The 144,179-nt window shown below is 36.5% G+C and overlaps 4 protein-coding genes across 9 annotated transcripts; 2 read left to right on the top strand and 2 right to left on the bottom strand.

The window, feature by feature from the left end:
• The first annotated feature begins 14,233 nt into the window (after positions 1-14,233).
• Positions 14,234-35,346, top strand: LOC128214846 (dystrophin-like). The gene is made up of 18 exons (XM_052921525.1): positions 14,234-14,388; positions 15,792-15,852; positions 16,342-16,403; positions 19,725-19,799; positions 20,152-20,356; positions 23,013-23,098; positions 27,185-27,264; positions 27,847-27,921; positions 29,133-29,244; positions 29,463-29,517; positions 29,700-29,811; positions 30,030-30,160; positions 30,416-30,617; positions 30,926-31,020; positions 31,225-31,372; positions 31,625-31,751; positions 32,135-32,395; positions 32,586-35,346. Exons 1-18 carry the CDS (start codon positions 14,367-14,369, stop codon positions 32,726-32,728), a joined length of 2,052 nt encoding a protein of 683 aa, XP_052777485.1. The 5' UTR covers positions 14,234-14,366; the 3' UTR covers positions 32,729-35,346.
• A 5,474-nt stretch (positions 35,347-40,820) lies between these two features.
• Positions 40,821-67,244, bottom strand: LOC128213485 (rho GTPase-activating protein 45-like). Of its 2 annotated transcripts, none has more exons than XM_052919225.1 (26): positions 67,187-67,244; positions 66,145-66,422; positions 65,644-65,787; positions 64,853-64,940; positions 64,266-64,326; positions 63,911-63,980; positions 63,416-63,556; positions 63,077-63,141; positions 62,717-62,761; positions 61,045-61,110; positions 60,062-60,142; positions 59,646-59,831; positions 59,306-59,443; positions 59,004-59,060; positions 58,283-58,416; positions 57,637-57,734; positions 56,165-56,427; positions 55,741-55,872; positions 55,250-55,444; positions 54,698-54,816; positions 54,399-54,479; positions 53,964-54,157; positions 53,442-53,490; positions 53,163-53,253; positions 52,461-52,533; positions 40,821-46,481 (listed from the first exon to the last, which is right to left on the bottom strand). In XM_052919225.1, the coding sequence occupies exons 2-26, from the start codon at positions 66,323-66,325 to the stop codon at positions 44,449-44,451; spliced, it is 4,785 nt and encodes a 1,594-aa protein (XP_052775185.1). In that variant the 5' UTR covers positions 66,326-66,422; positions 67,187-67,244; the 3' UTR covers positions 40,821-44,448. The 2 variants fall into 2 exon arrangements, with proteins under 2 accessions (XP_052775185.1, XP_052775184.1); XM_052919224.1 differs by having other exon boundaries at positions 67,138-67,231.
• Positions 67,245-69,101: 1,857 nt separating this feature from the next.
• On the top strand, positions 69,102-90,693 carry LOC128213329 (histone deacetylase 3-like). Its single transcript, XM_052918940.1, has 14 exons — positions 69,102-69,253; positions 71,062-71,144; positions 71,565-71,707; positions 78,907-78,988; positions 79,423-79,479; positions 79,733-79,788; positions 82,409-82,542; positions 82,871-82,951; positions 83,238-83,311; positions 86,155-86,219; positions 87,445-87,593; positions 87,898-87,977; positions 88,453-88,613; positions 89,130-90,693. Exons 1-14 carry the CDS (start codon positions 69,193-69,195, stop codon positions 89,203-89,205), a joined length of 1,302 nt encoding a protein of 433 aa, XP_052774900.1. The 5' UTR covers positions 69,102-69,192; the 3' UTR covers positions 89,206-90,693.
• Positions 90,374-138,546, bottom strand: LOC128213328 (spermatogenesis-associated protein 1-like). 5 transcript variants are annotated; one of them, XM_052918934.1, is made up of 13 exons: positions 138,383-138,546; positions 129,067-129,173; positions 122,949-123,066; positions 114,193-114,246; positions 112,826-112,955; positions 112,215-112,244; positions 106,000-106,234; positions 102,774-103,035; positions 101,786-101,876; positions 99,723-99,848; positions 98,427-98,626; positions 95,613-95,711; positions 90,374-93,275 (listed from the first exon to the last, which is right to left on the bottom strand). In XM_052918934.1, the coding sequence occupies exons 1-13, from the start codon at positions 138,440-138,442 to the stop codon at positions 93,111-93,113; spliced, it is 1,677 nt and encodes a 558-aa protein (XP_052774894.1). In that variant the 5' UTR covers positions 138,443-138,546; the 3' UTR covers positions 90,374-93,110. The 5 variants fall into 5 exon arrangements, with proteins under 5 accessions (XP_052774894.1, XP_052774896.1, XP_052774898.1 ...); XM_052918936.1 differs by having other exon boundaries at positions 98,451-98,626; XM_052918938.1 differs by having other exon boundaries at positions 106,000-106,042.
• Positions 138,547-144,179: the final 5,633 nt, after the last annotated feature.

The raw sequence follows: 144,179 nt of genomic DNA, 5'->3' as shown, positions 1-144,179 counted from the left end.
TTTCCCCGTGCTGTCTGTTTCCCCGTCTCTTACGTCTGGACCTTTGACTTCGAGGGCGTTCTATGGTCGGAGATGAAAACTCCCCACGAGACACATCGCTTTCCAACTTTATCAGTTTCTGTCTTTCTTCATGTATTCGAAGTTTGTCAGCAAGTCGTATACACTCCCTCTGTATCTTTAGTTTATGGCCATCCATTTTCAATATTTCTTCACTTTTCAGATACCTGACGACATTTTCATCCTGCATATAGTTTATGTGACTCTTTCCTCGAATCCGTTTAATCCGTAATATGAGGGTGCAAAACACGCCCAGAATAGAGTAGACCAAGATAGTTGCAACAATAAAGTGCATCGCCCCCTGCGCGTCCCTATCGTCTGTTTTCTGATCAACTGTCGTCTGCTCATCCATGGCGACCGGAACTCGAACCAGTGTCCCATTTAAGATGGTATTGTTGCTGAGAATCTGATAAATTCCTGGGTTCATCTTATGCGTGCACCATTTTCTAGTTTTATAATAATTTCAAACCAAATATTGCGCTTTCAGTTCTGACTTTTCTCACGTTTTATCATGACTTGGACTTAATAAGTTTATGACACATTCTCATTATTCTTTTTTTCCTAGATTATTTTTAAATCCCTTAATCCAAAATCATGTTACCAAACTCTATTGCCATGCAGGTACTTGTTTATGTTACATGATAGACGATATCAGTAATCACGAAACTATTTTGCATTATATACCGCAACATTTATTTAAATAAATCGTCTTATATTTATTGAAAATCTTTGACCTATCTAATCGTATTTCCAATGTTTACTGACCTATTAGGGTTAAACGGCATTTACGTTGGAAATGAAAATACTTTCAATCAGGTTTAATGTTACCGTTAAAAAAGACACGTTTAAAGACCTTGTTGCTTACTGCTCCTTTTCTAGCGTGTGCTCACTTCAGCTTTTCGAGTATGCATTACATATTCTAGAAAGCGTACCCGGTTAAACGACTGACAAACTGGTTTGTTCATCTGTTAAGGTGTATTCGGCATGCATTTAAATATAATTATAATTTTATATAGCTATAAGCTTGAAGCCAATGACAGGCATATCATTTTAACATCTACATTTTCGGTACAATAATTTACAAGAATGGTCTGTACATGATGCATATGATTCTGTTCGAGTGTGAAGTATAATTAAAACTTTCAATTTGTGAGATACCACATGTCTAGAGTAGATAATTATAACGTTTAATAAATCAATTGTATACACACACATGAAACATAAGTATACCCCATCACGAAGTGGTGTTGGCTAAATACGAATCACATTGTCCCGTCCGTCTGTCCTTAGACATCTGGAAAAGTCTACCTTCCCACCACGAAGTGGTTCGTGGTGGGGGCTATATATGAATCACCTTGTCCCGTCTGTCCGTCCGTCCTGGGGCATCTGGACAAGTCCACTTTCCCACCACTTAGTGGTGTTGGCTATATAGGAATCACACTGTACCGTCCTTTCTAAAACATCTGGACACGTCTACTACCCCACCATGTAATAGGAATCACATTGTTTCGTCCGTCCGTCCGTGCCTCCGATCTGGGACATTTCTACAATGCTACTTTCCCACTATCTAGTGGTGTGGGTCCTGGTGCATTTCGACAATTCCACTTTCCCACCACGCTGTTGTGTTGGCTATATATGGAATACACATTGTTCCGTCCGTCCGTCCGTCCGTCCGTCCGCTCTGTGGCATCGCCGCATCGGGTCAAGTCTTCTTTCTCCATTACGTTTTGAGGTATTGCATTGAGGATAAGGGCAGTGAACAGGAACTATTTCTATTGTTGCAGTATTTTTCGAGTTATTGCCCTTCGTTTATTTTCATAACTATTTTTTCCGGCTCATAGCTTGAAAAGTCCTTCAGGTATTGATTTCAAACTTCATAAACATATAGATCTCATTGAAGAGAATTGCAGTGCATAGGAACCATAATTGTCAGTGATATTTCTTGTTACAGGAAGGTAATTTAGTGTGGGTATTGATCACACCCAGCTCTAGTTCTAATCGTATATGGCTGATAAGTCTTGATATAATCTCTTTCAAAGATGCAACTGAGTACATGATTGAATCTCGCGTGAAATTCCGTGTATGCACCCGGGATTCGCACTATGTGTCGTGTATGTCAAAACAGAATTCGCTATTGACTTAAACGTACAAACTAACTGCTGTTTTCTCTGAGTTTGCGTATTTAAAAAATGACGGACAATGGTCATATCCTGTGGCTTCAAACAGGTATAAACATATAGGGCTTACATAACGCGTTGGACTTCAGTTTTTGTCTTACCGGTTTTGCATGTGGGCTACAATTCAGTTATACCACCAACAAGATCGCGAACAAATTCAACAATCTAAAATGTTTAAAGATGCACTCTTACTCCCAAATAAGATGTAACAATTAATAGTATTGTTTTAATTTACCGAAAAGGATGAATACATATCGAAAACAATGGCTTTTCTGAAGGATTCCGTGTTTAAATTGAAAGAAAGATTTAGAAAACAAAGTAGTTCCATCTTATGAGATGATAGTTGATCACTTTAAAGTTTGAATCTTTTAGGACCCACCAGTCATTTAATATTTGTGCGTTTTCAGCTATTGAATACACGGTTACAATCTTGTTATCAGTAATAAATTATTTTTTTCCTAAATGCATTATTTAGTAAGTAGTTAAAGGTTAATCTCTCAAAATTTATGTTTGGTTTATATGTGCAGAGGCGTCGCTAGCACGCTATTAATGTCGGGATTCATAATAGTGGGGTTTCCGGGGGCATGGCCCCCTCGGAAAATTTTGAAAACCATGGTCCATTCTGGGCGTTCTGAGGAGCTTTATTTAATTAGTACTGGAAAATGGACAGTTTTAGGATCATGTAATCAAGCACACATACTGCAACTTTGGCTGTTCTTTTTTAAATATTGTTTTTATTGTCAGAATGATGTCAATTCACCCGCGTACTCGCGTATAGGCAGCTACGCGCCTGATGTGTATGTATTGATTTAAAATAAGCGAGTATCACTGTAAGATCTATAAACAAAGACCAATTGCAGAAATTAGAGTTGTTTTCGTCTAATAACGTAGGACATAGCAAATACCTCAGTTAAATCTATTTACATGTATTTGCAAGATCGGACGATCGGGTTGAGGGTTTTAGCTCCTTCTTTTATTGGTTAATTAAAACAATGTCAAGGATGAGCACATAATTGTTGTGTATTTAACTTCAGTCAATAGCGAAACCTCTTGCTGATAAGCCACGCCTCTGTATTTCTACATGCAGCATGCTCTCACAGTAGTTTAGTTTTCTAGTACTAGTAATAAACCGTTAAACTGTTGTTATTTCTTGATGTTAACACAACAGTAATATTGAAGGTTTTGGCTTGCACCAGACATTCACCACAACCGCACACAGCAGAACAGTAAGTGTTGACAGGGACATCGTCTTCCGGTCGCGGCAATGAAACATACCGAATCGACCCCGCCAATTGTCATAAATTTTCACGGCAGCTTTTTCTTCTTAGCGAAATACATTTCTCACGTTACTCGCACATTGACAGATATAGACAAGGCACTACAACACTGGTTCTTTTAATGTCAATGCGGCGATATATCATCCCCTCAATGCTCTTTGTACTAGAAAGCTCTAATATCATAGAGTCCGTTATAGAACATTATTCTTTACTGTTTACATATTGTTTATTAAGTGGAAAATGAAAGGTGAATAAACGAAAGAGAAAATAATAAGTAAATATGGGGCAAATAGGGGTGTCGACATTTTTAAGATGGTCAGCGTCAAGGAATTGTCGTTTCCATTAATGATGAGACGCGTATCGATGCTGAGGCGGCCTTGTGAACAAAAAACACGACTTTCTAAAGCGCCAGAATGACCTTATAAAATATCTTATTACTGGAACCTTTACAATATGTACGAAACCGGTATTGTTTCTGGCACAATTGTAAAATCCTTGGCAATGCCAAGATGCAGACGAGTTAGAATTATGCCCAATAATTGGGGGACATATTGTCTTTGCTCGAGTTATCTGTCTTTAGATCGTGTCACATACCTCGTGAACCGCTCGAAGGATGTGGAAATAACTACCCACATATCGAGGGGTGAATGCGAAAAGGTTCTAAGTGACATTAAATAAAGAAGCAGATAGAACCTTTTCGCTTTCACCCCTCGATATGTTCACGGTATTTAGACGATGTGCAGAACGCATGTTAAATCCAGCTCGGTTGAAGGTCAAGGTCACCCTAAAAGTCAACCATCATATATGGCTACATTTCGTGTCCGCTCCATATATCTTGAACCGCGCTTGAATGATTTTTCTCCACAAATGTTCACCATATTGAGACTATGTGCACAACCTATGTTACAACCAGTCCGGTTTATGGCAAGTTCACACTTAAAGATCAATGTTCTTATGATTACAGTTTTTACGCTCCATATCTCCTGAACCGCTGAAAGGATTTTGAAATAGGACAAATGTTCACCACATTGAGATGACGTGCAGAGCGCACGCGTAGTTCAAGGTCAGGGTCACACGTAGAGGTGAAAGGTCAAATGACTACATTCCGCTATAGTCTTAACTTTAACCTGACGAGGCGTAACACAGGTACAGAAATCGGACAATTTACTATTCACGATGGCAATACACAAAGTCATGTATATAAAAGCAAACAACAACATCTAAATAGTGCCTGTCTTGTGTAATTATGCGCCTGGTGAAAAAACCCCAGCTGTTTTATTTATATAAACAGCACTTTACGTTTTCCAACTTGTTTCAAACGCGGCTTTAATCTATCATCATCGGCATCATTTTACGCGGGTGTAAAAATAAATACAACTCGCATTTAAATAGTGATGGGTATTGGAAACTAGATCAAAGATAAAGAAACGGCGCGTCATAGTACACTATATAAATACACTCGCGTAAGAATAATAATCGTTTCACGTGTACTCATATAATGATAAAAACACACATCAAATGCGACTTAGTAAAAACAATCGACAATTTGTCGAGAATACCGATTCTGGCCTCGCTGTGCCGACCCTGTTATTATTTACCGCTCTCCCGCGCTGATTCTTTAACGGCTTTCATTGCGTCCTCGAAACATGAGTCGTGTTCAAACGAAACTCCATTACGCCCATAATAGTTTAGAATTTAGTCGAATAAAATTGAATTACTGAATGAAAAGGATCGTTTTCGCCCTCCAAATTATGTGTCTGCCATTGTCGTTGCATCCATTTGCAATGTAAATAAATCAAATTAAAAATACTAAATATTATGCCTATGGATCCCACTTGGCAGGTCTAGTTGTCGATCGTTATATACATTCAAAACGTTCATGATTAAATGAGGAATTTACATAATGATTGTATCAGGGTGACTTGACATTTACTCTTTATTGTAACCACCAAGGATCGCGCTAAGGGAGGCTGAAAAAAGCACTTGAAAGTCTTCTATTTTAATACCAATGTTAAACATCGAGCAGCGCCGCTCTCAGACAAAGACCCGGAAAGTGTTAGAGCGACAGAAACAAATTCCAGTTTTACAGGAAGAGCGGCGACTTGCAGACACGCGGCCCGGGAAAGTGCAGCCCACCAGCCGCCAGGGCTGATTGGAAATTAACGACGAGTGCTTGAATGTTACGCCATTTAATAAACCACTTCGCGATCGATGTATATTTAATGGTTTTCTAATAGAAAAACTGGCATTTTCACTAGAACCGCGCGATTTATTGTGATTGTTTTAATTATTCTGCGGGACATAATCAGGGACTTATTTTCTGGGGCACTGAGGACTTAGGGTAGCGACGCATAATATTGCTGAGCTATAAATACTTTCTCCAAGCCCTTCCATCTCAGACTCGGACGTGGTGATCTGTAAAAGAAACAAATCTTCTCGAAGACACTAATGAAAAGACGGAAAATTGGAGAATAAAAGCCACCAGTTCAAAGAGAGCAGACTTACATATGGGCATCAATTCGTGGTAGTGGAACATTTACGGGCGTGAAGTAAATGTTAATTGCCATTTACGCACGTTTTGAAACTAAAAGTTTGCTGGTTTTAAAGTCTAAGATAACAACATGAGATTTGAATAGTGTTCAATCTGACTGCTTGGATAAGTAAAAGAAGTAGTTCTTTGTGGAAGTGTCGGTAGAAGTGTCCGGGATCATAAATACTGATAGAGAATAGACAAGGAAGCATCTGCATAATTGATACCATTCTCTCCATTGATATACTTTGTGGCTTTCGTCAAATACAGCGTGCTACCAAAGTGATTTTGACATGTAAAGGAAAACGTTTACACATTGGATTGAATCAAGACCATGTTTAGAAATCTGAGTATATTGTTATCATTTAACACGGAATTGCCAAAGTGCGACATGAATATATGATTTAATTGAAAAGGAAGAAATAAATGAAATCGTTTTGAATGGGACATTTTCAAATTTAATTGATTCCAAACAGATCGCTGATGACTCCTTTATACAGATACTGGATCTCTGTTCGGAATATTAAACCACATTCGTATTGGACGATAAGATTTTTTTTCGAAAGTATTACATGCATTTGCAAGTTCTGCAGAAAACAGAATTTGCGATGCCTCTATATGGAGGTCAGTAGATCAGTAGAAGTCAATATTTACTGAACATATGAATGGTACCCGGAAATGGAGAGTAATTAAACTGTAAATTGGTGCAATCAGCGATGAACACATTGATTACATGCATTGTTCTCTCGGTGGACCAAGGTTCTGAACTATACTGTTTACAATAAATATCTTACTGAAAAGTCAGCCCTGTATCTTATGACAATAGGGCAATTCTGATGCGATTGTTTACTTTCATCGATGCTGATGGATAATAGACATTGTTTTTATTCTGCAGCTTGTACGTGCTATTAATTTCAAATTGGAATTCGTTTTGGTTACGCCATAAGGAAATAATAGTGAATTCGTCGTTGTGTTTGGAAGGCAAATTGACACTTCAATAGGTAGACACGTGTTAAGCTGTGCCAAGCAATGAACAGACGGACAGTGCCGAGGCAACACCGGCGGTACTCGTTGCCGTCGACACCGACGCAACCCCCACTCGGCTTCGCTCGATCAATCCCGGAAGGTTCCGACGTTTTCCAAAAGGCTCTCGAGGACTTGTACACGAACGAACCAAACCACGCGCCGCCGAAGTTTGACAGTGCACATGACTTTGGTTTCAATGGGTTGAACAATATACAGGAACAGAATGAAAGTGATTACGAAGAATGCGATGACGACGGTGGAAATGACGTCACGGACGGGCTCCTACATGAGGTCCGGGCGTCACCGGCACGCCGACATAGCTCGCCTTGTTTTCCTGGAACAGAACTCCAAAGCGACGTTCTTACAGACAATAAACCGAAAATAACAAAGGAGAGCATTATTACGCAGCATAACAGATTGCGGAAGGAGTATTTTAAAAAAACACGGCCACTGGCCCATGTCGAACGGGAAGCCGATGGTGAACAGGAGCCGCTCGGCTTCCTACCACCGTGTGGACTCAAGCTTCGGCTCTCGACAACAGACTAAGGCTGTCAAATAGCCGTCTTTAAGAAGGATAGCCTATGACGTTTCTGTCACTTCACTTTTATAAACGATTGTAAACAAATACATGTACTTGTATCATACATTGTCTCACCTATTGTTGTTTGTACATGAATAAATGTGCGTGCATCTTAACATTAAATTCTTATTTTAATAGCTCGACTATTCGAAGAACAATGAGTGCTATTTTACTCACACGACGTCAGCGTCTGCGTTCGATTAAAGGTTTTCGGCAAGTTTGAATTTAAGTCCTACAGTATCCCAAAACAGTTCATGTTATAGACCATTAATCGTCACTTAGTGCAATAACTCAATAACTGCATATAGAAATAGAAGCAGATATTGAGTTCTTGCACTGAGGTGACGTAATATACTTTTCATAAGTTTTCAGGACCATGACAAAGTAAGTAAGACAACTGTACAAAATCTGCAAATTCAGTTCGCCCCTGATTGAATTAGAAAATTTTCGTCCAATTGGTAATTTTAGTCATATCTAAAAATAACATAATATTTCCTCTTAATTTGAATGCCATCATGAATACCTCAGTCTCATTGATTTCCAACATAAGTTGTGGCCTTGATTGACTTATAACGTTTGGGTCAAATTTTTCGGCATGTTGGGATTTTTTGCGATACATTTTTCATTTGTCATTTCATTGTTTTAGAATCAGCTGGGTTTTTTTTTGCATCAGTGCATTGAATCCAGACATGTAAGATAACTCACAATAGATCAGATCTCAATTGTCTGGAAGACTGCTGATTTTTTTTTCGTAAAGCGTTTTAGTAATGCTTTTAGCCATAAAACATAAAAAAATGGAATAGAAATATGAACAACTGCGAATAGTTGTTTTGAAAACAGTCTTGAATCACCGTTTTCCAAACAAAGTAGGCTCATTCCAAGACAAAGATAAAACAGTTGTCAAAACTGTAAATCTGTGGGAGTGCAGCTTAAAAGCCAGACGAATATGTTAGTTAGCTCTATATGAAATTCAAAAAAAAAAACATGCAACCGACAGACACTCCAAATACTGGAAGGAAACAACAACAACTTGGTTTCAAACAAATATCATAAACTTATTACAATTAATAGCTTTATTGTTGTTTCATACTTTAACAAATGAATTACTTGAATCCGTGTTTGAATGAAATTGAATGCCAAGTGCCAGCAAGTCTGATGGTTTTTTTTTTGTCTGATTAAATTTGTTTATTCGAAAGGACTTTTTACGGTAATTTGCTTTAGTTTTTAGTACTCAGCGCGAGATATTGTGAAAAGGTAATAGACCGTCGCCCGCCTGTCCTTTTCCAGATCCCTTCTATAAAAGTGGTTCCATGCAGAGCTCTGGTTGCCATGGCAACCTGAAGGTAAAATTTCTTCTCAGAAACCGCAGGCCCGATTTCAAAATAATTTTCCACATTTGAGTAAAACGAATTAGAAGAAAATTATGTTCCCTTGTTTATAGTATAAAATCTACCGATTGGCACGAATGATTCGTGCGCATATGAATGTAAAGGCATTCAGCTTTGGGGAACCGATTCCTTCGCATCAATTCAATTGATTGTTTAACTTTACAAGGAAATGTTTAAAGTGAAATTTTGCTATAATATGTAAATTCATTATATGAATTTTTCAAATTTGTATTCACTTGTCAACGGAGAATATAGCGATATACTTGTACAACTCGATATCGCACGTATACATGAATCATATAATTTGATATATTTCCATATAAATTGATATATGTCCTATACTTCATTGTTAATGAGCTTACGGGTGATGAGGCCCGACATCTAGTGGTATAAGACAAATCCTGTAAATCGGGATGACAAGAGTTTTCCCAAAAAAAGAGGGTTTAATCTCAGTTCGTCCTAGGCAAGTCGACCACGTCTGTAAGTTCCCATTTTTTGTCTTTGACTTTATTCATGTTGCAAGTTCACTCTGTTTATGATTAACTGGGAAACTTCACAAGTGCTTCTCTGAGACTTCAAAAATAATAACATTGAAATGGTATTGATTTTGTTGTTTTCTATAGGAGGTTAAAGAATGGTATTCAGAGAAAATGCTTTCACGGAAATATTCCTTAAGTGACCCTGTATCACATTAGTTCACCCAATTTTGATTCGTAAAAGGCCAACATGGGCGTGTCTACATTTCACTATATGTCCATATTAACTCTGAAAATCTTCTTCTCAGAATCCGCTATCCAGATTTAAAAATATTTTGACAGGACGGTTCAATAGGTGACCATCTATCTTTTTTTTTCGTCCCATATTGATTTATAAAAAAAACATGGTTGGCAGGGACGGGGCTAGTTACCACTTTATGTCAATATGGAAAACTTTGAAAGTCTTATCTTCGAAAACCATTGACCCGATATCAAAATAATTCCACAGGTGAACATACATCAAATTAATTCACCCGATTGTGAATCATAAAAAACAAGGCCGTCAGGGCGGGGCTAGTTTTCACAATATGTCTATATGGAAAACTTTGAAAGTCTTCTTTTTTTCTTTTTCATAAAATTTATTCATATAAAACAAACATGAGGGTGGGGTGTATAGAGCCCCACCAAACATGCATCAAGAAAACACAATAACAAAACTAGCTGAAACATATATATATATGTACAAAATATGTTTTAGAAAAAATTAAAGTCACATATTTACACTGATGTCACTGGAAAGTTCACAATGAGCTTTATATTTAGTAATTGAGTAAGGGGAAGAATATATACATATGAAGGATGAGTGGAATGATGGTTGTTCGAAATGATATGAATCTCGGTAAAAAATAAATCCGATGAAGAAAGTTACAAAACAAACAGTAATTTACAAGTGTGTACAAAAAAATCGATGAATATCATCAGCTCGCATGAAGATGGATGACGGTCCAAGCTGTCAGGCCTTTCTCGTACAACCATCGACCTGAAAGCAGAAAAACACACACACACATAACAGCAATGATTATATTATATTTAAGAAATGCCTATCAAATATACTGATTTGCATCTAAAATGGTGAAATAATGTACTTTATCGCTTTCTATTAAACAGAAATTCGACCAATATGACTTAAATTTATCAATATGTAACCTTTTAAAATCATTATTCTATGTTTTATTCTATTTAAAAACCTATGAAAAAGATCATTTGAAACAACACTTTTACTTTTATTTTTAACCTCGTTTCTGGATCACCAAATAATATGGCTTGATTCAGATAAAATTATTAGGAGAACATATTTCACATGTTCATCACATTTAATGTCAAAATAGTGAAACCATTTTTTACTTAACGGAATAATTTCCATTTGTAACTAAACTAAATAAATACAAGCATGTTTTATTTATTGGTAGAACAAAACCACATTCTATAAAAAAGATGATCAATAGTTTCAGGTTTATTACAGAAAGTACACTTAGTTGGAAGGGAACGATTAAACCTTCATAAGAATGAGTTAACATATATGACGTTGTGAACGAGTTTAAAACAAGTATTTCTGCATGTCGGATCAATTGCTCTAGAAAAAATGTTATGGAATGAGTTTTTAAAGTTGATGGACTATCTTTAACACATTTTGGTTCAATTTGTCGTGTAACAAAGGAAATGTATAATTGTTTTGCCGTTAAGATATTAGGCAGAAAAGGAGATAATTCTTTTAACTCTTAAATGTGTGAGACAATTCTTATAAAAGGACGGGACAAACTCACTATGTGGAATTAAATTTGAAGCAAGTGAAAGTTTATAGCTACGCATCTGTATCCCAATCCAATATGTTGTAAAATACTTCCAAGGAATATCGTCATCATTTAAATATCTACAAATATGGGACAAATAAAATGCTTTAATTTTTGACGATATACAGGGAACGTTTAAACCACCCTGACTTAAGGGTAAATATAGGGTTTTCCTTGAAATGGGTTCAAAAGTGCTGTTCCATATATATCTAAAACACGATCTTTGAAACATATTTCGATAATATTGAGGCATATCTTGGGCAAAAATATAGTACAGTGTTTTAGAAACTACATAACTATTTAAAATGGTACTTTTTCCGTTAAAAGACATACGGCGAGAAGTCTTCTCGTCAGAAGCCGCTGGCCCGATTATAAAATAATTTCACAGACATTTTCCTTAGGTGACTCTATTATATTTTTTGTTATTTTTTTTTTTTAATTATTTTATTGTTTTACAATCATTTAAGATATCAACTTCATGAATTTATTCACTGTAACAATGTTTTATTTTGTGCTTTTATAATATTAATGTTTCATCTGCGGTGTGGCGGGCGTCTGGGTGGGCTGCTTATGGGCATAGTATCGTGAAAAAACAACATCAGTCATGTCGCTCTAGACACGCGAGAATTACCGCCTTTTAATTATTGAAATTACCTTAAATAGGCTTTGTCCAATCGATAACTTTAGAAACCTTTGTCCAATCATCACTAAATTTAGTCAGAATGTGTATAGATATAATATCTCGGACGAGTTCGATAACTCGCTGTAGTTAACTGATAGTTATTGCCCTGTAATTAAAGAAATGTCTAGAGCACCATTAAAGTCTTACTGGCAGGTGAACGATATAGGTCCATCTTGGTCCTCTTGTTATAATTGCAAGGCGTTTTGTTCGACTAGACTATTTTCCAGATTTTTTGACACAAAATAAAATTTAATTAAATATCGAGGTGTCAAACTGTGTTAAGACTTATCGTCTTTTGAACGGTAGGCAATTAAGATTAATGTGTGCGTTTGTGCGTGCATGCATGGTATTTGTATGCGTTGGTGTGTGCGCGCGCGTTCGTGCATGCATGTATGTGTGTGCAGTGGCGGATCCAGGATTTTCTAAATGGGGGGGGGGCACAACTAATTATAAACATATAAAACTTTTTTAATGACATTATTTTAATCATATAATGACATGGAATTCACATTGATGTTTGGCAGATCAATTGAATTAAAAAGATAGCATTAACAGTTATAATATAAACCTTTCAAAAAATATCATGCCGGTTTGGGCAAACGAAACGGGGTCGACGGATTTGAAAGCAAAGTCGTTAACCACTCGGCCACCTGAGACACACAATAATATTTTTTTTATGATGTACTATAAATACTGTATAAAGCTACAGTAACTCGAGTATATTGACTACACTTAACGATGTTGTACTTCTGATGTCATTGTCAGTTATGTTAGCTGAAGTAGAAACAATTTGACAACAAATTCCAACAAGGGTTTCAAATAAATTATTATGTATTAATTTTCAAAGGCTCTAGCATGATTCCGACGTTAATAAAAGCCGATTTGGAAAGTTTCAAGGCGGCAACGTTTTGAACTTGTTAAATGCACCGTCATGCACAGACACATATCTTGTTGACACACAATGGCATTATTTAAAGCAATACCGAACATATAATGTGCACATGATAACTGTTTAAAACAACTTATATTTCTGGTATAGGATATATTCTGAAAACAGTTAACTTACCCGTATAACTGCAGCCAAATTTGTTTACTTTTCATCAGCTGTCTGTGTAAAATTGGGCGCCGATTTATCATTATCGAATGTTCGGGCCCCGATCTCATTTTCATGAGGCTTTTTCGTGTCGTATACTATATTATACTTTGAAATTGGCATACCATAAATAACGGAACACGAGAGTCAGGTTTAATTGTATATTTGCTGAAATATTTATATAAACTTTAAATTGTGTGTGTGTGTGTGTGTGTGTGGGCGCGCGCGAGTCAGTGTGTTAATAAATGCTTTTCTCAAGAAGGCCAAATTCGAAAAAAGACGTGTATGATGTTTGTTTATAATGTAATGCTTTTGTATGCATGTGTTACTTTTTTAAATTACAAGTATTGAGTTTCGATGTACAGTACATTTGTTGCGTGCATGTCCTCTTTTTTCGTTGCTGTTTCCACAATGCAATGCACCAGTCAATTGTAACCACGCCCCCGCCCCCCCCCCCCCAGGTCCGGGGAATAGCGGGGAATTTGATTTTTGGTCCTGCCAAGCCCGGGCTAAATCCCTGTTAGTAAAACCACCGCCAAATGCCCCCGCACTCCAGGGACCTTAATTAGGTAAGGCCTATTCCCCGCTATACTTGGCGCATAGACAAAATCACCGCATTCACCCGACACTGCGGGGCCCATTTCCCCGGCTATCCCCGGTATACCCCCCGGACCTGGCGGGCGCGGGGGGGGGGGCGTGGTAACAATTGACTGGTGCATAAGAACAAGATGCCTTTACATTGAGTATGTGATACATAATGTCTGCATTATGATTTTTACCAACAGTGGTGTTTAGAAAGCGCTGCTTCCTCCAAAAGGTCATCTGAGTATTACGATGTATTGTTTCACGGTACGCTCAAATTACGTGTTTTGTAAACCCTGAACTCATTCTAGCATACTTGTGAGCATATATTTTTGTCAGTCAATATGTGATGCCGATAAATGCAGCCGTACAAGTTCAAGCGCAACGCAGCGTCAACCCTATCATTCCTCCTCTTCGATACTTTTATATTTGAGCTGGGTCCCAGATTGGAGAGACCACAGCTGAAGAAATTACTCTGATCCTTGAACGCAACTGTTGTGTGCAACAAATTGTTGTCTGCTACATGAACATATTATGGTTTTTAAACTGCAAGCTTTATTCGTTATATTCTTTTATCAGATAAGAAATGCATTCAGATTTTAGTTTGTTTTAACCTTTATTTAAATACAGAAGAAATCAACTGCAGCCATGGATGATTTCAGTTGCTACGGTAAGTTTTAATATATGGTCAAATAGTGTTATCAAATTCGGATTTCGGAAAAAAGTTTATTACTGTACGACTAACGTGTATTTTACCGAATGGCCGAAAATCTTCTTCTTAATTAAGAAACATATAAAACTTCCCGAAAGGCAAACTTGTGTGTATGGTTATTATTTTGTGTCAATTTATTGGAAAATGACAAACAGACAGAAACAAAACAGAAATGAATCTTTTTTTAAAAAATTGAAGAATAACTTCAAAATTACTGTTGGGATTGAAATAAAACAAAAAAAAACACATATGGAGTAACCCCATCAATTACCACATCATTGCTTAATTTGAAATCGAAGACAGATAATGTTATTGATTGGTAATGCGCCAGTCAATTGTAACCATAACCCCCCAGGTCCGGGGATAGCTCGAGAAATAGGCCGTGTTTAAACCTGTCAGGTGGCCCCGCATTGCCGGGTGAATGCGATGGTTTTGTCTTCGCACTAAATATAGCGAGGAATGAGCCTTACCTAGGGTCCTTGGGGTGTGGGGGCATTTGGCTGGGATTTTACTTCCAGTTCGTCTCCCCGGCCCAGGGCGGGGATTTTACCCCGGCTTGGCTGGACCCAAAGTCAAAGTCCCGCTATTCCCCGGACCTGGGGATGCTGTGGTTATAATTGACTTGTGCATAATAAGATAAAAGTCCATTGTATTTCACACCTCACGCCAATTTATTATGGGAGGACTGGGGGCAAGCCATGGAAGTGATTGGATGATGCATCAAGCGACACATTCCGGACACACCTTCTGGTGATCAGCCAACCATTACAATAGCAGCTAAGCACGCAATTTTATTGCCGATACGCCTTCTTGATATCAGGCAACTATTACGAAAGCCTAATTATTGTGAATATTGACTACTTTTTTGATAATCGTTGCGGAGATTAAGGCATGGCGGTAAAATTAATGCGTGCCAGTTATTAGCTTCACTGTGGGAAGGCAGGTCAGGCCCGACAATCCATTAAGGCCTGGAGGACACCCTGATGTTTAATCCTATCATGTAAATTTATTAAGTTATGTCTCCATTAACCATTTTTTCAAAATTGGTGCTTGTCCGGGCCATATCATGGAGAGCGAAGTAAGTCTCTACTGAACATCAATGTCATTTTTTCTTGCTCAGCATCTTCTTAATTGTAACGATTTAATTATTTAATTATTACTTCATTGTTTGAAATTTATTTTAATATTTAATTATCAGACCTGCCCATATCTTTGCTTGTTATGAAATGTTTTCAAGTTGTTTATAATGTTGCTACAACCATTCACTTGCCTTTTCATAGAAAATGGTTGTTTGGGGAACATCCATCACTTTGAGTGATACTGTTGTTAATTGGTATTTTTAATATTTTTTTATCATCCAGACAGAATAGTTGATGGTTGGGAAAGAACTGACACAGATACAGGAGTGCCCTACTTCATCAAGTAAGCATAAGTGTAATCAAGTATTTGAGCTTTGCATGTTCTCTTCATATCTCCTTTATTGATTGGAAGATCTTGATGAGTAACATCATACACACTTTAAACCAAAGTGCACCATTTTATAGTCCATGTTGCTGCACTAAATCCAGGATTTGAGTTGGGCATTTTTAGCTTGTCTTTTTCTTTAAGAGGTATTGTCATAACCTTGGTGTTATTTTCATCCCCAGCATATTGCAAAAACTTGAATATTCTACATACAAGAAACTCAAAATTCTGTATAAATTTGCAATTAATCAATTTTTGAAAATAATTATCAATTATGGCAAACTCAGCCACACCAAGGGAGTCCATCAATATTCCACAGAAGTTTTATCCCTACTTAAAGACCTTTATGAAGAAGTGGTTACTGTTATGGTATTCAGATTTTCTGTTGTCATAAATTTCCCATTGAAAAACTGCATTTATATAAGACCAACTTTGTTTATATTACAGTCATTTGAGTGAGTGCACGTCATGGGATCATCCATACTGGACCAAACTCCTGGAGGGGCTAGGTAGGAATCACAGTATTGGGTTTTATTCAATAAACAACAATTTATGTGATGAGAATCAAAGATTTCTGAATTCAACTATCCCCAAAACTTAAGATTACACAATTTTTCGGGATGTTGAATGAACCTGTACAGGTAAAAAGACTTTCATAAAAAAAGAGAAAAATATATATATAAACTTTTGATTGGGATTTTTTTCTGTGCCTACAAATAAGTTCATAGTACAATGTATGGATGCTTGGCTGTGATCACTGTGCCTACAAACACGTTCATAGTACAATGTATGGATGCTTGGCTGTGATCACTGCGCCTACAAACAAGTACATAGTACAATGTATGGAGGCTTGGCTGTGATCACTGCGCCTACAAACAAGTTCATAGTACAATGTATGGAGGCTTGGCTGTGATCACTGTGCCTACAAACAAGTACATAGTACAATGTATGGATGCTTGGCTGTGATCACTGGGACTTCAAACAAGTACAGAGTACAATGTATGGATGCTTGGCTGTGATCACTGCGCCTACAAACAAGTTCAAAGTACAATGTATGGATGCTTGGCTGTGATCACTGGGACTTCAAACAAGTACAGAGTACAATGTATGGATGCTTGGCTGTGATCACTGGGACTTCAAACAAGTACAGAGTACAATGTATGGATGCTTGGCTGTGATCACTGCGCCTACAAACAAGTTCAAAGTACAATGTATGGATGCTTGGCTGTGATCACTGGGACTTCAAACAAGTACAGAGTACAATGTATGGATGCTTGGCTGTGATCACTGTGCCTACAAACAAGTACATAGTACAATGTATGGATGCTTGGCTGTGATCACTGGGACTTCAAACAAGTACAGAGTACAATGTATGGATGCTTGGCTGTGATCACTGGGACTTCAAACAAGTACAGAGTACAATGTATGGATGCTTGGCTGTGATCACTGCACCTACAAACAAGTTCAAAGTACAATGTATGGATGCTTGGCTGTGATCACTGCGCCTTCAAACAAGTTCATAGTACAATGTATGGATGCTTGGCTGTGATCACTGGGACTTCAAACAAGTACAGAGTACAATGTATGGAGGCTTGGCTGTGATCACTGCGCCTACAAACAAGTTCAAAGTACAATGTATGGAGGCTTGGCTGTGATCACTGCGCCTACAAACAAGTTCATAGTACAATGTATGGATGCTTGGCTGTGATCACTGGGACTTCAAACAAGTACAGAGTACAATGTATGGATGCTTGGCTGTGATCACTGGGACTTCAAACAAGTACAGAGTACAATGTATGGATGCTTGGCTGTGATCACTGCGCCTACAAACACGTTCATAGTACAATGTATGGAGGCTTGGCTGTGATCACTGTGCCTACAAACAAGTACATAGTACAATGTATGGATGCTTGGCTGTGATCACTGGGACTTCAAACAAGTACAGAGTACAATGTATGGATGCTTGGCTGTGATCACTGTGCCTACAAACAAGTACATAGTACAATGTATGGATGCTTGGCTGTGATCACTGCGCCTACAAACAAGTACATAGTACAATGTATGGACGCTTGGCTGTGATCACTGGGCCTTCAAACAAGTACATAGTACAATGTATGGATGCTTGGCTGTGATCACTGCGCCTACAAACAAGTACAGAGTACAATGTATGGACGCTTGGCTGTGATCACTGGGCCTTCAAACAAGTACATAGTACAATGTATGGATGCTTGGCTGTGATCACTGCGCCTACAAACAAGTACATAGTACAATGTATGGGTGCTTGGCTGTGATCACTGCGCCTACAAACAAGTACATAGTACAATGTATGGACGCTTGGCTGTGATCACTGCGCCTACAAACAAGTACATAGTACAATGTATGGATGCTTGGCTGTGATCACTGCGCCTACAAACAAGTACATAGTACAGTGTATGGACGCTTGGCTGTGATCACTGCGCCTACAAACAAGTACATAGTACAATGTATGGACGCTTGGCTGTGATCACTGCGCCTACAAACAAGTTCATAGTACAATGTATGGACGCTTGGCTGTGATCACTGCGCCTTCAAACAAGTTCATAGTACAATGTATGGACGCTTGGCTGTGATCACTGCGCCTTCAAACAAGTAATAGTACAATGTATGGACGCTTGGCTGCGGTCACTGCACCTTCAAACAAGTTCATAGTACAATGTATGGGTGCTTGGCTGTGGTCACTGCGCCTTCAAACAAGTTCATAGTACAATGTATGGGTGCTTGGCTGTGGTCACTGCGCCTACAAACAAGAACAACGTACAATGTATGGATGCTTGGCTGTGATCACTGCGACTACAAACAAGTTCATAGTACAATGTATGGATGCTTGGCTGTGATCACTGCCCTTCAAACAAGTACAGAGTACAATGTATGGAGGCTTGGCTGTGATCACTGCGCCTTCAAACAAGTTCATAGTACAATGTATGGATGCTTGGCTGTGATCACTGCGCCTACAAACAAGTTCATAGTACAATGTATGGACGCTTGGCTGTGATCACTGGGCCTTCAAACAAGTACATAGTACAATGTATGGATGCTTGGCTGTGATCACTGGGCCTTCAAACAAGTACATAGTACAATGTATGGACGCTTGGCTGTGATCACTGGGCCTTCAAACAAGTACATAGTACAATGTATGGAGGCTTGGCTGTGATCACTGCGCCTTCAAACAAGTACATAGTACAATGTATGGATGCTTGGCTGTGATCACTGGGCCTTCAAACAAGTACATAGTACAATGTATGGATGCTTGGCTGTGATCACTGCGCCTACAAACAAGTTCATAGTACAATGTATGGATGCTTGGCTGTGATCACTGCGCCTTCAAACAAGTACATAGTACAATGTATGGACGCTTGGCTGTGATCACTGCGCCTACAAACAAGTTCATAGTACAATGTATGGATGCTTGGCTGTGATCACTGCGCCTACAAACAAGTTCATAGTACAATGTATGAATGCTTGGCTGTGATCACTGCGCCTACAAACAAGTTCATAGTACAATTTATGGATGCTTGGCTGTGATCACTGGGACTTCAAACAAGTTCATAGTACAATGTATGAATGCTTGGCTGTGATCGCTGGGCCTTCAAACAAGTACATAGTACAATGTATGGATGCTTGGCTGTGATCACTGCGCCTACAAACAAGTTCATAGTACAATGTATGGATACTTGGCTTGTCCCTCTAGTTACCATGGTATTATTCATGATTTTCATGTTGCACTTTACTTCATAAAGGGTAATTAACATAATTATAGTTACTGACAGTAGGGAAAATGTACTTTTTTGCAGGTGAATTTGATTCTGTGAAGTATGCTGCATACAGAACTGCCTTGAAAGTGCAGTACATTCAGAGACATTTACACTGTAAGTCTTACATAATTGAAAGCTGAAAACAAATGACATTCCCTTGTATAGTTATTGACTTGTTATTAAGATACAAACAGAAATGCTACCATGCTGTCTTTCCATTCATTTAAAGATCAGAAAAGTCAACTAGTTTTGTGACAAGAAATTTTTTAGTCTCTGTTAAGAATTTAGGAATCTCTTAATCAGTATAATTTTAGTTAATGTTTAAGGCTGTCAGGATAGTTTATAAAGTCCATCCACACCTGTTGCCAAACAATTTTTTCATTTTGATTTACTTGTTTTACAACCTCAAAGTAATTCGAGGTTCTTCATGTTTTGTTTGAATTTACGATGTCCATTGTTTATACAGTAGATGAGCTGGATGTATACAGTATCCAGCAAGAGTTGGAGGATGCGGGCTATACACCAGGATCCCGGGAGTTGCTTGGGTGTGATGACATCGTCACCCTGCTCTTAAGCATATACAGCCACACCCACAACACTGACAGACAGCTGGGCCAGGTGGAGAAGATGGCTGACCTCATGCTCAACTTTGTACTCAACCTATACGATAAGTGAGTTAAAAATTCTATTGAATAGAAAGATGCGCGTTTTCAGGATATGCCGAAGCAATTGGCTACTCTGTATGCTTATACTCTCCTCCTGACTTAAGTGTGATTCTCTCCTCCTGACTTAAGTGTGAAAATTTTCAGGTGGCATTTTTAGTATATTCTTTTTTAGCTCGACTATTCGAAGAATAGGTGGGCTATACTACTCGCCCCAGCGTCCGGTTAAAGTTTTAGGGCAAGTTTAGTTCATTCAATCAAGTTAATACTTCACACAGTTGTTCAAGGCCATCACATGATGAGGTTAGATAACTCCATATTATACTTTACACAGATTATGGCCCCTGATTGACTATGAAACTCGGGTTAAAGTTTTAGGGCAGGTTGGGATATTTATAAATAACTTCTATACCCTTTGTTCAATTGACTTAATACTTCACACAGTTGTTCAGGACCATCACACAATGAGGTTACATAACTCCATATTATCCTTAATACAAGGTATGGCCCCTGATTGACTTAGGTTAAAGTTTTAGGGCAGGTTAAAGTTTTAGGGCAAGTTGGGATTTTCACTTAAAACTCCAATACCTTTCATTCAATTGAGTTAATACTTCACACAGTTGTTCAGGGCCATCACATGATGAGGTTAGATAACTCCATATTATTCTTTACACAGATTATGGCCCCTGATTGACTATGAAACTCGGGTTAAAGTTTTAGGGCAGGTTGGGATATTTATAAATAACTTCTATACCCTTTGTTCAATTGACTTAATACTTCACACAGTTGTTCAGGACCATCACACAATGAGGTTACATAACTCCATATTATTCTTAATACAAGTTATGGCCCCTGATTGACTTAGGTTAAAGTTTTAGGGCAAGTTGGGATTTTCACTTAAAACTCCAATACCATTCATTCAATTGACTTAATACTTCACACAGTTGTTCAGGGCCATCACATGATGAGGTTAGATAACTCCATATTATCTTTTATACAAATTATGGCCCTTGATTGGCTATTGGACTTAGGTTAAAGTTTAAGGGCAGGTTGGGATATTTATTAATAACTTATATACCCTTTGTTCAATTGGCTTAATACTTCACACAATTGTTCAGAACCATCACCCAATGAGGTTACATAACTCCATATCCTTAATACAAGTTATGGCCCCTGATTGACTTAGGTTAAAGTTTTAGGGAAGTAAAAGTTAAGGGCAAGTTGGGATTTTAATAAAAAAAACTTCTATACCTTTCATTCAATGCACTTAATAAAATTCAAAATTATTTACGACCATCTTACAACAAGAAACCTAACTCCATTTTAACCCTAAATACAAATTATGTCCCTTGAATATATATATATATATATTTTTTATTTCTTTTGACAGGCACATTTTTACATTCTTAACCAGTTTTTTACCAAGGGAAAACAAGGAGGGCTATACTATATGGTCATTGATTTTTTTTTATTATTATTTTTTTTATTTATTTTATTTTAATTTCTTTTGAAAGGCATATTTGTATATTTTTTACCACATTTTCATAATGGGAAATCAATTTATTTAATGACTTGACGTCATTTTTCGGGTGGTGGGAGGGCAGCAACAAAGTCACCTTATGTATTGAATAATTTTAGTTAGGTTTGACATAAATAGACCAAACTTGGTAATATTACATTGTTATTGTATTCACTTCTAAGTCAAAGCGGCGAAGTCGAGCGCGCTGTCTTACGTTGGCTCTTGTTTAGGTATGCAAACGAATGGCAAAATAGATATTCGAAGATTCGTTAATTCTTTCGATCGAATATTCGAATATTCGATTACCGAAATACATATTTTAGAAGATGTAGTAAACTGCTATTATTATTCGCTAAAGTAATGGCCGGGGCATTTTAACCCTATTTTGTCGTAGCCGCGGCGGACCCTGATTTTCCCCAAACGAACCTTTGAAATTCTCCATTTTCAGGAAGAAAAAAGCAATAAATTATAAACAGACAAACAACAAAATCGAATAATTCAATTCCGCTGCCTTTTGTAAACAATGTGAAATTAGATGGATTCCTAGTCAAACAGTGTTTTGCGCCAATGGAGGGACTTTCCGTAGGATGATCAGCCTCATTCTGAGATTGACCTCTAAATTGACAAATTATAATAGGAAAATCCAAACAAACTCGGGAACTAGTAAAATAGTAAAACGAAAACATAAGTGGATTGGACTCATCTATTGTACAAGAATAGAGGAAATATATTCTTAAATCCATTTCAAAGCTAGAAAATTTTATCGAAAGATGGAAACAGGTTAAAGCACATATATGCAACAACATTATTGTAGCACAATATTACATTATTGTGGCATTAATATCATCACCTCGATTTGCGTTATGTTGCACAGAATAATTTGCAGACAAGACAATACATTGGTGTTAAAGCTGATCCCTAGCCAATTGTAAAACTACAGGGACTTTTTATAGTACCCGATGATAAGTCCCTAAATGACACATGACGCGTGACTAGTCATTACATATACACCTCTGGCATAAGGGGCCAATCGTTGTAAAAACAAGATCAATATATATAGTTATCATTTCAACATTTTGTTTAGTTTTTCAAAGATTGTTGTACCTGTAATCATTCACTGGTAAGATTGCTGATGTTTTCATTCAGGAACAAGATGGGCCTCATTCCTGTATTGTCAGTGAAGATTCTGCTGGTAACAATGTCAGGGGCTAAACTGACAGATAAGTACAGATGTAAGTGAGAACTTTGGGTGAGATATGTACAGATGTAAGTGTGAATGTATGGTGAGATAAGTACAGATGTTAATGTGAATGTATGGTGAGATAAGTACAGATGTTGAAGTGAATATATGGTGAGATAAGTACATGTGTGTGTGAGTATATGGTGAGATAGGTACAGATGTTAGTGTGAATGTGTGGTGAGATATGTACAGATGTAAGTGTGAATGTATGGCCAGATAAGTACATATGTAAGTGTGAATGTATGATGAGATAAGCACAGATGTAAGTGTGAATGTATGGTGAGATAAGTACAGATGTAAGTGTAAATGTATGGTGAGATATGTACAGATGTAAGTGTGAATGTATGGTGAGATAAGTACAGATGTAAGTGGGAATGTATGGTGAGATAAGTACAGATGTAAGTGTGAATGTATGGTGAGATAGGTACAGATGTAAGTGTGAATGTGTGGTGAGATAAGTACAGATGTAAGTGTGAATGTATGGCCAGATAGGTACATATGTAAGTGTGAATGTATGATGAGATAAGTACAGATGTAAGTGTGAATGTATGGTGAGATAAGTACATATGTAAGTGTGAATGTATGGTGAGATAAGTACATATGTAAGTGTGAATGTATGGTGAGATAAGTACAGATGTAAGTGTGATGTATGGGGAGATAAGTACAGATGTTGGTGTGGATGTATGATGAGATAAGTACAGATGTAAGTGTGAATGTATGATGAGATAAGTACAGATGTAAGTGTGAATGTATGGTGAGATAGGTACAGATGTAAATGTGAATGTATGGTGATATATGTACAGATGTTAATGTGAATGTATGGTGAGATAAGTACAGATGTAAATGTGAATGTATGGTGAGATAAGTACAGATGTATGTGTGAATGTATGGTGAGATAAGTACAGATGTAAGTGTGAATGTATGGTGAGATAAGTACAGATGTAAGTGTGAATGTATGGTTAGATAAGTACAGATGTAAGTGTGGATGTATGATGAGATAAGTACAGATGTATGTGTGAATGTATGGTGAGATAAGTACAGATGTAAGTGTGGATGTATGATGAGATAAGTACAGATGTATGTGTGAATGTATGGTTAGATAAGTACAGATGTAAGTGTGGATGTATGATGAGATAAGTACAGATGTATGTGTGAATGTATGGTGAGATAAGTACAGATGTAAGTGTGGATGTATGATGAGATAAGTACAGATGTATGTGTGAATGTATGGTGAGATAAGTACAGATGTAAGTGTGGATGTATGATGAGATAAGTACAGATGTATGTGTGAATGTATGGTGAGATAAGTACAGATGTAAGTGTGGATGTATGATGAGATAAGTACAGATGTAAGTGTGAATGTATGGTTAGATAAGTACAGATGTAAGTGTGGATGTATGATGAGATAAGTACAGATGTATGTGTGAATGTATGGTGAGATAAGTACAGATGTAAGTGTGGATGTATGATGAGATAAGTACAGATGTATGTGTGAATGTATGGTGAGATAAGTACAGATGTTAATGTGAATGTATGGTGAGATAAGTACAGATGTTAATGTGAATGTATGGTGAGATAAGTACAGATGTTAATGTGAATGTATGGTGAGATAAGTACAGATGTTAATGTGAATGTATGGTGAGATAAGTACAGATGTAAGTGTGGATGTATGATGAGATAAGTACAGATGTTTATGTGAATGTATGGTGAGATAAGTACAGATGTTAATGTGAATGTATGGTGAGATAAGTACAGATGTAAATGTGAATGTATGATGAGATAAGTACAGATGTATGTGTGAATGTATGGTGAGATAAGTACAGATGTTAATGTGAATGTATGGTGAGATAAGTACAGATGTAAATGTGAATGTATGGTGAGATAAGTACAGATGTATGTGTGAATGTATGGTGAGATAAGTACAGATGTAAGTGTGAATGTATGATGAGATAAGTTCAGATGTAAATGTGAATGTATGATAAGATAAGTACAGATGTAAGTGTGAATGTATGGTGAGATAAATACAGATGTAAATGTGAATGTATGGTGAGATAAGTACAGATGTAAATGTGATGTATGGTGAGATAAGTACAGATGTAAGTGTGAATGTATGGTGAGATAAGTACAGATGTAAGTGTGAATGTATGGTGAGATAAGTACAGATGTAAGTGTGAATGTATGGTGAGATAAGTACAGATGTAAGTGTGAATGTATGGTGAGATAAGTACAGATGTAAGTGTGAATGTATGGTGAGATAAGTATAGATGTAAGTGTGAATGTATGGTGAGATAAGTACAGATGTATGTGTGAATGTATGGTGAGATAAGTACAGATGTAAGTGTGAATGTGTGAATGTATGGTGAGATAAGTACAGATGTAAGTGTGATTGTATGGTGAGATAAGTACAGATGTAAGTGTGAATGTATGGTGAGATAAGTACAGATGTAAGTGTGAATGTATGGTGAGATAAGTACAGATGTAAATGTGAATGTATGGTGAGATAAGTACAGATGTAAATGTGATGTATGGTGAGATAATTACAGATGTATGTGTGAATGTATGGTGTGATAAGTACAAATGTAAGTGTGAATGTATGGTGAGATAAGTACAGATGTAAGTGTGAATGTATGGTTAGATATGTACATATGTAAGTGTGAATGTATGCTGAGATAAGTACAGATGTTGGTGTGAATGTATGGATAGATAAGTATAGATGTATGTGTGAATATATGGTGAGATAAGTACAGATGTAAGTGTGAATGTATGGTGAGATAAGTTCAGATGTAAATGTGAATGTATGGTGAGATAAGTACAGATGTAAATGTGAATGTATGGTTAGATATGTACATATGTAAGTGTGAATGTATGCTGAGATAAGTACAGATGTTGGTGTGAATGTATGGATAGATAAGTATAGATGTATGTGTGAATATATGGTGAGATAAGTACAGATGTAAGTGTGAATGTATGGTGAGATAAGTTCAGATGTAAATGTGAATGTATGGTGAGATAAGTACAGATGTAAATGTGATGTATGGTGAGATAAGTACAGATGTAAATGTGAATATATGGTTAGATAAGTACAGATGTAAGTGTGAATGTATGGTGAGATAAGTACAGATGTAAGTGTGAATGTATGGTGAGATAAGTTCAGATGTAAATGTGAATGTATGGTGAGATAAGTACAGATGTAAATGTGATGTATGGTGAGATAAGTACAGATGTAAGTGTGAATGTATGGTTAGATAAGTACAGATGTAAGTGTGAATGTATGCTGAGATAAGTACAGATGTTGGTGTGAATGTATGGATAGATAAGTATAGATGTATGTGTGAATATATGGTGAGATAAGTACAGATGTAAGTGTGAATGTATGGTGAGATAAGTACAGATGTAAATGTGAATGTATGGTGAGATAAGTACAGATGTAAATGTGAATGTATGGTGAGATAAGTACAGATGTAAATGTGAATGTATGGTGAGATAAGTACAGATGTAAGTGTGAATGTATGGTTAGATAAGTACAGATGTAAGTGTGAATGTATGGTGAGATAAGTACAGATGTAAGTGTGAATGTATGGTGAGATAAGTTCAGATGTAAATGTGAATGTATGGTGAGATAAGTACAGATGTAAATGTGATGTATGGTGAGATAATTACAGATGTAAGTGTGAATGTATGGTGAGATATGTACAGATGTAAGTGTGAATGTATGGATAGATAAGTACAGATGTATGTGTGAATATATGGTGAGATAAGTACAAAATAATGTAAGTGTGAATGTATGGTGAGATAGGTACAGATGTAAGTGTGAATGTATGGTGAGATAGGTACAGATGTAAGTGTGAATGTATGGTGAGATATGTACATATGTAAGTGTAAATGTATGGTGAGATGTACCAAACTCTTCCTTACAAAGAATATTGTTGATTAAATATTCATGTTTGGGATTGTTGTGTTATATGAACGTATTTTAAAACACAAGGTTACGCTATAGGAGTAATTACTTTTATGTTCTTGTAAAATAGTATTAATAACAATATGAAGAGTCTATGACTTACAGAATACTTTATTTTAGACTTGTACCAGGAGCTACATGATCCCAGCACCTTTGTGGGAACCAGAGCTCTCGGGGAATTTCTGAATGCCCTCATGAAGGTAATTGATATTGTTTTTCACTCCCCGGTATGTATTTTTTCATATTATACAAATGGGTTTTAGCAATGTTTTAAATACAACATGGAGTTGCAGAAAGTGAACCGGGATTAAAGCCCAAATTGTATCGGATTCATGGAATGACATATCAATTTGACAGAAAATATAAAAGATGGTGTTTAATTGAAAGTACTATTGGTTTTCAACTGGCAAATATGTAAATTTTGTATGTACTTATAATCCTGTATTAAGATTCAATCAAAACAAAAAGAATATTTAATTACCTTAATAATTATTTTAATAATTTAATTCTTTGAAGGCAGATGAGTGCTTCCATGAGGACAAAAGGGTGCTACTGAAAAGGAGAGGGTGCAGCACCCTTCCATGACTATTTCACTAAACCCTTTATCCAAGTATAGAGAAAACAGTATATTGGGAACTAAAATAAACTGAATAAATTGGAGTATTATAATGCGAACAATGTTTTGCATATAATTCAGCGGGACTCATACTAGCGGGAATTGTGTATCCATTGTACATGACTTAGACTTAGTGAATACAGTTTCATGCATGTTTACATTTAAGATTCCGGACTTTCTGAAAGAGAGCCTGGCATTTGGCAGAACAACAGATCCAGCAGTTGCCAGCTGTGTGCAGATGGTAAGCCCATGTGATTTATAATCATCTGGCTCCAATTTCTCGAAACTTCCTAAGTCCCTTATAACAGGATTAAGCTTAACTCACTATTTGTGTTGTTCTATAATATGTGTTATATTTACTTCTTTAAGAGTTTTTAAAATTTATATAAGAAGAATCTGTATGCTAATTAGAAGGAACCATTTTTCATTTATCAAAATCCATTATTAGTATGTATTTTAGCTAATTGAAATAAGCGACTTAAGCCTGTTAAGCTTAAGAAGTTTCGAGAAATTGGGGCCAGAGCTTAAGTTAATCATGCATTGCCATGATGAAAAAAACTCACTGCTTTTATAAATCATGTTTAATATCTTAAATAAAGCTTGAGCTGACAGTATATTGTATCTTTTTATACTCAAGACATATTATAGTTTTACCTGCCATTTAGGGGCGGGCTTGCAGCCTCCAGTTTGTTGTCCGCTCAGTAATTTTGTCCAATCATCACCAAATTTGGTTATAAGTGTATGGGCTTAATATCTTGGACAAGTTCGATAACCAGCAATATCGCTTAGGTCACTCAAGAGTAATCACCCTTTAATTATAGAAATTACATCGAATCAATCTTGCCCATTCAGTAACTTTAGAATAATTTGGCCAATCATCACCATATTTGGTCTGAATATGTACGGGAATAACAAATTGGACATGTTTGTTTATCAGCCATATTGCTTGAGTCTCTTAAGAGTGATCATACTTTAATTATATAAAGTACCTTAAATCTGTCTTGTCCGACCATTTACTTTAGAGGTCTTTTTCCAATCACCAAATTTGGTCAGAATGTGGATGGACTGTATATCTTGATCCCGTTTGATAACCAGCCATGTCGCCTCAGTCACTCCAGAGTTATGACCCTTGAATTTTCTTTTCAGTGTCTGCTCTTTAAATTTGACTTAACGAATAACGTACAACCATTTATCACCAAACTTGGTGTCCTAAGTTAAGGACTCATTACACTAATGGTATAAGTGTTTGCCATTTTGCCTCTGAGTCTCTCTCACACAAGTGGTATTGAGTTTTCTCATGAGCTGTGATAATAGATACAAGTTATCTCTAGAGTACATGTATGATTATAATCAGCTTATGGCTGTGTTCACCATCAACCTAAAATTCTTCAGTATGAACTAATATTGAGAATCTGTACACTGTACAGTACAGTTATGATTACTCCATTTCAGGGCACAGACTCAGGTGGTGTGACAGAGGATGTGTTTTACCGGTGGCTACAGAGGGAACCACAGACTGTTGTCTGGCTACCAACCCTCCACAGAATCATGGCCACCCAGCATGGTACCCATTGAAACATTTCTTCATTTTTCATTGATTTACTGTTTTGTGTTGCTGTTGTGTTAAATGAGAAAAAAGCCATAGTTTTTTTAGTTACCATAGTCTTTGTCAATACATGTCTGTTGTAGGTACTAATTATACTGTAATTGTTGCAAATATATTTCTCAAATGATCTTTTATCCACTGTTGTTGCTTTACATGTATTTTTTTTCATTCTTCAGTTGTCCACAATGTGAAATGCAGCGTATGCAAAGTATATCCCTTGGTAGGATTAAGGTAGGCATCTGTGACTGTATATCAATACTGAGCGAATTATTTAATTAATTAATTAATTTAATTAATTTAATTGGTGTATGATTATTCTGATGGATGTTCTTATATTGGTTATAGCAAAGTTGATAGATACAGGGTATGTATGAAAGGGTTGATAATATGAAGGTTAATCATCCCTACTGCAGGTACCAGTGCCTCCAGTGTTTCAAGTTCAGCCTGTGTCAGAGCTGCTTCTTTAGGGGGAAGACTCGTAAAAACCACAAACCCAAACATCCGACCAGGGAGTACTGTACCAGTGTGAGTACATGTCAAGCTTACCAAAGTCCATTCAATATGTAGATACCTCTCATATTTAATGGAGAAAACATTACAAATTTGATGGATATTTTTGAGAGATCATAGTTCTATTTAAAAAAAAAAAATCCTGGAAAAAATATTTAAAGTTGAAGATTAAGGGGCTCTTCAAGGAACATATCAATTTGAATGCACACTGTTCATTATTCTTCCTAATTCAGGCGACAGCGAAGGATGACACAGCAGCCTTCATGAAGACCCTGAAGAACAACCTAAGCCGTAAACACCGGCGCAAGTCAGCCATCAAGTATATGCCAGTGGAGGCAGACAGCCAGTACACAAACCTTGCATGGTAAGTCAGTTAGGTATCCGACAGACATGCTTCAATGCAATGTTCAACAGGTGGTGTCTTAGATAAAAAACTTGATGTTTTTCCCATCTGGGTTTCGTCTTTGTGGCTGTTTTGGTTATGAACTTAGGTTAGGACATGACTGTAATGTTCCATTTCTGTGTTTGGTTAATCAGAATTTAATCTGCACTGCTTGACTAGCTTGTTTCTCATAATAATTTATGTGTTTGTACTCGTTGACTGTCATACCCGTCACAGGTCTCCCGGGAAGCAGGAAGAGGGTGGTGGGGACATTCACCAGGACATCTCACAGACAGCTCGCAGACTGGCAGAGATAGAGAGACTTGACTCTCACACCCAGACCACGCCCCTGCCCACAGATGCCCCTCTCCCTGATGGTCACCACCCTTGGGACAGAACTCTGACCTCACTGTCACCACCTTCAACACTTACATACAAGGTCGGAACATTGCGGATCTTACAACGCTACTTACTCTTGAACTTTAATCAATTGATCAAAGGGCAAGTGTAAGTAGCGTTGTAAGATCCACAAGCCACAGTTTAGTAGCTTGTCAGCAAATGTTTTGTATCTATTTTATTGTCATCTTTCTAATGATTGAAGTTATCTATTAATTGTATACAAGATATAAGAATCTTTATTTAATGTTTGGTATATGATAACAAGAAAATCATTAGCTCAATGAGCTATTTTCCGACATACTAAGTTGTATGTTGCAATCATCTTTACAATAACATTAACTTCTGTAGGAGAACATTTCGCCGTTGTCTGCAAAGGAGGATGGTTTCCAGCGGGAGAGAGAGGAGCTGAATAATGTCATCCTCGGGCTGCAGGAGGAAAACAGGTGGGTCAAATTTGGTCAATCTCCTAGTCTAATCGACAGAGTTTAATTATTGTTCTTTTCTTATATTTTTCTTTAAAAATCTGAGTATGAAGATATGAAAGTTATTTAGACTTCAGATATAAGCTTGGGGTCTGTGAGGCATTTGTTACATGAACGTGGTTCGGGTTAATTTGACAATTACGAAAAATTACGAATCTATTTTAGGGCCCTATATGAGCAGCTTGCTAGCCTGGAACCATACAGTGATACAGACAGCTTGCCCAGCAAGCACCCTGACCCCAGTGCCCGATCCCCAGTCTATCACTCCCCTCCTCCATATACACTGTCAAACAACCTGCTGAAGCTGCTCAAGGTAAGGTTCTTTTCTGGTGTTTTTGCATATGCTGAAATGGAGGTAGTTTATCTCTGGAACAGCAATAGTAACACCAAATTCGAATGTCTTTGTAGTATCCAAAAATAATATATTGCCTATAAGAGAGCCAGAACCTGCCAGAACAAGAGCCTTTCCTTCATACTGTTACTCTCATCTAGCCGATTGTGCCCATTATATGCCTGACCTGTCAACAAAATGATGTATATATAATATTATACACATGTATTACAGGAGAGCCAGAACTTGCCAGTACGTGAGCCCCTCCCACATGAGGCCACGCCCATCTATCTGAGTGTGCCCATTATACGCCTGCCCAGTCAATTCAGTGACTCTGCACCCACCAGCCCGGGATCAGAAGGTTTAATTTCTTGTTTTACTAAAGTTGTTGGTACATACTGACATTTTGTTTTAATTAAATAAAGAAAGTCAATAAAAATAATAATGGAAGAGTTGCTGAAGCCTGTTTTTATGGATCTCTGTCTACCAACTCTATTGCAACTGTATGCTGGCAGAGGGTTTATTTTCTATTGTGATTCAGTTTGTTGCTTCAGCAAGGTGGGCTCTCACATAGACCTAGGAGGTACTGCGTGGCACTGTAATCTTAAGCAGCTCTCCCCAGGATTGTACACACAGAGCTTTGTTGCATGCAGCATGTGTTTGTTTTCAAGTCTGGATTGTATATATATATGTACCATGTATTGTTAAATAATATGTTCAACTCCTAGCTTGTATCTTTTTCAGGAAGTCTTCCTCAGCCTAATTTCTCAACACTGGATTCTTCCGCCACTTACTCTATCCACTCTCCAGCAGTGGAGGAAGGTTTGCTCACCCCACCAAGGGAGAGAACTCTGGCTGACAGCCTGGACGCCCTTGATGCCAGCCCGGGCAGGTTCAGTCTCCCCTCTCCCTGCAAGAGCACAGATGGAATATCACCAGAGGAAGATGAATTGAAGGCCATTGTGGAGAAAGTGGATAAGTTCTTCCCCTCTGACCTTTCCTATGGTAGGCCGAGTTTGTTTTTTTAACTGCTTCATGTGTACTTACGTGTTGAAAAAAAATCCATATGATAGTGTACAGCATGTTCTGAAATATATTTACATGTAAGTTGTAAAGCCACATGTTTTAATCTAACAAATCAAGATTATTAATCCGTTTATGGTATGTCTAGCACTTAAATCTAATTTCTCTGTAGGTCGTCCAGTGTCAAGACAGAGTGAAGATGAGGATGATATGCTGAGGGCAGCCACGTCCATCAGTCAAGCCATGTCAGCCTTCGTCTCCCAGGCCGTTAACCCACCTCTCATGCCCTCGCTGGACCTCATATTGCAGGAGTAGCATTCTAAAGCAACATGTTAGCCTTCATCTTACATATTAGCTGGAACAAGTCCCTTAAGCCTTTGTGGCCTTTCTTCTAACATGTTGCCAAAACAAATCTTGCAAGGTTTTCATGGAGCCAGTCAGTGTCTGTGTCATGTTTTAGCCTGATATCACCAACCATGCCTTCACTGGATCTTGTACTGTAGGAGTTTTTTTGTATTTTGTTCATTACCTTCGGTGTATTATATGTTTTACTTTACTAAAAATGTATAGGACACACTGTTTTCCCATAGAATTCTATACACTCTCATTTATGGTACTTTTTATGTTTTAATTTGAGTAGATTGCTTTGTTTTTTTATGATAAGAGATGTATTTTAACGCTGACAGACAATGAATACATGAGTAACTAATGTAATCGTGACTTATATGTATTCAGGAAATTTGCCAATTTTATTAAGCACTTTGTCAAACTTGTGTACGGTATTTATATTTCTATGCTTAAAACTGCTTGGTTTGTATTTGACTATAGACTTGATAAGTATGTGCCTTTTATTAACTGTGTCAAACCCTTTAATATGATCTCACTTTATGTAATCGTACATGTATGTCAATTGCCTACTTTAACCCTTTTCTACTTGCTAGACAGACCCTGATCTCATGTATACCTGTGTTGTGTTCCCCTTTGTACTCAAATTGGTGTCAAAATGTAGAGCTATTTTCAAAATTTGTATTATCAGTTTTTAATGGTTTTATTATTCTATTGTGCTTATGTAAATCATGGCTTTATGCAATTATCTAGTCAGATGAGATTTCAAAATGTTCTTACAAACTGCAGAACGACATGTATCTCTGTGTTCCAAAAGAGATTCATTTATACATTACTAGTATCCTTGTATTAAATTTTATCTCAAATGCTTGTATTTGCCAATTTATAATGTACTATTTTATGACCTCAAAATAATGAGATTTAAGCGTTTATTAGTTCTCTTTTTACATCATGTTTTTATTACTGCATTGCATATTGAATTATTAGTTGCTTGATAACATCTTTTGATAGATGAGATTATTTTAAGACTTTTGTCTGTTCTGATTTTTAGCTTGACTATTCGAAGAATAAGGAGAGCTATACTACTCACCCTAGCGTGGGCGTCACACCTTGGTTAAGGTTTTGCATGCAAGTACCTTTAAGTCATTATCTCAGTAAAATACATCATTTATTGCATTAAAACTTTGGATGTGTATTCCCAACTATCTTACATACTAAATTAATAAAGTAAGATAACAATTATTTGAATATAATGCAAATTATGGGCCTTATTTATTTGACTTTGAAATTCTGGTTAAGGTTTTGCATGTAAGCACAGGTTAATATCTCAGCAACTACTTGATGTATTGCATTGAAACTTTATACAATGGTACTCAACCATCCAATCTGCTTAAATGACCAAGTAAGTTAACTCTAGTTTGCATTAAATTCAAATAATGGCCCTTTCTTATTCGACATAGAATTTCTGGTTAAGGTTTTGCATGTAACCACTTTTAAGTCAATACCTCAGCGAATACATCATGTACGGTATTACAATGAAACTTTATACACAGGCTTCCAACTATTCAACCCTCTTAATTAATCAAGTAAGATAACTCTATCTTGCATATTATATAATTTTTTCCCCTTTATTATGCGACTTAGAAATTCTTGTTAAGGTTTTGCATGTTAGTACACATAGGTTAATATCTCAGCAACTACTTGGTGTATTGCATTGAGACTAAACAATTGTACTCAACCACCCAACCTACTTGAATTGCCAAGTTAGATAACTTTATTTTGCAAATAATGTCCCTTTATTATTGGACTTAAAATGTTATTGTATACAACCTATACTTCTTTAATGTATTGCATGCTATTTCCATCAAGTCTGTATTTCATTAAAGGCTGAATGTTTTTGAATTTTACACAAATCTTTGCAGGCATCATTCTAATCTAATTTTACAGTGATCCATGCATGTTTCGCCAAAACTTTTCAATCCTTACACTGAGAAGCGGCGGAATAGTCGAGCGCGCTGTCTCTGTATCAGCTCTTGTTTCTTCTGTTTTGTAATTTTGGTATTTCATACTATCAAATATGTATGTATTGCATGTGGAAAAGGTTTACTTATTGTTTTATTAGATTAAGGAAGTTGATAATAATTTTACAATCATTTTTTTATGATGTAATCTAAAAAAGTAATCTGTTCTGAAGATTTGAAACCAGGCTGTTGGGTTAAATGAATTAAAAGTATATGTATATCAGACATTAGCTGTAAGTGTCCCCTGATACATATCCTACTTCTTGCGACATAAATACCCATTTGTTACCTAAAACACATATTTGAACAAATAGAATGAACATACAACTGTCACATCATTGCTAAGATCTATGGAGACCTTGTCATTTAATCTTATGTGAACTTTTAAATGTTTTTTCTAGCTGTTGCAGGAATTTCATTCTTTATGCAAAATTGCATTTATAAACAATTACAAATGCCCTTCTGAGGCAATGAATTCATTGTGAATTTCTTATGTCTATAAACCTATGCAACTTTTCAACTGGTGCTATCTACTTTAGTGTCGATAATAAAATATTATCAATCTTAGTCTTATGCTTGTTCTCATTCATTGTATTACATGCAGTTGTGTAATCAGCGATGTTGCTAGACCTACATACATGTAGATGTGTAATCAGCGATGTTGCTAGACCTACATACATGTAGATGTGTAATCAGCGATGTTGCTAGACCTACATACATGTAGAAGTGTAATCATTGGAGTAGCCAGACCTACATACATGTAGAAGTGTAATCATTGGAGTAGCTAGACCTACATACATGTAGATGTGTAATCATTGGAGTAGCCAGACCTACATACATGTAGAAGTGTAATCATTGGAGTAGCTAGACCTACATACATGTAGAAGTGTAATCATTGGAGTAGCCAGACCTACATACATGTAGAAGTGTAATCATTGGAGTAGCTAGACCTACATACATGTAGATGTGTAATCATTGGAGTAGCCAGACCTACATACATGTAGAAGTGTAATCATTGGAGTAGTTAGACCTACATACATGTAGATGTGTAACCATTGGAGTAGCTAGACCTACATACATATGGATGTATAATCATTGGAGTAGCCAGACCTACATACATGTAGAAGTGTAATCATTGGAGTAGCTAGACCTACATACATGTAGATGTGTAACCATTGGAGTAGCCAGACCTACATACATGTAGAAGTGTAATCATTGGAGTTGTTAGACCTACATACATGTAGATGTGTAACCATTGGAGTAGCCAGACCTACATACATGTAGAAGTGTAATCATTGGAGTAGTTAGACCTACATACATGTAGATGTGTAACCATTGGAGTAGCCAGACCTACATACATGTAGAAGTGTAATCATTGGAGTAGTTAGACCTACATACATGTAGATGTGTAACCATTGGAGTAGTTAGACCTACATACATGTCGAAGTGTAATAATTGGAGTAGCCAGACCTACATACATAAAGATATGTAATCATTGGAGTAGCTAGAGCTACATACATGCAGAAGTGTAATAATTGGAGTAGCCAGACCTACATACATAAAGATATGTAATCATTGGAGTAGCTAGAGCTACATACATTTAGATGTGTAATCAGCGATGTTGCTAGACCTACATACATATGGATGTATAATAATTGGAGTAGCCAGACCTTCATACATAAAGATATGTAATCATTGGAGTAGCTAGAGCTTCATACATGCAGATGTGTAATCAGCGATGTTGCTAGACCTACATACATATGGATGTATAATCATTGGAGTAGCCAGACCTACATACACGTTGAAGTGTAATCATTGGAGTAGCTAGACCTACATACATGTAGAAGTGTAATCATTGAAGTAGCCAGACCTACATACATGTAGATGTGTAATCATTAGAGTAACCAGACCTACATACATGTAGAAGTGTTATCATTGGAGAAGCTAGGCCTACATACATGTGTAATGATTCGAGTAACCAGACCTACATACATGTAAAAGTGTAATCATTGGAGTAGCTAGACCTATGTAGAAGTGTAATCATTGGAGAAGCTAGACCTACATACATGTAGAAGTGTAATCATTGGAGTAACCAGACCTACATACATGTAGAAGTGTAATCATTGGAGTAACCAGACCTGCATACATGTACAAGTGTAATCATTGGAGTAACCAGACCTACATACATGTAGAAGTGTAATCATTGGAGTAACCAGACATGCATACATGTAGATGTGTAATCATTGGAGTAGCCAGACCTACATACATTTAGAAGTGTAATCATTGGAGTAACCAGACCTAAATTCATGTGGATGTGTAATCATAAGAGTAGCCAGACCTACATGCATGTAGAAGTGTAATAATTGGAGTGGCTAGACCTACATATATATAGATGTGTAATAATTGGAGTAGCCAGACCTATGTAGAAGTGTAATCATTGGAGTAGCCAGACCTACACACATGTGGAAGTGTAATCATTGGAGTAGCTAGACCTACATACATGTAGAAGTGTAATCATTGGAGTAGCTAGAGCTACATACATGTAGATGTGTAATCATTGGAGAAGCTAGACCTACATACATGTAGAAGTGTTATCATTGGAGTAGCTAGACCTACATACATATAGATGTGTAATCATTGGAGTAGCTAGACCTACATACATGTAGAAGTGTAATCATTGGAGTAGCTATACCTACATACTTGTAAAAGTGGAATCATTGGAGTAGCTATACCTACATACATGTAAAAGTGGAATCATTGGAGTAGCTAGACCTACATACATATAAAAGTGGAATCATTGGAGTAGCTAGACCTACATACATGTAGAAGTGTAATCATTGGAGTAGCTAGACCTACATACATGTAGAAGTGGAATCATTTGAGTAGCTAGACCTACATACATGTAGAAGTGGAATCATTGGAGTAGCTAGACCTACATACTTGTAAAAGTGGAATCAATGGAATAGCTAGACCTACATACATGTAGAAGTGGAATCATTGGAGTAGCTAGACCTGCATACATGTAGAAGTGGAATCATTGGAGTAGCTAGACCTGCATACATGTAAAAGTGGAATCATTGGAGTAGCTAGACCTACATACATGTAGAAGTGTAATCATTCGAGTAGCTAGACCTACATACTTGTAGAAGTGTAATCATTGGAGTAGCTAGACCTACATACTTGTAGAAGTGTAATCATTGGAGTAGCTAGACCTACATACATGTAGAAGTGGAATCATTGGAGTAGCTAGACCTACATACATATAGGAGTGTTATCATTGGAGTAGCTAGACCTACATACATGTAAAAGTGGAATCATTGGAGTAGCTAGACCTACATACATATAGGAGTGTTATCATTGGAGTAGCTAGACCTACATACATGTAAAAGTGGAATCATTGGAGTAGCTAGACCTACATACTTGTAAAAGTGGAATCATTGGAGTAGCTAGACCTACATACATGTAGAAGTGGAATCATTGGAGTAGCTAGACCTACATACTTGTAAAAGTGGAATCATTGGAGTAGCTAGACCTACATACATGTAGGAGTGGAATCATTGGAGTAGCTAGACCTACATACATGTAGGAGTGGAATCATTGGAGTAGCTAGACCTACATACATGTAGAAGTGGAATCATTGGAGAAGCTAGACCTACATACACGTTGAAGTGGAATCATTGGAGTAGCTAGACCTAGATACATGTAGCAGTGGAATCATTGGAGAAGCTAGACCTACATACAGGTAGGAGTGGAATCATTGGAGTAGCTAGACCTACATACATGTAGGAGTGGAATCATTGGAGTAGCTAGACCTACATACATGTAGGAGTGGAATCATTGGAGTAGCTAGACCTACATACATGTAGGAGTGGAATCATTGGAGTAGCCAGACCTACATACATGTAGAAGTGGAATCATTGGAGTAGCCAGACCTACATACATGTAGGAGTGGAATCATTGGAGTAGCCAGACCTACATACATGTAGAAGTGGAATCATTGGAGTAGCCAGACCTACATACATGTAGGAGTGGAATCATTGGAGTAGCCAGACCTACATACATGTAGAAGTGGAATCATTGGAGTAGCCAGACCTACATACATGTAGAAGTGGAATCATTGGAGTAGCCAGACCTACATACATGTAGGAGTGGAATCATTGGAGTAGCTAGACCTACATACATATAGGAGTGTTATCATTGGAGTAGCTAGACCTACATACATGTAGATGTGGAATCATTGGAGAAGCTAGACCTACATACATGTAGGAGTGGAATCATTGGAGTAGCTTGACCTACATACATCTAGGAGTGTTATCATTGGAGTAGCTAGACCTACATACATGTAGAAGTGGAATCATTGGAGAAGCTAGACCTACATACATGTAGGAGTGGAATCATTGGAGTAGCTAGACCTACATACATGTAGAAGTGGAATCATTGGAGTAGCTAGACCTACATACACGTTGAAGTGTAATCATTGGAGTAGCTAGACCTACATACATGTAGAAGTGGAATCATTGGAGAAGCTAGACCTACATACATGTAGGAGTGGGATCATTGGAGTAGCTAGACCTACATACATATAGGAGTGTTATCATAGGAGTAGCTAGACCTACATACATGTAGATGTGTAATCATTGGAGTAGCTAGACCTACATACATGTAGATATGTAATAATTGGAGTAGCCAGACCAACAAACATGTAGACGTGAAATCATTGGAGTAGCCAGACCTACATACATGTAGATGTGTAATCATTGGAGTAGCTAGACCTACATTCATGTAGAAGTGTAATCATTGGAGTAGCTAGACCTACATTCATGTAGAAGTGTAATCATAGGAATAGCTAGACCTACATACATGTATATGTGTCATCATTGGGGTAGCTAGAGCTACATACATATGGATGAGTTATCATTGAAGTAGCTAGACCTACATACATGTAGATGTGTAATTAGTAGCCAGACCTGTTAACATGTTAAAGTGTAATCAATGGTGTAATCCTGTGAGTAGCCTGACCTACATACATGTAGATGTGTAATCATTGCAGTAATCATACATACAACCTACACCTACAACATATTGTTTTTCACCTCAAGGTCACCACAACCTTGTCCTTTGTCCTTTCATCATCTACTAGTTATGATCAACTTGCATACCAAGTATCAAAGATCCTGGACCCAAAGAATCTATAGTTATTGAGCAGAAACCATTTTATTTTAACTCAAGGTTACCACAACCTTGACCTTTGTCCTTCTGATCTTAAGATCATGACCAACTGGTATACCAAGTTTGAAGATTTCTAGGTGCAAGCATTCTTTAGCTAATGAGCAGAAACAGTTATTTCACCTGAATGTCACCTGATCTTGACCTTTGACCTTCTGGTCTCACAATCAATAGGCGTCATCTTCTGGTCATGACCAACCTGCATACCAAGTATGTAGTTCATGGGTCTGAAGTTTTCTCAAGTTAAATAAGTCTCTCCATAAGTGGGGGATATATAAATATAATACACTCAAAAGGTCATCCTGTTACGTTATGGTCAACTTAGATATTCGTTTTAGTTTAAACAAGAGGGCCATGATGGCCATATATTGCTGACCATGGTACTGCCATGTTCGCTTAGACAAATGAGCCAAAAAGTTGTTATACTTACTTAAAAAAAATCTTGACAAACATTCTGACCTACTGCATAAATAGGTTTTCCTACTTTTGACATTGTGACCTACGAGATGACTTGTACCGAAATTATGCAATATTTTATCAACAAAATAATTCTAACTATATGAAAAAGCATCTTTTTGACCCAAGATTGTGACTAAAAGTGAGATTCCACCACCTTAAGAAACACCATGGAAGTTTCATGTAAATATCTTCAATATTCTTTTTCTTGCGTGATTAAAAATAGTGAAGCCCTTCAATTGCTTGATATATGCAGTAAGTAGAGTGGAGTATTGTTATTGTAAACATGTAAACAAAGTTTCATGTGTTTACATGCAAGTTGAACATACGAGGGATGTCCGAAAAGTTTTGCGACTGTGTCTATATTTCAAAACTTTAATATAAATCAACAAACAATATACAGCTGTGTATATAAACTATTCACGAGTTTCCTTTTGAAAAATAAAATTATATAATCTCATACTAAGGAAGGAAATGGTTGTGAAGACAACCCATGTAGCGCTTTACGGAGCACTTTGAAATTGACGTTTTCTGAAAATTGTTTACAATTCATATATACTATTCCGTCTGAATAATAGACGCCAAACCATCGCATCAAAACGTATGACAACATGATTTTTTGTTTCAGCGTAAGCTCGTAATATATTTTGACAAGTGAACACCGAAAGCTTTTTTTCACGAGTGAAGTACATGTAGTTCCTTTTGGTGTGCGGCAAATTGCATGCGAACAATATTGTGTCCAAGCCCTGAGACCTAAAATTTGATTTGAAAACGTGGCTTTTGTCAACGTAAAGATCATGTAAGCATGTGGCAATTGTCATCACAAACATGTCACTATTGACAACACAAACATGTGGCTATTGTCATCACAAACATGTCACTATTGACAACACAAACATGTCACTATTGACAACACAAACATGTCACTATTGACAACACAAACATGTGGCTATTGTCATCACAAACATGTCACTATTGACAACACAAATATGTGGCTATTGACAACACAAACATGTGGCTATTGTCATCACAAACATGTCACTATTGACAACACAAACATGTCACTATTGACAACACAAACATGTGGCTATCGTCATCACAAACATGTCACTATTGTCAACACAAACATGTGGCTATTGTCATCACAAACATGTCACTATTGACAACACAAACATGTGGCTATTGTCATCACAAACATGTCACTATTGTCAACACAAACATGTGGCTATTGTCATCACAAACATGTCACTATTGACAACACAAACATGTCACTATTGACAACATAAACATGTGGTTATTGTCATCACAAACATGAGTTCTCATACACATGTGACTTTTTCTCTTTGAAAAACAAAAAAGCTAAAAAAGAACGACAAATGAAGTTTATAGCATATAATTTATTTCTAAGAAAAAGTATGAATGGCTATCATATAAATATTGCAATACACATACTTACAGAAATAAAAATAAATGAAAATAAGAAAAGGAGATATGTGTAGTTTTACATCACTAGCCTAAAGGATATAGAACTACATAACCTAAAGGATATAGAACCACATAACCTTCACATAACCTACAGGCTATAAAACAGCTTAACCTATTAGGTATAGAACCAAATAACCTACAGGGTTTAGAACTTCATAACCTATGGGGTATAGAACCACATAAACTATGAGGTATAGAACCACATAAACTATGAGGTATAGATCAACATAACCTATGGGGTATAGAACCGCATAACCTTCATCTAACTTATGGGGTATAGAACCACATAACATATGAAGTATAAAACCACATAACCTATGAGGTATAGAACCACATAACATATGAGGTATAAAACCACATAAACTATGAGGTATAAAACCACATAAACTATGAGGTATAAAACCACATAACCTATGGGGTATAATACCACACAACCTTCAGGGTATAGAACCACATAACCTATGAGGTATAGAACCACATAAACTATGAGGTATAGAACCACATAACCTATGGGGTATAATACCACACAACCTTCAGGGTATAGAACCACATAACCTATGGGGTATAGAACCTCATATCCTATGGGGCATATAACCTCATAATATACTAGAACCTCATAACCTATGGGGTATAGAATCTCATAACCTACTCAAACCTCATAACCTACTGGGTATAGAACCACATGACCTATGTGCTATAGAACCACATAACTTACAAGGTATGAACTATGTAACCTAAATAATACACTAGTTATGTCAAAAATGGCAAACAACAGAACATTTCACAACATATAACCGCATCTATAGCACAACTTCATATACAGATTACAACCATGATACATTATAATTCATTTCAAGGATAAAAATTTATGCATCAACTTCATTTTCAGTTAAAAAAAAAATTCGAAAAAATCTTAGCAAGTTCTGTTGCATACAAAATAAAAACAAATAGTTGACAACTGCATTTTATTCATTTAAGAAGGAAGAACCGAGACATATTTTATTTCATTAAAGGTTTATAGTTTGGTGGATTTTTTTGCGTTTTCTTGAGTTTAGAAAAATAATAATTGGTCATAACTATTGTGAAATGCACAATTTCACAGTTTTCCAAATTGTCATGAGAAAAAAAAAACAACAGAAAAATATTTCCATATGAAAGTTCAATGTAAATTTGTGTATATGAAAGTGATGCATCAGAGAAAAAAACAACAGAAAAATAAATAATACTGACTAGTCTATAAAGATAAACACAGATCTATAATGGACAGAGAGAAACAACAAAATAAATTCATGCCAACATAAATAAATGTATAGAGGATTTTAAAAAAAGAACTTGAGGTAATTTAGGTAAACCTTTCAAATGCACATTGGTAATTTCTATATCTTTCATAAAATAATATCTAGTAATAATGCATTTTATGTATTTTAATTCGATGATAACAGATTTTTTTCTGAAGAAGTATGTTTAGAAGTATGTATATAAAATTTGGCCCAAAGCATTTTTTGGTAATGAGGTATCTGACAATTATAGTTTTCCAAATGCAGACTTCCAACTTTGGACAAAAATCCAGCGACGTGACGTATATAATGAGAACAATAAACAGATATTTATGTAATGTACCAAAGAGAGATAACTGGCTTAATACAACAACATAAGTCTTAACACATGTGCTAGAAATAAATAGCTGACAGAAAAGTGATATTGAAAAGACATTAAGAATTTCATCTCAGGATGATACTGCATGCATTAACAGATAGTACATTAATTATATGGCTACAATAAAAAACTGGCACAGACAAAATACATATTTATCACTGAACAGTATTATGAATAAATTACAATTATCATTAATACTTAAATTTAATGACCACATCGTTCCCATTAATTTGGTGATTTTTACAGCAAGCACCAATAAAAAAACCCATGCATGTATAGACCAGATAGAAAACGTCACAAGGGAAAATTAAAAATCACTAACACAACTATGTCATATATTGCACAGGTTGAAATCACTTGAATCTACACAATAATTTATAAATGATATTACTATTCACAAGTAAGCAGTTATATATATATATATACAATGATTTAAATGCATACAAGAATGTTCAAATACTTAATATCATAAATGTTTGTAAAAGTACTGATAATAAAATATTTTTGAGTTGAAATAATGTTAACAAAACAGGTGATCAAGGTCCCCACACATGCTAATCTTCAACCCCTACAAGGTGAAGGTCATCTACAACCACCACAAGGTGAAAGTCATCTACAACCACCATAAGGTGAAGGTCACCTTCAACCACCACAAGGGTCAAGTCATCTACAACAACCACAAGGTTAAGGTCACCTACAACCATAACAAGGTGAAGGTCACCTACAACCACCACAAGGTGAAGGTAAAATACAACCATCACAAGGTGAAGGTCACCGACAACCATCACAAGGTGAAGGTCACCTACAACCACAAGGGGAAGGTCAACTACAACAAGGTGAAAGCCATCACTTTTTCTCCGTGTTTCTCCTTCTACCATGGCAACAGTCACGAAAATGATCACTCTTTTTAGAAGAGTCACTGTTAACAGAACTGACACTGCCTCGCTTTTGCATTCTAGGTAGGATAATTTTTGGATCTCCCTTGGTCCGTTCAGGATCAGTTTTAGATATAATTTTCGTTGGGTCAGATTTTGTTTTAGTTGCAGCACTACCAGACAGGCTTGATCTAAGAATGGATTTACTGGTGGATGAAACACTTGATTTTGCTCCCTGTCTCTCACAGGTGTATGATTTGGCAAGGGCACTTTTTGAAGATGTTGGAGTCCTGACAGGACTAGGGACATCTTTTGTTGTTGGGGTTTTATTAAACTTTTCTTTACCTGTGGTTAACACACTAGGTCTCGTTGGCTTTTTTAGATCACTGCCAGATGACTTTGACTGTTCCGAAGATGTTTTCCGCAAACCGAAAGCCTTTGGAGCTGAGGATTTGGAGGATGTTGAAGATGATGGCGAGTTCTTACTCAATGGCTTTGTGGATGATTTTGTCTTTGGTGAAATTGTTGTCATGAGAACCTCAGGACTGGACTCTGTGTGGTGAACTTCAGTCCCTTTCTTTGGTCGAGGAGAGGAGCTGGACACTGAGCCTGATGTTAGTCTGTATGGTTCATCTGTATCATCAGGGATGCTTATTGAATGAGACTTGTAGCTAAGCAACATAACTGGACTTTTGCGACTGATTGCTTTGATCTTAGCAGCAGATGACAGTAGAGCTGACTTGACAGCGGAAGTTGAAGACCTGTGTTTTTGTTTCTCTGTGGTCTTATCAGACTTTACAGGTATCGGTCCACTTTCAGACTTAGATTTAAGTAATTTTGGAGAGCCAGATACTTGTGCTTTATCAGACTTTGTTTTAGTCTTGCTGCCTTTTCTGACACCACTATTAGTTGACGCTTTCTTTGTTTTTGGTTTGGCCCCTAGTTCAGAAAGGCTGCTAAAAACTTCACTTCCAGTTGAAACTATAGATATTTTGGCTTGTGGCTGGTCATTTCTGTCTTTTAAATAATTTTCTGGTTTCCTAAGGTCACTAGTTGTAATTAAAGGATGGGTTTCACTTTCCATGTCAGTATGTTTAGCTTCGAAGTCAGAGACAAAGTCATCAAGGATATCAGTCTCTGGAATATTTGGATCTTCAAGTGATTCATTTATTTTGCTCGTGTCAAATTCGTCAGTTACAAATTCATGATACCCACTGTCAGCTATTGCTGCGGAGATTGTATTGTGCCGAGTTGTGTCAGCCACACTCTCACAGTGGGGAAATTCCAAACTTTCATCCTCCTCCCTGTGGACTATCTTTGATAACTCATTCTCTGCGTCAGTGTTAGTCCAGTTGTGAACATTTGGAGTTGGCTCAGTTGAGTGATGAGCTGACTGTTCCCAGTCATCCAAACTGGAGACTTTCCTAAGAACAATAGGACTGCTGATCATAGATCTTGCTGGAAATGGCCTTGACCTCTCCATGTCGAAACTTGTACACTTCCTTAACAATTTAGGTGACTTTTCTGAAGCATATTTGTCAGAGTTATCTGTAGTTACACTTAGCATTGGTGGTGAAAGGTTCTCCTCACTACTTTTTGAGTCCTGTGATCTCTGGGGCCAGGAGACCCTTGATGACCCTTGTGTTGTAGAAGCCTGATTGTTAGACTGTGGATAGGAGGCTGTTTTACTATTGCCAGAGACTGGAGTTCTCCTGTACACTTGTGGGGACCTTGAATCTAAAATGCTATTGAACATGCTCTCTCCCTTAGGGTACCAGGTGTTGACCGGGGGCAGCTGGAGGACCTTCTGTTGGATGGTGGAGAGGTCCGGCCCAGACCAGGAGCTCTGCTGGGTGGCAGGTGAGTCCTCAACGGTGATTGTGGGTGGGGCAGATCGACTGGAGAGGTTGGGTGAGCTGGCTGGAGATGTAAGGCGAGGATATGTAGAGTGGCGGGGTGACAGGGGCGGAGTCATGTACACTAAAGCTCCACCACCAGCTCCAGCTGAAACAGTCAACAGTTTGAGTATGGTTACTAAGACTAGTGAGGTATTCAACACTTTCTCTAAAAACTAGAAACTATTTAACTTATTTTCTTTTAAAAAAGAAAATATGATTGTAAATATGATTGTAATGATTTTTTTATCAATTTAATTTCTTTAAAATAAAACAAACATGACATAAAAAAAAGCTAAAGAGATTTTAAGGATCACAAACATTAAGAAGATAAAAGGAGTAAAATAATATCAGTAAATATGACAACAATCACAACACACATGATATTTCAAGCAACAACAGACTGGACAGACTATAGAGAGTGGTACATATAATGATAGGTAAAACAGTTAACCTTTCATTTCTTAGTAAAAGCTCACAACAGTACTAAATAAATATACATGAAATAATACTACATTCAATTTGTCAAATGAACAACAATTCAAAGTTATATAAATATATATAAAAATAGTCTTTTTTTAATTTGAGTTTTGTTCATTTGACAAAATGAATGTAGTAGTATTTTAACAAATCTCCACTACTGAATGATTCTTATAGTCTATTCTCAATGAAGATTATTGTATGTTTTAATGCAGGTAATAAAGTTCCAATACAATCAGCGATAAATGCCTGTACAGAAGGTAAAATACAACACAAAGTTCCTGCATATAATGCAAATCTTCATAAAACAACTTTTTGTTAATGCAAAATATAACTGGCAGCCTGATTTCACTATGAAAACAATAGTTTTGCAAGAAATTATTTTTGTTCTCTTTATTTGTATCAAATAAGGATGTTATTGAACGAACTGGTCAATCAAGCTGCCGGACATATGACCATGCCATACTGATGGCCAGGCCATAGTAGTTTTAGTAGTAAATATTGCTGAGGAATCAGATGACCTCAGATATAAATACTGAATAAGTGGAAAATGTATTATTTATACAAGTAAAACAATGATAGTGTAATACAATCAGGCTTGTACAACTTCTCTCCTCTTTCAATTACATAATAATTTCAAAAGGGAAAGTATACTTAAAGACCATCTATGCTGGCGAGGAAACAGAATTCCACAACATAATATTTTATTTAAAAAAAACAAATGCGCAAGACCATTTTTAAACCTCAGTTGCTCAACTCTGGAAATGAGACATGATGCAGTAACATCGGGAAAACCTGCACATATAGTCAATTTTAACACACTTCCATCAAGAGTTCTGATTGATTTGCTAATTATGCAAACCCTAAGATATAATACATCCTGCTCTATGTTCCGTGAGTAGATAAGCAACTGAATATAGCCTCTATTAACTGCATAACCTGCTGGCACAGCCCATTTAAAATACACAACCCATACAATATAAGAACTGTATAAAACAAAATTTAAAGCACTTGTGTCCTGGAAGCCAAAACAGCATAAATAGGTATTTCACAATATGCTCTCTCACAAAAGCAACTATCTACAAGCCAGCAAAAAAGTGCCAACAAATGTATGAGGTAATGGAGGTATGTTAAGGTTCTACAACCAACACCACTATGCCCATCACCAGCACGAGAAATGTGTGCAGCAGCCGTGCTTACCTAGACCGCCAGGGTGGGGCTATTTTCTTATACCTACAATACATGAGCAGCCTTGTCAGACACGCGGTAAGTAATGCAAGCTAACAGGTTCAACATATACATGGCAAATCTTGGAATATTAGAATGGAGTTAAATTACTTTTGATACTGTTTTGTTTTGAACAACTGAAAAAGCAAACATTCATTGGTCTGGCATGCAACTGTGTGTGTTTTTTCAAATAAGATTCACTAATCCAAACAAAGCTATGATTGGAAATGATGTATGGTGCCCAAAAGTTTTTATGAAGACAGATGGAAATCATAATTTTGAAAAGAATACTCATGAGAACCAATATAACATATTACAGGACTTCCTACATGAACCACCGCTCAATAGAATTTTACTTTTTCACCAGTCAATAGTTTGGTAGGCAGTCAACTGTTGGGTATTTTCATGTGAGTAAAATATTTTCTTTTGCTTATTGTTCTTTACTTTTATTGTCATTTTACATCATATATATATTGGAGCAGATTCAAGATAAATTATTTCATTACTTTTCAATTATTTGCATGATAGGAAAACAACAACATGTATCAAATCTTCTTAATTAGAAAATTCCAGTTTCAATTCGAATTGAGCTTCAAATATCCGTGGTTGGTACTATATGTTACAAGTGATTTTTTATAATTTGCTTTATAACAAAGGCATTCACTTAGAAATACAACTTTTAGCCCAACCATTGCAGTTTTATGATAAAAAATATTTTTAAAACTTAGAAAAAATGTTACCGTCATGTAATTGAATACCTTTTGAAAAACTTGCTAGTAAATAATCAAAGCCATTTGTCCTCTGTCAGTGAAGGACCAGGTTACCTCATTGCCAATACTGAATGCCAGCGCCCGGTACACTTTTAGCCACACCATTGCACTGGTCCTTCCCCAACCTCAGGCAAATAGTTGACTATTGACCGACAAGCCCTTAAATGAGGGTCTATACTTCACCCACCAAGTTTGACCTTCACCTTTAACATGTGCTATGCACCTATGGCGAGCATTTGTGCCAAGTTATACTAAAATCCGTCCCTAGGTATGGTAAGGGAAAGAAAATTGGTTGATTTAACTGTTCAAATATGACATTGACCTTGACCTTGAAGTGACAAGGACTTTAAAGTTTTAACATAAACATTATGTGATACCTTGACCTTTGAAATGATGTAGATGGAACATGAGTTATGCATGTCAGCTTGAAATGTTGAATATTTTGGATATGTTGGTTTAAATCTATCCAGTGTTTTCCTCCCTTCAGAGAGCATAGCTATATCTGATTACAGTTTTGATTTATGTGAACTAATCTAGAAGTAAGTAAACTAGGTCTAAAAGGAAAAACATTTATAATAAAAGTTGTTAATGCATTGAAATATATGTTCATGCTTTTTTTGCAAAGATACTTTTGTTAGTGAAAGGTTCAAAAATTGTGTGATATCTAAACTATATAAGATTGATAGCTGCTTACTTAAATTAGATGGCATAGACTTAGAGTATTTTCCTTAAATTTTTAAAACTAATAAAACATTCAGAGTTTAATATATTGAGAAAAGGTAAAATTCATCCACAGAGTCTGTAAAGAAACATTTACAATATGACTATTACATGAGAAGAAATGGATGATAATGATGCTGAAATGAAGAAGCATTGAACAATGTTAAAAAAAATAGTGGTGTTCATGTATAACAGCAAGTAAACTAATTAAGCTGCTCAATATAAATAAAATGTCAGGAAAAAATTTGAACATGGCTCCATTTAAAGGATTTTCTTAAGATTATTTAAGTTATGATCATCATAAAAAATATCTATATTGTAAACATACTGAACAGCTTTTTGGTGATACAGTGCAACCAAAATAGAACACTTCACCCAAGTACAAGACAAAACACAGCAAACAAACTAAAAGGTCTCACTCCAGTATACCTTAAGCTTTTAGTGTTCTACTATACCATGGTTATAAACTCAGGCTCTTGTAACTTTGAGACATCCCCTGTTAATATCCAATGAAAGCAAGTGTCACATCTATAGTATCATCCAATGAAAGCAATTGTTACATCTATCATATCATTCAACATCCAAAAAGCAGTTAGGACACATTTGTCTACCACAGAAATTATCGATCATGTAACAAACATGCCTTTTAAACTATTATTTCTTATGCTAAAAAATGCTGTAAGGTGCTGATTTTTATTACAATATTCTGAAAAAAAAAATGATCTTATGCATTATTTAGTCTTTGTAGAACTAGTGGGCATTCAAAGTTAAAAACTGTGGGAACATACTGCAATAACATGACATAAAACAAGTGAACATCATCTCTAACCTACAATGTTTCAAAACACATGAAATATTAATAGATCAGTACATTCATCAAAGGAATATGAATAGCATTGTATCAGTCCACAAATATTGAACTCTACAGCCCCTACACCAGATTACACGGTGCAAACATACTTTGTTCTACATGCTGGACTGCATGCCTAGATCTGTGCGAGTCATCTGGGAGAAAGATCTCATCATCAGACGGGCCATCTGACTCTGGCCCCTCATCTCCTAGACTGGTAACACTGCCTTCAGCCTCTCCTGTAATATCAGTCATCATGCAACACCTACCAGTCCAGTTACAAAGAAAAGTACTCAAAACATGACATTAAGCTTTATTTCATTTTCTCCATGCTGTTTTTGTTTTGTTATCATGCTTATTGGAGTAATAGTTAAAATGTCACAATGTGTACAGCGAGAAGCGAAATTCTTTGGTTGTTATGACACAACTTTGGTGAGAAACCAGAATCTACCACACAACAAGGCAAGTTAACAAAAAAGTATTCCTAGTAGGTGCAATTCCTAGTAGGTGCAATTTTAACGACTAGAATGTTCACAATTAAAAATATTGCAGTAGGAATTGTAAATTAGTCAACAAACAGATGAGACATTAAAGACATGTGTTTTGCAAATAGGAAGAGTGACATTGTTAAACTGTCACACACTGTGGTCAGTGTTCGTAGATATGACTTTAGTCTTACCATCCCAGGCCATGGGCGAGCATGAACGGACATAAGAAAACTGCACTGCTGGAAACATTGTGATGTCAACTTCAAATATTTGTATAAAATCAAAGAAAAAGTGTGAACATACTATCTACAGTCAAAACTTTCAGTGAGAAAATTCTGTGATCTTTTGTCATGGTAGAAACCAGAGGACCTGGAGGAAATCCACTTGTCCAGCTTTGTTATCACTTAAGAAACTTGTGTGTCTTGACTTACTGAGGTGAGAAACTCACTTGCCCTGATTTAAGAAATTGAGACATGAGAGCACTGCCCACTGTGCTAAGCAGACAACCAACAATGTATACCAGAGTATTCTCAGAGGGAAAAGAGAAATTTTAGTAAAATAAGAGTTGCTACTGAGGGCCGAATTGTCTCATTTTCAGTTAAGGCCACGATATGGACACATTACTGTACTAAAGATCGCTAAAAGTTAGAAATATACATGTGCAACCACCACCAAAATATGAGTGAGAGATTGTAAGGTATATTTAAAAGAGTGATTATTGCAACAACATATAAATCACACATTCATCATTCACAAACTATTACACAAAAAAAAACAAGTTTGCAGTCACTGTATGATCAACAGGTGGGTAAAAGTCTATATAAATTTAATGCATTGAAATCATATTGTGTGTAACATCTATATAATACTTCAAGACAGCTGTAAAATAATTTATATAAGCATCAATCAATCCGTTAGTCAAAAACTCAAAACAGTCCAGGCTGAAAATAAAACATAAATCATATGTTGAGTGTTAGATTGACACAGCTGTCAAAGACCCCCAGAATACCCTGACAGTACCAAAAAAACAGGTCTAGCTAAACAGTCAGAACACCTTGCAATATAACTATTTTTATATTTAAAGAACTTAGCTCGGCTTCATAGCTCCTAAAAAAGAGCACTGCAGACTGCTGCCAACGCTCGCCCATAGTTTTTGTTCCTAAATAGACCATTTTGAAAGTGAGAGTTATGGGTCTTGCTAAACAATTGCTCTCTGGAAACATTTGATAAAGTTTAATGTCGATCTCTTTAAAATGATTATGGAGTCATGACAAAAGATCAAGCTTTTACACAACGCTGCTGGCACTGCTGACACCTACACTATTGATCAGAAGCCAGGATGATTTTTTTCAGAACTGTTTTCACGCTTTGAGTCAGGTGTTTCTATTTTTTGTTTTTTTTGCTGTTTGTGTCAGGTGTTTCAACTTGTTTTTGCGGTTTGAGTAATGTGTATCGACCTGTGTTCATGGTTTGCATCAGGTGTATCCTAGGTTCAGTGTAAGTAATGCGTATACAGTGAAGTACATATCCAATCCCGAGCTAGTGGCTATTACCGTCTGATGTCAGCTGAGATGAACCCTCCTTCCGCTCAAAGCTAGCTGAGCCCGGCAGTAAAATATCCGTACTCTGTCAAACACATCATCACAATATAACATCTTAAAGGACTAAATCTTAGCTTAGTAAAGTTACATAGTTTCACAATATACCTTGAGAATACTGACAAAAGATTTATGTAAAATAGCTTCAGTGCTAGAGTCTATTGCAGAATAAAGTGTTAACATCTTTATTCTTAATCAGTTCTTAAATGCATTTAATTCTAAATTAAAAGCATAAGCAGATTTAAAAGCAACTATAAGCAAAGCTGGTAAAGCTCTTTGACATAATCAAGAATTAACTATTTAGAACATCTAAAATACTAAATAAATGTACAATGTTTATACGGAAGATAGCAAAGACCTATCTATCATTTTCATTGAAGCACTAAATCGAAATAATGATGGTGAAAAGATATTATAAAATTAAATGAATGGACAGAGATGATGTGAAAAGGTCACATGCAGGGAAACAAAACTGATCCATAACATGAGGTAGAGTAAAGTATGGGATTTCCACACAAGTATTGTAGGGGATTCCCCAGTTGATACTGGGCAGTTGATAATTCAGAGGGACTCCCTAGTGTGTACTATAGAGGGATTCCCCAGTGTCCCTAGAACCCCCATGTGTACTAGAGGGGGAATCCCAGATGTGTCTCCCACCTTTTGTGGTTGGGAATCCCTGGGGCTGTCTCGGGGGCTGGAGGACGGGGGCGGGATCAGATCCTCACGTGACTTCAGGGTCACTACAGGGCTGGAATGTCAAGTAACCATGGTAATTGGTATAAACTATGGAATACAAATAAGGCAAGTTTTTATTTCAAATAAAGCTATTTACTTGAGAGTTCTGTAACTGCTGTAAAGATCTTCCTTTAAACTTATCAAGAGTGAAATATCAATTTTATTGACTGAAAGAGAGAGGCTTGACACATCTTGAAATACCTTTTTTCTTTTTTCAGATCATGTTTTGGACTATGGTCTTTTGTCAGTTCTGAAAATAGATACACACAGAACACCATAATATGTATCAGCATCATCACTATACTGTCAATGAACTGTTCCTAAAAGCAGTTCTGAAATCATTTTCTCTTATTTGTAACTAATCTTTTGAAATTGACAATCATCACTAAAATGTTCATTATTTCAACCCAATGACTGCCTCCATGAAGGTTTTGATAAAAAGCCATCTAACACATCTTAATAATGTGTGGAATTTTGTTGATTTTTTCAATTTTTGGATATTTTTCCTCAATGAAAACATGTACACATTGTTTTTTGAATTGCAAAGAAATAAAAAAATTTTTTTTAACTCATTTTATTTTTTTAGGACCCTTAAGAAAAGGCATTTATATGCACATTCATTATTGATATTCAATTTTTTTGTAGCCCTCCAGTGAATCAACCAACGATTGCAGTTAGACAATTTCCATTTATCAATCTGTCTATAATAAAAGAGTGTGTTACCTATGGTAGCAGGCTGTGGGACCAGGAGGACAGGCTGGACAGGTTTCTTCATCGTCTCAATGGCCGTCTCCCCAGGGATAAGCTGGTGGTCTTCCATCGGCCCAAACAGGTTCTCTGCATTCACAATGAGAAGTTCCACCACCCTTGTCTGGTGTGGGGTGTCCACTAGGCACGCCAGAGATGCATTTCCGCCCCTGGCAACAATTGTATTCAATTAAATATTTTAATAACCTGGAAATCTGCTGAATTGATAATTAATTGAAATAAATCTTGATTGTACATTGACGTTGATGTAACAATTAAAGAATACAATTTATTACAATATGTCATTATACCAATTTTTTATAGAGATTTCGCTGTGCACCATAATTTTATTGCTACCATCTATTAGCTTTAAAGTCTTTCTAATATGATTTCATAATTAATGACACTGACTGTGGTCTAAGCAGGGTTGGTCCGAACACAATGCCGAGGTTACTGGAGTTCATCTGGTTATATTCCGCATGGGAGGCCACTCTAGAAACAAATGACATCAATTAATATACTTAATAACATGTAAATTCAATGATTTGGGTTAAAAAAAGAGTAAAAAAGATTAAGGGGAAACCCCACAAACTCACCCTCTTTAGGGGCTTAAGTAGCTTGCCCTTTTCAAAACCATACCCTGCCCTTTTCAAATCCTAGCTGGAGCACTGGACTAAACTACTATATTTGCCATCCATCGCAAAGCGTACCTCTTGAGATGGTGCATGAGGACCCCGCAGGTCTTCCTATTGGAGAAGGGCAGCCTGTCTATGAGTTCATGGAAGTGTTCCACAGTGTGATCCATGTCCAACCCTCCTGACATGTTCTCCTACAAGATATTGAGATAAATGTTGTTCAAAATGTGTGAACATATAGCATATATATATATATATATATATATATATATATATATATATATATATAGGAGTTCAAGGAAGTGTATCAGGGTGCAGTCTATGTCCAACACTCCTAACATGTTCTTCTACATGGTCATAACTACTGGTATGTGTGAATGTATAGCAAAGATCCACAAGTTCAAGGAAGTGCATCTCGGTGTGTTCCATATCCAACTCCCCACTGCAACCTGTATAAAGGTCTTTAGACAAGTGCTTTAGCCATCCTTTAATTTCTAAAAGGAGGCCTTAAAATTTTAATATCACCGCACAAACTGTGTGACCTATATGAAAACCTGAAAGTCATAAGGTACACTATCTGCTGCAGCCAAAAGGTACAATATCTGCTGCAGCCAAAACTGCTCCTACCTTGGCAACCTGTATGAAGTTCTGGTAGAGTCTGAATGTTAGAAGGGGCTCTGGAAGTTGTCGCAGGTAGAGTTTCAGCACGTTGGAGATCACGTTGGGGTTTTCTGTATCAAGGGTAACAGACTCGGGGTCCATCTCAAACCGCTGACACAGACTCTCCACAGTGCTCTTTACGCCTGACACCCGGTATATACCCTGAAATAAAGGGGTGTTTCGTATGATATTGGAGTATTCATAGTACCTTGGCTAACAGTCATTGTCTGATACCAGGTATATACCCTAAAATAAAGGGCTGTGTAGGGTGTTATTGGAAATGTAGACATAGTACCTCCTTGGCTTACATTTATTGTCTGAATAATTAAGCTATCAGTCTGTCAAATAGAAACATGATGAAGACTCTATGACCACAGTTACAATTCGAGAGTACTTTGATATTTCTCTTGGCTCAAAAATCATGATAACTGTCCTTATAGAGTAGAAATACCCCTTACCTTGACGTTGATGCCCCGTTTCTCAACCTCCTTGAGGCACTTGGAGATGATGGGTGGGATGGCTGAGTGGTAGTGCTCCACCTGCTCCTGAAAATCCACACCAAATGTCGTGCCCCGCCTTTGACCCTGACGCTAGGAGAAAATAAAAGAAAGGTTAACGACAGGTACATATATGAAAAATGCTTACTCATTTATTGTTTGATGAACAATTAAATATTCCTGATACTGTATAGAGTATTTGAAGTTTAAAAGTTTGAGTTCACACAAGTTAAAATACAGTTTACATGTTTTGTCAACCATGTCTTTGTAGTTTTCTACATAAAATTTCTATTCTCAACTATGTGATGCAAAAGTAACAACAAATCAAAGTTGTTTTCTAACTGGACCTTCAAAAATATTCATGTATTATCTCTACATTATTCACCTTGACCAGACTGTTAACATCCATCTGTTCTGTGCCAGGCACAGCCAGCAACTGTTTCACCCCACTGGGCATGTCCCGGTTATCTTCGATAAGGTCATCCATGGAGCTGGACAGGGCAAGCCGTTTATTCCCAGGGGCCGGGTAAGGGCTGGCACTGGGTGAGCTGTCAACTGACTTACTGCTCCCACTGTGACTGTCTGTGTCACTGTTCGACACAATACCCTTCCCTCCTGACCAGGCTGGCAGAGGAGTGCGGTACTTGTCTGGGAATGGAGGTTATCAGTTCTTTAAAATACCATCAACTAACAAGAGGACAGTCATGAATAACAGTAAACAAAACAAGAGCTGTCACAATATGTGACGAATGCCCCCGAATGTGACATTGACCTATGAACAAGGTCAGTACATGAAAAGTTAAAGATCAAACAAATACATATGGCAAGTTATTTTAAATTGCCTCTGAACATAAAAAAAATACCACCCATACTTGACAACCTACATTCTTATGTCCTTATATGCAGCATTCCATTGTGAATAAACACTAAGTGTGACCTTGACCTAAGAGGTAGGGACACGGTTCTTGCACCCGCCATGTCATCTTGGTATGTCAAACACATGTGCCAATTTTTTTCAAAATCTGTCCATAAAAGGGAAAGTTACAGCCTGGACACGACAACCTATACTCTATGTCGTTATATGCAGCATTCCATTGTGAATAAACACTAAGTGTGACCTTGACCTAAGAGGTAGGGACAAGGGTCTTGCACGCGACACGTCGTCTTGGTATGCCGAACACATGTGGCAAGTTATTTTCAAATCTGTCCATACAAGGGGAAGTTATATCCTTATATGCAGCATTTAATTATGAATAAACACCTAAGTGTGACCTTGACCTTAGAGGTAGGGCACGGTTCTTGCACGCGACACGTCGTCTTGGTATGCCGAACACATGTGGCAAGTTATTTTAAAATCTGTCCATACAAGGGAAAGTTACAGCCCGGACACGACAACCTATACTCTATGTCCTTATATGCAGCATTCCATTGTGAATAAACACCTAAGTGTGACCTTGACCTTAGAGGTAGGGACACGGTTCTTGCACGCGACACGTCGTCTTGGTATGCCGAACACATGTGGCAAGTTATTTTAAAATCTGTCCATACAAGGGAAAGTTACAGCCTGGACACAAGTTATTGAGCCGGACACACGGATGGACGGACGGAGGTGTGATTTTAATATGCCCACCTTAGGGGGCATAAAAAGGCTAAAACAGCTCGTATTTTAGTTTTTAACAGCATTATTCTCCAAAATGTTAGTTTACCATTGGCTTTCGCTATTCAGCATTCACTTATTAACATATATGATAAAGTTTCCATGGCAAAAAATATTCATAATGCACAGAATAGAGAGAGAGTGTTATTTTGTGGCTACTGGAAATGCTAGGAATATACATAGTGGACTCTAGAGTCTACCTGATCTCCTGGGTGAGGGAGATCCCTCTCCTGACTGATGGTCCGATGATGCAGAGTCAATGGACTGGGTGCTTGGCTTTCGGACTCCAGGATCAATTCTGCAAAACACCAGATTCATGTTTAAAACTATCATTTGTTACCCTTTCTGTTGCTCAATTGATCAAAATGCATATAAATAACATGTAACAGTCTGCTATTCATGCTCGAAAAAGACATAATCAAAACAGTAAAATTGGACAAACTGTATCTGTTATGCACCAGTCAATTGTAACCACGGCCCCCCCAGGTCCGGGGGTATACCGGGAATAGCCGGGGAAATGAGACGTGTTTTTACCTTCCAGGTGGCCCAGCGGTGCCGGGTGACTGCGTTGGTTTTGTCTTCACGCCAAATATAGCGGGAAATTGGCCTTATCTAGGGTCCCTTGGGTGCGGGGGCATTTGGCGGGGGTTTTACCAGCAGATAGTCCCTGCAGGGCGGAGATTTTGCTCGGGCTTGGCTGGACCGAAAGTCAAAGTCCCCGCTATTCCCGGACCTGGGGGGCCGTGGTTACAAATGACTGGTGCATTACTGTTTCTTAATACACTGATCTAGCCATTAAACAGAATATGAGAAGCAGACGTTGGTAAGGAATGGGTGAGTTCATACTTGTAGCTGTATGGCTCAAACTTGAACTCCTCGTACTGCAGGGTTTCAAATGTGGTGATAGGCAGACGGCGGACAAACTCCCCATACTGGCTACCAGGCTCGTACCGCTTTGTGGACTCACATAGTGTATTGTACTGCAAATACATGACAGATATTTCCCATTCATTTTCATTCTGAAGTTTGATATCATCAGACATATAATAAATATAGCTCTATTGGATACAAGTACATTTTATACATTTGCTACTCTGTATGACTGTCTTTGCAATTTACAGTTATTACAAATATATAATGCATAGGAACTATCATGTAAGTCTGTTTATGTTTGTGGATGCATCACTTGCTTGCTTGAAGTCCATATCGCCCCAGACCAAAGATTTCATAATCTCACAGATCAATTAATCAACAAAGCAATTATTTTATTTGATGAACAGATCCTTTGAATGCTTCGATGTAATGTTTTATTAGTTGTTAACAAAACAAATAACGAAGAAACATTCTTTGCTTTTGTATTTAATATCACATATTTTACAATAACCATTGCCATTTTCATGAACCATTAAAAATTCGGCACTGTAAACAAACATCGTGGCTTTCTGATTTGACACTTCACTGCATTTTTCACATATTTTTGTTATAGCTATGGGTGCATCCTATAATTTATACGGTCATCTCAGGTACTTATAAATAGGTTGGAAATGAAATTGGGAGATTAGCTAACCTGGACAGGTACTGGAGCAGACACGGTCTGTAGCAGCTGGAAGTATTCTATTGTTGCCTGAAAATAAAAAAAGTAAATAGCTTGAACAATTTGTACCTAAGTTTATAGAATCTTATGATTTCACATAAAAAATATGAGAAAGGTATCCCTTATAATTATCTTCAGCCATTCACTAAATGTGAGAAAATGGATAATTCTGAACAAAGCAATGACAAACATGGTAATATGATCGAGTAAAAAGGTTGCATCTTCTGCATGATACTGAGCCATTGATGAATGTAATCAAACAAAATCAGTGGTACCTTTTTAATTGCCTGGTCAGAGAAAAGAATTTGTTCCCGCAGCATAGCAAGCAGTTCATTTTTGGTTTTCTGTATGTCAGTCTGTCTGCTGTTCGCCTCTGCTACACAGGCCTTGTATGTTGTCTCAGCCTCTGCAGCCTGGTATAGAGACATTTATCTCAGTATACTGTACATGCCACATTCTTTGAACATTTGCCCATGAGTATACAATATCTGCCATATCTTATGTAACCACCATCAAACTTGAAGCAGCAGCTATGCTTATAAATGCAACTCAGTGCCAATTTAAAATATTTTCACTATGTTGAGTTTATAATTACATGACATATGTAAAATTTACCTTATGCAGTGCATCATCCTCTGCTCTCTTCTTCTTGTCCATCTTTGTGGTGATGCTGCCAGTACTCGCGCTGTGGGAGAGCATGTCTGTCTCTGTCTTCGCAGCGAGCTCCCGAGCCTTTGCGTATTCCTGCTTTCGCGTAACATACAGCGTCTGCGCCTTACGAAGGTTATTCACCGACTCTTGCTGTCAAATGGGAAATATATGTAGGAATTGCATGCACATGAACCTGCACTTTTAAAGTACTACTTTGGTCACAAAATGTATTTGAGATCTACATGGTAGCAACTTAAAACAACACTCATAATGGTGAAGATGGCATAAAACTAAATGGCAATACTTATGAACCTAAATATTGATGTGAAAATATACTGTTCAGGAGTCCTTTACACCATAAATCCCACCATGCCACCTACCATTTTCTTCACCTCCTTGTTCCAGGTATCTTTCACAGTCTTCCGCACCTTGTCATACTCATTCCTTCTGCCTGTCAATGGCTGAAACATATCCAAACCTTCAATTAGACTCTTGTTTATATATATATTAAATAAAGGACAATTCAAAAGAAAGTTTGATGAGGACAGAAGAACTTCTGATATCCTGTCTTAAACAAAGTGGAAAGTTAAGGTGCATTATAAAAGCAAATACATTAAAACTGCGATCGCTCGAGGTTGCCGGGGACCGAGCCTAAACCTCGATGGAACCGATGTTTTGAACCACCCGAGTTTCATTCTCCAGTCTGTTATGAAATATCTTTCAGTGTATTTTAAGTTCGAAGCAAAGTGACAAGAAGGAATTCTTTTCAGAGATTCCGATGTTGGATTGATATGGTAGTGTTTATTCATATTTTTATTACTCATTAACATTTCTCACAATTAACTTCTCATCATTAACTTCTCATAATTATCTTCTAAAATGCCCATATCAACTAATATCGGTCATGGGTTAACAGTGTTAAACCGTTTTTCACACCTTATCAACTCATTGCAATTTTTACAACTTGAGAAAATATTAATACCTAGCAATTGTTTGTATATTGTGGAACATGCGTTTGGGAAAAAAGTATGAAATTTTGACCTCGAGGGAGCCATAAGGTTTTGTACATGATTTGTGTATTTGGGACCAAGTCTATTGCTCGACTCCTCGACACAATTAGGTTTCGATGCAGCAGAGGTATATTTTATATGAACATAGAAGGGAAAAAATTTGGGCTCCATCCTCGAACGACAGCTTGTTCGAACGACCGCAGTTTTACTGAAGTCTACATAATTCCATGGAAAAACCTGTCAGAGTTCCAAAGGAACAAATCATTTTGATGCTTGATTGTATTCTTATCAACTATCTGTGCAGGAGCATAAATAGCGTTGTTGTTATAGAAAAAGGCATGTTCAATTCCTACCTCGATAAACTTGCTGGTCTGCAGAAGGGTAAAGGTTGCCTGGCAGGTCTTGGAATACTCCACATCCTGAAACGGGGCAGGATTATGGTGGTGAAATATTCACAAACTGTATATCACAGTAGGTAAGGGTTCTGCTGCTATGGGCTAACATACATAACATAGAATACGTAACTATATCTATTAAATCATATATAGGGTTTAAAGAGAGCTTGGTTCAAGAGGGAACTAATACAAGAGATCACAAGAATGACAGTAAATGAGGTCACATTACCAGCGAGCGTTCGACAAAATATTGTAGGATCAAGAAATTCAGTTAAATATTTATTAAGTGTCATAAAAGAATTGAAAGTTTAACACATAAAAAAATCAAATTAGCTTTGCAGAATTACTTGAACTGACATAATAATGCTCTTAGCTACAAAAGGATATCATAACAAGTCAGAAATATTAATTTAAAAAAAGTGATTGAACGATACATGTTTTGATAACATGGCCCCAAAAGAGTGAAAAGATTGTTAATCCTAGTAAACTTAACAGATTACATTATTAAGTTATCTTGTGACAATACATTAACATGCTACATATATTCTGTTATATGTCCAATCAAAATATACAATAAATATGCTTATATCTGTACAAGTTGGGGAGTAGACCTCGGACAGTTACAATTTTGTTTTTGCCTTAAGAAAAGTCAGACTTTTTATCGTCAAACAAGAAGTGGACCCTGTTTGTTTGTGAAATTTAGAACTATAGGAAACAAAGAAATGTTCAGCTTTCAGCTAAATGAGGATATTAACGGAATATGAAATTTACTGTTCCTTTATTTATCTGATATCTAAAAATATCAGGCAGTATCTTCAGAAAACCTCACAAAGTGTCTGATATCTACTCTCCTGTACATATAAATTCCATAATAACAATTCTATGCTTTTGTCATCATCACATCCAAGATTATATCGAATACTGTTGGATGCTTCAATACACTTAGTAACATTACAGAAACAACAAAATATAATTGCATGATTATATATGGCATATATGTTCCATGATTGTACTTCTTCATACAGAGATGTTTCATTTGGAAACTCACAGGAGACCTATCATGCGTGTAGTTGAAGTCTGCATATACAGAACAAGCGTTATTGGGTTTCCTTCAATGATTCATACTTATATAGGCAGTATGTATTCTTGTTTTTGGTTATGTGACATTCCTTGACAGACTGTACCCTAATACTTACTGCATTCAAACACTTTAACAGAATCAGGATTGTTACATAACACAATAAACACCAACAACATAAAATGTGGCAAAAATAATCATAATATATTCTACACAAGCTTACAACTAATAGGATTCTAAAGCAAGCAGTAAGAAAGCAACATTAAAGGAACTGGAAGATTCTACACATCATATATTTACCAAACATTATATTAGTACACAAAATCATTTTTAACAATTAGCCATTTGGTCTTTTAGAATAATAATAGTAATAAACTCCAAGGCAATATCTAAAGTCTTATACTGTTTTGTATGGTACGATGTCAATACCAGGCGGGCCTGTTGCACTGGTATTTCTACAACCCTAGCAGAGGTTTGACAAGCTTTAAGAGCTGTGCATTTTGCATAGGTGTTCATTATAATGTTACAAGAATATTAGAGCAGGACGTTTACCTGTGACAGGACGGTACAGTAGACTGACTGCAGAGGCAGAAAACCCTGTAAGAATAGAAACAAAATGTGCTGATGATAAGCAAACAGAAAAAAACATTTATTTAAAAACATAAATGAACTTAAACATGCTTATTGAGATCTTACTTGACAAGTAAAACAGCGAGTTGTGCAGCCATTCTGCAGTCCATTTCACCACATACAAATACCCTTGACAAAAAATTATGAATCAGCGATATAATTAAAAAGAAATGCCTTGATTGTCATTTTGCAGTCTGTTATTATACAGAGAACCCTTTTTTAACACAAAACTCCAGGGTATTGTTCATGTATCATTTATTTACTTTTCAAAGAAACAAATACCTCTTCAGTGAGTACAGGTTTAACAGATGAAGCTAATCTGGAGAGATTCTTGGCATATTCCACCTCTGTAAGGAGAGATATAAGAATATAATATACTCTGGCTCATGCACATTATACATGTATATCAGTGATATTCCCATTCATAGATTGCTTAACTCAAAAGTTAATATTTATATAATTTCATTAATGCTTGAAACCAGTTCTTAATTTTCACTGTTACTGATAATCAACTCAAACTGAGAAAAAAAACAATGATTAAAAAATTTAATGCAATTATCAGTTTTTGTCTTTTATAACCAGATAAAACAAGCTCTACAAGTCCCATTAATGTAACAGTACCCAGCTGAGCCCTGCGCTCAATGTATGCCATCACATCCTTCAGGTACTTGGACCAGGCCTTTGCCCGCTGGAAGGCGAGCTCTAACCCTGCCTGTAGTTTCATCAGAGTCCCATCTATTTCCTCAGACGTCAACCTCACAACTACAAGATAAAGGCAAATGACAGCTTGTTGAAATATTTTGAAATTCACCAACATTCATATAATTATGTCATATAAAGAAACCAATTAAAGCTATCACAGATAATACAATTAAGAACTAGGCCAAATAATACAATAAAAAATGTAATTTAATTTCTTTGGTGTTTTTGCGTGGCCAAAAGATGGTCTTCTGACTGAAAGACCATCAGACAGACCTATTATTCCATATTTGCATACATATATGTATATATATATATATACTCTTATTTTGTGTTCTATCTTTTTCAAGAGGGTATAGTATAAGAGAATAAATTAGCACCACTATAAGTTCCTAATCCAGATTAGTATACATGTACCTGGCTCCTCCTTTTCATCCTCTGTGCCTTCATTCTCTCCGCTCGACATCGACAACAAGTTGTCATAGGACTGAAACAGGAAAATCTTATGATCATGACTGCAATATTGTATAGTGATGAAATTCAGAAAAATCTTCCCAAAGCAAAGATGAAGGTCTACGTAAGGAATAGACAGACAGTTCATTGTTCTAACATGCTTTGACATGAAACTGTAATCTCACAGATTGTAACTATTTGCTACTATTGAACTATTTTATATTCTTACATGATATTTGTAATAACATAATCAATTTTTAGTACAATTGAAATCTTAACATCATCATTATACCAGTAACATGAAGTGTGTTACAATTACCTTTGTTTTAACATCTTCGGAGAAAGAATGTTGTAGATCGCCCATCAAATATTCAGACACACTGAAATCATCCAAAATGTTACATTCATTATTAAATCGATAATTTTAAAAATCAGACACTTTAATCTATCTCTGTATTTCAGTCAAGTTTTATTTCCAATGCAAACTGACTCTCATGGAGATGAATTAATCAGATCCAAACTTGATTTGATCATACACAATGTAGCATGTTGATTAAGAAATAAGAAGCATGTTTATTTTACTGACAATATTAGCTCCAACAAGAGTGGCATTGAGCGAATGCAGAACAGATTGCTAGGCTGTTTTTTATCAATAAAACAAGCAGATATATAACAAAAAGCAAGAGTTATGGGCCTTGCTAGACATGTGTGAATTGTCTGAGTTTATGTGTGTACAGGTTTCTTATTAATATCTTTTATATTAAGTACTGCACAACGACGCAACAAAGCCAAGGTCACCAATGCTAAAACAAGACTTAGAAAAGCAGTTTTGTATAATGCAGTTGTTTTTTTGTAGTAGATGTGCATAATTTTATACATGTATCTTTATGATGTCATAAAGCTCACCTGCTGCTGAACTCCAGGGCCAGCTGGTCAATGGCATCATTGAAGGCACTCTCCACTCCGTCACAGTTGTGGTCATCATAACTGTAATCTGAAACAGAAAGGTGCACAATATAGGATGATGCATACAAATTTTAATTTTAATGCATCATCATGTCTTACTCATTTGAGTTAATGATCAAAACAAAGAAAAAAACACATATGATTTGTGTACAAAAATTATAATATATTAACAATGTTTTGGCATTTTTTCACTGGGGAATTTGTGGACACATAGCTATTACTTAAAAAAACATTTATGAAGGCTAATATATTTTTCTTCTGCCAGAAAATACAAGGTACCAGATCTGGCAAATCCGGTAGGTATGTCAGCACCCTTGTACCTCAAGACCAGGGTAACCACACTTCAAAGTATTTACACCAATCATGTAATGGTGGACTACAATACTATAAGTATCATATAGTTCATTAAATATTATCCGGGCTAGTAATCTTATGACTTTAAATGAAACCATGTCATTGTGTGCAAATTTCACTTAGTATAATTGTGCCCAGGGTATATAGAAAGTACCCTATCTCCAAGGCTATGATATCAACTACTGTATACTCGACATATTTTGAAAAAATATGCTATAAGCTGGAAGGAAAAGAATTGGAAACATCAAATACCAGAGCTAACACATAAAATGTGTGCATAGAATATGTTTTGTAGGTGAAGTTGCAAAATGAAATGAATGCTCCTCATACATTAATTTGGTACAGGAATGACCATATAGTAAATAAAACGGCCATACTTTTGATTTTACTGATAAGTGTTCCAGCTGCAGAGAACAGTTCAGTAGTGTTGAGGGGTGGGTAGCGCTGCAGGACAGACTTAAGGGTACACAAAACCTCCCCTAGCCGCTCGTGGGCAAGCACCTTCAGATCTTCATCGATCTCTGTAACATAATAAAATTATAGTTTAGAAAATTTGTTGAAGTTGAACTTTTCTGAATATGCAAACAAAACAATAGACAATCTTGGCAAACAACACCTGTATCTATACATTCATTCAGCCAGTGACAATATAAATAGTAATTATCATTTAAAGTAAAATAACATAAGATTTAATTTTATTTGGGAGCTTTGAAAATAAATGAATTTAATCACTACAAAGTTGAAACATTGTTTTATTATTATGATCAGTCTTGTACGTAAATACAACTTGACAAACAATATAGTCACCATAATTAATGAAAAGAATATTTTTAGAAATAAAAAACAGGAAACACTGAATTTGTATTTTAACTACACACCCCATGGTTCTGTGAACAAGGCCTTGAGCCTGGCAAGGTTATCTGAGAAGTTTTTTACATCCTGTGTAAGGCCAATGATGTCCTCCTGTTCTACAATGTGCATATCGGCATGATCATGGTCTAGTACCCCCAGTGATGTACTCTTGGCCATTCGCGGGCTGGAGCTGGGAGACACATGCATCACGCAGTTACCAACGGCCAGAAACTTTGCTGACGAGTCTATATGGTCACTTACAAAGTACCCTTCTTTCTAACATTAGATCCGGTTCAAAGCTTTCCTGGAATGATAGTTTTTTTATTAAGCATAATTACTTATCACCATTTTCAGTAATTTAATACAAAATACTATTCAAAAACTTGTTTATTTTTTAGATCATCCACATGATTCATTGGGCTGTCAAGACTTTTAAGTATTTCTTTGGGAGTAAACAGGATGCTAAACATTGTTAAACATGACAATGCTAAGGTGAAAGACTCTAATTAGCTTGTCAGGGGTGGGAGGCTGTTTTGACACAAATAATTACAGTGTACTTGGCTAACTTTACACCACCTGTCAGTTTGACAGAACAGTATATATGCATGATGCAGAATTAATATATAAACTTATCACCCATTGAAAAAGTAATTCCTTGTTTTATTGCATTCAAATAATAACATTTCTTGTCTGCAATATTGAAATACCAACCAGTTTAAACAAACACCCAATTAAAACCATTGGGTTAATAAAAAAACATTTTTGAATGCAGATAATATTTCAAATGTGATTTTCTACAGAAACTTCCCTTCAATCTTGTTATGGCAGAAAATCAAATACGGCACAAACAGGGATGTAACATGTCAAGATTTTAACATTTCAATAAATGTGGTTATCAGTACCAAGTTGCACTCGCAGATGCAGTCAATCACTAATTAATTGGTTTACTGCAGAATGCATGTTAAACGAATCACAAGTTTTCAACTGAGCAAACTACAACAGAAAGTGATCATGTTTACCAGTATTATTCCAAAATGAAGTACAAAAGAAAATGACAAGAAATATTACATGCAAAAACTTTAGAAACTTTTTCATTAACTTTTCGCCATCTTGCACCGGATGCTCTTTGTCACGTGACACCTTTTAACGTCCGTAAACAAGCCGATCAACGATCGGTCATTTACGTAATGTCTACGGAACGATTCGAGGGTTGTCGATTGTTTCCGTCAAATGATCGAGTAATGAGTCATTGCGCGGAGTCTCTGACATTTGTGCAAAAATGATTTTATCAAAGATTTTAAGATTTGATCATTGCATTATCAAATATTTTATTTGAATTTAACATACTGTTTTACTAAAATGTTGATAAATTGTTGTTATCCATATCTGAGGCTGAGCCTCGGACGATATTAATTGTACATGTATGTATTAATTAGCACGATTTGGGTAGAAAATCATCAGTGAAAAAAGTATTCGGTACCATGTACATGGTTTAATCCATTTTATTGTTCATACCAGGGTATGGTTAATATGTCGAGATATAATATTAATATAAAATTTGGTTTGGTCATAAGTTACAAAAAAACCATTAGGAAACAGCCCTCCCCACATAGATTCAAATGTAGTAGGAAGCCCGGGTTTGACCGTAACGGACCTGGCGTACGGATATAGTAGAGCACTAAATAGCCGTCAACGAGTCTTTTGACATTTTTTTTTTAATATGGCAAACTCCTTACAGGGATACATAAGAAATGTCAAAATAATAAAAAAAGTATCTCTGATCGCTCATCATTAATTGTAGCTAACGGATATAGAGATGCCGGACCGTGCCCGGGAGTGAAAATCCATCCCCGGAAATGCCAAAGTCAGACACTGTCAAGAAAAGACGCCCACCTCCTTCTGCGTACCTCCTGCGTTACAAATAGTAGATCAGTGGTAGAGCGTTCGCTTCGGTTGCGGGCCCAGGGATCAAACCCCGGCCGCGTTAAACCGAAAAAAGACGTTATTATAAAATAGATGGTACCAGAAGCTCACTTGCCTAGCGCTCGCCAATTAAAGGGTAGTACTTGGAAAACGGTACTTGTCTACGTAATTGGAGTACTGATTCAACTCAGGAAAGTCCAAGTTATCCTGAGCACTGCTTTTATTCTTAGATAATGAGAAATTATTGCCGGGATAATTGAACATAATCTATACGCAGATCACTATAATATTTATATGTCGGCTGTTTTACAGCAAATTGTTAACAGCTGTCAGATATCTCAATCGGTATGAATTTTACCTACTAGGAGACATCATAGTATTTATGTAATTTCCTAATTTAGGTTAATCGTTATTTATCATATGATACTGTTTTTATTGACTTTATTTAAAGGGGCTAGCTCATGTTTTTGAACCATTTTTTTTCACAGTATTTGAAAACACTGAAATCATAAATGTTTTACTCCTTGATACTGAAATCGCAGAAAAATACTTTTAAAGTATGAACAAACTGGTTTTAGCGGGGAGAGAACCAACGACGGTACTGTCAATAAAAGAATAGAAAACAACAAAACTGCTCTGACATAAACTGGGCGATAATTTAAATTTTGAAAGGGACAACGGGACTTTATAAAACAATATGTTGCGTGTACGTCAAGGACAATATTTAAAGGGTTCCAGCTGTCAGTATTTTAGTTTTAACACTCCTTTGGAATGGTTTGCCATACTTTACTTCGTCATAAAAAGTCGTTTTTGCAAAACACGAGCGAGTCCCTTTAAAAACAACAATGTAAACAGGTTTACACTGCTTTGGCGATACTAATAAAAACAATGACTAGCAAATGAATGAAGATGTTTATGAAAATCGGCCCTGAACATTGTTTATAAACTACAAATTGAAGTCACAAAAGATATTTTCCGTATGTAAGGGACTTAAACGATGCCGGGTTTTAAACTAGCGCGTACCGGGATTTCACCTTTTCAACTCCGTACAAACCGAGCTTTTGCTGTAGTCGGGGACTCTTCACAAAGGAGACCAATATGTCAAACAGTTTGGAAAAATAAACAACGCTTTGATTATCTAATTTACCAAGATGCCATCATCACCGGTCGTTGCTTATTCGTATGATCCAGACGTGGGGAATTTTCATTATGGTGAGGGTTTTTTTATTAACTTTCTGAATTTAGTTGAAATTCTTTCTCCCAAATTTTGTAGGTTACACACCACCAGTCTTTATGTGAAGTCAGAAGCTGCACATCATTTCATGTACTGGGGAAAGAAATTGGCTAAACCAAATTGCGAATTTCTTTTTTCCCTTCTTTTTCTTTTCTGACAAACCAGCACTTTCGCCGAATATTCAATTGTATGACAAGGAAAATATAAGATAAAATACTGAAAATAAACCTTGTGTGACGAATTATACCACAGGCGTATAAAATAGTTGACTGTAACCTAAACAGTTATTTCTCTATCATCCTTAATAGTCACCTAGACAAGAATAATTTTGTCCAATCAGAATGCTGATCGCAACCAATCAAAGTGCTTGGTTTTCAACCAATCAACGCTTAGTTTAAACAACCAATAAAAGCATTGCTTTGCTTGAGCGCTTTTCACGGCATATATAAGGCTGAGTTTTTGATAATATTGTTATTATTATTATTTATATTATTATATAATATTACCGTCTCCGTGGCCTTGTGGTTAAGGCGTCCGCCTATGGAGCGGGAGGTCATGGGTTTGATCCCGGGTCATACCAAAAGACGTTAAAAGCTGGTACAAATACTCCCTTGCCTGGCGCTCGGCATTTAAAGGGTAGTGCTTGGAAAAGTGGTGTACTTTGTACTTGTCACCCCAGGAAAGTTGTATCCCGTGTATCGGTGCTTTTCACCTGTAGAGTTCACATGTCTGCCAACACAATGGTCAAAACCTCCTTATTTCTATCTACAGATTTTCATGATTTTTGTGATTTAAAGGTAGTTTTTTATTTAAAATAATTTTACTACATGTGACTTTCAATTTGAGAAGCGTGATAAGTCCACATATTGGGAAAATTATAACACTGTCATGTTACATGTTAAACGTTTAATTAACTTACTGCTTTTACTGATGTTATTATGTATTATATGTGTACTTACAGTATATACATACTATTTTTAAAACATGCAAGACAGCAATTGACAATCTTGTCCGACATTTTTTTATATGTTTATAACTCTTATGATTAATATGAACTGAGAAATGCATCTTTGAATTAAAAAATTAAACTCACGACATTATATTTTAAATGATTGTTTATTGTGTGTGCATGTTTTTGAAGATAAGTTTTGCATTCAAAATCTAATTTATTCATTATTTAGAACTAAACAATTAAGTACATGACGTTGAAATACTTAAAACACACATTAAGATTAATAATTATTTCCTTCGACGCTTTAATCTGCTGCCATTTCAAATTTATTGAAAGTGCTACACTTGGTAATCACAAAATCTTACTGGAAACTTAACAAAATTTAATACATTTAAAACAACAGTAATAACAGGACTTACTTGATATTATCAAACTGACTATATAAAATGTCACTTCCAAATGTTACAAAACTCAATTCAATCAAAGCTGCAACAGCTATTAGCCAATGAAAAATCAAGCTTTGAAAACCATACCAAGCACTGTGGTTCACTTGACGTCACACATGTAAATACATAGAAAATTGAATGTAAAGAAAGTAGTTCCTATTAAGGCCACAAAACTTTAGTTAAAGGTCTCATACCTTGTCTTACACTTTATCTTAGTTAAAATATATGACCCTGTTAGCTTAGAGATGTTTGACTGTATACCCTTGGCTTTAGTTGTCTAAAATGTACACTTCATTAAAAGAATTAAATCAGTAAATCATAACTTAACCTTCACAATATGAATAATATTGTATTCTCTGGTGTATTTCATACGTGTGTTTCCCTGCAGGACCTGGACATCCGATGAAGCCACAGAGGATCGCCCTCACCCACTGCCTTGTGATGCACTATAACCTTCACAAGAAGATGCAGGTAACACTCAATACTTATTAGAGTATTATGAGAGCAGTGGTGTCATCATCGGCATCAGCGGCAGCGTCATTGCGGTTGTGTCAAATCTTGGCCATAACTCAAAAACAGTTCCAAGATATTAAAATCAAACTTAGAAACATGTTGCCAGAGACAGTACAAAGGTATATAGCAAGCCCATATTCTCATTTTAATAATTGTCGAGTTATTCCTATTTTTCAACAAAGACATGTGTTGGCATTTGCTCCGCGGCTTTGTTGTTTTTATTTAAAGTCAAACTTTTGAAAGTTATTTAAAAAAAGATTATAGTTAAGCCATTGTGATTGTCTTGTTTTTTCTCTCTTTTAAATTGCAACTGTTTTGATGGAAATAGTAGCTATAAAGTGTGGCATATTTTGGACAAGATATATTCCTGTTTTACAGGTGTACCGCCCATACCAAGCGTCTGTGCACGACATGTGCCGCTTCCATTCCGAAGACTATATAGACTTCTTAAAGAGAGTCTCCCCACAGAATGTACAGAACTTCACGAGGCAGCTCAGCATGTTCAACGTTGGAGATGACTGGTATACATTTTGTGTAATGTAGTGTGGGAGATGACTGCTATACATTTTTAGCTCACCTGAGCACAAAGTGCTCAAGGTGAGCTGTTGTGATCGGTCTATGTCCGGCGTCTGTCGTCCGTCGTTCGGCGTCAACAATTGGCTATAATCATCTTCTTCTCCTAAACCGCTTGGACAATTTTGATGAAACTTCATAGGTATGATCCTTGGTTGGTGCTTTTTCAAAACTGTTCAAAGAAATTAATTCCATGCAGAACTCTGGTTGCCATGGCAACCTAAAGGAAAATGTCAACAATTGGTTATAATCATATTCTTCTCCTAAACCGGTTGGACAATTTTGATGAAACTTCATAGGAATGATCCTTGGTTGGTGCTTTTTCAAAATTGTTCAAAGAAATTAATTCCATGCAGAACTCTGGTTGCCATGGCAACCTAAAGGAAAATGTCAACAATTGGTTATAATCATCTTCTTCTCCTAAACCGGTTGGACAATTTTGATGAAACTTCATAGGGATGATTGTTGGTTGATGCTTTTCAAAATTGTTCAAAGAAATTAATTCCATGCAGAACTCTGGTTGCCATGGCAACCTAAAGGAAAATGTCAACAATTGGTTATAATCATCATCTTCTTCTAAACCCCTTGGACAAGTTTGATGAAACTTCATAGGAATGATCCTTGGTTGGTGCCTTTTCAAAATTGTGTAAAGAAATGAATTCCATGCAGAACTCTGCTTGCTATGGCAACCTAAAGGAAATGTCAACAATAGGTTATGATCATCATCTTCTCCTAAACCCCTTGGACAATTTTGATGAAACTTCATAGGAATGATCCTTGGTGGGTGCTTTTTCAAAATTGTGTAAAGAAATGAATTCCATGCAGAACTCTGGTTGCCATGGCAACCTAAAGGAAATGTCAACAATAGGTTATAATCATCATCTTCTCCTAAACCCCTTGGACAATTTTGATGAAACTTCATAGGAATGATCCTTGGTTGGTGCTTTTTCAAATTTGTTCAAAGAAATTAATTCAATGCAGAACTCTGGCTGTCATGGCAACCTAAAGGAAAATGTCAACAATAGGCTATAATCATCTTCTTCTCCTAAACCCCTTGGACAATTTTGATGAAACTTCATAGGAATGATCCTTGGTATGTGCTTTTTCAAAATTGTTCAAAGAAATTAATTCCATTCAGAACTCAGGTTGCCATGGCAACTCAAAGGACAAAAAGTTTGCCCTTGAAACAAGGGCAGCAAGTCTAGCTGTATGTTCTCCCTTTTTGTTGGAGATTCCGCTACTTTCTATTTTTAGTAACAAGGGAAAAGATTTTAAAGCCTATTAAGTCTTCAACATAGTCACTTATAAGGTAATTATTGTTCTTTTTTTAGGATCATAGATTAAAATAATTATTATACACTCTATTCCTTACAAGAAATTTCATTTTTACTTAATGATTAGTTTAATAATCAGACTTTTCCATTGAACTTCATGTATATTATTGTAAACTTCATGTAGATTATTCAAAACAATGAGTCTTATCTTCTGTGTGGATAGTGAATAAGCCTTACACAGAAAAAATGATTAACATAATTTGAAGGATGGTGATGTTGTCCTAGATGTAAGAAGCAATAATAGAAGATATGAAAGTGTACTGTTCATTGATTTTTAGAGCTTAAGGCAGATTATTGATTTTATTGGATGGTGCAATGTTTGTTGTTTGTGTATCTATGTATACTAAAAGTTAATTTAGTGTGCAAGCAATTGAACATAGTTTTGTCAGTGTGCAGGCAATTGAATGAAGTCCTGTCAGTGTGCAGGCAAATGAACAAGTCCTGTCAGTGTGCAGGCAACTGAGAAAAGTCTTGTCAGTGTGCAGGTATCTGTACCAAGTGCTGTCAGTGTGCAGTCAATTATCAAGTCCTGTCAGTGTGCAGGCAACTGAACAATGTCCTGTCAGTGTGCAGGTATGAGAATCAAATTCTGTCAGTGTGCAGTCAATCATCAAGTCCTGTCAGTGTGCAGGCAAGTATACAAAATCCTGTCAGTGTTCAGTCAATCGACAAGTCCTCTCAGTGTGCAGGAAACTGTGACAAGTCCTGTCAGTGATTATCCAGGCAACATGTTTGACCAGTATGTTGTTCAATATTCTTTGAGAACAAATATCAAGCTATATTGATTACAAAGGTTAAACTCTTTTACTCAGGTAAGCGATTTAGGGCCATCATGGCCCTCTTGTGTGTAATGTAGTGTGGAAGATGACTGGTAAACATTTTGTGTAATGTAGTCTGGGAGATGACTGGTATATATTTTGTGTGATGTAGTCTGGGAGATGACTGGCATACAATTCAATTCAATTCAACATTTTATTGCATTAAACATATCAGACATGTTTATAGCAAATACAAAATACATACATGTGCAAGGCATGGATTTAGACACAAAATGTTTTAACAGAAGAGCAAAACATTTGTTTATGGATACAAACAACAACATACTTATTAGTTTCTTAAGATGTTTGCATAGTATATAAATTTTGATAGATTAACTAGAGATTTATTTGAATTGTTAGATAACAAATTAATAAACTTTTGCTATGTTGGCCACGTATAGTAATATCTTTTAATATATTTGGCTCTTTAGTCTGCGTATTTCGGACATATTAGTAAAAAGTGATATTCATTTTCAATCATTCTTTGGTTGCAGTAGATGCATATCTTTGAGATCTAGGTGTATTAACGTATCTACCACGTTCAATTTGTAGATCATGTGATGAAACTCTAAATTTTGACATTGCTTTTCTAAGTTTTGAATCTTTTACGTCATAAAGGTAATTTTCTATCCGATATGTATGTTTAAAAAGACAATATGTTTCAAGAAGTCCTGAGTTATTTATAAATGAATACCAGCTTTGGTGATAATTATCTAGTATACGCTGTTTTATAACACTTAAATCGATAAACATATTAAACTGATTCTCCCAGAAATAGCCAAGCCCGTGTTCATAGAGAATCTGTTTAACTCTGAATGCCCAGTTACATCCCTTATAGTTAAGTTCAATATTAGTATCGTTTTTTAGCATATTATATGTTTTATATATTAAGAAGTTCTCGTTTAAAGTAATTAATCTGATCCAGTACTTTATTAGTAGTATTTTTCTGTGTATTGACATCGGTATTCGACCAAGTTCACCATACAGAGCTTCGCGATTGGTAGAGCGTCTCACACCTAATATTTTCCGACAAAATTTCAAGTGCAAAATTTCTACATCCGGTCCCTCATGGTAGCCCCATACTTCTGCCCCATAATTTTGTGTTGATAAAACAAGCGAGTCAAACAATTCAACCCTATTACTAACTGGAAGGTCCAGATTATTGTAAATGACGAATAAATTATGGAGTGAAAACGATGCATGTTGGGCGACTCTTTGTTGAGTGCGATTCCAGTTTCCATTTTTAAAAAGATGTACACCCAAATATTTGAATGAAGAGACAACATCGATCTTAGAGTTATATAAATAAAAGTCATATAACGTATGGCGACCATTTTCAAAAATCATAACTTTTGTTTTATTAACATTAAGACGCAAACCCCACGTGTTACAGTATCTTTCGATGTCATCTAACATTGATTGTAAGGTTTTAGGATCATTTGCAAAAACTACTGTGTCATCAGCGAATAATAACATGAATATTTTCAGGTCATCAATTTCCAATATGCCATTTAAGTTGCTAATTATACTTTCTAAGATATCATTTAGAAAGAAGAGACACAAAATGCTACTATCCGGGTCCCCTTGTTTGACGCCTATGTTAGAATTAATTGGAGGAGACCTTTCATTTTTGTATCTTATGTATCATTTGACAACAGAATACATAGATTGCATACTTTTTACAAATTTTGTACTTATATTTGAAGACAAGAGTTTTCTCCACAATAAAACCCTATCAATCCGGTCAAACATTTTTTCCCAGTCTAAAAATGCAACATATAATTTATTCTTATTCGCAGGAGATTTTGTGATAAGGGCATGTAATACAAATATGCAGTCAATTGTCGATTTATTTTTTTGGAAACCAAACTGGTTGTCAATAAGTGTATTATGTTTATCCGACCATTTTATTAGTCGATTTACAAGTAATTTTGAGTATATTTTCGATAATATGTTATTGAGCGTAATACCTCGAAAATTCTTAGCCTCATGAGCCCCGCCTTTAAATATTGGGATTATAATACCTTCTGCCCAATTTTCGGGGAATACACCATCATTGAATAATTTATTATAGAAACTTACTAAAAATAGCGAAATTATGTCAAAAGAGTTTTGAAATATTTCGACAATAAGTAAATCACTTCCAGGACTTTTTGAATTACTCTGTGCAAAGACAGCGTCCTTTACTTCTGATTCTGTAAACTCAATATCTAAATCATCATCGTAAATAGTTGTATTTGTAGACGTCGTATGATTAGTATTATTGGTTACATGTACCCCATATAAAGTATCAAAATGATCATACATATGATCTAGTGTCACTCCAGTTGGGTCACTATCCTTTTGTTTATATTGCTTTTTAATATTTTTCCAAAATGACTTTGAATCTTTCTTTGCAAGTTTACTGATACGGTTGCCCTCAGTGTGCATAAATTGCCTTTTTTGTTTACGTTTGATATTATTATATGTTCCTTTTTTAATCAGAAATTCCATTTTATTTTCATCATTCCGATTGTGTAAAAACTTATTTCTAGATATATTAAATTCTTTGCGCGCCTCATAGCACTCCTTATTAAACCATATTTTCTTTTTAATATTATTTGTACTCAGATTTGATTGTTTATGAACATTTTTTGGCTTTCCAAATACATCAAGAGCACTTTCTTGCATAAGTACGGTAAATGACGTAACCGTTTCATCAATGGACTTATTATGTAAATTAGCAGTCACCTGGTCAAGTACTGGCCTTTTACCCAATAATTGGTCCCGAAATACATCGACGCATGAATTATCCCATTTGATAGTAATTTCGGGGGCGGAGTTATTATTTTGATGATTAAATACGATTGGTGGTTTACGTACGAGATGGAAATTGATCGGTGAGTGATGTGACAACTCATTAGGGATCAATATTTCAAACAATTTAAAATTTTCGAAATCAGATTGATTTAAGTAATCTACCAAACTTGAACTATTAGTGTTTATAAATGTAAATTCGCCAATATCAGAATCTTTATGTAATCGACCATTAGCGATTAAAAGATTTGTTGATTTACACAGCTGTAAAAGTCTTTTGCCATTCGTATCTAGCACGTGGTCCTTGTTTTTTCTAGGTTTATTATAAATATTAGATTGTAAATCTAGGTCATTATCGAGAAATCTGTCAAAAACAATATAATCCAAATCATTTGAGGTCCTACTATTTAAATCACCAGTTATAAAAATCTTTCCCTGCGATTTATATTTTTCTATACCTACTTCTATTTCTTCAAACATATCAATATCACTATACATTTTGTGTAATTCAGTGTAGAAGATGACTGCTATACATATTGTGTAATGCATTGTGGGGATGTATGGTACACATTTTGTGTAATGTAGTGTTGGAGATGACTGGTTTAGATTTTGTGTAATGTAGTGGTGGGAATGACTGATATATATTTTGTGTTATGTATTGGCGGAGAGGAATGGTATACATTTTTGTGTAATGTAGTGTGGGAGATGACTTGTATACATTTTGATTAATGTAGTGTCGGGGATGACTGGTATACATTATGAGTAATGCAATGTGAAGGATGACTGGTATACATTATGAGTAATGCAATGCGGATGATGACTGGTATACATTATGAGTAATGCAATGTGGAGGATGACTGGTATACATTATGAGTAATGCAATGTGAAGGATGACTGGTAAACATTATAAGTAATGCAATGTGGAGGATGACTGGTAAAAATTATGAATTATGCAATGTGGAGGATGACTGGTATACATTATGAATTATGCAATGTGGAGGATGACTGGTATACATTATGAATTATGCAATGTGGAGGATGACTGGTATACATTATGAATTATGCAATGTGGAGGATGACTGGTATACATTATGAATTATGCAATGTGGAGGATGACTGGTATACATTATGAATTATGCAATGTGGAGGATGACTGGTATACATTATGAATTATGCAATGTGGAGGATGACTGGTATACATTATGAATTATGCAATGTGGAGGATGACTGGTATACATTATGAATTATGCAATGTGGAGGATGACTGGTATACATTATGAATTATGCAATGTGGAGGTGTACTGGTATACATTATGAATTATGCAATGTGGAGGATGACTGGTATACATTATGAATTATGCAATGTTGAGGATGACTGGTATACATTATGAATTATGCAATGTGGAGGATGACTGGTATACATTATGAATTATGCAATGTGGAGGAGTACTGGTATACATTATGAATTATGCAATGTGGAGGATGACTGGTATACATTATGAATTATGCAATGTGGAGGAGTACTGGTATACATTATGAATTATGCAATGTGGAGGATGACTGGTATACATTTTGTCTGACAGATTATTTTATAGACATTTGCATTGAAGAAGTCTTTGTCACTTAAAATATCATGATATTTAAGATTGTTTTTTTTTTAAAAAGAAAAAAAGGCAAGTTGTTGTCTTGGAGTTGTGGTAAGAGTGCAAAACCTTAATCATGGTCATATCTCAAATATGTTTAAAAATATTCAAATGAAATATTGTACACATGTTGCCAGAGACAACACTCACACACATGTATAACTCTGGCCTCATAATTGTTGTGTTATGTCCCTTGTCAGACTGAAAAACAACAAAACAATCGAGCTTGGCGTTTGCTTCGAGGTGCTCTTGTTTGACTTACAATTGTTTTATGTCTTCACACTTATTTTGGCTTTGTCATATTATGTGAGTGTATGTGAGCTGTTAGTGGTTGATATTCGCAGAAGCCTGCAAGACCTGCACTGGTAAAATGCTTTCTTGCCTTGCTCAATCCCTGGATTTTATGTAGCAAGAATTTTAATGCCAAGCTCTAGAGCTAGAATTAGGGCTTGTTCATTCACATGTCCAATTTCGATGACTGAGCTGCTGCGGATTAATGTTGATTATATAATAGTGTGTAAATAATTTCCCAACAAGTAATGATCATTTGTTTCAGCCCAGTGTTTGATGGTATCTATGACTTCTGCTCCATGTACACTGGCGCTACCCTGGAAGGTTCCGTTAAACTCAACAATAATGTAACTTGCTCTCTCATACCATTGTACAGTTCACTTCAGTTCACTTGATTTGTTAATTTTAAGATTTATTAACGAATCTGAAATTGCATTTTTTGTTGGGATTATTACTCTAATTGCAAACTACACATGTATTTTCTTATCGTGGAATCAAGTCGTTGCAGTAAAGTGAACAAACATTTTGGCAAGCTTCGTACATGCATACATGGGTATCATGTTTAAGTAACAATTTTGTGAGTTAAACTGTTTTCCATAAGTAAATATGATTCCTTTATCACTTCTTGTAAGTTTCAGTGTATTTTTATGTCACATATAGCTGATGTAGACAAATTCTACAATTTAGTGGGACACCTATCATACAAACCATTAGTCTGATGTCATTTAACTTCATCACATGTACTCTGATTTTTGTCACTTATTTTAACTAAATATTTCAGGATTGTGACATAGCAGTGAACTGGTCAGGTGGTCTTCATCATGCCAAGAAATATGAGGTAGGAGAGACAAAAAAATTTTTAATGAACAGATTATGTAAAAAAGCCAAACATAGTTGAACTCAGGTGTTTAGTTTGCTTTAAAGAATAGGACTAAAATGCTTTATCAAAAGTTATCCCATTTGGTAAATTCAGATCGCGTGGGGTTGCCACCATCTGGCTGGGTCTCCCCTTTCATTTTTGTGCAAGTGATGGACTCTAAATTTAAAAAGTTGTATATTTATATTTGTTCATAATACATATTTTGTTTCAGGCGTCAGGGTTCTGTTATGTAAATGACATTGTCATAGGGATCCTTGAACTGCTCAAGTAAGTCTGTATCATATTCATTATTGCATGTAGTTTACTATCATAGCATTATGTAGTTTCATTTGTGTTTGAATATAGTTTGGAATTGAATCTGGTCTTATAAAAGAATGTGTTCATCAAAATGCCATACTAAAATTCATGGAAGTGTTGAAGATAGGAAACAAATAGAGTCTTTGAAATTAAACTACTTGATTAATCATTACGGCCAAATCCTTAAACCACTGTCTGGATAAAGAAGTAAAAACATGACCCCATTGTCACCTCAAGCTGATGCCCGAGTGCATTCGAAGTACATACATGCCATATCCCGCGGCGGGGGGAAAATCCCCCGGAATTTCGACCCATCCCCTGGTCCCCCGCCGTGGGATTCATATCCCCTGGAATTTTTTTTTTTTTATGCCCCCCGAAGGTGGGCATATTAAAATCGCACCGTCCGTCCGTCCGTCCGTCTGTCCGTCCGTCCGGCTCTATAACTTTCCCTTGTATGGACAGATTTTAAAATAACTTGCCACATGTGTTCCACATACCAAGACGACGTGTGGCGTGCAAGACTCGTGTCCCTACCTCAAAGGTCAAGGTCACACTTAGTGTTTATTCACAATGGAGTGCTGCATATAAGGACATAGAGTATAGGTTGTCGTGTCCGGGCTGTAACTTTCTCTTGTATGGACAGATTTTAAAATAACTTGCCACATGTGTTTCACATACCAAGACGACGTGTCGCGTGCAAGACCCGTGTCCCTACCTCAAAGGTCAAGGTCACACTTAGTGTTTATTTACAATGGAGTGCTGCATATAAGGACATAGAGTATAGGTTGTCGTGTCCAGGCTGTAACTTTCCCTTTGATTGACAGATTTTAAAATAACTTGCCACATGTGTTCCACATACCAAGACGACGTGTCGCATGCAAGACCCGTGTCCCTACCTCAAAGGTCAAGGTCACACTTAGTGTTTATTCACAATGGAGTGCTGCATATAAGGACATAGAGTATAGGTTGTTGTGTCCGGGCTGTAACTTTCTCTTGTATGGACAGATTTTAAAATAACTTGCCACATGTGTTCCACATACCAAGACGACATTTTGCCTGCAAGACCCGTGTCCCTACTTCAAAGGTCAAGGTCACACTTAGTGTTTATTCACAATGGAGTGCTGCATATAAGGACATAGAGTATAGGTTGTCGTGTCCGGGCTGTAACTTTCCCTTGTATGGACAGATTTTAAAATAACTTGCCAAATGTGTTCCACATACCAAGACGACGTGTCGCGTGCAAGAGCTGTGTCCCTACCTCAAAGGTCAAGGTCACACTTAGTGTTTATTCACAATGGAGTGCTGCATATAAGGATATAGAGTATAGGTTGTCGTGTCCGGGCTGTAACTTTCTCTTGTATGGACAGATTTTAAAATAACTTGCCACATGTGTTCCACATACCAAGACGACGTGTCGCGTGCAAGACCTGTGTCCCTACCTCAAAGGTCAAGGTCACACTTAGTGTTTATTCACAATGGAGTGCTGCATATAAGGATATAGAGTATAGGTTGTCGTGTCCGGGCTGTAACTTTCTCTTGTATGGACAGATTTTAAAATAACTTGCCACATGTGTTCCACATACCAAGACGACGTGTCGCGTGCAAGACCCGTGTCCCTACCTCAAAGGTCAAGGTCACACTTAGTGTTTATTCACAATGGAGTGCTGCATATAAGGACATAGAGTTTAGGTTGTTGTGTCAGGGCTGTTACTTTCCCTTGTATGGACAGATTTTAAAATCACTTGCTACATGTGTTCCACATAATTATGAAGACGACATGTCGTGTGCAAGACCCATGTCCCTACCTCTAAGGTGAAAGATACACTAAGTGTTTATTCACAAGAGAATTCTGAATATAAGGACATAACAGTGTAGGTTGTCAAGTATGGGTGGTATTTTTTATGTTCAGAGGCAATTTAAAATAACTTGCCATATGTATTTGACACGTAAAGGCAAGATCAACTTTTCATGTACTGACCTTGTTCGTAGGTCAATGTCACATTCGGGGGCATTCGTCACATACTGTGACAGCTCTTGTTTTTTTTTAAACTTGCTTAAGGTTGACAATGGAAAGCATCAATAATATTATGAGTGTGAAATTCCATGAAGGTCCATGATGATTAAGTCCAAAAATTATTGTAATTTGAGTGTATTTCTGTATTTATTCTTATATTATAAATGCAGATATTGTGTAAATTTTCGTCGCGTAAAAATCCCCTGGTGTAATATCAAAATCCCCTGGAATTCAGACCAAAATCCCCTGGGAAGGCTCTCAGAAATATGGCATGTATGGAAGTATGGTGTAAAAAACTATGACATGATCGAGTTCGAAATAAGAATTGATAAATAGGTGTGAAATACCAAATCGGGACCACAATTTTTACTTCGGAATGGCATTATTTTGGACAACGATTTCAAATTTCAGATTAAAAATTTAGTTAAACAAAGAAGGAGTGAAATTTGGACTGTAAAATAACTTTGAAATAGCGATAATTTCGGATAAACGGTGTTCGGAATAGTGGTGTTCAACTGTAGTAAGCATCAAACCTCAACATGTGTGATGATGTATGTTTCATTACCATCCATGCAGGCACCACCCGCGAGTGTTGTATATAGACATTGACATTCACCACGGAGACGGGGTGCAGGAGGCGTTCTACCTGACTGACCGCGTGATGACTGTATCCTTCCACAAGTTTGGGAACTACTTCTTTCCTGGGACAGGTGGGTGACTGTGGCTAGCATCAACAAATGAACATGATTTTCAATGTTGGTAATGGTGTCTTATAAATGCTTGGAAAAGCAGAACTTTTAACAAACTTATTCTCAGAAAAGATCATTATATAAAGATGAATGTGTGCTGGAGTATTCCTCATGTATGCTGCACATTTTTCAAGCTCTATACTAGTTAACCATTTCAGTAGATCACATTTATGGTACAACTTGAATAAAAATAACTATTACCATGGCGACAATACTTATTTCCAACGTCTTGTCAGAGAGCATTATTCATGTACAGCTATATAGAAAATGTATTTTTTTCTGGCTACAGGAGACATGTTTGAGATAGGTGCAGACTGTGGGCGCTACTACTCTCTCAATGTGCCACTACGTGAGGGCATGGATGACGCCAGTATGTAGAAATAGAACATTTATAATGGGTTATTTAGAAACAAAGTACTCTTGTTAAAAATGGTAAATAAGGTTTGACTTTACACTTGTGAAGAAAAAAATGAATGATTGAATGTGTTTTTTTAACTGTACTTGAAGCTGACTGAGTTCTGGTAGGAATCCCATATCAACACTGCATACTTGACATCATTCATTATCAACATGACCAATATTATTTATGTATAATCCATATTGAAATTTGCTTCTGTACAAGTCCATGCAGTAACTGGTATGATTGTTCCTTTCAGATTACATGAGTGTGTTCAAGCCAGTTATACAGCAGGTTCTAGAATACTACAAGCCAACAGTCATAGTGCTACAGGTAGGTCACAACTGATTGTAGAATACTACCAGCCGACAGTCATGGTGCTACAGGTAGGTCACAACTGGTTGTAGAATACTACCAGCCGACAGTCATAGTGCTACAGGTAGGTCACAACTGGTTGTAGAATACTACAAGCCAACAGTCATAGTGCTACAGGTAGGTCACAACTGGTTTTAGAATACTACCAGCCGACAGTCATAGTGCTACAGGTAGGTCACAACTGGTTGTAGAATACTACAAGCCGACAGTCATAGTGCTACAGGTAGGTCACAACTGGTTTTAGAATACTACCAGCCGACAGTCATAGTGCTACAGGTAGGTCACAACTGGTTTTAGAATACTACCAGCCGACAGTCATAGTGCTACAGGTAGGTCACAACTAACTGTAGAATACTACCAGCCGACAGTCATAGTGCTACAGGTAGGTCACAACTGACTGTGGAATACTACAAGCCGACAGTCATAGTGCTTCAGGTAGGTCACAACTGATTGTGGAATACTACAAGCCGACAGTCATAGTGCTACAGGTAGGTCACAACTGATTGTGGAATACTACAAGCCGACAGTCATAGTGCTTCAGGTAGGTCACAACTGATTGTGGAATACTACAAGCCGACAGTCATAGTGCTTCAGGTAGGTCACAACTGATTGTAGAATACTACAAGCCGACAGTCATAGTGCTACAGGTAGGTCACAACTGGTTGTGGAATACTACAAGCCGACAGTCATAGTGCTACAGGTAGGTCACAAAAGGTTGTAGAATACTACCAGCCGACAGTCATAGTACTACAGGTAGGTCACAACTGGTTGTAGAATACTACCAGCCGACAGTCATAGTACTACAGGTAGGTCACAACAGGTTGTAGAATACTACCAGCCGACAGTCATAGTACTACAGGTAGGTCACAACAGGTTGTAGAATACTACCAGCCGACAGTCATAGTACTACAGGTAGGTCACAACTGGTTGTAGAATACTACCAGCCGACAGTCATAGTACTACAGGTAGGTCACAACTGGTTGTAGAATACTACCAGCCGACAGTCATGGTGCTACAGGTAGGTCACAACTGGTTGTAGAATACTACCAGCCGACAGTCATGGTGCTACAGGTAGGTCACAACAGGTTGTAGAATACTACCAGCCGACAGTCATGGTGCTACAGGTAGGTCACAACAGGTTGTAGAATACTACCAGCCGACAGTCATGGTGCTACAGGTAGGTCACAACTGGTTGTAGAATACTACCAGCCGACAGTCATAGTGCTACAGGTAGGTCACAACTGGTTGTAGAATACTACCAGCCGACAGTCATAGTGCTACAGGTAGGTCACAACTGGTTGTAGAATACTACCAGCCGACAGTCATAGTACTACAGGTAGGTCACAACAGGTTGTAGAATACTACCAGCCGACAGTCATAGTGCTACAGGTAGGTCACAACTGGTTGTAGAATACTACCAGCCGACAGTCATAGTGCTACAGGTAGGTCACAACAGGTTGTAGAATACTACCAGCCGACAGTCATGGTGCTACAGGTAGGTCACAACAGGTTGTAGAATACTACCAGCCGACAGTCATGGTGCTACAGGTAGGTCACAACTGGTTGTAGAATACTACCAGCCGACAGTCATGGTGCTACAGGTAGGTCACAACTGGTTGTAGAATACTACCAGCCGACAGTCATGGTGCTACAGGTAGGTCACAACAGGTTGTAGAATACTACCAGCCGACAGTCATGGTGCTACAGGTAGGTCACAACTGGTTGTAGAATACTACCAGCCGACAGTCATGGTGCTACAGGTAGGTCACAATTGGTTGTAGAATACTACCAGCCGACAGTCATAGTGCTACAGGTAGGTCACAACTGGTTGTAGAATACTACAAGCCGACAGTCATAGTGCTACAGGTAGGTCACAACTGGTTGTAGAATACTACAAGCCGACAGTCATAGTGCTACAGGTAGGTCACAACCGGTTGTAGAATACTACAAGCCGACAGTCATGGTGCTACAGGTAGGTCACAACCGGTTGTAGAATACTCCCAGCCGACAGTCATGGTGCTACAGGTAGGTCACAACCGGTTGTAGAATACTCCCAGCCGACAGTCATGGTGCTACAGGTAGGTCACAACCGGTTGTAGAATACTACAAGCCGACAGTCATAGTGCTACAGGTAGGTCACAACCGGTTGTAGAATACTACAAGCCGACAGTCATAGTGCTACAGGTAGGTCACAACCGGTTGTAGAATACTACCAGCCGACAGTCATAGTGGTACAAGTAAGTCACAACTGGTTGTAGAATACTACCAGTCGACAGTCATAGTGCTACAGGTAGGTCACAACTGGTTGTAGAATACTACCAGCCGACAGTCATAGTGCTACAGGTAGGTCACAACAGGTTGTGGAATACTACAAGCCAACAATCATACTATTACAGCTGGGTCAAAGCAGATTCTGGTAAACTACTATCCCACTGTCATGAATGTTGAAGTAGGTTCTAGAATACTACGAGCCGACAGTCATAGTGCTACAGGTAGGTCACAGCAGGTTCAAGAATACTAGAAGCCCAGTCATAGTACTACATGTAGGTCACAATAGTTTCTAGAAAACTATAAATCCACAGTCAAAGTGATATACAAAAAAGTGGTAGTTCTGCGAGGAGTGTACTGTAGGTTGGTCCCAACTAGAAGAACATGTCTAAATAATTTGCTTTAACCCTTCGGTTTTATGAACGTTTCTAGTATATCCTTTATCACTGCTTGTTCTGTATGTTTACACAATATGTGTGGTTAGAGTGTATCTGTGTTGTTCTCTGTTTCACTTCATTATTCACATGTTGCAGTGTGGGGCAGACTCATTGGGCAGTGACAGACTAGGGTGCTTCAACCTCAGCATTAAGGGACATGGGTAAGTCCATGTGTATAAGGTTTGTGAAATCTGTGCCTTATTCATGGTACTGGTACTGGTACCCATCCCATAAACATTCTCTCTTCAGGAGGCAGGCAGGCGAATGAATGCATATAGGAATAGAAAATATAGTACTTTATTCCACAAGTGACTTTTTGTTAGAAATTGCATTAATACACATTCAAAAATATATGTAATGTGTGTATGTTTGTATGTGTTCAAATTCATGACTCTCCGATACCCATGTTGGGTATTTTATTCTAAATTTACACATGTATCTGCCGCCATGTCATTGATGTTCATTGTATATACCTCAATTGCCATATATTATGGTATGAGTGAATAAACATTGTTTTACTTGACTTGACTTGACAGTATATTGTTTGAACAATAACTTCAGAAGCTGTTGTCAAATTATAACCAAATTTGGTCAAAATGTTTATTTGCTTAATCTCTTGAATAAGTTTGATAATCAGCCGTATCGCTCTTGTCACTCAAGAGTTATCACATTTTGATTATAGAAATTACCTGAAATTGGTCTTGTCCTCTCAATAACTTAAAAAGTGTTTGTCCAATCACCACCAAGTTTGGTCAGAATGTGTTTTGGCATAATATCTCAGACAAATTCGATAACCAGTCATATCCCTCTAGTAAATCAAGAGTGATCACCCTTTGATTATAGAAATTACCTGAAATCGGTATTGTCTGATTTATAATTTTGTAATCCTTTTTTCAATCATCATCAAATTTGGTCATACTGAGAATGTGTTTTGGCATAATATCTCGGACAAGTTTGATAATCAGCCATAGTTCTCTACTCACTCAAGAGTTACAGCCCTTTCATTATATGAATTACCTAATATTGTTCTTGTCTGATCAATAACTTCAGAAGTCTTTGGCCAATCATCATGAAATTTGGTCAGAATGTGCATTGCAACATATCTTGGTCAGGTTTAATAACCAGCCATGCTCGAGTCATTCCAGAGTTATGACCCTTGAACGGCGAAAACTGTATTTACAGTGTCCTCTCTCTAAATTTGGCTAAAAACAACCACTATTCACCAAACTTGGTATCCTAGAATTAGGATGGGCATATTTTGTGACAGTTTGCACTCTTTAATGTAACTCTTTTATCCATTAGTGAGTACTTGCTTTAACATTACAGGGAGTGGTAGGGGTGGATAATGTTAAATGTAATAAATCTCATTTTACCACTTCTTTGCAGTGAATGTGTACGTGTAGTGAAGGAGTTTGGCCTGCCTCTGCTTGTGCTTGGTGGGGGTGGCTACACGAAGAGGAACGTGGCCCGCTGCTGGACTTACGAGACTGCGGTCATCCTCAACGAGGAAATCAGTAACGACATACCATATAATGGTAGGTAGGGATAGCTTGCTGCTATCATCTGGTATGATCTCTTTTGATGTGTATCAAAAACATAATGTTTATTGATAATGTCCACTCAAAGGTTAAATTGACAGTCGCTTGAAAGGAATTCTATTGAAAAACTGTTAATTCCTGTTGATTATTAATGCATTTTGAAACACAATAAAGGATTGATTGTGCAGCAATGTTATCATTATAAACTTCTTAGAATGGTCACCAGTTCAGCAACAATAAAAATTTGTAAGGGGAAAATTACTGCTGTCTGAACTAACATTGTGATGTACTTCCTTTTCAGAATATCTGGAATATTTTGGTCCTGACTTTGTTTTACACCCTGACATCTCAACGAAACAAGAGAATCTCAACACTAAACAGGTCTGGATTAAATAACTATTTTTGTGCATGTACGTTTTCTTCGATGTTGCCACCAATGGGTTTGTAATACCATTTGTAATTATTTAGAATGCCTTTGACACAAGTGTCTTCAAAACCCAATTGTAAATGAATTGTTTTTATGAAGTCTCTCATATCTTAGTTCATTCAAATCCTGGTGGCAAGTCTGCTAGAGACATTCACATCAAAACTAGAAAAACTAGTGTTTATTTCCCCATCATTTAGCAATTCAATTTGCAGCTTATCTGGGACTGGCTATGCTGACCTAATTATTAAGTAAAGCCAAAATGAACAGCAGGTATTTGACAAAAGAGTGCATAGATGTGGTTTTCATGCTATGAAACTAAATAAAAGTAAATTGCTCGAGTTTGAGCATTAAGTTTGGATTAATATGTAAACTGAACCATTTCTGAACAACACAGTTCTCTAAATGTATTTCCCCGTGTAACCCATGTAGTACCTGGAGAGCCTACGTCAGATGGTGCATGAGAACCTGAAGCAGGTGGCATTCTCCCCGAGCGTGGAGATGCAGGACGTGCCGCCAGACCTCCTCTCCTTTGACAACACGGAGGAGCCAGACCCAGACATCCGTAACTCACAACAAGACCAGGATAAGAGGTGGAGGCATTTATTAGTGATTATTGTTTCAGTTGCCTTCAATGTGAAGCCTCTTGAGCATTTTACATGAACAAAATGATATTACTTCTTTGTAACTAGTACCCTTTCTTTCAAATGTAGCAGCTTACCTTGAGACATAGTTACAGTTGTGTACATTTCATGATTGATTAAAAAAAAATGAATACTAGTAAGTGCTAGGCATATGTTGCTTTAAACCTATTACAAAACAAGAGCTGATATTTAAGTACACATCAGCATTTCTCATCTTTCTGTATTAATCCTGAAATCAGTTTTGATAGCTTTTAACTTCAGACTATTTATTTGTTTTGTTTTTCGTAGACATTTGCGTCAAAAACAGTAGGATGTTCCTTACAATGAATATAAATGACTTTCAAACAATTTCAAAAGGGATCTAAGCCCCTTTATCCTGCTATGGGCATGAATCTGTCCCTGTATATACGTACTTTCATCAAACTAACATCATAGTTGTTAATCGTTGGTTCAACTTGTCTACAGAATTGAAGCAAACAACGAGTTCTATGACGGGGATAAAGACAATGACAAGGAAAACGACGGCTTCCTCGATGTTTGACAACGGTTTGTGAGGATAGGACAGGGTGAAAATTTGGAATTGTGTGGCTGGACCAGCATAACAGGACAAATAGCAGCAGGAAAAGTTACCTATATAGTGCATGTGTAACGTTTCCAGGAAAATTCTTGTGTAATGTGTCTCCAGTATGGAAATATTGTATTGTGTTTGTGTGTCGTAAGATGATCTCAACACTAAGGGAGAGGTGTGAAGTTTCTGCCTTCACATTCATTAACATGTTTCAGATATCATTCATTTAATTTGAACAATTTACTACATTTTCTATCTGGTGCAATATAACCCAAGTACAGAGAGTAGGTCCTAGCAGGCCTGTTTGAAAAAAAAACAACAACACTTATTTTGAAGGCTTATCATAAAAAACAACAACACAGGACTGTAGCATACTTGCTTAATTTGGCTGTTCAGCTAAAGTTTGACTGTTTTACTGTACAGGAATATGACCTAACACAGCATCATGAGGGATCATAAAGGTATTACTTTTGGTGTCAGTCTATTCAAGTTAGCAAAATATTGTGCAGGCAATAACTATAGAGTATTTATTATGAAGCCACGGTGAAACTTGGTGACATTGTTTTTGGGCCTAATGTCTTGGTCAAGTTAAACTGTGGGTGAAATTGTCTCAGTAACCCTCAGTGATTCCCCCATTGCATAAAGGAATGGTAGGCTCATGTCATCACGATTAAATTGACAGTGGTTGTAGGCATGATGTTTGATGAAATTTGATCATTAAATATATTGCTCAAGTTACACCAGAGTTATGCCCCTTTAGTAATCAAATACAACTGGCTTATTATGGTTGGAACAGAGTTATGCCCCTTAAGTAATCAAATACAACTGGCTTATTATGGTTGGACCAGAGTTATGCCCCTTTAGTATTCACATACAACTGGCTTATCGTTGGACCATAGTTATGCCCCTTTAGTATTCAAATACAACTGACTTACTACAAGGTCTTGCTTCTGTTACATTAACATTTGTATTCGTTTGACTTAGGTGGGCACCCAAACAGGCAGTGATGCAACCATTTCAATTTTTTTAAACACTTATAAAGGCCAAGTATCACAGAAATATGCTCAACTGTACAATATTTGTGTTGTAAGTCTGTAATATGAAATGTAGATCTGTCTGTCTGAATAAAAAGAAACATCAGTGGAAAATAATGTTTTATTTTTATTATCATAATTACAATGCAGGTATGGAGCATTAAACATAATGATATTGCTAGCCAGGTGGATAGTTAGTTACATGGTAGGAATAACAACACACAGACTCTAGTCTAGATAGTCAAAACGCTGTAGGACATCAGGCTTCCTTAAATTTGAATCATTTATATCAAAACACTATGAAATAAATACCATATAATACAGGAATATGTATTTTCAAAGAGGTCCTAATTTAAAGAGTGTACATTACTTCTGAAATAATAGGATTTATGTGTAATATATGACATATGAATAAAACATAACTTGATATATTTCTTTTTATTATATCACAGAAACTTTTGTTGAATTATAAAAAAAAAATTGAGCAAAAATATTTCACAAAACTAGAGGAAGAGTTCAAATCTTAACTGACTGAACATGATAAAGATTAACAATAATACATGTACATCAATGGGGTTTTGAGACAAAACTTACCATTGAAAACTCACTGAATATATTTTGATAATAACTATAAATTAGAGAAAAAAATAACTTGTAACCATGTTTCAAACTTAACAGTTGAATATGCAAGGCAGAATAAACACACAAAATAAATACATACTATATAAGGACACATACTTCATGTAAAGAACAATAAAACGGGAGACTGAGCACAGAATAATGTTCATGAATTGGATTTTCAATACAGTGAGAAATTCTTTTTGTTTTGTTAATTTTTAAGGAAAACTTTATATGAAGTTTATGAGATTAATTAAGAATTTATCATTATTTTTCATGCATTTTTTAAACGAACTCACAAAAATAAGAACCACTACTATATTTTTTTTGTTTTAATTTGTTTAAATATAAGATAAAAATAATTTCATGTAAAATTATTGGAGAGAAATCTGTAATTAATAAATTAATGTCTGCAAAAAAAGAATGGGGAACATTCAAACCATTGATTACCATTGCCATTGGTCAAATGACGTAGCGCTTGTCCAATCAGTGCGCAATAATAAAATAAACAATGATTTCATAACACTGACCAGTTGATGCAAAATGAACATATATTTTTTCCTGTAGATATATCCAGGCAATATTATTTATATAGTGTTTGAAACTTATTTAAAGTAAGGCTGTCACTGTGCTTATTTTAATGAATCTAGATCTCAATAAAACGTGTAATAACATATGGACAGGGTATGAAACTACATAAAGAATGCTGTATGAAACTACATAAACAATGGTGTATGAAACACACTTGCAAGATATATCAGGAGTGGTCTAGGAGCGTTGATTGTGATAACTGTGCATTAGTACCTTACATCAAACCCTGCTGATGTAATCAACTACCCTTATAAAGCAGGTAAAAGCAGCAGCACAGTACCTGCATCCTATCCAGAATGGCTTCAACAAAATATATCACAGGTGATGAGCGTACTACAAGACAACTGGCATTGATTCTGATAGATCTTACTTCCCAAACATTCTGTGGTATTTACACTCACCACCTTTATCTTCTAAAATCAATGCATTCGAAAAATAAATAGTGCCTTCTGGGACTTTGAAGCTGTGAAGAAGTGGGAAGTGGGACTTTGCCACTTGAATTGTCTCCTGGCTTCAAGCTGTTACAACTGCCATTTTATTACTACTTTACTAATGCATTTGAATTGTATGAATGCAGCCATACTAATTAACATCATTTCTGACACAGGTATTTTGAACAAGAAGTACTGGAAATTTCTCTTGACCAGAAATTTATCTCAGTTAATATTTGTAAGAGACTGCCTACTATTCAACAATACCAGTTGTCCTGTAGTCAGTTAAGCAATTTTAATTGGTTATTAACTTAATAAACATGTTTAAAGTTAATACAACAACAACAACAACATAGTAATCATGTGACCAGTGACAAAGCAGTACGACATGTTTGATATAGGCTGACTAGTAAAGGCATGTAGTCAAATATGATTTCACTCAAATCTTTGGTATCTGCAATTTCTACATTAAGAAGAGCTTTTTGTGTTTTATTGTTTCGAAAAACAGGCTGTTTGAGGATAAAATTTGCATAAGGAAACATTATTTCATTGGTGTTATGTTGCATAGTATTCCTAAGGAACTGAAAAGCTTGGTGATGATGCTGTCAACCATATAAAAACAGAGAAGTTGTAACGCATGCATGTTGACAAAAACGGAACAAGACAAAGGGTAAAAATATAAATATTCTGTCTAGTATATATACAGGAATACTGATCAATATGAGACTATCTATGCTGAACTACCCTAGAGATATGTACATCAAAGCAATAACAAAATACCGCTTACAAGCAACAGATTCTACTGTACATGTATACGGGGAGATTAAAAGCAATCCATTCCCTCACATTCCATGGCAATGTTTGCGTAAAATGAGCCGGAATTCTTGGAACTTCTTACTTGGCAATCACTCAATAATATTGTAGACAAAAGTCTCATGCTTCAACTTTAAATAATAATTAAAATAAAGAAGTTCTAATCACATCCTGTCACTTTATTGCGAACAATTTTTCAAATGGTCATCTTCACATATCAGAAGAAACTTGGTATTTTGATGGCATATGGCGGACCCACTCATATTCAGTTTGAAACAAGCACTAATTATAAGATACAGAGCTGACACGTGCAGTATTTCTACACTTCCAACACTAGTCACAGACACGCAGCCCTCACATTTCCTTGCCCCTCCCACATGCTCACTAAAACCTAAGATCGTGGGGTGATCCCCGATCGTGCGGTCATAAAGTTCACGTCTGCGGCCGGAGGGGCATAAGCAGTCAAGTGTGAGTTTCGTGATAAAGTCAAATTAATCTTCTTCTGCATTAGCTCTGCCCTAAGCGCTCGGAGTTCAGTTTCCGCTTGATTTCGTAACTGTAAAAATTGGTAAAATATACAGCTTTAAAAGGCATTATCAAAATAAGTAAAAAAATTGATTTTTTATTAAAGATGAAAGTTCTTTTTATAAAAGAATATAAAAGATTCAAGGTCACCCTGGTATTATCATTATTTATAAAGTTTGTTGATGTACAACTGAAAAATTAGCCATACTAGTCTCTTATGCATGGTATAAAAAATACAATCAATTCTGAACACACTGTTATGAAATTAACCCTAGTGCATGTGCAAAGCTAACACAGCACAACTCTTATGTCTATCGGTTGACCGAACTCCATTTTAATATTTTACTTAGCCACTTCTATAAAGCTACAATTGCTTTTGTTCTGGACAACTTTAATATTTTATTCATATATGAACAGTTGCCATGTTAAAATGTGAATTTGGGCAATCCAACTGCAACACTCAAATCCAAACACAGCAATATAAGTGCACATTGCGAGAATGAAATGATTTTTTTCACATGTATATAGCAACCCAAAATTTTATTGAGAGTGCAGATCTACACAGTTGTTTTTGTAATAAAAAACGGATGTCTACCTCCTCTACAAATCGTCTCAGACAAATGGAGCGGACACGAAAAATAGTCCTATTAGAGTCATATGAAATGTGACTTCAAAGTGTGACCTTGACCTCAATTCGAGCTGGTTGTCACATCCTATCTACACATTGACTCAATATGGTGAACATTTGTGGCGAGTGATTTAAAATCCTTCAAGGGGTTCAAGAGATATGGATTGGACACAAATTTTAATCATATGACCTTTGACCTCCAAGTGTGACCTTGGCCTTGAACTGAACTTGCTATTAAGAGCTCTCTGCACATCATCTGAATATGTTGAAAATATGTGGCGAATTAAAATCCTTCAAGCGGTTCAAGAAATATGGAGTGGACACAATTTGTGATGGACAGACAACTCAAGCAAAAACATTGGGGGGATGACATAAGTATTAACAGCTTATAAAACATTGTTTGGGCAATGAGACACTTGCAGACGGTATGAAAATTGTTTTTCAATGTTAAAGAAAAGGTTGCCAAAATTTGTCAATATTTTAAATTTAATTCTAGCTAGAACATGGCCTATTCTACTGAACACAGTGCACATTACGGGTAACTTGGGCGTTAGAATTGTTGGATTACTTTATCTGAAAATTGTCAAGGTACACAATGTAACATGTCAAGGAAAAGTGTAGAAGGAAAAGAAAAACCTAGGAACACATTACCATTTTCGATTTGTTCATTTTCCAAATCAATTAATGCTTTGTATCTGTCAAATGTTAAATTTACAATAAAATTATATTTGATTTAAAACAATGATTAATCTTTTAACAGCAATCTACAAAAACCCATTTTTTTCTTTTCATTTACTGACTCATATTAAAGCTTTTTAAGGTATTTAATTATAAGTTAATAGTTAATCATTCCAAAGCAACAAAACAATAAATTAATGTGTGAAACTTCAATACAACACTCATTGCTGAGCTATTGTTTAAAATCGTCAATTAAAACCAAGTTTGAACAAAAAGTAAATTAATAAATACACAATTTTTTAGACAGACCACACTCAGCATGGTACAAAATATAGAATGGACAGGAATTTGTACAAACAAGTTGCATGCAATAGAGCCGTACTTACACTTTTTTAGCATAAAACTTGGTTAGGTAGGGCTTGTTCTAGTAAAATAGCAAAATTCAAGTCAAATCCATGCAAGTAATTTTCTGAAAAAATATCTAATATCTAAACTTCCAGTCTGATAAAAAATGCCATTTCTTTAAATCTTAATATGTAAGCTTCAAAATCTACTCATAGAAATAAAAAATGCCTTGTAGGTTAAATACCCATCAACTATGAATAGTAGGTAAACATAAAGATATGCCTTTAAATTCAATTTAATACAATAATAACCATGGTAACAACATTACAGCAACATCACGTGAAACACCACCCATGCAACAACACTTCATTTACATGCACAATATTTATAAGCACATGCATGATATTTGATAAGCATCACAAGGGTCAATATTTCATTTACAGTGTAATAATTCTTACAAAAATGTTTAAAACATTATTGTCATCTTGTACTTTATTTTTCGGTTGCTATAGAAACAATCATAAAACCAGGGTGACCAAACTTATATGTTTTTTTTTAAAATTATTCAAACTTTGTTAACTACATTGAATACATGCATTACAAAAGCTGGAACACCATACAAAGCTACATAACATGTGTGTACATTTTAAACACAGCTATATAACTTAATGCGAGCAACATTTGACCACATACAACACATACATGTGTTAGTCATACCTTCATTTCACTGGTTAATTTCATTTTAGAATGATCCACTCGTCGTCTTATATCCTCTATTTCATGTTGCAAACGTGTCGCTTGCACTTTGAAGCTATTCTGAAGTACACAGACATCCAGGCGATTTAATACAATAATCTTTTGAAAGTAACGAAACATAACTCGCTTTTGGATTGATTGTCATGACCTGTTGGTGTTTCTACATGATAAACTTTAAACAGGAGCACCATGAGTGGATAGCAACTTTCAGGTGATCAAGGGACATAACAGTACATGTATCTTAAGTGCTAGTGACTTGTTATCGGTGTACCAACTTTTATGTGAATGGTTGCACAATGATGGCCAACAATTCAGACAATGAGGACACTAACCAGTGGTAATATCTAGCTTCTTTACTTTAAAACATAGACAAAAGACAATAAACATCAACTCATAACCAACTGACAATTCTGGACCCTTACTTATTCTGGCTCTCAGTTTTCAAACTGAAGATCTTCAGCAATTAGTTGCCCAGTATTCTTACTCTCATCCAGATAAATAAACATCCTCTTTAAAACCCATTTAGTTTTTATACTTTGCCTTCCCAACAGGTCATGGTCAAACACAGTTTTACAAAAATACAGGATCAACATTGAATAATTTTACTAGAGCAAGGCAAAAATCTTGGGATGCAATCTACATACATGCAAATGCTTACATGCATTGATTCATGCCAATTAATAACTAATCAATATCTAATGTAGCAGTTAAAATAAATGAATATGAATTTACGCAGCATGGTGATATAGGTTATAAAATGACCAACACAGTGCCAAGTTAAGTGACGATGAAATCATCAATCATCTAATCAGACAGTATCAAACCAGATTCGAAAATACTTCTCAACGGAAGAAAAAAGTTGCATATTCCAGCAAAAACTTGATTAAGCAATCATAATCAGACAGAAACAAAATGAAACTGGCACGTTAATACTTTTCTTTTAGATTTCTGAGAAGTATTGATGAATTCTTAATACCGGTATTTCAATAGAACAATTTGCATGTGGTCATAACAAATGTGCATACTTAGAACAATGACAGCAATATCACCATGCCAACACCATAACCATGACAACAACATGGTCTACCATCCATCACCATGCCAACCAACATGCTCTATGTACAGCCACCTTATTTACTACATTAGCAGAACTTTTATTAAATACCAGCTAATTTTCACTGTAATTAACAATGGTATCCATAGTTACAGCTTAGACAAGAGCTAAACTTTTATGAATAGTAGGAAAGTGTTCTTTCAAAGATGTTTAAGCTGGAAGGGAAATGGAAGTTTTTTCTAGTATTTCTAGTATACATGTGAATCAATTTAATCTGTGATGTATGCTGATGAGGCTGTCATTCTATATGAAGCACTGTCTGGTCATGTTTAATTTAAGTTCATTGAATGCATGCATTAGTGAAATTCAAAGGAACACTAAACACTGTTGGTAATGAGCTGTCTCGTGATTGCAGTTACCGGGCAGATACCGGGCAGACCCTATCAAAGGCAGCCCTGATAAGGATATTTAATTCCATATTTAAATAAGGAATGAGCCTTGCTTGATAATATCAACATAAAAGTCTATTACAATGTCACTGGCCTATTCAAATAACATCAAATATGCATCAATTTGTTAAACAATCAACAGTTATTTACAATTATAATGAGTCCCACATGGAACGCTAATGCACAAGGGATAACATAGAATCATTTTGATATAAATGTTAGTTTGTGATTTTATAAACAATTGATAGCCTAAAAAACACCAAGTTCATATAACCTCTATCTAGCCATTTTACTTGACTTTGTTAATATTCACACAACTAGCGGTCTACAACAGATATTAGTTACTACCATTTTTCTGTAAGCTTGCAAGTGTGTATCATAAAATGACTGAAAACAAACAAATATTTGTGCAGAATGCCGAATATCACAGATAATTTAGGAGCAATAACAATGTGACTAAAGCAAAAAATACTATTCAACAAATAATAAAATAAATTATACATGCTAGAAGTGGAGAGAACCAGCACATGGACATTCATGTGCAGAAATGACTTAGAATGAAGTATATGTGAACGCATGTAATCACTACTGTCCATGTTGTGGTATATAATTTACATTTCTGTTAAACTGTACATTTCTTCTAGTGTTAAATTTGCTTCGCGCACTCGACTCGTGAGAGGCGTAGTCCGAATCAAACTGTTCGTTCTCGAAATATGCATGTCTATCCTCACTCCCAATGAGACCTACAGGATACTGCCTCTTGTCCTGTACATTCTTCATGTAGTCATTACTGAATGCATTGAGACTCCTGCTAGTCAGCCTTTGTGGCTTGTTTGACCTTCGTGGTGACCTTGAACTTTTAAAATTTGGGGGCATTTCAAAACGAGGGGAATTTTGGAATGCTGCAGGGTTATCAGTGTGATACATTGGCTGTTTTGGAGATAAACGTTCCTTGTTTAGATGTTCATACCTTTCCTTAACTGGTGGCAAAGCTTTTGGAACAGGAGATGCAAATTCCCGCGGAGACAACTGAGTAAGGTTGAATATTCCCTTCCCACCCGATGTAGGAGAGCCATTTTCTCTTACAGGCGACATTCTATCAGTGCTAGTTTCTTTATCTTTCATAACAGTTTCCCTAAAATCATTTGTGGAATTTTCATCAGACGGGGGACCCATGTTACTATTTATAGAATTTTCTTCAAAAGGAGGCTGTGACTGCATTGTGCTCAGTGAGGGTGTACGAGAACGTGAAGTTTGAAACTCGGAACTCACCAAGGGTCGACTGGGGGAACCAACCTTTGAACCAGGTTTTATATCATTAAGTTTGGTGGCCTTCTCTTTCGGCCCCTCCAGGGTTGTAAGCAGTCTTTTGTGTATAATGTCAAGTTCATGTCGCAATCTGTTGGACTGCTCCTCTAATGGACCCGTTTTCTTTTTCTCATCAAAATATCGTTTCTTCCACAAATCTCGGGCTGAAAGTAGATCAGAATAGCATGACATGTTGAGTTAAACGGGTTCCTTGTGTGTGGCGAGCAATTTAATTTTAGTAAATTATTCATGATGGTTTTCATCCAGTTTCCTTTTTTGTCAATGTATTTGAAAGTGACAAGATCTAAATAATGTCTGAGCATCAATAAGTTCAGGAATCCAGGCATTTTCTCCAGGTTTATTTACACTCATCAAAGAGAAACTTTGCAAACAGGTATTTTAGCATAATGAAAAATTATTCAGTCTAATGAAAAATTAATTAGTTTTGACTTATATAAATTTAGTGCTTTCGTGACAATACTGTAAACAAGTAAAACTTTTCAACTTCATAAACATGACAGAGATATTTCCTTTCTACAAGTTTTCAATTTGGACAGTAGAAACATACCACCAACCAACTGTTTCTAAATCAAATACAAGATTCTTATGTTCCATTATAACTTGCCACTTACAGCAATGAAGGACCTGCGATGATTAAGTCATTTTATCTAAGACTTTCAGATGATTAACTCTGAATGAATATTAAAGCACTTTGTCAAATATGTAGTCACCTGCTATGCTCTATACTATTTACAATTGAACATTGGCACGTAGAAATCGGTCTTATCATTATGTTTGAAAATGTCAGTTTCTAGCACCTTGTCATAAAATAAAAATTATGTTTACATAAAAAGAACGGTATTTAACCTCTAATGCATTTTTTAACTTCTTAACATCATCACCTGAATGTAAGAACTCATTATCTGCTTCTATTCCTATATGCAGTAATTGAGTTATTGCACTAGGGTAAAGATATGTCACCTATCACAGGGCACCGCCATTCTATTTTCAGCCAGATAAACTATGACGTCATATTTGGGTGTGTCATATTTACATGTCTGCTTGTTGGTGTTCATTTTAGATCTACCATTCACCAAACATCATTGGAAAACAAATTCAATTTTGTTCCAGCATGAGAAACCAGGATATCAAACTGTGACATTAAAGACATCTTAAAAAATATAACACTATTTCTAAAATTTTCAAATGATTGAAACATAATGTTACTTGTAGTGGCAAGTAAGACTATAATGTGGTTACCATGATTTCTTCTGTTTTGTGTCTTGGTCTGCATCAGTTTTGCCTGTTTAACAAGCTCCTCCCGTTGCCTCTCGGCGGCCCGGCGAGCCTCGCGCGCATCCTCCAACTCCCGCAGCAGCTCCTCCTCTACAACACACAAACACACAGACATGGTCAGTATTTGAAGGGAGTCAAGTGGACCCTACATGCACACTGCATGGTCGCCTTCATTATGGTCCAAGGTTGGTCTGGAGCCACCATTGTCTTCTGGAAACAATGCTGAAAACAGGGAGAACTGTCTTGTATATCTGCCAGTTGTCACCATCTACTGAGCATAGTTTGAACATACTTTTTAAGGTATACTTTTTTCAAATTATACTTTTCAGGGCTTTCTTAACCATACAGATATGCCAAGGAAATTGGTATAAATCATTAAGTATGGTTAATATCTTTGAAGCAAACATATTTTTGGGGTATTTATGAATGATTGCTAGGAAAGGATAAAAGAATTAACCATTCAGAAGCATCATTTTTTTCTAGCTTTGGGGCTCATCAAAATGAAATAAAATCTAGATTAACTTGTCAGGCAGTGTAATTAGGATTGACATTCAAAAAGATTGCCGCAAATGTTTCAGGTAGACTTTAAGACTTTGTGCATTATCTCAGCACTAGGATGGTGACAAAAGGCGCAATCTGTTACTGTAGCGGATGTAACCCAATACAGCATCATTATAGACATAGGATATATCTTGTGTCACCTTGATACCATATTGTACCAGCTGAAAGTGGAAATCAATTATAATAATCACACACTTCTCAATTAATCATGCTTCATTTGGTGTTGGTTTAACAGTGCAAAAATCAAACTGGAAACCACTTCATGCCTCTGTTCAGTTTGCAGACATCACTGTCACACATATTTTGCGCAGCACTTACCTCGCTTTGATTCTTTTGAAATATTATTCTTGACAAGTTTATATTGAAAAGTCCATAATAGGCCTAGGGTTACATTTAATTGGTTTTACTAAATTTCTCAGGTAAACATGAAACACACGTGGGAATCTAACATATGGCTTAAATTTCAGACGAATGAATAATTAATAACATCTAACATTCAGTTTACATGTACTAATGCGTGTCTTCTACGTGTGTATCATTAAATTTGGATCTCAATAACAATTGCGGTGTTGAGATGTCTCCGAGAAATATTAATTGAAAAGGCAACTGTCAAATCAATAGCGATCAAATATTTCATTAAATATTTTTACAGCTTAGTTACTGTTGAGCAGTATCAGAATTTGTTATAAATATTTTTTTATTCTCTAACTATCCTGAGTTCGCAGAGATAATAGATTAGTTGCCAGAAATTCAAACCAAATAAAAACTCCCATACAAGGTTACCAAGCAAAAGTGCACCCATACCTTACCTTAGCTACTAATGGAACGTTTTGAAAGCTGAAAAACTTTACTTCAGGACGAAGTTATTAATTTTCCACTCGTATAATGACAACGATTTGTTGACACTTGGTAAAAACAAAGTTTAAAGTAGGAGAGTATTTCTTCTAGGATACATGAAAACATTTGAAATATAAATCAGGTACAAGTTTAATGCAACGGGATACATAGAAGTCTATGTATGCATAACACTCCAAGTGTTAAAAGGAAGAAACGTCTCTGATATATATATATATTGAGAAGATTTATTCTAAATTACAACAATAAAATCTAGGGGATAATAATGGATATTACACGAGATCTTAGAGGATAAAATCCTATTGTAGATATTGCAAGCAGAAGTAAAAAATACACAAAGATAAGAGAACGCTATTTCTCATATACCACACAGATAATATCATAAAGTCATAATAAATCCTTATTAAAGTCAGAACGTCGCCTTCCAAAACCAGGCTTGATAGCAGCCATGGGAAATGGAAGCCGACATTATCACACACTTACAGCCATGAAAATAACTTACCATCTATACCGACCCTCTAGAAAGAACTTACCATCCCTACACAGCCACTAAAACAACTTACCATCACTTTTTCTTAACAGATTTGTTACCTTCCAGGAGTGTTACATACTTTGTTTTTTGCGTCGTGTTTTTGCTGAAGCGGTATCTCTGTCGGGCGATGAGAGGCGAAGTGGCGGTGGGGATGGGTAGCGTGTCATGTCCTGGAATTCAACGAGGTGTCTTAAACATACAGTATAGAATTATGTTTCTGATTGAATTTATATATTATAGAATTATGTTTCTGAATGAATTTATATATTATACAAATATGTTTCTGAATGAATCATTCTTGATTTTATACTTCAGGTTATTGTAAAAGTGTGAATGATAATGGAACTGATATATCAACAATGTTTACTTAAAAAAACATTATCTTTTGTGTATTGTTTCAGGATTGTTTTGAACTGAATTAACCAATAAAACAAACTTGCACATGAAATAATTAAATGCGAAAGCCAGCCACTTATTGTGTAAATAAAAGCGGGCTTAAAAGGTGCAATTAATGGAAGGCGTATTAAAAAGTTCTTATAAAAATCGAAGATTATATGTTAAAGTAAACATTCCTTCATTTGTTCTATTTGCTTGTTATGAGAAAACTATAAGTTTTAATACTTGAAATAAAAATGGAAACAAAATCAATATCTTTTAGAATACCCAATGGTTTGTCCTTTTTTTCCACACTTATAAAGCATGTCTGGTGCACATTTAGTTTTTTTTTTTTTAATATTGTATATTTATGACCATGTTTTAAGTGTCCCATGCTTAACTCCTACTTTGATATTAAATTTGAACAGAGAAACAATTTATTCAATTCAGAATGAAGGCCAGCAGACAATGGGTCAATTGTTCAGATCTTTGCTTAAGTTAAACAAATGTGATTCACAACATTATTGTTAACTTTCAAACGTGAAATATTTGATGATGCTCACATAAGTGTATCCATAAAACGTTCAAGGCAGCAATCACTTGAGAGTTAACAAGTATGATTTTAACAAAGTTGTTAACTTTAACAATACTCTGAACAATTGGTCCAATGACTGTTGATGAGTTCCCCCTACCTCGTCAGAGTTAGTTTTCATGAGTTGTGCCTGCTCTGCAATCTTCTCCTGGTCGTGCTCTCGTCGTCGTCGTTCCTCGTCATCATCATCCTCCCTGTCGTCGGCCTCTCGAGCTCGTCTCTGTCCTTCCTGCTGCCGCTCCCACTCTGAAATGTCTCCGTTTTCTGGGTTGCCGTGGGAACGGTCAGTACGGTTCCCATCATCATGTTCGGGAGATGGTGCACGGAACCGGTCATTTGCAGCGTTAACTTCAGCTTTCCGACTGATATGCAAAATGGTGTGGATTTATTGATGTGAGGTACAAATAAAGGTAAGCCAGTCATAACAGAAGTAAGAAACCATTAACTAATGCATAGTCACAAAACAAAGAAGTAAAATTGCAGTTGCTATGGAAAATATTTTTCTGATTTTGAATAAAATCATTGTAAATAAAACTTTGCTTGTTTGAAGAATGCTGTTCGCTAACACTAAAAAAGAGAAGTTATGTATTTAAAATAAAATAGATCAGATAGCAAGTTGACGCAAAAATCTCTGATGTATTAAATATTTAATATCAGAAGCAAATTCAATTCCCATAAAGTCGTGCAAAATCATATTAATGTCATTTTATGACATTTTAAACACAATCATTTGGCTATTTAATGTTTCACAAATCTTAATTCAATTTTTCATTTATAAGGCTGTTTAGCCCAGGTATAGAAATGAAATTGCGCAATAAACACTACGAGCAAAACTGCAGTTATAATTTTCAGATAAATTAAATGGTTACGAAAGGAAATGAATTTTTGATTGTGAAATTATGCATTTTAGAAAAGAAACAAAATTGCCAATAAACGAAATTGGATTTCTAAATGAACATGTGGTTGAGAGTAATTGGTAATAACAAAATCAAGCAATTCTCCAGGATGGTCATGCACCTTTTAGAATAAGTCCAAAGACTTTATTTTCACCCACTTAACCGGAATGAACAATGCATGCCAATAAAACGTAAAATTGGATACAAATAATATTGATACAAGTAATTGGAATATCTTATATGGCCACGTTCTCTAGTTACAGCGTAACAACAAAAGAGAATTAAAGAGTGTACAGTGGGGTTTAGTTTGGCAAAAAGAGAGAACAAATAGGAGGCATTTTCACTAACTAGCAAACTTGGCAGACTATTATGTTAAGATTTATTTTTAATTTCAAAGAATAACACATTCGGGCAGTCTAAAACTAAGAATTCAATGAAGTGCCTCCTGCTCAAAAAGTCATTTCAACATGGGGAATTTGGAATTCATAAAAACCAAAGAAAATAAAAGAAGCAGTGAATGAGGAAGGGGAAAGAGGGAGAAAATATATGGACAGGTTAATGATACAGATGTCATGAAAATACACTTCTATAAAAATAGTAATAATTCAACACATCTGCTGTAGGTGCCCAATGTGTGCCACTTTGTAAATAGATTTTGCAAATTTCATCATTTTTTTTTAGAACAGGCCAGAATTGTATATGAACTCTGTAGGGCACTGCAGCAAATTCTATAAAACAGGTATGTTCTTTTAATTGGTCGAAAGTAGCTGCAATGTTTATTGATTGGTCCAAATTCAACAAAACTTACTATTAACCAAACAAAGACTTACAATTTTCAAACAGGCCAGAAGATAACCTGTGGACAACTTATCTAAGACTTAAACAATTGGCTGCTGGATGACTTTTCAAATCAATCTCATGAGTGATTACTTAGATAAAGTATGTGCCTGATAGTAAACTTAATCAAATTATCTGAATCTGGAATTGGCCAAACTTATAATATGCATCAAGTAAGAGTTGTAAAACCTGGTTGATTTGACAATGGTCCAGGTAAAGGCACTGTCATGGAGATAATAACTTAAAATGTATGGTAATGGCTAGCATCATTCTCTAACCAAACAAGGACCATGAATTTCACTTGCTACCCCTCGGGATGCTGTTTTAAAGCAATCCCTGGACTGTTGGATTATGTATACATTCATTCCATTCAGAAGTGTGGCTTGCAAACAAAACTTTAATCTTGAGCAGCAATGACCTTTCAGAAGGCCAACTGTGATAGCCTTTTTCTTCAAATAAGACAGCTAGTGAAAGAAATGATAGCGTCATTGAACCAGGAAAACAACAGAAATAATCTCAAGAAAGAGAAAGAACCCGATAAGATTGAAAATGAGGATAGCTGGGTCTGGCTTGGGAAATAGCATGTCTAAAATGAAGGTGAAGGATGTCCTTGTCTTTTCTTATAATCATTTCATAAAATAAGAAATGAGAATTTGTATAGATATTGTATTGTAATCCGAATTATTTCGGAATCCTGCACAAAAATGTTTTGAATTATTATCCATAACCCAAATAAGTATGATCACAATGTAAATGTTTCAATCCTATAGAAACAGAGATATAAGTGCAGTTATGTCATTCATTTCCATTTAGACAGTGAGTTATACCTTCATCACCAAGCACAATAATTATTGACTCTTCAATCTTCCTCAACCTTCATATTTCAGAACATCTCAAAGAAGCATTTGAATGTCTTAACATATGACTTTAAATAACATGATTTATTATTTACTGTGATCAAAATTAGCACAGGTCAGGAAGCTCTGCACTTAAAAAATATTTGATTGGATTGCTCAAAATTTAAATAACCAGGATTACAAAAACTTCTGAGCCAATATCACCAAGATACTGAAGACTAATATCAACTCATTTCTCAATGTAAGAGCATTTATAAAGATTCAAAATCTTGTATATTTTCTCATAGAATGTGGTGATAATTTTTTTGCCAATATTCTAAAGAACAATAATTCTAGCATAAAACATGTATAAAATGTATTTGTTCAAAAGCAATGAGTTGTGTACTGAATTACACTTTTTAGCTGTAGAATATATTTTCTTTGAAAAAGTTTGTTATGAAAGTTTGAAATCAACATATTTTATTCAAAAAGGGTCAATTGAGTTGATATTGAGTCTGAGATTTGACTTACTGGTAAGTTTTTTTTTGTGATATTGGAGCCAGGTTTTCTTGTGTAATAGTCCTTATCTGAGGTCTCTTTTTCTTTAAATTTTGATATAATTTATGATACTGTTTACATTTTTACAATATTTTAAATGTTCTTTCCAAATGCTTCTTTAGGTCAACAGGTAATTTACCATTCAGGAGAAGAAATACAACAAAAAATACTACAGATAGCAAACAAGACAGAAACTTACCGATCAAGTGGCTCATTATCCCTGTACGTTTCTGGAGAAAACCCTGCAATACCCGAGTCTGCATCAGGTTTTTGGTGACTAACACCTTTATGGTGTCTACCGGCCTTATCACTGTCTGCGTTAGCAGGGGGTGTGGCACTAAGGGGTGGGAGGTAATCCTCGTGGGCCGTATCGGCCCCCCTGGGGTCAGCCCCCTCATGACGTCGTGGGGAGCCAGCCAGGTGCTGGGGGCGATCTGAATGGGGGGCAGAATTAAACTGTGCATCACTAACTCTAAGGTCTCTAGGGGGACGAGCTACATTTACACCTGTAGTCGAATTTACTGGAGGATTTCTGTCAGAATTATTATGATCATAGTCAGATTTTGTTGCTTTATATTCATGTTTACCATTTATATCAGTTCTTTGCACTGCATTATCATTAACACCATATCTTTGATTTGCATTAAAATGTTGGCCTACATTCTCTTTGTTTTGAACAGCTCCTTCTTGGTTACTATAGTTTCTGTTGCTAGGCTCAGTATTTTGATTATCACCATAAGGCTTACGATGTGTGCCATTTTTAACCACTTGATGTGAGTCACTATTATTGCCGCGGTAAATGCCATTTTCATTCCCTATGTGCTCATCATGATCATGTTTTCTTTCATGAAAATGATTAAGATGTTCACCATGATTCTTAAATTGTTTGTCAGCATGGTAATCAATTTGCATACTATCCCGCACTGAGCGTGGAGTGGGTGGGGTATGTATGACCTTGGGTGTGGCCTTGGGCCCACGGCTTTCAGAGTCTCGTTCAGAGTAGGGCGTTATTTGTGGAAGTGTAGGGTAATACCCGTGCGTCCCTGCACCATTTGCAGTGTGGCTATATTTGGCATTCTGGACTGTGTCATCACCTGTGTAAACAAGTAGGAAATAGCCTCTCAGACACTGAATTTTCAGAGTATTGATGTATTAAATTAGAGTTTTTTAAGGAAATATTTGCATGCATTGTCTAGGGATGAGATGAACTGTATGAAAACATGCTGTCATCCAACAAGCAAAAGATATGGAATTTATGTGTGAATAATGGGTCAAAATAAGGAGGTTTGATTAAAAGTTAATAAAAAATATGGATGGGATGAGGAGAACACCATAACAAACAAACAACAAACAGGCAGTGAGGATAAAGTTTGCAGGTGACTGTACACAGCTCTTTGTTTTCCAAACAGCTAGAGCAAAAATGAAAATACTTGGTAAGAATTCTGAATAAAAGACGTCTTCAAGCTAAGACTGTAGCACCCACACAAGAAGATTGGCAAACCACACACAAGTAAGAAAGATTACATATAATTTATTAGGGCCCCCGGGACATCAGGTTTATATGTATTCTAAACATGACAAATGAAGATGGTGATAATGAAGATGATGATGATGATGATGATGATGATGATGATGATGATGTTGATGATGATGATGATGATGATGTTGATGATGATGATGATGATGATGATGATGATGATGATGATGATGATGATGATGATGATGATGATGATGATGATGATGATGATGATGTTGAGGAGGAGGAGGAGGAGGAGGAGGAGGAGGAGGAAGAGGAAATCATTTATCAAGAAAATAACAACCGTTATATATACATATATTATATATGATGATAATGATATTGAATACGGCAGTGATTATACAGAAGGATGACGTTAATGGTGAACAGAAAGATGGTGATTGTGATGACCAAGATAGTGATGACTGGGATGAAGAAAATGATGATGGCAAAGATGGTGACACCTGTATTGAAGAGCAAAATGATGATCAAGATAGTGATGACTGGGATGAAGAAAAAATAGATCTGATGCTGTTATTAAAGATATGGAAGACATCATGGATATACACTTAGGGTAAGGTAATGAAGCTGGTGTCAGATGTGTTCTGTAAGGTAATGAAGCTGGTGTCAGTTGTGTTCTGTAAGGTAATGAAGCTGGTGTCAGATGTGTTCTGTAAGGTAATGAAGCTGGTGTCAGTTGTGTTCTGTAAGGTAATGAAGCTGGTGTCAGGTGTGTTCAGTACGGTAATGAAGCTGGTGTCAGATGTGTTCTGTAAGGTAATGAAGCTGGTGTCAGGTGTGTTCAATACGGTAATGAAGCTGGTGTCAGATGCATTCTGTAAGGTAATGAAGCTGGTGTCAGATGTGTTCTGTAAGGTAATGAAGCTGGTGTCAGTTGTGTTCTGTAAGGTAATGAAGCTGGTGTCAGGTGTGTTCAGTACGGTAATGAAGCTGGTGTCAGATGCGTTCTGTAAGGTAATGAAGCTGGTGTCAGTTGTGTTCAGTACGGTAATGAAGCTGGTGTCAGATGTGTTCTGTAAGGTAATGAAGCTGGTGTCAGATGTGTTCAGTACAGTAATGAAGCTGGTGTCAGATGTGTTCTGTAAGGTAATGAAGCTGGTGTCAGATGCGTTCTGTAAGGTAATGAAGCTGGTGTCAGATGTGTTCTGTAAGGTAATGAAGCTGGTGTCAGTTGTGTTCTGTAAGGTGATGAAGCTGGTGTCAGATGTGTTCTGTAAGGTGATGAAGCTGGTGTCAGATGTGTTCTGTAAGGCTGGTGTCAGATGCGTTCTGTAAGGTGATGAAGCTGGTGTCAGATGTGTTCTGTAAGGTGATGAAGCTGGTGTCAGATGTGTTCTGTAAGGCTGGTGTCAGATGCGTTCTGTAAGGTAATGAAGCTGGTGTCAGATGTGTTCTGTAAGGTAATGAAGCTGGTGTCAGATGCGTTCTGTAAGGTGATGAAGCTGGTGTCAGATGTTGTATGTAAGGTGATGAAGCTGGTGTCAGATGCATTCTGTAAGGTAATGAAGCTGGTGTCAGATGTGTTCTGTAAGGTAATGAAGCTGGTGTCAGATGTGTTCTGTAAGGTAATGAAGCTGGTGTCAGATGTGTTCTGTAAGGTAATGAAGCTGGTGTCAGATGTGTTCTGTAAGGTAATGAAGCTGGTGTCAGTTGTGTTCTGTAAGGTAATGAAGCTGGTGTCAGATGCGTTCTGTTTGGTGATGAAGCTGGTGTCAGATGCGTTCTGTTAGGTAATGAAGCTGTTGTCAGTTCTGTAGTTATCTAAATGTCTTGCATGGTGTCTGTGTATGCCAAATGTTGTTTACCTTTTATAAAAAGTCCATCCACGTTTCTGCCAGAATCTCTTTTGATAAAAAGCCGTGAGTTAATGCGCAATATGTGATCAACCTGAATTTCTTCAAGTAAGCCATCAAAAAGCTACATTTTTTGTGAAAGTTAGTTACTTTAGATTACACACACGGATATACTGGGGTTAAGTTTCCAGTGAAATTACAGATAGGTGACCTAAGATCTCTCCAGTTTCCATTTCTACTCTGAAAACCTGTGGCTATTTTCTACTGTATACAGTCCAGTGCCAAATGTTAGCTACACATCAAATGGATTTGCTAGTACATGGTGTGAGTTAAATTAGTTGTCTATAGCCATAAATAAAATATTCCCTTTTATGAATAAGTTCAAAAGAAAGTTGACAAATGTACTAGTTAGTTGCCATTTCCCAAAACAATATAATCTAGCAAAGAAAACCCTCGCAACAACCAATTTAGTACCAAGTGAACAAATTTTATTGAAACCTCCACACATGTATTTTTCAATAGCAAATAAATACTGAAAAAGCAAACATTATAATGATAATCAAATCTACAAAATTATTTGCAAATCTCACCAAGTTATGGGGAGGGGACTGTTGGGTGAAAAACCAAATAACATTTATACAATTTTTTCATTGGTCTAAAATCTACGAGGTATAGAGCTTCTCTGCGTAATTAAGCCACAAGCACGATAACTGAGTAACGTTTCAATCAACACCATTCAGCCATTCCGGGAACACTCAAATGTCAATATAGATCTGGGTATTTCCATGCTTAAATACGCTTGTCACACCATGCCATGCCATGAGGCTGATAATGGAACTTCCTTTTAATGGCAGAATAAATTGCTCTCCATGGCATAGTGTGGCAAGCAATTGTTCGCATCATGCATTCATTCTGGAACAAAATTCTACCAAAGTAAAAATGCAATATAGTATAATTATCATATAATCATATCATATCATCTTTAAAAAAAGTTATATATAGTCTACTCAAAATTCTTAATCCTCAAAAGGAACAACACCAAAGTATATGTAAAGTGTAGAATGTGTGCTTAGATTTTAAATGCAAATAAATGGAATATTGAATAATTTACATAATACTTTAGTACTTATAGATTATGCAAAACTGCAAAAAATCAACCAAACAAGCACAAGTACACTGCAAATAGCAAGAGTGCATGCATAGAAACAAGCTCATTTATTTTCTCATTTAAAACATAATCATCAAACATTTAACAAGGTATATTTTTTTCATTCTTAACAAAATAAAATATGATGACATTTTATTCATGATTTCATTTAGTAACAAGAATGATCAAGCTTTCAAAACCAATTAAACATGTAACTTAATGGTCAGGTAAGTCAGTAAATGGATGTTTTCATCTTTAATAGACTTAAATATATCTAAGCCAGTATTTGGGACATATTGCAAGACACAATGCATTACTTGAAGTGTAATAGAAACATGCTGTTGTATGGCTAACAGGACTTGAGGGTCACAGACACATGCTGTTGTATGACTAACATGACTTGAGGGTAACAGACACATGCTGTTGTATGGCTAACATGACTTGAGGGTAACAGACACATGCTGTTGTATGGCTAACAGGACTTGAGGGTAACAGACACATGCTGTTGTATGGCTAACATGACTTGAGGGTAACATACACATGCTGTTGTATGGCTAACATGACTTGAGGGTAACAGACACATGCTGTTGTATGGCTTATAGGACTTGAGGGTAACAGACACATGCTGTTGTATGGCTAACATGACTTGAGGGTAACAGACACATGCTGTTGTATGGCTAACATGACTTGAGGGTAACAGACACATGCTGTTGTATGGCTTATAGGACTTGAGGGCAACAGACACATGCTGTTGTATGGCTAACTGATCCACTTTAATTGACACTTTCTGGACATTTTGTCTTTGAAACATAGAAGAGCTGAAAATAACATGCTTCTATACATTAAACTTTCAATAACTAGAAGGCATTTTTTATCTGCAAATTCTGGAACCTTTAAAGTGTTATCATTTAATCAATATATAATGTCACTATTTGTTTGTAGTAATATTAAGATCAGAGAAGTAGGATTTTCCAAAGTATTATTTATTCCCAGCGAATTAAAGTTATGCAATCAGACTATGGAACATTTAACTGGAGTGGCAATTGAGGTCCCTGTGGCAAACTGTTTGATATGGGATCTACTGTGAAGAGGATCAGTAAACATCGGCCTTTCGCCGTGGCCCAAAAATGTAAATGAATAAACTTAGTAAACACACATATCAATTGTAAATATACACAAGCTCTTGTCAATGAATGGTTTTGATCATTTTAACATAAAGCTTTATAATGTGCCAAAATTGTCCTGATTACTTTGACTATTGAGGTTCATGTGAATCCATATCATCCAATGAAAAACTTCATTCTCAACTTAAATTTGTAAAGTACATACATTATTATTAAATACATAAATAAAATGGCATCATCAATAGATTTTGTAAAGTATGAATAATTATCATGTAATAGTTATAGTGTTTATTGTTGGTCTACTTAATGACTTATGGTTTAAAAGATCAAAAATAAATGCTTACTTTCTTAGTGTTCAGCAGGAAATGCCCAACGAATGCCTTTCTATTAACAAGTGTGCATTGGCAAGTTTCTAAATAGCTCCCTTATTTAAATCAATAAATAACTGAATTAAAACTTTACAGTTGTTTCTTTGCTACAAAATGGAAATTTGGAAGTTTTTTTTTACCAGTTGTATAAAAAGTTAATGAATTTTTGGTTGTCCCAGCTCTTCTAAACGATAAAATGTGAATCTGTCAACCAATGGTGGAGGCTAGGATCCTGAACACTAAGAACTGTTTATGATATCTGACCAACGTACCTATTGTTATTATATTGCTTCATATCATTATACAGTTTAAACTAGCAGTAAAAACTACAACATTGAACGTGAAGAATGCATGCAGAAATGTGGTCATAAACTAACAGATATATCATTTAGAAAAGCAATATATAAATAACTAAAGAAGTATTAAGTATAATTTGATTACTTACTACTTATATGATTGTAATGATTATTGCGTCCTTATAATAAAATTAGAAAATAGACAATTTTGAATATCGTACATGACATACATGCTGAGACAAACCAAAATCTGTACAAGGTGACACTCATTCAGCGAATATGGTAGAATTATAACATCAATGTTATAATTCCTAATACCTAGCGACACATTTCGGCGCCATACTTTCAGACCAATCAATACATTATAATCAGTTCAACTCAATAGGTATAATTTTATGCACATTTTTCTACTTCATTTGGTTAAATGACGTTTACCCCAAATCCAGGAGTCAAGCTTACACGAGGGTTTGATCACCAATCTATGATCTTATCTTCAATCAGTCATCTTCCATGATCATTTACAGCGATAAAAATATTAATTTACGACTACCTTGCACCTATTTTGGCTTTGTTTCAACTTAAAAATGCATGATCAATACAAGAAAATATAGTGACAAGAGAAATATATATACAGAGAGATAAAAAAAAATCTAGCCATAAAATAGATGATAAAAAGAAATTCCAGTAGCTTAGAAACACTGAGATTCTTACCCAAGACAAAATCATTTGTATCAAATCAGCAATATTTATACCCACTCACTTTTGTTTGACTGGAAGTCATAATCGTACGATGTTCGTGTCTGGGGTCTTGTTGACCCCTCGCTGCTTGCTGCGATTGCTTGCTGTACCTCCGGTGTCGCCTCTAATAAATACAGTTCTGGTGCATAGGCCTGGAACACAAGGCCAGATGAACTTAATAAGCTACGCCTAACTTCTGCTTAATAGGTTAAAAGTAACAAGAAATAAATAATATCTTTAAAAAAGATAAACAGCGATCAATCTGTAAACAAAGTCATGCTGAGTGTATGAGAAAGCAGAATGAACTTAACATGTGCATATTGTTTTATCTTTTTAAAATATTGAATATGTTTGAAGTATTGCTGAGGTTGAAATATTCCAAAAGTTTTTCGTTCAGCAGAAGTAAATTTTCAAAACAGGAAAACGATTTAATCGTTGTTAATAATATCATGGACCTATAAACAGGTCGGTGATAATATAAACAATCGGTAATTTTGTTGGGGACAAAACAGTTATATGCTGTTTACGATTGTAACTACTCGGCCTTCTGTGGCCAATTTCATTAGACGCCGCCCTAAGTTTTCATATTTGAACGAACAGGCATTACAACCATTACAGAATAAGTGCTAGTTCCTGAACTGGTTTGGTTTTACCAAAGTTATATTTAGGGAGGACAATCTCAGAGCGAGGCAGACTATATTAAATCAGATTCATCCCTCAAGGCGATTATTGGTCGATATCTTCGCTTTGTTTACAAATAAGAACACAGGATTTAAAGTTATTCGATTTTGTTTCGGAAAAAAAAAAAAGCTTTTGTTTTGATTTTTTTTTTCTGAAAATGGGGAACATCAGGCTAATATGGCGAAGAATAAACAGGGTTCTTGTGTTCTATCAATACTTTTCCAAAGTCTTCTGATTAGAAGCCTACGTCACATAACTGAAGATTACTTAGATTACGAGAGGCTCGCAAGGGGTTATAAAGTCTCTATTGGCGATAAATAAATGGAAACATATCCTGTTTTAAAAGATAATTTAATACTTTGCACTTAAAAATAACATTTCATGTGTAATTTCACAGAAAGTGATTGCTTAAAGATAGCAATTAGAAGTCAATATTTACAAAATTTCATTCAAAACTTCATCTTATTGTAGACTCGCCAACTTAACTATAAACCAATCAAAAGGGTTCATTTCCTTTATTTCTTCTACATTTTTTATTAAACACAACATTTGATTGGTCATAATCTATAAGTCATTTGTCTTAACATCTAGGTAAAAACTGAGGTTAAACAGCTTTCCCTGAAGAAATACATAACATTTAACATTACAAAGCAAAGATAGCCCACAATGTAAAATAATTCCAGGAGAGAATGTGAAGGCTCTGCTCACCTGAGGGGGAAGAAAGTGTTTCACTTTCAGTGTGTTCTCCTGTCTTGACTTCAACTGAAACATACACAATACAATAACTTTAAAGCTTCTGCAGTCATAACACATAGCTTATAGGATAATAAATGACAAAAGTTTAATAATAAATAACAATATACAATTATAATGATGCACTTTTGTCTAAAACATATAAAATAAACGTTTAAATTTGAAACACAGCTCGATTTGAAACTCGAATTTTCAATAAAAAAGAAGCAATGTTTTATTTCCGATATCATACCTTATAATTAATTAAATTTTTTTTAATACAAAGACTGTTAAGTTTTATCTGTTATATGTGTTACAAAATAAAGCAAAATGAAAGAATATTCAAAACACCAAAGGAAAATATTTCAGTCACAAGACAATTTTGAACTATTGACCAGTAATATAGCAAAAATCATTGCCCGGTGATTTACATTGGAAGTCATGTAATAAAACATTTTACAATACCTGATGTACATTTCAGTGCCATATATATATATATATAATGGGAGAGGGTGGTATTAAAATAATGGACAATCACCTGTGAACCCCAAAGTTTAAATTTCAGTATTTTATGAGCCCTATATAGTCAGGAATTCATTAAAGTATATGGCACACCAAAGGCTATAAGGGAAAGTATGTTCCAATAACTATTAAAAGACCAAATGAATGGTCCAATAGACGTTTTATTCTTTTACTAACAGCACTAAAGTACTAGTGGTTTTAAATTTCATTAAGTTCATGGCCCCCATTATTTTTCACTGCCCATCACAGAGAGAGTGTTTTGACATGGTTTAATAAAAACCTTAAAATATATTAAACATTCCTGGACTGGTGTTAAAATAAAGTATGTTTAATAATATGTAATATAGATAGAGCTTCATATTTAAAAAAACTTAAAGATAAATAAATGTTCAAAGCTTAACATCTTTGATTGAATATTTAAAAGCCTTTTAAATGGTATGTAAAAATCATAACAGGTATTGTAAAGCCCTCTTGAATTTAATATTTGGTGGCTAAACGGAATTATGGGTTTGTTAAAGCATCAGAATCTAATCTTTTAAAGGCACTGGTAAACAATGGTCTGATAATGTCTTTACCGTATCAGATTATTAGGAATCCATGTAAACATGTTTAACTGATTAAATCAGACATACCCATTAAGCATTGGCAAAACATTTACTTCAAAATAGGCTAAATAGGCTAGTTTATAACTGTGTGCATAATACAAAACGAACTTCTATTATTGAACATTAAGTTTAAGCCCCAAAAGTTCCTGATATTAAACTTAATATCAAGCCCCAACAGATCCTGATATTACACTTAAGATCAAGCCCCAACAGTTCCTGATATTACACTTAAGATCAAGCCCCAACAGTTCCTGATATTACACTTAAGATCAAGCCCCAACAGTTCCTGATATTACACTTAAGATCAAGCCCCAACAGATCCTGATATTACACTTAAGATCAAGCTCCAACACTTCCTGATATTACACTAAAAATCAAGCCCCAACACTTCCTGATAATACACTTAAGATCAAGCCCCAACACTTCCTGATATTACACTTAATTTCAAGCCCCAAGAGTTCCTGATATTACACTTAAGAACAAGCCCCAACACTTCCTGATCTTACACTAAAGATCAAGCCCAAAATGTTCCTGATATTACACTTAAGATCAAGCCCCAAGAGTTCCTGATATTACACTTAAGATCAAGCCCCAACAGATCCTGATATTACACTTAAGATCAAGCCCCAACAGATCCTGATATTACACTTAAGACCAAGCCCCAACAACAGTTCTTGTTGATATTATACAAATGGTTGAGCACAGACTGTTCTCAATATAACACTTAACGTCAAGGTCATCAATATTACGCTTCAGGACAGACCAAACAGTTCTCAATATTACACATAAGTTCAAGCCCCAACAGTTCTCAATAGTACACATCAGTGCAAGCCCCAACAGTTCTAAATATTACACTTAGGGACAGACCAAACATTACTTATATATTTACATGATTTGTTGTTACATTTTATTTCCATTTTATTTACATATGTAAAGAAATGTGTGATACCAGTGTGTTGTATTATATCTCGCACACATCCCAAGGAAATAAATAAAATTAGAAAAACAGTGCCAGTTGGTTTTTCTTCAACATAAAAGACATCCTTTGACATGCACCTTGTAGGATAGAAACTTTGTATGTACTTTTAGCATTTAAGATATTTTTTCCTGCAAACGTATTATTAAATTACTGTTCTCCTTAATATTTTCAATGTGAACTGAATTTCATTAAATCTGACATAATGGCAACAATCATAAACAGAAGGTTGAATAGGAAAGCAAACACAAATATGCAATCGCTCGCCAAAGCTTGAAGCCAATATATACAATAAAAGCCATAACAAGAAACAGCTCACAACTGAGTGTGGAAATCGCAGTCACTTTTAACATAAAATAAGAAAGAACTATAAACTTTAAAACAGCAATAAAAATGATCTTAAATGTCTGAGTAGTCCATTGCTTACTTCATTACATTTCAGTTGTATTTGCTTTGATCTGTGAAGAGTTACATATTACAAAACAGAAGTCACCCGGCACGTCTGCGTAATCCCGCCATGTCATAAAAGGCTACCCATGTCCTATGTTGGATCCATTAAGTTTCAACAATAAGATCAATATGGCCTTGTTGCCTTTTTTCACAAATCCTGATCAGATACAAGGGTGGCAGGATTGTAAACAAGCAACAACATTCTCGCTAGGATACTGATCGACACACCGGTAGTCTGCTTCAAAGACTGCCAGGTACATTCATTTTCTTGAAAAATTTAATAAAGGATGTTCCAGGAAAAAGTCAGTATGGACATGCAATCTTCTTTCTTCATCGACTTGTTTTACATCTAGCTACTGCTTGCTGCTTGAAATTCCTCTGTTGGCTGGCACAATTCACAGCAATTGTTCACAGTTTACAAGCTTCACTGAGCTTGCTGACGGCTTAAAAGAGAGGAACTCAGATTTTTTTTTTAACTCATTTGATATCACAGAGCGTGATGCCTTCACATGCAGACCATGATGCCTTCACATGCAAATGTTACTTGGAGATTATATAGCCATTAGTATCTTAAAATGAAAGCATTTTTAATTAGGTCTAACTAATTTATCTTTACAGAAAAAATAGCTGCTTTTCTTGATAGAACCCCATCATGTCTATAATGATGACAAAATGCTAAACCCAGTGAGGTCTTGTAGCTAAATATACATTAAACTAATTGCAAAAGAAAGTTTAATGTTAATTTAAGACATTCATATGGCACCAAAAAAACTGATTGTTGTCACGATACATTGAAGTGGGATTAATTTTTACTAAAGATCTAAAACATACCTACAGTCATATCATCGTTACACCTATATTGTGACAAAACATGCCTGCAATCTTATCTTGCCTACTTTCGAGCCGATATTTTGTGAATAATCATTTCCCCCAGCCAAACCAGCTGTTGAAGTATGTCCCCTACAATCTTTGAGAGGTTTCGATAGATTAGTTTGAAAATCAGGACACCCTAATCAACGTTTTCAAGTCATATTTCACTTAAAATACATTCAAAGTTATTACAAAAAAAAAATGAGGAAAAGTATTTCATATTGAAACTCAAACTAAAAAAATCCTCAGACCAGGAACTAACTGGTGAATTTGTTGACTCCATACCAGTTTTAATAAATAACATTAGATACACTTTCTCTATCATGTGGTACTGTTTAAATTTGAGTCAAAGTAAACATTCAAATCTCTACAATTTGCACAAGAAGTAAGATGAGAAGGCAAGTCCTATGTATGATCCCACCTGCAGTCTGCTCACTTCATGCCTGAACGCTTTCCCTCCACTTACTTCTTCCTCCTCTGCCTTCTTGATTGCCTCCACCTTTTCCTTGTGTTTGAACACCACGACCTCTACAAACTTGATGAGTTTGTCCCGTGAGAACTGCGCCGGTGGGGGACGTGGTTTCCGCTTCACCAGCGTTGTCGGTTTACGATGCTTCACATACTCGGACTTCGGCTCTTTCAGTTTCATCGCGTTTCTCTATTATTTGTTTTAATCTACTTACTTACTTGCCTTTTACATTTAATGTCCAAAAATCAAAACATATTAAAGTAGGCAAAGAACTTAACTTGAAAAATACATCATTGAACACTTAACTTGAAGAATACATCATTGAACGACAGAACATGGTTTAAATGTTGAAATGAAGGAACTGTGCAATTCAAACATAATTTTGTTATTAAATACATTTCAAACAATAGATTGAAATAAAATATCTCTGGTACAGACATTCTTCTTTACAAACCATGGTTTTAAAACAATCGTTATAATAGAGTACGTCAAATCTTTACAGAGATGAAATTTAAGATATTTAATTAATTATTCAATTATCATAGTCATTAATCAGGGCATGATAGTCATCTATACCTGACATGATGCTTGATTGGAATAATCACATGCAATTATGCCATAGGGCCAGCACGTGGTGTAAACATTTCAAACTAAATGTGAAGGTCCAAATAGACAAAGGTTTGTGCAACTGCCATGTACCATGTAAAGGCCTTTTTGGCCACGGAGATCTTCCAAGACATTAGATCTTTGTGGTCTATGATACAACTAGCATTAGCAAAAATTTTCAAGATTTAACCAAAGAAAGAGTGTTTGAAATTCAACATCTGACGCCACAGTGTCAACACAAGGAGGTGACAGTACCAGATATGGGGACCACATATAGCCATGAATGCTTCAAATACAGGCACCTGACATTCAACATCTGACACCACAGTGTCAGCACAGGGAGGTCAGTACCAGATATGGTGACCACATATAGCCATGAATGGTCAAATACAGGCACCTGGCATTCAACATCTGACACCACAGTGTCAGCACAAGGAGGTCAGTACCAGATATGGGGACCACATATAGCCATGAATGGTCAAATACAGGCACCTGGCATTCAACATCTGACACCACATTGCCTGCACAAGGAGGTCAGTACCAGATATGGGGACCACATATAGCCATGAATGGTCAATACAGGCACCTGACATTCAACATCTGACACCACATTGCCTGCACAAGGAGGTCAGTACCAGATATGGGGACCACATATAGCCATGAATGGTCAAATACAGGCACCTGGCATTCAACATCTGACACCACATTGTCAGCACAAGGAGGTCAGTACCAGATATGGGGACCACATATAGCCATGAATGGTCAAATACAGGCACCTGGCATTCAACATCTGACACCACAGTGTCAGCACAAGGAGGTCAGTACCAGATATGGGGACCACATATAGCCATGAATGGTCAATACAGGCACCTGACATTCAACATCTGACACCACATTGTCAGCACACGGAGGTCAGTACCAGATATGGGGACCACATATAGCCATGAATGGTCAATACAGGCACCTGGCATTCAACATCTGACACCACAGTGTCAGCACAAGGAGGTCAGTACCAGATATGGGGACCACATATAGCCATGAATGGTCAATACAGGCACCTGGCATTCAACATCTGACACCACATTGTCAGCACAGGGAGGTCAGTACCAGATATGGGGACCACATATAGCCATGAATGGTCAAATACAGGCACCTGGCATTCAACATCTGACACCACATTGCCTGCACAAGGAGGTCAGTACCAGATATGGGGACCACATATAGCCATGAATGGTCAAATACAGGCACCTGGCATTCAACATCTGACACCACAGTGTCAGCACAAGGAGGTCAGTACCAGATATGGGGACCACATATAGCCATGAATGGTCAATACAGGCACCTGGCATTCAACATCTGACACCACAGTGTCAGCACAAGGAGGTCAGTACCAGATATGGGGACCACATATAGCCATGAATGGTCAAATACAGGCACCTGACATTCAACATCTGACACCACATTGTCAGCACAGGGAGGTCAGTACCAGATATGGGGACCACATATAGCCATGAATGGTCAAATACAGGCACCTGGCATTCAACATCTGACACCACATTGTCAGCACAAGGAGGTCAGTACCAGATATGGGGACCACATATAGCCATGAACGGTCAAATATAGGCACCTGGACAGAATCATGCTCAAGAAGGTTTTATTCAGTGTTTTTTTTAATTTGGGGCTGAAATCTAAAATTCAATGCTAAACATTGACTATGATTCAGAGTAATAAAAGACTGAAGATTTTCAGGAAACAGCTCACCAGCATCAATTTTAGCACAAGCATGTTTTGTATAACAATTGTTGACAGTACTGAGGACTTACATGGTATTAGACTTGTGGAATTATAGATTCTTATGTTATAAATTGTTTGTTCCAATTGTTGAAGAAACTAGTTGAATAGCAGTCAGATAACAAGTTACATAATACACTGCATGTCTGTCATTCATGTCCAATTTGGCTCGGGCCACTGTTTGAATACAGAACAATGGTAGAAAAACACTGGCAGAACAGCGCTCTATTTGCATAAAGGAAATCCATCACAAGCTATTTGCTTTTATAAAGACATATTAAGCCCAGGGTTACAGTAATAATAGGTTCAGGAAATATTAGCCCAAAAGGTCCATACCATTTGTGTAGCTCATGTTTCCAAAAGAGTTGGAATAATCAAGCTTGCATTAAGCTTTTAAATTAACTTGAAAACTGTTCAAATATGAAGCAGTGACCCACTGAGACAGTTTTGTAAGAACATATATAGTAGGAATTTACTTGCAAGTGGTTTTCAATGAACTTTAAAGAACTAAATTAAAAGCTGTACATGTAGCTAGGGCACATGTTTAAGAAGAAAAGTCTAGAAATAAAATACCAGCAATGCCAGCAATTAACAGATTTAATTGGCATTATAAAATACCAGCAATACTAATCAAAAGGTCTTGGCAAAATAAAAAACCAGCACTGCCCGCCATACCAATCAACAGGTCTTGGCATTATAATACCAGCATTGCCCGCCATACCAATCAACAGGTCTTGGCATTATAAAATACCAGCATTGCCCGCCATACCAATCAACAGGTCTTGGCATTATAATACCAGCATTGCCCGCCATACCAATCAACAGGTCTTGGCATTATAATACCAGCATTGCCCGCCATACCAATCAACAGGTCTTGGCATTATAATACCAGCATTGCCTGCCATACCAATCAACAGGTCTTGGCATTATAATACCAGCATTGCCTGCCATACCAATCAACAGGTCTTGGCATTATAATACCAGCATTGCCTGCCATACCAATCAACAGGTCTTGGCATTATAAAATACCAGCATTGCCCGCCATACCAATCAACAGGTCTTGGCATTATAAAATACCAGCATTGCCCGCCATACCAATCAACAGGTCTTGGCATTATAATACCAGCATTGCCTGCCATACCAATCAACAGGTCTTGGCATTATAAAATACCAGCAATACTAATCAAAAGGTCTAATGGCATTACAAAATACCAGCACTGTCTCCTATACCAATCAACAGGTCTTGGCATTATAAAATACCAGCAATACTAATCAAAAGGTCTTGGCATTATAATACCAGCATTGCCCGCCATACAAATCAACAGGTCTTGGCATTATAAAATACCAGCAATACTAATCAAAAGGTCTAATGGCATTACAAAATACCAGCACTGTCTCCTATACCAATCAACAGGTCTTGGCATTATAAAATACCAGCAATTCCAATCAAAAGATTTTGGCATTATAAAATACCAGCAATACCAATCAAAAGATTTTGGCATTATAAAATACCAGCAATTCCAATCAAAAGATTTTGGCATTACAAAATACCAGCAATTCCAGTCAACAGGTATTCAGTGGCATTATTTAGTTACATTTCATGGACAAAAACTACCAGAGAACTCTACTGCATTAATGCACTATTTGTGCAGTGACAGCATTGCAGAAATAATCATGTCTTATGAAGGTTGAATTTAAACTAGTCCGTTACAAATCACATTTAAATGATTTAATATTGCTCCGATAAAAGAAAAGAAAATTTCAAGGCTATAATTAGAACGACTTGAATAACTGGGCCATGAACAGATTGTAAAACACTTCCACGCCATGGTTTTGGTGACAAAAACTAACATCTTGATAATTTATGCTTTGGTTGATGCTATAAATTTTACTTTTTGCACAAACCAAGGAGGAAAGGCAAACATTCAAAATTTAAGTAGAGCAGTGTTGTCTACTACAGAAGTAGTTCTTGAGCATTCTATCTGGTATATTATGTTTTTATCACCTAATAAGGATTCCACATGTACTTTTGGTTTCCCAATTCCATGAAATGAAATATTAATTAATAGCTTTCCAGACTCCTATGGGAAATCAACTGTTTTCTGACACCCACAAAACTTGGCTATAAATGCTACTGGGCTCTGACATCATTGTGAAAAGAACAGTACCTATGGGCTTCTACGCATTGTTTTTATAAGAACCAAACAGTTTTATGCATTTTGCAAAAAAAAATCTGCGGCAGAATGGTATAAGCATCTTTCCAGTATAAGATCATGTATATCCACCCTGGACAGGTCTTTAGCCCAGCTGGGAAACATTGCACACAAGGTCAGGGCATGAACCATGTATAAAAGTAAAATGAAATTGATCAAACAAGGACAACAGTGAAATAGAACTGATATCCATTCTTATGTAATGTGAATTCAGTAAGTAAAAGACATACCCTTGTGAGAGATCTGCCGACACTTTTGAGAAAGACGTATTCCCGCGGGATGAGTTCGTGGCCGAGCTGCTGCTCTATCTCATCTCGTAACGTGTACACCTTCGACTCTGGGTGAACCCTGTATACAGAACGAGAAAAAAAGTTAATTAAAAGTTTGGCTGAATATGATAATTCCTTATAATAACTTCTGATTTTGAATTTTCTACTTTTGTTATGGTTTTGCCCTGAAAATAAGAAGATTTGACATTATGAAAATATGCTTAAAGTGGCATGGAGTAAGTACAAAATAATTATGCTACATATTTCGCCCCACCACATGGCATATTCGACCGCCACATGGCACATTTTTATATTGTCATGAAACTGAATAAATCAGCCACCTTGATATAAAAAAGTTACCATAATAGAAATAAAATTTGAATGAGTGTACATCTTAGAAAAGGTCTTAAGGTGATGAACTTTGTGGCTCAGAACTGTGTTACTGTTTGTAAGTCCATTGCACTAATCTACGACGGCAGACTTGTAACGCTGTTGATTGTTTAAGCATTTAATCACTTCAAAAACATAAAAATAATCAGATTAAAACAAGCCTATAAAAAAATTGTGGCGTAAAAGACCAAGTGAGGAGGATTACAGAAGTCAATAAATAAAATACTAAGTTCAACAGAACTTCACCCTCACCTCCTGTTTATGGCATGATACTGTTACTGGACAGTAGGAATTAATTGCTAGATTCTCATCCAATTTTTTTTTTTAAATGGGGTTAATTGGTTGAGACATTTTATTATTATTATTTTTCTTAGATGACTGTTTCACCATTGAACATGTTATCATGCTCTTTCTTATTGCATAAGGGACTATATACATGTGTTTCTCACCACATTTAAACACCGATGCAACAAATTTCCTTTTATACATGTGAATATTTACATCAACAACTATTGACATGGTATGAATAAATGCCATTCCCAGACAGTACTGGACCACTAGGCAAATACAGACCCCAGTTAAACATTTTTATTTGAGAAATTTAAGGGGCGGTGGAAGAAAAGGGGGTGGGTGGAGATAAAAGGGGGTGGGTGGAGATAAAAGGGGGTGGGTGGAGATAAAAGGAATTGGGTGGAGATAAAAGGGGGTGGGTGGAGATAAAAGGGGGTGGGTGGAGATAAAAGGGGGTGGGTGGAGATAAAAGGGGGTGGGTGGAGATAAAAGTCTTGCAATTAATTTATGGTCCCCTTAGCAGGATTTAGTTGCACTAAAGAACACCTTTGTGTCATTAGCAATCAAAGACATTATAATATACCAAGAGCATGAAATCAACTCCATTTATGAAATAAGGTTTAATAGAGCATTCAACTTGGAGCATTTAAAACCTTTTATGTGTATACTGCATAAAAGGTGATTTGTAATGCAAATGAACGATTTAAAATAAGTTATGGTATCATATTTCCGACAGTTCAAAATTGTCTTCTCAACACATTCAGTTTTTTTAAATATTCTATAACAGAAAATGCTCAGAGGAAGACAAGAAAATATGCAACAGATAATGTCAATAATACATAAAATAAAACAAACCTCATTCTAATTTTGTCATCTGGCTTAATTATATAATTATAGACAGCTGTTTAAGAGTATGGCAGTTTTCAAAAGTAATAAACCCTGGGGCGGGGGACAAATTTGACCCAAGAGGTACTTGGTAGAGCACCACAGGCTTAGTAAGTTGGGAGTTTCACACCTAATAATGCACCAGTCAATTGTAACCCCAGCCCCCTCCCCCCACTCCAGGTCAGGGGAATAGCGGGGACTTTGACTTTCGATCCAGCCAATCCCAGGTAAAATACCCGCCCTGCAGGGTCAAACAGCTGTAAAATCCCCACACACCGGGGACATCCAAGGTAAGGCCCATTCCCCGCTATTTTCGGCCCGAAAACAAAACCACCACATTCACTTGACACTGGAGGGCCACCTGGAAGGTAAAAACACAGCCCTTGTCCCTCGCTATCCACGGTATAACCACGGACCTGGGGGGCCGTGGTTGCAATTGACTGGTGCATAACTATTTGTCAGACAAAATTGTTACGAGGTGTGTAATTGGAACAATAACCTGTATGATTCTATGATGAACAATTTGTTGGTATCGGGGCAGGGCCTATATAGCTAAACACCATTTGCAATGACTTGATCAGACTAGTTCGATGGACACTAACCCACACCAATGTTTCATATCAAATACCTCAAATACACCTATGCCCTCTGATTTCAGGTAAGAACTGGGTTAAGCTTAATAGAAGAAATGTCAGCTCCCAGTCTTTCCCTAGGAGCATACATTACTACTGTACAAACTTGTTACATTTGAGGACCTATCTGACTTCCGGTTTAGAAAGCAGGGTCACACTATGTATCTGGTAGAGTTCAATTTTGAATATCTACAAAAAATAGAGCCAGCGTACCTCATCCACAGGCCGCTCTATTTTCTCTAGATCACCAAAATTGCCTTATTCGGTGTTTTTGGTGCATTCATTAGAATCAATCTACCAAGTAAAATTAATGAACAGAAAATTTGAAAAAAAATCAAGAATGTCATTGGCCCACACAGAAATGCAGACACCAACACATCAAGGGGTTTACTGTGGCAGAGGTCAGCTAGAAACAAATGCTGAAGGTTGACAAATGAGATACGAGTATGTTTCCCTACAGAAATTACATTGGCATCAAGGGCATAAAAATGGACAAATACTTTTGTAGTTAAGCAAACAGTGCAGATCTGTTATTTAAATAATTATAATTGATATAACACTATTACAAACTCTTTAATGATTTCAAAACAGATGATCAAATGCTGTTTTATCAATACTACTCCAATGGCCAGCAGACTTACGGAAGAAATATTTACAGGAGATTACCACACATGCAAGACTTTCCGATATGCATTAAAAGGAATGAATTCCATAACAATAAACCCTTGGTAGATCTCCAACTGGCTGTAAGTTAATCTATCTGTCCCAAAATGACTAGTGAATAGCCGCAGTTATTTAATAAGTTCATAATGGCACATTAAAACTTTGTCCCAACTTTGTAAACTCTCGAAATGACTCTTAATAAACTGAAATTACTTTGATATAGCAATAAATTGTGAGCCTATTGACAGTAATTTAAATTCAATTTACACCTATCTTGTATCTTTTGAGGATTTAAAGGCAATCGCTCATGTTCTTGAACCAAAATGTTTCCCTATATTAAAATGCATCTGAAAACACTTATTTTATAATTATTTTACTCTATGATACCGAAATTTAATAGATATTATAGAAATTATATGCTTAAAACCAATACCATAAAATTATGCCCTTTTTTCCCTTATACCTGCCGTCCACTACAGCCCTGATGCTTTGCAGAAGGGTTGCCGATATATTTTGCTAGTTTCAGGAACCTTTCGGGATCATATATTAATAAATGGGCGGAGCTTTGCCATCGGGCCCGTTTGGCATGTATTCGCATGCATTCGCGGAGCAGCATACAAAAGGTTGCGGCATAAACGCCGAAACCTATCCGAAGTAGCTGACTGCGAGGCAGAAGAATACCGACAGTTCCGGAATCGGCTCCCGAATGTTTCCCGATCTAGCGGAATGGTTGCGGTAACATTGCAGATCATGCCGAAGAGTTGCCGAATCATTGGCGATAGAATGCTGAAATGTTGCGGAGTTGAAAGTCGGGGTATATAAACGATGCCAAACTACTGTTTTGTTATCAGTTGCTAGTGGGACACCATGGGGCATGTATGTTTGAGGCCTTCACCTTGTACTTCAGTTTCAAATCCAAGCTGAAATGGATGCCATGCTTGCCTAATGGCACTGTTTTTGAGACAGAGAAGAAGAAGACGTCATCGATGGTGGGTCCGCCCCTGCCTCACAGACGACAGGAGGCTTCAGTATGGACTGTACACTACATTGATGCAAGAACTCCAAGGTGAAGATCCTTCAAACGGTATTTCAGGATCACGCCAAAAATGTTTGACGACATACTCCAGCGTCTAACGCCTCGCATTCAGAAAACAGACACCAGGTTCCTTAATACCCTAAAGCTTGCGATGACGCTGAGGTACATGGCATCTGGGGACACATATGCATCCTTGGCATATTACTTCCGTGTTGCTGCGGAAAGCGTATGCCATTTTGCCCCTGTATGTATTGAACTGCTTCAGGAGTATAAGGATGACGTTCTGGCAATTCACAATACTCCAGAGGCCTGGCGTGAAGTGGCCGCCCAATTTACTCATACTGCCTCATACTCTGGGTGCCTTCGATGGCAAACATGCGGAAATCAAGAAGCCACTGGGTTCGGGAAGTTTGTATCACAATTACAAGGGCTTCATTAGCATAGTCCTTCTGGCGTTAGTCGATGCAAACTTAAAGTTATCTGTCATGACCTGGGGGCATGGGCTTCATGTCAGACTTCCAGATCTTTAATGATTCTGAATTGAAGAAATGTATGGCTAAAAGATTATGAAGCCTCGCAGAAGGCTTTCTGAAGATGCCGAGTTAATGGCGATGGGTTCCCGAACGTAGTGTGTGAATGGTTCCCAATGGTTTCCGAAGATCCCGGAGCCGTCCCAGATAAAAATTTCCGCGTCCAAATTTTAAAACTTTTAAAATTTGGATGCCGAAGTTTTTTCGATCCCGATTTGGCCCGAAGGTTTCCAGAAGTGTTAAGGAAGGACACGGAAGGGTTCCAGAACATCACGAAGACATGCCGAATCATCCCGATTTTGCGAATTATGCTTTCGGGAACCCTTCGGGGGCCTAGTGGACGGCAGGTATTAGCAAAGACCATGTTAAACTGTGTACCTTCCAGAACTGTTTACTATGCATCAAGGGTTCCAAATCTGAGACCCACAGTCTATTATTATATATTATGTATAATTCAGGGCTTCTAAATTGTTTAAATCACAATCAGTCTGGGCCCATTGACATTCCCCCTTTTTTAAATAATAACAGGCCGATTTCAGAGATCCGAAGAATTCTGCCACTCTTTTTCGCGATGTGAATTATGTCATTAATGTTTTGCAATGTGGCAATTTGTAAGCAATTCTTTAGTACAATGATATCTTTACAATTTGTAATATATAGAAAATGAATTTTAAATGAGATTCTTATCAAGTTTCTGCAGCGTTTTCTATAAGATACACCATGATCATAATTATCTCAGAAAGCAGACAGATGATAAATTCATTCTTTGGTCAAGAAAAGTGAGTATTACATTATGAGTGTATACAATACATAACTCTGATAGGGTTCCTGCTGGCGATCACCATTGTCGGCATTTGCCAAAAGGTGACAATAAGTTTTTCCTAATATTTTCTTAAAAACATGATGTAGTCTCTCAGTCTCTGCAATTAATCAAATGTGTTGCTATTGAAAGGGGATGTGTGAATGACAAACAATGATTGTGCATTACAATTTCAACATTTTTTTACTGACTTAGCCGTTTTGGACCAAAATTATAAAAAAAAATACTAGACTGGCAAATTGTCAAATTTTAGAAGCCCTGGTGTAATTGATATATATATATAGTTAAAAAAATATTTCAAGTCAACATGTTTCTAATGCTTGATGTGGGGTATTAAACAAAGACCCTTAAAGCCTTGGAAAGACTTAAGCATTTTGTTAAGGATCATAATCTGTCTTATACATGATTATCCTATCAATCTGCTATTGATTTTGATCATCAATATTCTCATCAATTGACCCTAAACCATGTTTTATATCAATAGTTTCAAAAGCCTTCTGAAGGAGCCATAAACATGTCATTGTGTGTCATATATCTAAAACTGATAATTCCCAAATATTAGTAACTTATTTCATATGCCAATATAAGATAACTATTTTAAATACATGTATATAGGTGTAATCAATGAAATGATTGAAAGGAAAACCAATTATAATGTAACATAATGGATTACTTTTTTATTAGCATATCTAGGTGATCTGTTTTATTCCGAGATTAAATCTTTTCAGTTTAATTAGAGTGATATAGAGGTAAATAATAGCCATCACAATTCATGTAAAATTCCATTTATATATCTAAAACCAGTTTTTGTTTTAAGATACTGATAAATTACCGTATAAAACCAATAGACACTGTTTCGTTGATGTTTTGGTTGAGAGCATTGTTAAATTTGTCCCTCCAAATGTCCGGTGGCACAAGATACACGTGTAGGTCCGCCATCTGAAAAACAGAGAAGAATAAATAATGAAAATTGGACAACAACTTGAGTTTTGTTACCTTGTGCTCATCAGTATAGGTTTAGTTCTTAATTACGTAATAAGTGCCTCCCCAGGGAAGAAAATGGAATATGGAACTAACATGTTGAGCACTGAGGTGTATTTGGAGGGATTTATAGGTTCGAGGCTGCCGACTTTGTAGTTACCAAGTTAGACTCAGTAAGCTACACAGTATCTAGCACAGAGACTTGCTTACTTTAGCTGATCTTCCTTTAATTCTGATATCACTTTTAAGCTTAGCCCTCGACTTTGATGCCATTTTCAAATTGATGTTACGCACATGTGTAAGTGCGTAACGCTGGCTACGCCCCTGACTCCGGTTTCCCCCAACAATGCAAGACCACACTCTCCAGCAACGAGAGTGATTTATTATTTATATAAGTTGCAATAACTTATTTCACAATTGTTTAAAAAAGTAAATAAGTGTATAGTAATTAATGCCCTGGTTGTCGCCGTATAACTTCAAATATGAAACAGGGGCGTCATCTGTAGTATCTAACAAGATTCTCTATGTAATAACCTGGGTCATAATTTTATATCTTTTGTGATATCAAAAGTATTCTGTTAATTCTCTGCCAGAAGTTAGTCCTTAATATTATTTACAGTGTGATGATTAAGATTATTTAAAAGTTAAAGCCTGGGTCAGATCTAGAGCATAAGGGTCATATAGTGCACTGGAACCGTAGAGTCTCTGACACTACATGTAGCTGCAATCAAGTGTTTTTAATCTCTCAAATGGAGTTGAATGTATAGTAACAATATTTCAAACTGCTTTTTCAATGTAAGCTTTAAATTTTCTTTTCAAGAACGTTTCTAATCAGCATGAATCTGACAGAGGTTTCAATAAATTTCAATGGAAGGCAGCCTTGACAAAAACACAGCTAATTACAGTGACAACCAGTAGAAATTATCCCATTTATTCAAAATTAATTGGACATTACAATGAGTTCGCTTTTTAAAAGCCAACACAAAAAGTCGCAACTCCATGTACGGGATATCACCTAATCAATGTATCTGTCATAGTTTATGTATCAATCATACAAAAAAAATAGTTTATATAAATGCCAATAGATACAAAGGCAGGTATTGTATCAATCTCCACCAGAAACACTGTAAACAAATCCTTAACTGCTGACATAATTTTTATTCAACAAAACTTGACTATTCAGCTATTTTAACATCTACCAGTAACTATACTATGTTACACTTGGAGAGAAGGCCAAGGGGCATCACTCACTTGGAGAGCAGGCCAAGGGGCATCACTCACTTGGAGAGCCCGCCAAGGGGCATCACTTACTTGGAGAGCGGGCCAAGGGGCATCACTCACTTGGAGAGCAGCCAAGGGGTATTACTCACTTGGAGAGCAGGCCAAGGGGCATCACTCACTTGGACAGCCTGACAAGGGGCATCACTCACTTGGGGAGCAGGCCAAGGGGCATCACTCACTTGGAGAGCAGGCCAAGGGGCATCACTCACTTTGAGAGCAGGCCAAGGGGCATCACTCACTTGGAGAGCAGGCCAAGGGGCATCACTCACTTGAAGAACCCATCAAGGGGCATCACTCACTTGGAGAGCCCACCAAGGGGCATCACTTACTTGGAGAGCCTGCCAAGGGGCATCACTCACTTGGAGAGCAGGCAAGGAGCATCACTCACTTGGAGAGCAGGCCAAGTGGCATCACTCACTTGGAGAGCAGGTCAAGGGGTATCACTCACTTGGATAGCAGGCCAAGGGGTATCACTCACTTGGAGAGCTGGCCAAGGGGCATCATTCACTTGGAGAGCCTGCCAAGGTGCATCACTCACTTGGATAGCAGGCCAAGGGGCATCACTCACTTGGAGCGTATGCCAAGGGACATCACTCACTTGGAGAGCTCTCCAAGGGGCATCACTCACTTAGAGAGCAGGCCAAGGGGCATCACTCACTTGAAGAGCAGGTCAAGGGGCATCAGTCACTTGGAGAGCCTGCCAAGGGGCATCACTCACTTGGAGAGCAGGCCAAGGGGCATCACTGACTTGAAAAGCCCGCCAAGGGGCATCACTGACTTGAAGAGCCCGCCAATGGGCATCTCTCACTTGGAGAGCCCACCAAGGGGCATCACTTACTTGGAGAGCCTGCCAAGGGGCATCACTCACTTGGAGAGCAGGCCAAGGGACATCACTCACTTGGAGAGCAGGCCAAGTGGCATCACTCACTTGGAGAGCCTGCCAAGGGGCATCACTCACTTGGAGAGCAGGCCAAGGGGCATCACTCACTTGGAGAGCAGGCCAAGGGGCATCACTCACTTGGAGAGCCTGCCAAGGGACATCACTCACTTGGAGAGCAGGCCAAGGGGCATCACTCACTTGGAGAGCCTGCCAAGGGGCATCACTCACTTGGAGAGCAGACCAAGGGGCATCACTCACTTGGAGAGCCTGCCAAGGGGCATCACTCACTTGGAGAGCAGGCCAAGGGGCATCACTCACTTGGAGAGCAGGCCAAGGGGCATCACTCCCTTGGAGAGCAGGCCAAGGGGCATCACGCATTGGGAGAGCAGGCCGCTAAAAAAACTTCGCTAAGTGACATCAGTGCTTATTGAAATTAGGGCCCTTTGTTGACAGTTTGTAACTATCCCAACAACTGTTAAATAATTTATAAGGGTCAATTGTGTACACAGCCGGGATTAGAGGGGTTGTAAATTGTCGACTTGGAAACATGAAAGATCTGATACTTACGTCTGTTAATTGTGAATTTGGTGAATTTTATTAAAAAAAAATCGAGTACTGGAGTACTCAGGTACTCGTTGCCATCCCTTATAATTAAACAGTCCTGTAAACATTAAATGGTTATAATAGTTTTTATCATATCAGTATAAAAGCAGTTTAGATGATATCAATTTACATATATATTTAAACTAGGACATGAAGAATTACATTTCAATATCACAATAGGTCAGGAGGTGTTTTTTGGGGGTTGTTTTTGGTAACCATTTTACTGATTATTATTGTCAAACTTACACCCAACCAGCTCCATTTGGTTAGGTTAATGTTAACTAAAGAGCTCTATAAAAACTGTGATTCAATGCATATTTCCGAAGCAATTACCCAACAATAGAAAAAAGTATCAGTAAGAATATTTTGGTCAAATGGCAATAAAAATTTAGTGTTGGTCGGGGAGACCATAAACAGAGTTTTTTTCTAATGCTTCAGCTAAAACATTCTCCAGGTGAGGGGGACAAATTGTGTTTCTGTCTATGCTTGAAGTCTTGATACTACCTTCAAGACCTATTGCAAACAGAGGGGTACTTCTTTGAGATCTTAGCAATTGATGTTTTTAGCTATCAAGTGTGAAGAGTTTACCAAACACTTTGACCACACCTTGTTTTTACACGTAAGGTGGTTGTTATGACTGCTGGTTCACTCTCCACAGGGCAACTACCCAAACATTTACTGAACCGTAAGTGCCTATGGATAAACTATGATATAATCGAAGAAAGTCAATATACAAATAATCAAACTAAAAATGAAATGGAGAGTCGCTTGTCAGGCAGAGTTTATTTGTATTTACTGGTCAAACAAGGTTGATCATATATTTGATAGTGATAGATTACACTGTTCTGGTTTTAATCGGTAAAACCAGCAAAGGTCTAGTATTTGAGTATTTATTCATTTCAATTTTGCGTTGTATTTAGTGTAATGTTGTTCAATACATTGAAAAAGGCCATATATTAAACAAATGATAAAAATTATTAAAGACATGAATTTATTTTCATATTTCAATATTGAGTTAAAACAGAGGCCTGTTTGTGAAAGGGATTGACTTCTAGCTTATACAGTGGACAAACAAACTGATTTAATGTAAATTTGCGAAGCACTCCTGTTGCCTCCTTAGCTGTTGAAAAAGAGCAATGTCACTTCAGTCAGGCATAATTACTACATTAAGCACATTAACATGAGTGTATAACTTCTTTCAAGAGTTTTGTTGGTGATGTGCAATATACCATGTTGTCAAGGAAAACGTTCAATATCTAGCATGCAGTATAAGTGAATAGGTTTCTAATTTATTCACATGCTTAAGTTATTGAACAGTTAAGCTGCACTAACTACGTAATTTGATACCGTTCTGATATATGGGAGTTTCGGTATTGTATATACAAAGACAAAGGAAACTCCTTAAAACATGGTACAAACCTAATCTCAGTGGATATAAGCTAGATATATGATTGTGTAATATGAAATACCCACTTGTGGTATGCACATTAACACACATGTGTAGCATCAGTGGAAAAGGGGAATATCATGTTTGCCAAAAGATGCATATCTTGTGAAAAGACACAGTGAATAATATGGCCATTGACCTGTAGTTTGTCCATAACATCAACTCCCCTCTGTCCAAGCAAAACACCTGAATGTGCTATCATTTTTCAAAATAATAATTTAATACCAGTACATAAAAAACTGATAATTGATATTTTAACTGTGTTCTATCATTCCATGGATGTTTCCCGCGAATAGTGGCTTTAATACAATATCAAATTTTAGTTTTAATGGTCACTAAAAGCACACTATGATTAATTACAGCAGCACAATACTTATTTGATTAATGAGGGTTTTCACAGGATAATCGATGCTTGCTAAGTCGGATAATTGAAAGATTATACATATGAAGCGCGTATGTCAGGAAATGAATTAAAATATCAATAACATTGCAGTCAGTTGATTCTACATCAAGGTATCACGTTTGGTGGTTTTAGAATACTATTGTTTGCAAATGAACTTAGCATCTTAAAGTTTTGAATCATCAATTAATTGTGGTGAATCATAAAGGCTTTATAAATATCACATGATTATACTGTTTGGAATTAAACTTCTCGAAATTTGCTTGTCAATTTGTTTAACTAATCATGTTCACATTGCAATTTAGCACTGATGACGAGGTCACATTTTACCACCAGAACTAGAATGTTACATACAACATTTCAAACCGGTTTGAAGTTAAGTATAAAGTTACTGTGATGTGTTCGCATGCTTGCTTGTTGTTGGTTGTCAATCATATCAGTGCTTTACTCAAATGCCTTAAGATTTTAGTTTAAGGGCAGTTCGGCCCTTATGCTCTCCATTGTCGGAGGAATAAAAGAATCTATATTTAAAATCCATTACTTGCAGTTTTTTAATGTTCCTTGAATCTTAGTTTTGAAGGCAATCATCAATTAGGAGCAGAGAATAAATTGCCACTATTTAATGCTTAAAAGATCTCAAAAAGCTTATTTTGATTGTAGTACACAAAATGGAAATGAAAATTGACTTTGAACATATTGGGGTTGCAAACCAAGCCTGGCAGTCTTCATGTGGTTTTGACCAAGCTGAATTTGCATGTTTTATTGACCAAGCTGAATTTGCATGTTTTGACCAAGCTAAATTTGCATGTTTTATTGACCAAGCTAAATTTACATGTGGTATGGACCAAGCTGAATTTGCATGTGGTATGGACCAAGCTGAATTTGCATGTGGTATGAACCAAGCTGAACTTGCATGTTTTTTTTGACCAAGCTGAATTTGCATGTGGTATGGACCAAGCTGAACTTGCATGTTTTTTTTGACCAAGCTGAATTTGCATGTTTTATTGACCAAGCTGAATTTGCATGGGCTATTGACCAAGCTGAATTTGCATGTTTTATTGACCAAGCTAAATTTACATGTGGTATGAACCAAGCTGAATTTGCATGGGGTATTGACCAAGCTGAATTTGCATGTGGTATGAACCAAGCTGAACTTGCATGTTTTTTTTACCAAGCTGAATTTGCATGTGGTATGGACCAAGCTGAATTTGCATGTGGTATGGACCAAGCTGAATTTGCATGTGGTATGGACCAAGCTGAATTTGCATGTTTTATTGACCAAGCTGAACTTGCATGTGGTATGAAACAAGCTAAATTTGCCTACATGTGGTATGGACCAAGCTGAATTTGCATGTGGTCTGAACCAAGCTAAACTTGCATGTTTATTTGACCAAGCTGAATTTGCATGTGGTATGGATCAAGCTGAATTTGCATGTGGTATGGATCAAGCTGAATTTGCATGTGGTATTGACCAAGCTGAATTTGAATGTGGTATGGATCAAGCTGAATTTGCATGTGGTATGGCCCAAGCTGAATTTGCATGTGGTATGATGCAGAGAATTGTTAACTGCACTATTCCATGTGTGCAAATGGATAACACAGACTTGAACAGATGGAGAGACCCAAGCATTTTTGGCAAGTGTTTTTCAGTGTATAATGATTATTCAGACTGTAGAATCTTCAAAAATTTGATAACAATATAAATAATATTAATTTAAAAAATGTATGGTATGTATATATCTAAAAAATGTATTGTTTGGTCTGCACCTTGGCAAGTCAAACAAACAAGCGTGTATGAAACGGAAAAACATATGAAAGAACTGAGAGGGTTATTAATTAAAGGCAGGAAATATTTGGACTTCTTGATGGGTGTGTTTGATGTACTTTAATATTTTGATTCAATCCACAATACATTATTCAAATTCATTTAAACCAGACATTTAGTTCTGAAAGAAATCTGGCAGAAAAGAGGTTCTACAAACAAATGGCACCTTTTTAAGTGTATTAGGCGATGCATTAGAGACAGACGATTACATTTAGATGCATTCACAATAAGGTGATATATTAGAGACAGGCGAAAACATTTAGGAGCATTCACAATAAGGTGATATATTAGAGACAGGCGAAAACATTTAGGAGCATTCACAATAAGGTGATATATTAGAGACAGGCGAAAACATTTAGGAGCATTCTCAATAAGGTGATATATTAGAGACAGACGATTACATTTAGATGCATTCACAATAAGGTGATATATTAGAGACAGACGATTACATTTAGATGCATTCACAATAAGGTGATATATTACAGACAGGCGAAAACATTTAGGAGCATTCACAATAAGGTGATATATTAGAGACAGGCGAAAACATTTAGGAGCATTCACAATAAGGTGATATATTAGAGACAGGCGAAAACATTTAGGAGCATTCTCAATAAGGTGATATATTAGAGACAGACGATTACATTTAGATGCATTCACAATAAGGTGATATATTAGAGACAGACGATTACATTTAGATGCATTCACAATAAGGTGATATATTAGAGACAGACGATTACATTTAGATGCATTCACAATAAGGTGATATATTAGAGACAGACGATTACATTTAGGAGCATTCACAATAAGGTGATATATTAGAGACAGACGATTACATTTAGATGCATTCACAATAAGGTGATATATTAGAGACAGGCGAAAACATTTAGGAGCATTCACAATAAGGTGATATATTAGAGACAGGCGAAAACATTTAGGAGCATTCTCAATAAGGTGATATATTAGAGACAGACAAACACATTCATGCAATTCCTTTTTCCTGATCAGAAATATATATGGTTTTCTACAGTACTAGCAAACAAAAGTAATCATGTTCAGGACTGGTAACAATCATTAATTAAAAACTGTAGCAAATCAATTAGGTAAATATGACCCGTTAAATTAAATGTACTATGGATCAAAATGCACAGGGTCATTTCAATAAAATGTCCAATCTGAAATAATATTGTAAAGAGCTTGAAAGTCATCATTAGTATTACTATATTTATAAATAGCCAGTGTGGTATTAAATCGAAAATAATATTCCTTTGACTTGATGTAAAATAAGGTAAAATTATTCTTAAATTCCCAGATGGTAACTTGGCAAATTATAAACATATTCGAAAGCAACATGTTGGTAGGCAATGCAATCTTATGATAAATGACCACTTAAGTCTAATGCCTTTGATATGACTTAACAAACATGCAATAATCTACATTTTGTTGTTCTGTAAAGCTTATTATTTACTACAAATCTTATCTGGATTAAATTGTATACACACATTATTATGTCATACAATAGGGTGCTTCTGACTTAAGGTGTGTACAAAGAATAAAAACAATAGCTATAAATCAACCATTTTACTCCATGTAGTGATTAACATGCTTGACAGAAACCTTTGTTTTAGTGAATAATTTTGTCTGATAACACCCATAACGATTATTTGTGTCACAGACAAAATATCTCTAGGTTTAACAAATGAAATTGATAGTTCGTGAATACTGAAATAAGAATTTTCCTGACCTGAGATATAAATACATGTATTCTGTACCTTAAAGTATGTGAATGCTTTAGTAATAGTTTATTTTGAAGCCATTGAACCATAATTTTTATCTGACTTTGGAAAGATCCATTGGAGCATTTGGTTTAGCCTCATGTACATGTATGCATTTCATCAAACATATTTTTTTGGTTAACATGATGTTTTATAAGCTTTAACTCGGCACCCTCATCAACATGTCCCCACACAGATAATCAACAAGAAAAGCTTTCAGGTTTAAGTTGAAATCAGTCACTTTAATATTTGTTTTTTTTTAGGAGAATAATTTTACAATGTAACATTCATATGCTACTGTTACATGAACATTTAAGTTGTCCAAATACTCGAGAACATGCAGAATGTGAAAAGGATTTTTTTATGATTTGTGATACTGTAAAATTAATCCTTCCTAAGATTTATGTGTTGCATTTGTAAGGAGCTTATAACGCACTCCCGAAGGCATGTTTATATAAACAATAATTATCAGTGGGTATTTCCTTTAGCTTAAAATTAAAATGGTGAATAAGATTTTATAAAGTTGTATTTGTTGACAGAATTATGATAAAAAATGTTATTTATAAGAATATATAGAAAAAACTGATTCAACTTCAGCAGCTCCCATTTTTTAGCGAATGGATCTTTTAATATTTCTTTGTAATTTGCCTGTTCATTTCGTTTCTTTTTACCAAAATTAGACAAACAAAAACATTTAATTGGTGTAATAGTGTAACTTTTTATTACAAATGTACTTATTTTCGCCTTTTTTAATATTTATAGTAATACATTTTTAGATAACATATATTAAAGAATTGTCTATCATATTATTTTTTTAAGAACATATATAATCAGTGAAGATAATAAGCAAACAAAATGTTGTTCTCTAATCATTTATCAGTTGTCTTTGATACTGTTTTAATTAATATTTTCTGTATAAAAGTCTACTTTCATTTTGGGACAGTACCAGGGCAACTCACCTGTTCAGATGGCGGACGCCGTTCACGGTCACTGCTATATCCGTTCATTCTAACACTCATTTTAAAAGTTTATTCCATTTCGTCATCAACAAATACATTTTTATACAATTCCATAATCAACGATCAACCAGCTTTCACCTGTGACAAGTCAAGTGTGGTATCTAAGCAAGCCATTCAAGTCATGTGATCCGATATAAACATAAGCGTAAAATGCGAGCGGTATCGAATAACCAACTGTCAATGTGAGAAGAACAAAATCCTGCGTTTGTATTACCCGCCAAATACATTAAAAGGAGACAACTCATATCTTTTACTTTAGAAAGTAGATCTTAAATTCCAATTATTGTCTACCTTGATGCGCGTATATTACCTTACACATTGCCGAAAGCACGTGCCATACTCCGAGCTAAGTTATTTTTTTCCTTATTTGACACTTGTTACACGTGCAAATGCCAATTCAATTGCGAATAATAATGCATTATATTAAAAAAATAAATAGCACAGCGTGAACTTACTATCACGAGAGATGGTTGCATTCATTGCTTTGTACCATTTTGCAAAGGCCAGCGTTCAATATTAAGTAGCGTGCGTATATTGTAACATCATTGTTATTTATATATGTGACCAATTCTACTCCAGTCTTATTGCATTATGCCGTAGTAAGAAATCTGTCATCGGGTTACCGTTCTAATATGAGAAAACAAGTGAAATGTACTACATGTGCTAACCCCAACCCTTTGTATGACTGTTGCGCCAGCTGGATTCATTCGATCGCAGGTTATGACTGTATATATATCTCACTTGAAGGTTAAACATATTTCATCAACAATGATAAAAACTGAAAACATAAACTTGTTTGACAGGTAGGTCAAGGCCGCCATCAGAAGGAAGATGAAGCTATATACCAGATGGATGTTGACCCGAAAGCCTTTCATCTTTAGCAGTCCATGAACTAACTAGAAAGACAAGCCTAATATCCTAACATTCACAACGTTATAAAAACAGAACCAGAAGAAATTAGCATACCTCAAAACAGCATAAAATAATCGCTGCGAAAAGAAACTTTGTGACAACGGCATATTTTTAGTGAAAGACAGAGGGTGGCTATTCAACGGGGCTAGAAACAAAGCTGAACTCTCCAACAACTAATATAATAAAAGTAAGTCTTCTCAAAATAGATATCCAGACTGCACTCCCTTTCAGGGTTCGAGGTAGTCTTCACGTCATAAGGAAACTCCTTCCAAGCACCAATCCAAGAAAGGCGGCATTACGGCTTTATGGGATTTTAACTTGACCTTGCACCATTTTTCATAATTATCTCCAATCCATCACCGCATGAAGTAAGATTCTCGGATGATTGGAAACATGTCAATGAAACGGCCATTTTCCAAAAGGCATTCACCATGATCAAGAATTTTTTAGATCATTATATACTAGTCCCATCTTCCAGTCTCGTAAAATATTACAATATGTACAGGGGCGTAGCCAGGCTTTCATGAATGTTACGCACAAGCGGGGGCGGGTGTTGGAGAGGGAATATCCCTGTAGCCAGGGAATAAAGGAAAATGGATCTACCATGTTAAGCTCTGACGTGTATTTGGAGGGATCTATACGTTCGAGGCCGCCGACTTTGTAGTTATCAAGTGATTGATTTAGGTTCAGTAAGCTATTTAGCACAGAGAAGCAATGTTTACTTTTGCTGATCTACCTTTTATTCTGATATCATTTTTTAGCTTAGCCTTCGACTTTGATGCCATTTTTGGCCATATTTATTTGTTTATATTTCAAATCGATGTTACGCACACGCGTTAATGCGTAACGCTGGCTACGCCCCTGATGTGGTTGTAAGTAACACACTGAAGCATCTTGAGAAACACAATATTCAAGTCAACACGTGCATGTTTCAAGCGTGAGAAGGACATGAACATGCGTTTGTATTACCCGCCAAATGTATAAAAGGAGACAACTCATAACTCTTATTATAGAATTTGATACTTAAATTTATTAATTGTCTACCTTTATTTGCGTATATTATTATCCTACAGAGTTTTATAATAGAACTAATGAAGTACGTGTAATATTGCACGGCGTTCGAGGCGCAATATTTTTTTAGCAAGAGCAAATAATTCCATAGACATACAATAGGTTTTTGTTTTGGTTTTTTTTTTAAATAACTTACGCTTTTAACGCTTAACAGAGTTACACGACTCAGATACCTAAAAAGCCTTATGACCGCGTATTATTTTGGTACAGTATATGCCACGATTCTGTGTAGAAATAGAAAAACGTAAATAAATATAAAAAAACTTAACAAAACAAATATATCACACGAAGTGTGTTTTGCTTTCAGAGATTACAAAATCGGTAATTTTACGTCCGGTCTCAGTTGAAAAAAATACCAATTGTTCACACTGTTGTTACTTTATGTATAATGTACTTTCGTTGTTTTTTTCTACAAATAAAAATAGCCATCACATATCTTTCAAATGGAACATAAATTTGACAAGTAAGATGTTTCAAATATGTTTAATTTCAGATGTCACTTTCGGGGCATCATCAATCGCATTTTCTCTAATGAGGTTCGATGGAAAATGTCCACAGACTAGTGAAATGGTAAGACCAGTAAGATTGCAAGGAGAGCACACCTTCGCAGTATCAATAGCGTTGTAGTCGACAACACTCATTTCCAGAACCAGTAGCAATGTGGTGGACAGCACAATTACCAGTACAAATCACAGTATAGTTATTGCTCAGTACTAATAGCGTTGCACAGGACCCTACACATTCCAAGTTATTGCTCAGTACAAATAGCATTGTAGTGGACGGCACACATTCCCAGTTAATGTTCAGTACCAATAGCATTGTAGTGGACCTCACACATTCCCAGTTATTACTCAGTACCAATAGCATTGAAGTGGACCGCATATATTCCAAGTTATTGGTCAGTACCAATATCATTGCAGTGGACCTCAAACATTCCCAGTTATAACTTACCAATAGTAGTGCAGTGGTACGCACATATTCCCAGTTATTTATCCACACATTCCCAGTGACTACTCAGTACCAATAGCATTTCAATGGACACACCTATCCCAGTTATTGCGCAGTACCAGTAACAATGCAGTGGACCGCACACTTTCGCAGTTATTGCTCTGTACCAATAGCATTGAAGTGGACCGCACATATTCCAAGTTATTGCTCAGTACCAATAGCATTGAAGTAGACCGCATATACTCCAAGTTATTGCTCAGTACCAATAGCATTGAAGTAGACCGCATACATTCCAAGTTATTGCTCAGTACCAATAGCATTGAAGTAGACCGCATATATTCCAAGTTATTGCTCAGTACCAATATCATTGAAGTAGACCGCATACATTCCAAGTTATTGCTCAGTACCAATAGCATTGAAGTAGACCGCATACATTCCAAGTTATTGCTCAGTACCAATAGCATTGAAGTAGACCGCATATATTCCAAGTTATTGCTCAGTACCAATAGCATTGCACTGGACCGCACACATTCCCAATTATTATGGCTCTACAGTGTACTGCACACCTTCACAGTACCTTCTCAGTACCAAACTGGCAAATGAATTGCAGTGACTGCACACTTATTATCTGGTCAGTACCAATAATCAGCTCTGAGTACAGCTTTAATCGCCAGTAGTTTCGTGCTGTATACCCAGATCTGGGTACAGTTTTGATGGCCATATCGCTAGTTTCGTGCTTTAAAACCAGATCTGGGTACTGCTGTGATGGCCATATCGCTAGTTTCGTGCTTTAAATCCAGATCTGGGTACTGCTGTGATGGCCATATCGCTAGTTTCGTGCTTTAAATCCAGATCTGGGTACTGCTGTGATGGCCATATCAGTAGTTTCGTACTTCAAATCCAGATCTGTTTACTGCTGTTATGGCTTTATCAGTAGATTCGTGCTTTAAAACCAGATCTGGGTACAACTTTGGTGGCCATATCAGTAGCTTTGTGTTGTACATGTATACAAATATCTGAGTACTGCTGTGATGGCCATATCAGTAGCTTTGTGTTGTATACACATATCTGAGCACTGGTGTGATGGCCATATTAAAAGCTTTTTGTTGTATTCACAGATCTGTGTACTGCTGTGATGGCCATATCAGAAGCTTTGTGCTGTATACACAGGTCTGGGTACTGCCGTGATGGCCATATCAGTAGCTTTGTTCTTTGAAACTAGATCCTGGTACAGCTAGGGTGGCCATATCAGTAGCTTCGTGCTTTAAAACCAGATCTGGGTACTGCTGTGGTGGCCATATTAGTAGTTTTGTGCTTTGAAACTAGATCTGGATACTGCTGTAATTGTCATATTGCTAGTTTAGTGCTTTAAATCCAGATCTTGGTACTGCTGTGATGGTCTTATCAGTAGCTTTGTGTTGTATACACATATCTGGGTACTGCTGTGATGGCCATATCAGTAGCTTTGTGTTGTATACACATATCTGAGTACTGCTGTGATGGCCATATCAGTAGCTCTGTGTTGTAGGAACAGATTTGGGTACTGCTGTGATGGCCATATCAGTAGCTTTGTGCTTTAAAACCAGATCAGGGTACTGCTGTGATGGCCATCTCAGTAGCTTCGTGCGTTAAATCAAGATCTGGGTACTGCTGTGATGGCCATATCAGTAGCCTCGTGCTTTAAATCCAGATCTGGGTACTGCTGTGATGGCCATATTAGTAGCTTTGTGCTTTTAAACCAGAACTTGGTACTGCTGTGATCGCCATATCAGTAGCTTCGTGCTTTAAAACCAGATCTGGGTACTGCTGTGATGGCCATATCAGTAGCCTCGTGCTTTAAAACTAGATCTGGGTACTGCTGTTATGGCCATATCAGTCCTTTGTGTTGTATACACATGCCTGGGTACTGCTGTGATGGCCATATCAGAAGCTCTGTGTTGTATACACAGGTCTGGGTACTGCTGTGATGGCTATATCAGTAGCTTCGTGCTTTAAAACCAGATCAGGGTACTGCTGTGATGGCCATATCAGTAGCTTCGTGCTTTAAATCCAGACTTGGGTACTGCTGTGATGGCCATATCAGTAGCCTCGTGCTTTAAAACCAGATCTGGGTACTGCTGTTATGGCCATATCAGTCCTTTGTGTTGTATACACATGCCTGGGTACTGCTGTGATGGCCATATCAGAAGCTCTGTGTTGTATACACAGGTCTGGGTACTGCTGTGATGGCCATATCAGTAGCTTCGTGCTTTAAAACCAGATCAGGGTACTGCTGTGATGGCCATATCAGTAGCTTCGTGCTTTAAATCCAGACTTGGGTACTGCTGTGATGGCCATATCAGTAGCTTCGTGCTTTAAATCGAGATCTGGGTACTGCTGTGATGGCCATATCAGTAGTTTTGTGCTTTAAAACCAGATATGTGTACTGCAGTGATGGCCATATCAGTAGCTTCGTGCTTTAAATCCAGATATGTGTACTGCTGTGATGGCCATACCAGTAGCTTCGTGCTTTAAATTCAGGTCTGGGAACTGCTGTGATGGCCATATCAGTAGCTCTATGTTGTAGACACAGGCTGGGTACTGTTGTGATGGCCATACCAGTAGCTTTGTGCTTTAAAAAATTAAAACCAGATCAGGGTACTGCTGTGATGGCTATATCAGAAGCTTCGTGCTTTAAATCCAGATCTGAGTACTGATGTGATGGCCATATCAGTAGCTTTGTGTTGTAAACACAGGTCTGGGTACAGCTGTGATGGCCATATCAGTAGTTTCTTGCTTTAAAACCAGATCAGGGTACTGCTGTGAT

Source organism: Mya arenaria, chromosome 13 (genome assembly GCF_026914265.1).
Source record: "Mya arenaria isolate MELC-2E11 chromosome 13, ASM2691426v1".
In the NCBI taxonomy this organism is placed as follows: Eukaryota; Metazoa; Mollusca; class Bivalvia; order Myida; family Myidae; genus Mya; species Mya arenaria.
The sequence above is the reverse complement of the archived record's forward strand: the minus strand, read 5'-3'. Positions and strand labels throughout refer to the sequence as shown.

Bases quoted from the DNA above. Each gene is read 5' to 3' on its own strand.
- LOC128214846 (XM_052921525.1), top strand. From the start codon at position 14,367: ATGGATGATTTCAGTTGCTACG. The intron at 14,389-15,791 runs GTAAGTTTTAAT...TTTATCATCCAG, and splicing joins GGATGATTTCAGTTGCTACG to ACAGAATAGTTGATGGTTGG. The intron at 31,373-31,624 runs GTAAGGTTCTTT...CATGTATTACAG, and splicing joins ACCTGCTGAAGCTGCTCAAG to GAGAGCCAGAACTTGCCAGT.
- LOC128213485 (XM_052919225.1), bottom strand. From the start codon at position 66,325: ATGCATGTGTCTCCCAGCTCCAGCCCGCGAATGGCCAAGAGTACATCA. The intron at 59,832-60,061 runs GTAGGTGGCATG...CCCATTTGACAG, and splicing joins ACAAGGAGGTGAAGAAAATG to CAAGAGTCGGTGAATAACCT. The intron at 46,482-52,460 runs GTAATAGCCACT...TGACTGTTTCAG, and splicing joins ATCTCAGCTGACATCAGACG to CTGGAGCTGGTGGTGGAGCT.
- LOC128213329 (XM_052918940.1), top strand. From the start codon at position 69,193: ATGCCATCATCACCGGTCGTTGCTTATTCGTATGATCCAGACGTGGGG. The intron at 78,989-79,422 runs GTAACTTGCTCT...TAAATATTTCAG, and splicing joins CCGTTAAACTCAACAATAAT to GATTGTGACATAGCAGTGAA. The intron at 83,312-86,154 runs GTAGGTCACAAC...CACATGTTGCAG, and splicing joins CAACAGTCATAGTGCTACAG to TGTGGGGCAGACTCATTGGG.
- LOC128213328 (XM_052918934.1), bottom strand. From the start codon at position 138,442: ATGAGTGTTAGAATGAACGGATATAGCAGTGACCGTGAACGGCGTCCG. The intron at 103,036-105,999 runs GTAAGTTTCTGT...TTTGCATATCAG, and splicing joins GATAATGAGCCACTTGATCG to TCGGAAAGCTGAAGTTAACG. The intron at 93,276-95,612 runs GTATGACTAACA...CAATTTTTACAG, and splicing joins AATTAACCAGTGAAATGAAG to TTACGAAATCAAGCGGAAAC.